General features: G+C 46.5%; 3 protein-coding genes and 2 pseudogenes across 4 annotated transcripts; 1 reads left to right on the top strand and 4 right to left on the bottom strand.

Moving 5' to 3' along the window:
• Window positions 1-1,375: 1,375 nt before the first annotated feature.
• On the top strand, window positions 1,376-20,462 carry TUBB (tubulin beta class I). The gene is made up of 4 exons (XM_066613856.1): window positions 1,376-1,607; window positions 15,074-15,182; window positions 15,946-16,056; window positions 17,303-20,462. The coding sequence occupies exons 1-4, from the start codon at window positions 1,551-1,553 to the stop codon at window positions 18,358-18,360; spliced, it is 1,335 nt and encodes a 444-aa protein (XP_066469953.1). The 5' UTR covers window positions 1,376-1,550; the 3' UTR covers window positions 18,361-20,462.
• Window positions 20,463-21,874: 1,412 nt separating this feature from the next.
• LOC136642890 (5S ribosomal RNA) lies at window positions 21,875-21,994 on the bottom strand (annotated as a pseudogene).
• A 13,809-nt stretch (window positions 21,995-35,803) lies between these two features.
• On the bottom strand, window positions 35,804-71,306 carry FLOT1 (flotillin 1). 2 transcript variants are annotated; one of them, XM_066615859.1, is made up of 13 exons: window positions 71,204-71,306; window positions 63,015-63,067; window positions 61,867-61,940; window positions 51,058-51,148; window positions 50,415-50,558; window positions 49,953-50,072; window positions 46,474-46,569; window positions 45,224-45,376; window positions 43,329-43,510; window positions 41,893-41,938; window positions 41,644-41,781; window positions 39,719-39,883; window positions 35,804-38,182 (listed from the first exon to the last, which is right to left on the bottom strand). In XM_066615859.1, the coding sequence occupies exons 2-13, from the start codon at window positions 63,057-63,059 to the stop codon at window positions 38,150-38,152; spliced, it is 1,287 nt and encodes a 428-aa protein (XP_066471956.1). In that variant the 5' UTR covers window positions 63,060-63,067; window positions 71,204-71,306; the 3' UTR covers window positions 35,804-38,149. The 2 variants fall into 2 exon arrangements, with proteins under 2 accessions (XP_066471956.1, XP_066471955.1); XM_066615858.1 differs by having other exon boundaries at window positions 35,804-38,185.
• A 9,415-nt stretch (window positions 71,307-80,721) lies between these two features.
• LOC136642798 (5S ribosomal RNA) lies at window positions 80,722-80,840 on the bottom strand (annotated as a pseudogene).
• Window positions 80,841-95,771: 14,931 nt separating this feature from the next.
• Window positions 95,772-98,359, bottom strand: IER3 (immediate early response 3). Its single transcript, XM_066617564.1, has 2 exons — window positions 98,132-98,359; window positions 95,772-97,027 (listed from the first exon to the last, which is right to left on the bottom strand). Exons 1-2 carry the CDS (start codon window positions 98,354-98,356, stop codon window positions 96,704-96,706), a joined length of 549 nt encoding a protein of 182 aa, XP_066473661.1. The 5' UTR covers window positions 98,357-98,359; the 3' UTR covers window positions 95,772-96,703.
• Window positions 98,360-143,605: the final 45,246 nt, after the last annotated feature.

A 143,605-nucleotide genomic window follows, 5' to 3' on the forward strand; every position in this document is an offset into this window, starting at 1 on the left:
GGAAAAGGATAACATTTAAGTTCTTTTCCAGTATGCAAGGCTAAAAAAGAGTACATGTCCTGGAAAAAGAGGATGTCTGGTCACCCTGTCTCTAGACTAGAGCAGTGGTGTCCAAACATTTTGGCAGGAGGGCCACATCATCTCTCTTATACTGTGTCGGGGCTGGGGGGGGGGGAAGAATTAATTTACAATTTAAAATTTGAATAAATTTACATAAATGAATATATCAGAGATGGAACTTACATGAATGAATGAAGGTCTTTCAGTAGCTCAGGGTCTATAAAAGGACTTGCACAAAGCAAAGCCAGCCTTTCCTTCACTGCCACTGCTGCATCACAGATGTGAAACAGCAAGTAGTGGAGGGAGCCCTTGCCCCACAGCTCAGGTGAGAAGTTGAACAGTTGTTCACTTGCTGTCAGCAGTTGCGTCGGGCCAGAGGCTAAAGGGCCTCTGGAGAGCCAGAGGCTCATTGGAGACTGGGGGCTCCCGAGGGCCTGATTGAGAGGCCCCAAGGGCCACAAGTAGCCTCCGGGCCAGGTTTGGGTACCCCTGGACTAGAGCATGTTCATTCTCTACCGCAGTGATGTCTATAACTAGAGGCCCGATCCTAATCAACTTTCCAGCCCTGTACAGCTATGCCAATGGGAAGTATGCTGCATCCTGTGGTGGGAGGCTAATTATGGAGGCCACCACAAGGTGAGGGAACATTTGTCCCCTTGCCTTGGGGCTGCATTGCAGCTGCACCAACACTGGAAAGTTGGATAGGATTGGGCCCCATGACCACTTACATTTTCCCATATATTGTAAAAGTGAATGAATGCTATTCATTCCTATGGGGAGAAAAGTAAAGAGCTGCCCTGAACACTGGGTGGCCTGGTCACTGTAGATATGCAGCCTTCCCTCCAGAGAAGCCACAATCACTGCCTGTCATAGTGATGGACACAGCCCCATCCTATGCATGTCTACTCAGAAGTAAGTCCCGTTAAAGTCAAGGGGGCTTACCCCCAAGAAAGTGTGGATAGGATTGGGCTGTCAGCTAGAAAAACACAGGATGCGCGTTGGCACTGTGGCAAGGAGTTCCCCAGGAATCTTGCAGAGGAAGTGGGGGAGATCTTTTTCATGTGGGAGTACCCGAAACCCCCCCCCACAGGGGTCTTCGCTGCTCCCCACCGCCCCCTATTTCAATACAACAAAAGGAACACTGCAACTTTCAATACCTCCTTGTTGATCAGCCACCACACCCAGCTCTGCCTTCTTCCCCCCTCCATCACGTGTCTCTTGTAGCCACTATCCAATCAGGCCGGCGCTCCTGATCCCTCCCGACCAATCAGAGCGCGGGCCGCCCGCCAGTTTATAAAAGCTTTGTCTGGCCAGCTCCGGCTCTCCTCGCCACCCATTTGGAACGTTCAGCTCTAGGCGCCACGTTGGAAGAAGAGAACTTTGAGCTCCTCAGCGTTCCATCCTTAAAGGAGCCGCGGCGCTGGTCCATCACATCCTTGCTGCTCAAAGTGCGGGGGGAGACCTGTTAAAAAACCCAAAGGCCAGGCAAAATGAGGGAAATCGTGCACATCCAAGCTGGCCAGTGTGGCAACCAGATCGGTGCTAAGGTGAGGATGGCAATTCTTCCCCCCTCCGCGTGTGAATGCAATCCTAAACTGGTGTTAGAACATGTCTGGGGGCGGGAAAGAAAAGTGCTGGGACAGATCAGCCCAAAAAATAGCCACGGTGGCAAAGCGGAAACGCTGCTGGAGATTTGCCCTCCGGGTGCGTGGATTTAATTTAAAATGAGTGTGGAAGGGTATTTTTTTTTCTTAAAGTGGATGATCTTTTCCCATGAGAAGCTTCTGAGAGCCCAATCCTAAGCCATCTCTACTCAGAAGTAAATCCCACTGTAGCCAATGGGGCTTGCTTCCAGGTAACCGGTTAGGATCGCAGCCTTGGTTTTTGGAAAGGGATAGCTTGCAGGCAAAGCTGTTGTTGGAATGGGCGAGGCGGGTGTGCATACATAGCCCATTTTTCAAAGCTAACTGCTTTGTGTTCCCTTAGACATCTGTCTGATGGGACTCAAAAACCTTTCCCTTAATAACACACGATCAAGGAATGGACATGACTATAGTCCTTCTACGCTCTTCTCTTCCCTCCCCTCCCCAAATCCTTCTATGCCGTTCCTTCCCCGCCCCAAGTCCTTCTATGTTCTTTTCTTTCCCCCCACCTCAAATCTTCCCTCCTCAATAAATGCGACTTAAAATTAATGGGATTAGACTCTCCCTACATAGTGACTCCGCCAGGAAAGCCATTTTTGTTCCCCTTTTTTTCTGATCACGGCGTGGTGGGAGGATCCACTGAGCCCGCCAGCTCCTCTGGCCTTCCTTAACGTGGCTGGGTTGGATTTAAGCGCCAAATCGGCTGCGGTGGAGTAGGTGGCATTTGAATATTTTTTTTTTTGAGAAAGGGAGGGGGTGAGAGGGAGGAAGTCGAACAAAGCAAGGCTGTTTAATGGTGCTGATCCGGGGGGGGGGGTTTCTCTCCTCCGTCCAGGACGATGGGGGGGTAGCTGGTGGAGGGGGTACCTGTTTTGCACACAGAATGGGGTAAAAATGGGAAATTTGCTTGATGGGGGCGTGGAGTAATGACTCCCATTACAGAGTTGGGAAAAGGGGGTGTAACTGTTTCAAGGGTGTGTCCCATGCTAAAGCTCTATTCCTCCCCACTCCCCGAAACCCCCCTTCTCCAAGCAGATCCGTGAGCTGTGGGACAAAATGAATGAAGTGCCCTCACACCACGTGGTGGCCAGCCTGCTCCACTGTCTCCAGCCCCACCTAGTCAGTTTCCTACTCAGTTTCAACAGTGGGAGTGAAAGGATCTTTCTTCTTAAAGCATGGCTGGGAGGCAAAAAAGCCCAGGAGCCTAAGCAACAATATAGCCTCTTGAGACTGCTACTTCAGAAATGTGGAACTGAAACTCCCTGTTAAAACAACTCGATTGCCTGGAGATCCGCTTTTTAAAAGGGGGGGGCTTTTTGTTGCTATAGCAGCAAGAAACCCCCCACCTGGAAAATATATAAAGATTTTTTTTAATTGTGTTAATTCTGGCGTGTAGATCTCGCAAGGGTTCTCCTCCTTTTGGCCATCCTTCTAACCCTGGCACCCCACCCCCCAACATAGATGTCGGCCTCCCCCTCCCCGTTCAGATCGGGGACTTGTTCCTTCTTTTATGCCTTATGGTGACGCTGATACTGGATTGATGGGCTGTTGCAATGTGGGAGCGGTGTGGCAGTGGGGGTCTTTTCTTTGCCAGGGAGAGAAATGGCCCTTAACTGTGGCAGCACAACAGGGCGATCAGATTAAGGTTTCGAGGAAAAATCTAGCTCCTTTGTCCATTTTTTTTTTTGCTGAGCATCTTCGATCTGACCTAGAATGGGAGGAATCATCTCCCCCCCTTTCTGCTAAACAGAAGCCATTTCTGGCGCCAAGTGGCCCGCCCCCCCTCCCCACTAACCCGCCCACCATTTCACCCTCCTTTGTCTGCTCCCAGGCAGCGCACATGGCTGTGGGGTGCTGGCTCCCTTCCTTCGCGGAGGATCTGCCCTGGAGCTGCTTCTTGCTGATTAACTGATTCTGCCCCCACCCCACCCAGCCTGTCCCAGGTTCTGGGTTGGTGGGACTTGCCATTTTCTTGGAATGAGAAATTGGAATTGTCCCTTCTGGCAGCCACGACACCATTACCGGGCCTTTGTGCGTGTAATGGCTGCTGGCTGGGTGGGACTCTCCAGCAAAGGGGGTGGGAGGGAGAGGGAGGGGACTGCAGTCTTCTCTAGCGATGCTAGCTGGCTTGCAGAACCCAAGATGGTGTGGGTGGCCTGAAAGCCTAGCAGCTTATGGTGTCTCCCATTTTGATCAGCGCGATCAAAATGGTCAATCTTCTGTTCAGATTTAACTTTGTGCAGTGATTCCAGGGGACACTGTATAACACAGTCTTTAAAGTAGCCCTACTGGAATGAACCAGCCTGCTCCAAAGATACATATGTATGCTAGCCAGAATTGGGAGGGGGGAGTTAAGGCGTGCCTTAACAGCAGGGCTGGAAACAATGGCTGGCGCCGTGTTGCCTGGTCTCTTCCCCCAAAGAGGAGATGGTACCTGGGGGAATTGGTGATCTCTATTTAGAGTTGGCGCATATTCTTTATCGTTAAACTGGAAGTGAATTTTCCAGTTCTGTCCCATAAGAATATCATAGGGGGAAGGCATAAAGGGGGTGCAACAAAGCTGTCGCAAAGGCACACAATTGAAACAAAGAGGATGCTTTGGTATAAGATTTTGTTTTCTTTTGCCAGTCTTTTGCCAGTTTTTAAGAACTGGGTTGGTGTCTGCAGGTAGACAAGCTTTGGGATAGCCTTTACTCAATAGGGAATTTTTATAATGTTCTCAAGTTTGCCTATATTGGCACAGTTGGAAAACAGTTTTGCCTACAGAATGCAGCTAGAGGCATTTGAGATGGGGGGGGGGTTATAAGTGTTGAAATCTAGCCTGTTGTGTCTGCATAGCCCCAGTCCTTGGTTTTGTTTCTTTCCTGTTCTCGACAGACTAGGCTGGGATGTTGGAAATGGCTCCTGTATCAAAGAGAATTATATATATATTGGCACACGTTAAGTGAAGATAAGGATGCTTAGCTTTGGTGTGCTGTTCTGTGCTGGGTTTTAATGGATGACAGACCTCAATAGTGTATCACTTGTTCACAGTAAGGAACAACCTTTTTATAGGGGAAGATTTACATTCCATTCTCTGAATATTGCACTCTTCCTTGAAGAATGTCTTAAGGATTTAAGATCTGTCTGGAGTTAGCCCCAAAATGCAGTGTCTGATAGTTCCAGCTGCCCCACCCAGCTTCACCTCTGCATGACCTACATTGCGGTACAGGCTTTCTTATGCAGGAGGGTGTGTCTGCAGCTCTCTGCTGGCACCTGATGAATAAAAGGAGGATGACAATTCTACAGCATCAGCATTGTGGGATGTTCTTCCCAAATGAGGAGCATCTTGTAGTTCCTTTAGAATTCCCCTGTTCCTTTAGAATAAATGCCTCTCACAGCTCCATGCAATTTCTCTTTGTGGAATTCTGTTAGAACTGCCAGCTCAAAGAAGTCCCTTTGGTTGGTCTTTTTCCTTTTGCAGTTGAACATGCCTGATTGGGTCTGCAATGAGGGTGAGGCCAGTCTTTCTCTCCTCTTGCCCCCTCCCCCACACATTTTAATATTTATGGATCTGCAGTGCCGTGGGTGTGTTTGGTCTGCAAATAGCAGACCCAGCCAGTTCCAATTAGATTTTCTTGGCATAGCCTTCAAGGCCCCCAATATAAGCCAGGACCTAGAACATAATAGAAATTTGCAGTGCATCTGGGACAGTCAAATCTTATGTACTTGGTCCATGCTTTGCAATCCAAGGATTGTTCTTTTGTGAGCCATTTTTGCTTTCAGCAGATTTAGTGCATCACAATTAGACCATAATTGCTTGATATGAAATTGTTTGCATTCAAGAACGGCTTAGTGACCAGGTCTTCTTCCAAAAATGGTAGTGTTGGTACAGTATACTGTTCTTTTCATGCATCCATTGATGTGACTTGGCCTAATTTCTGTAGGAAATTAGCAGAGGATGATGGAGCTGCTGAGTTTCTTTATCAACCAATGTGGGCCACTCGGAGGTAGCAGAGTTTAAAAGGGGTTTGCCTGCATTGCATTGCAACCATTCAGAAAATAAGTATCACACTTTTAAATTTTAAAGAACCTCCCTTTTATTATGTTGGTTTGGCAGCCAATACCCCCATCCCACAGCCTAGACCATGACAAGACTGTATTATGCTGAGAGCTCTGCAACTACAACTGGTCTATTGATCTGAAGGACAACAAGGGAACCATTTAAATCAAAGGTCATCTATAACTCTCTGCTACTCTTTTTTCCAGCTTTATCAAATGTTCCTATCTCTCCTGCTTGATACATTGGCCTGGATGGAACTGATGTCATAAGAATGGACATGGAGTTGGTGGACATAGAGTTCTGTAGCCCTTCTACATGGCAGATGTAATTATTTGTGCCACACTGCATTTATTTGGCTCTACAACTGAGCGTACTTCCCATTTTGGATTTTCCATACCTCAGTTTTAAAACTGCACCTTCTGCTTCAGGTCTGGCACCACTCCAGATTTAGTGGTAGAATCAAAAGATCTGTGACCAGGCAAAACATTTTAAACTCTTGTATGTCATTTTTTTCTACTGGAATTGCCAGTGGTATCCTGTCACTTGAGTGTGGCAGTTCCAGAGAGGCACCCAGAAAGGATATGGGATGGTATCATAGTGCACTCCCTCCAAAGGAATCTTGATTTTGTTTGCTTCTCCCAAACCTATAGCACAGGGGTGTCCAAACCTTTTGGCAGGAGGGCCACATCATCTCTCTGATACTGTGTCAGGGGCCAGGGGAAATTTGCATTTCAAATTTGAATAAATTTACATAAATGAATATATTAGAGATGGCACTTATATGAATGAATGAATTTTACTGAGCTTTTTTGTAATACACATGAGATCCAGAAAAGGGGTGTTGTTAAAATAGTTCCTGACACACATAACACACCTCTTCCCTGGGAAAAGTACAGAACAAACTTAAGAGGAGTCAGAGTGGGCTTCTCCCCCCCCCCCATGCAGGAGCATGTTTTTACTCTCACTCTCTCCCCCCCCCCAATCCTGGCAACAAGCAGCAGCAAAGGAACACCATCAGTCAGGGAGCTGGTGGGCACCTACCCCCTCAGGGCAGGAGTTTGTTTCTCCTCATTCACACAGAGAAGGGAGCAGCCTGTCTCTCTCTCCCAGTCCCTCCCCCAGCCTGCACCCAGCACCAAACAAACTTAGAAGCAGGCAGAGAGCTGTGTGCATTTCCCCATTCACAAATGGACCTCTACCTTCCTCCCTCTCTGCCAGCAACCCCAACAAGCAAAAGCAGTAGGTTTCCTCCCCATTCAAACATCCCATGAGTTCTTCCCTGCAGCCCCCCCCCCCCGCCTCCAACACCAAGCACACACTTTCCTGGGAGTAAGCCCCACTGACTCTATGGGACTTACTGCTGAGTAGACGTGCTCTCTAGCTGCATTCAAGCATCCCCACAATTTCTTCCCTGCAGGGTCCATCTCCAACACCAAGCACACACAGCTCATTTGGATCCACACTTTCTTGGGAGTAAGCCCCACTGACTCTATGGGACTTACTGCTGAGTAGACGTGCTCTCTAGCTGCATTCAAGCATCCCCACAATTTCTTCCTTGCAGGGTCCATCTCCAACACCAAGCACACACAGCTCATTTGGATCCACACTTTCTTGGGAGTAAGCCCCACTGACTCTATGGGACTTACTGCTGAGTAGACATGCTCTCTAGTTGCATTCAAACATCCCTGGGACTTCTCACAAGTCCCCAAGCACACTCACAATCCAATCGGATTCACACTTTCCTGGAAGTGAACCCCACGGAGTCTGATGGGATTTACTGCTGAGTAGACATGCTCTCCAGCAGCATTCAAACATCCCACGATTTCTCCCTTGCAGCACCCAGCACATGCAAGCAGCACAAATAGACTCAAGTTTCCTCTCCCTCCTCAGTGCCTGCCCCTCCAAGCCGAACTCAAGCAGCACAAACAGACCCAAGACTTCTCACCCCCCATCCGAAGCCTGCACTCAGCTGCAGCCTTCCCAACCTAATGGGAGGGTTGTGGATGGGTGGGGTTCCTGCTCTTAGCCTTTTCCTTGCTGTCAGTTGCAAGGAACTGCAAGGGTTTCCAGCGGGCCCATTGGAGATGGGGGCTCCCTGGGGGGCCGGATTGGGGCCCTCTTCGGGCCGCAAGTGGCCCGGGGGCCGGGGTTTGGGCAGCCCTGCTATAGCACATGTATACCTTTTTATAAAGTTGGATTCTGATTTGGGATTGGTTTGCTTTCAGGCTGTAGTGGGTAAGCTGGGAGGTTCATTAGATGAGCAAATATAGTATTGTGTGATAAAAACATTTAACACATGAACCTGCAGTAATACAGAATGTATTGTTCCCCCATGGCAGATTGGAACTGGTTTAAGCTCAAGAGCTAGCAGTTTGCCTAAGGTCACACAACCAGACTCTTGACTGAGGAGATGTGCATGGTAACTTCTGATGCATTGCCCATGAGCTTAACAGCTCCATTATCTTACCACTCTGAATCTAAAGGGGCATTCACAAGATCATTAACACAGTCTGTGTGCTTGGGAATGCTTGCTTTGCTGCAAAGGCACATCTATGCTCCAGACTCCCAGGATTCTTTGGGAAGGCTATGACAAGTGGCATGATGATAAACCCATCAAATGGATCTTCCAGAATAAACCCTAAATCTGCTTTACCTCATTCATTCTTCAGTCATGAAAGCGCAGGGTGGTAGGGGAGAGCATGCACCTTAGAAATCACCCTGGAAACTTAATTCAAGGGCAGTATGAAAATAGTTCAAATCTTGCTTGTGAAGCATATTGGAGCGAGGCCTGAATAGTTTTTTTTATTGTACAACTGAGGCCTCTTTAGAAGGAACAGAACTTTGGGATCAATTCCAGCAGTATCTCATCTCTGTTCATATGGTAGAAGGTGAGAAATGTTTGCTCTATTCTGCTTCAGGAATACAACCCATCTTCCTGAATTAACCCCTACAGAATTTTGGTCTGGTTCATGAGACTGTGACTAAATAAACATGCCTTTTTTTAAAAGTGGATTTAAATGCTCCTCAGTTGGGGAAATGACAATATCACATGAAAGCCAGCTTAATTTTATATGCAAAAATCCATATGCCCTGATTGCCTTTCTAGAACAAAATAGTAATGGTGTTCAGTATTACTCCACACAAAAAGACACTGCATGTGGGTGTAGCTGTGCTAATCTCTTGTGTCCAGCATCAGTTGTATACACAAGATAATAGTTCCCTATTTATCATTGTAAAACAATTTCATGTTGTGTTAGTAGTTCTTATAGTGATCTGTATGGTAGACTGTATTCAGCCTGCTGGCCTTATGTTTGACAGCTCCAATCTAGAATATGCATGCATGTATTGGGGACGTACATGTGTCCAAATGGTCTGCAAGATGTCTACGTGCCATTCCAGTGATTCCCAAACTGAGCTGTGGCTTCCTGGGGAGCTACAGAATCCTCATGAAAACCCACAGCCCTAGACAATGTATAAGATTGTAGCCCTTGTGGGGAGCCATGACCAGTGGCCCAGTAGGTCAAGGTAGCTGCCAGTTGAAAAAGTTTGGTGACCACTGCATTACAGTTATTATATGTAAAGGTGACCCGCATATCTGCAGATTGGGTCTGGACCCCCAGTGAACACACCCCCACATGCACCCCACTGGAGAGCTTCCCTGGGCCTTCAAATGCCTTATAAGGCATTAAAAACAGCACTTCTGGTTTCTCCATAAAACAGGAAGTCACATGTTTTCAGCTTCTGAGCTCAGTTTGAGCATGACAGAGGCTGGGGACGGATGTGCCCTCAGTTCAGACTCCCCCCTAGGTCAGAGCTCGCCTTGCCTCTGGGAGGGGTAGTCCCATGGGACTGTGGGGATGGGAGTTTGCCTGTGTCAGCAGTTTCAGCTATCTGCTGGGGGTTCCAGAACGACACCCCCATGGATAAGGGGGGCATGCCTGTATAACTGTTAGTTTCTTCTGCTTCTCCAGTGTTGCTGACTATATGCAAAGAGTTGTATACAGTTCTATGTGCTTAAGATGCTGTGCAGGCTGAATGTCTGCATGTTGGGGGAGTGGCTGCTGCTGTGATCCGGCTGTCAACCATACACATGTGTGTTGGCATCCTTCAGTCTCAGAAGACTATGGTGTCATGCTCTGAATGGTGGTTCTGGAACAGAGTGTCCTCTCCAGTGCGCAAAGCCTGGGTAAAGTAGGTATGGAAGATAGGCTGTTTCCCATGCAGCCAATCCCCCTTCTCCACGTTGCTGAAATTGTCCAATGGAAAGGCAGAGGCCAATACGGTTGGTTCCAGCGGCAGCGGCATCGCAGGAATTGCCAGAACATGACTGTGTTCAGCCATGAATTGCCTCAGGGACTCCGGCTCCGGATTTTGCCTCGAGGTTGATTCCTGAAGCCTTTTCCATAACTGGATGTAGCCACAAGGCAGTGGAGGTTTGGGATCAGAGTTTTCCTTCTCTCAGATGAGCTGCCTTCCCAGGCTGACGAGTCCCATCTACCCGGTGGCTGTTTAGTTGCCTCTTATGACAAGTACAGCCAAACTGAGGGCCTTTTCTTATCCCCAGCCCCCAGGGGAGATGAGCACATTCTAACTGTTGGAAGAAAGACTGCCATTGGGGAATAGCTATTGGGCTGCTGTTGGGGAAATGGGGTTGTGAATTCCCCTCTTTCGAGCTCTGGCTTGTACCTACGCCTTTAAGTCATGACATGCTTACTGATATTGGCTATGTCTGCTGGTTTACTCCAGTGCAAATAAGACCCACACACAAAGCTCTTTAACTTTTTTTTTAGGCACAGCTAAAACAATGTAGGACTGAGATACCCAAGAAGAGAACTGATGCAAACTCTTAGCTTCTCTTGCTTCATAAGAGAAAGCTGAGCTGTATAATTGAGTGGGGTTGATTGGAAAGTATGTGCAGGGTTTGGGTTTAGTCCCTGGGCCATTGTTCTGCGTAGGCTAGTTTTGCAGACCTACAAAGTAGGGAACTGCCCTTGGAGAGAAAGTAGCAGAGGCTCAATTTGCCCTCATCTTTCTGTTAACATTGATCAATTTCTTTACAGCAGTTTTAAGGTCTGATCCAGCTGCCTTCTGGTTGTTCTTCCCTGTGGAACAGCTGTCTTTATAGAGGTTCCCTTTGAGGGCACAAGAGACCAGGGCGGGTAGAAGCTGGGTCAGGATGTCCTTCTGGTCAACAATTACCTAGGCATAGAAGAATGCTTGGAATGTCTTGTCTGACACTGGGGAGAGGGTGGAGGCAGCTCCTTGTCTGCTTAAGGAGCCTCTCTTCCTCCATCCATTCATTACAGAGTATGGACAGATGGTCTATGTAGGAAATGGTTCCCTTCTGGATTAGTTTTCTAATAATCTATAGAACTGAACTGCAAAACAGAGAGGCTGGACACAGGTATGAGTGCAAGACAGCTTTGTAGCTTCCATTGACTTTAAAGCCAGCATGTCATCCCACAGTTGGAGATTATTTTCTTCTCAGGGGAAGGGGTGTCTTATCTTCTTAAGATATGGGGAGGGTCCCTCTTCATCCTGTGATTGTGACATACAAGCATATGGCATGATCTGTGGGGGGATTCTTCCTGGGTTGCATCTGCCCCCTAATTTTATTCTCCAGCTCCAGCCCTAGAAGAGAGAAATGTCAGTGCTCAGTAGTTCAAGCAGCTAAGAATTATGGGCATGTTTCTGCCTTTGCTCCCAAATAGATGTTGGGACTTTGAGTGTTTGACTTAAAGCATCTAAATATTTTCTTTTCACCACTCCCAGCAAATCCTAAGGATTCTGGCTCCTCTTATCACCTTGCACTGCTTGGTCTGGGCTAGAGATAAACTGCAGCCAGGATTTAACCCCCAGGTGTTCAATTTCAGATTTTTGACCCCCCCCCCCATTTATCCCTCTTTTCTTATGAGTTGAGCTGCCTGTTTGCTGCCTCTTCTCCAGAGTGAAGGGGGTAAGGGGTGGTGCATGACTGTTCAATCTCTCCTGTCTTTCAATTGCATAATTTATTATGTATCAAACCCTTTTTCACAAGTTTGTACTGCAAAGGGTCCTTTTGCCTGCCTTGTGGTATAGGAAGTGAGTTTTCAGGGTGTCAGTGTTACTGGCCTTTCATACTTTGCTCAAGTTGGTGTGATGCCCTTTTCAGAAAACAGTTGCTGAACAGGATTTGAGATCCTTTCCCCCCCCCCAAGAGCTCTTAACCACAAACCTCTTCCTGTCTCTCAAGTTCCATGATATATGCAGTCCTCTCTCATTGCAGAATATCTTCCTAGGAGAAACCAACTGGTGTTTCTCTAGCTACACCTTTGAACGTTTACATGAGGAAACCTTTGTAGGTTTTTCCATGACTTGCTCTATTCATGAAATAGGTAGCAAAAACAGTTTTTCAAACACAAGCACTGCGGAGTAGATGGTGGGGGTAAATTTTAATACAATCCTTCTAAAAACTTCTGCTATTCCAGGAAAGGTGGTGGTGGGGAGGCATATAGAACTCATGGCTTGCCTTGTTTTAATTGAAACTGCCGTAATTCTTCTACCCTGTTTGGAGGATCTGGAGAGTCCTGGGTCTCAGAAGGAGCTGTAATTCCCTCTGGGGAATTGATTCATGGAGGCCGGATGCAAGCAGCTTAACCTCAGTCCTTTGCCATCTGTCCACTCTGTGAAGCTGAAAGCTTGTTGATGGGCGCGTGTGTGATCTTGCTTATGTTCCAAGCAGCTGACCCAAGGATGCGGGTGGGGGGCAGGAGGCATGCTCCCGATCTTTAAGGGAAGAGCACTTCCAGATAGGTTAATGGGACTGTGTGAGCAGTTGAGATCACAGTAGCAGGTGCAATGGTGTTCACGATGAATAAGTCCTAAACTTATAGACCTTGTTAGAATTCCACTGCAGCAAAAAAAAACACACACACAAAAAACGAATTCCACTGCAGCAGCTGTCCTGGACTCTGGATAGATTATATTTAATGTCTGAGCATGTCAGGAATCCAGAATCCAATCGGTAGTGAGGTTTGTGGCTTAGTTGACCCATGAAGTATTTCTTTGCTGCCAGTTTGCGCATAGTGGGGAGGGGACGTGAGTTGGGGTTCATAGCTGTAACACTGGGGCGTCAAATTGTCTAGCAGAACTGCCTCACTATCTCTCAGTCATTGCTTTTGGACAATATGTTTAAAGCTCACTGAGGCCTAGAAGCATGCTGTGACTCTTACCCAGAACTGATCCAGTAAAGGAAACATTTGGCATGTGGATTGGGCCTTGAAAACTTAGAGCTGTTCTTTTGCCTTTGCTACTTTGGGAACTCCTTCAGTCAGTTTCCTCTCTTGATATAATATGAATATAATTTTTCTGCTCAGGGCATTTTTCTCTCTGTCTGTTTAGGTCTCCTCTAATAAAGGACCTCTAATAAAGGTCTCCTCTAATAAAGGAGTTTTTGTAATGATATTCTAAATTAGGCAATTAGAGTCTTTGATCTGTTGTAACTTCAATGCAGATTAGAAGGTGTGTATGGAAGTCATTCCAATGTATGGCCCATAGGGTGCTGTAGGTAATAGACTCCACCCACCCCTGGTCACCATCTTGCATCTAGCTCTACATTGAAGTCACTATGTCCTGGGTCCAGTTGGTGCACTTCAGGGTGGGTGGGGGTGCATGTAAGATCCCACACACCCTTGTGTGTGTGTTCTTTCAACTGCATGGAGAAACAGTGAGGTTCTGTAGCCTGAACTCTGAATAGACACTGCCTTAAAATAATGCCTGCCATAGTCCTCTGCAACATTGGGGTTCTGTGGCAGACAAAAATTGGTGTAGAAATTTTTCTTCTGTGTAGAAGTGAGGCTCCCTGTTCCTTTAGGTTCCTGGTCCTTTAGGTTCCCTTCCAGGGAACCTTTAGTTCCCTGGAAGAGAATCATGGTGGCTTAGAGCAGGGGTCTCTAAACTTTTTGGCCGAAGGGCCATATCAAATACCTTGCATGGTGTCGAGGGCTGGGAAAAAAAGTTAAATATAAAATTTAAATAAATACGTTAGAGCTGGAACTTAGATGAATGACTGAAATGAATGAATGGACTCAAATGTCCAGGATTTCTCCAGGCACCAACACAGCCCAAGAAATAAAGTGCGCTCACACTTAAATGGACCCCCATTTCCCCACCCCACAAGCACAACTCTGGTTGTGTTTGGTCAACTGGGCCAGAGGCTCTCAGGGGATCAGAGGCTGGCTGCGGGCTGGACAGAAGCTCTCCGTGGGTCGCATCTGGCCCCCGGGCCTGAGTTTGGAGACCCCTGGCTTAGAGGGTGGCCTGGAAGGTAGAATTTTGGTGGCTTTTCTGAATGGTGACTGGCCTGTGGGGGCTTAGTGGGGGCACATGGTGACAAAATGAAGTTTGGATGAAGTACGTGTGGCCGCTTGCTGTTACTTTATGTGGGAGAGAAGCTTTATGTGATTAGAGGGAGGTGCTGGTTGTGGAGACTGGTACCCCACAGGTTGTTTGGGAAGGTGGTTGGGTTTACTTGGTCCCAGAGCAGGGAAAAGCCATCATGCTGTCCAGTCATGGCTAATGGCCATTTTCCCATGGCTGGCCTTCAGGGGGAACAAGGCTGTCCTTGTGCCACTCCAGCTGCTGGGTCAGCCCATCTGCCCTTTCAAAGGGAAACAGTAGCAGTCTCTCTTATGAAAAGGGGTGCATGACTGTTGTAGAGCGGGGAGAATCGAGGTAAGCAGTGATGCTATTTCTGAAGGGGATGGTAAAATATTCTAGCCCTGGGGTCTCTCACTCCGAGTCCTGCCTTTCCCACCTAAATTCTCTTAAGTTCTGAAACTTGGTTACATGAAATATTTGAATATGCAGGTCTTAATTTGAGTTGGACCTGGAAAGCACTTTTCAAACTGTGTTGAGTACCTTGGAGCTTGTGCAGAGACTATCACTGCTGAATCACCACTGCCCTGCCCACAGGGCTCCTAAGGCCAAGACTGTGGTCTCTGGAAGTGAACTTCAAGGTATACATTATACCAAAAACCCCTGTAGGGTGTGTGCTATTGGAATAAGCTAGTGGATCACATCTTGAGTTGATAAATTGTTCTCAAAATGCGCTCTACCCATTCTATAAACTTCCCTGGAAATGGGGCTGCAGCTGTACATAACTATGATGGAGCTGCTTTTCCAGGAACAGAAATGCAGGTTAATGTTGATGCAGCTGTTTTTCCTCTTTGGTCTTCTCTCCTGTCTGCATGTCTGAGAATAAGTGTGTAGGCTGTTGAGTGGGCAGTATCTCCATTGTTGCTAATGGGTGTGCCAACACAGTAATTTCACTCTTGTTTGTTCCCTGCAGTTCTGGGAGGTCATCAGTGATGAACATGGAATTGACCCCACTGGAACCTACCATGGTGACAGTGACCTCCAGCTTGATCGCATCTCTGTTTACTACAATGAAGCCACTGGTAAGCACTCCCCTTCTGTCCCCTTCCCCATGTTGGGGGGTGGGGGTGGCTTGATCCAAAGTTTGCTTTTTTTCTGAACCATTGACTTTCTTCTCTCTAGGACCTCTTCTGTCTTGGGTGCTCATGAGTTACTTTTTCTTTCTAAGTAAGAAAAGGAAAGTGGTTCAGGGTGGGTGTATTCTGAACCTTCATTATTGCACCACCCAAGCACAGTGCCTAGTTCAGCCTCTTTAGAACGTTGTTCATGTTTTACTGTCTTTCCAAAAAAGGCTCTTTTAATCCTTCAATACGAAAAGGCTGATAATGTCTAGACCATACCAAAGGGAACACCATGAGCCAGAGAAGAGTTGAGCAAGGCTAGGTTTATATTTGACTCTGCTTCCCTTGAAGCTCCTTTTGTATCTAGAATATTTTGCTTCACAAATTTCAGTGACAGACTCAACAATGAAAATATCCGTACATACATGGTCTTGTGTGCCAAGTTCTCTCCTGCTAAAAGGAGAGGACTCTATAAATTCCTCCCAGTGCTTCAGGACTTGGGAAAAGCAACTTAGAGAGGGTTAGAAACTTGTATAATTGTGAAACAAACCAGCTGCATAAATTAACCAATTTTTGCCTGGCCCACAGGTGTGCACATTTGGCCCCTGTTGTGTATATGCAATGTTGGGCAGAAATGGCTTAAATTCTTGTAAGAAGGAAGAATGAGATCCTTGTTGCATCAGTACACTGGATTAGATGTATACCTGTCACTACTTTTTTCCAGGTGGCAAGTATGTCCCTCGTGCCATCTTGGTTGATCTGGAGCCAGGGACTATGGACTCTGTGAGGTCTGGACCTTTTGGTCAGATCTTCCGACCAGACAACTTTGTATTTGGTAAGATGATTCTGCCTTTTGCTTATAGTTGCAGTGGGTGGGAAGGTTTTGGGTCTGGAGCAGTCTGATTATATTAATCATGTCTTTTATAAAGTGTCAAGGCATGGGGGGGGAAGTCTGTTTGGCTGTGAAGTTACAAGGAGACAATAAGGTGGCCATTTCTGCTTTGGTATTTTGGCCTAGCTACTGCCTAAACAGCCCTCTATGTTCTTGGGACTCGGGGACAGTGTGGAGAGAAGATGGTGGTGGGTGGGTAAAGTGACACTAAATCCTAGATGCATCTGGAGTACTCACTGGTGGGTTTTTTTATAGAGCTCTGAATGTCTTTAAAAACAATGTAGGAAGGCACAGACATGATGGTGAGTCATGGTCAAAGAAATCTTCCCTGGGCATTCTGGGATAATGTGGAAGATTCCCCACAACTCCTATTCATTGTGGCAATTGTCATGCTGACTCATGCAAACCAGGGAGGGTAGAGGATTGCATTGCACCCACATAAGAAATAGGGGGCATCAAATCCCATTTAAATGGCTCCCATAAGTTCCCTTCAGTATCGGCCCCCACATGTTTGGGGCAAGGAGGGACACACACAGCCTTTTGAGTTGTACAACTGCTATAACACATTTGCCCATGATAGGCAATGGCACCGCAGTGATGGCTTTTTGCTTTCTAAAGAGGCCCAATTCCTGCTTTTGAGCACCATGACAGCCTCATCTCCCCCCACAAAAGCCCAAGGGAAGTGACAGGCCCACAGTGTGATCTTGTCTGGCTGCCTCAACATGTTAGCTTGAAGTCCAGAGAGCTATGTGCGTAGGACTGCCTTGGCTGCCTGTTCAGGCTAGCTTCAGTGACAGTAGGAATGTATCACTTGCTCTTTTGTCTCTGCCTTATTCGCTGTTCTAATTCTGCATAAAGCTGCCAGGCTTCAGAGCACAGGAAAAAAATTGCAAGAAAATACTTTGGCACCATGGTTGCCATCCCTGTAATTATCTGCCTCTTTCCCGTTGGGTCATATTTTGTGTACCAGCTTGCATTTATCTAAACTGGGTGTGCAGGTGGTCCCTGGTAACATGGCAGTACCAAAGATGCCATGAAAGATGTTCTCTACACTACCAAGGAACTCACTGTATTAAGTTTAGAGTGACATGCTAAATAATCAGGATGATGGGTACAGACTAGGGAGCTACTGGAATAGCCACAAGTTGAGACAGCCAAAGCTTTATGGTTTTTCTCCTGCCTCATACAGGCCAGAGTGGAGCTGGTAACAACTGGGCCAAAGGTCATTATACAGAAGGAGCTGAGCTGGTGGATTCAGTCCTGGATGTAGTGAGGAAGGAGGCAGAGAGCTGTGACTGTCTGCAGGGTTTCCAGCTGACCCACTCTCTGGGTGGTGGGACCGGCTCTGGGATGGGCACCTTGCTGATCAGCAAAATCCGTGAGGAGTATCCTGACCGAATCATGAACACCTTCAGCGTGGTGCCATCCCCTAAGGTCTCTGACACAGTGGTGGAGCCCTACAATGCCACTCTCTCAGTGCACCAGCTGGTGGAGAACACGGACGAGACCTACTGCATTGACAACGAGGCTCTCTACGACATCTGCTTCCGTACCCTCAAGCTGACCACTCCTACCTATGGCGACCTTAACCACCTGGTCTCTGCCACCATGAGCGGTGTAACCACCTGCCTGCGTTTTCCCGGACAACTGAATGCTGACCTCCGCAAGCTGGCAGTCAACATGGTTCCCTTCCCCCGGCTCCACTTCTTCATGCCCGGCTTTGCCCCCTTGACCAGCCGTGGCAGCCAACAGTACCGGGCCCTGACAGTGCCAGAGCTGACACAGCAAGTTTTTGATGCCAAGAACATGATGGCAGCCTGCGACCCCCGTCATGGACGCTACCTGACCGTAGCCGCCGTCTTCCGCGGCCGCATGTCCATGAAAGAGGTGGATGAGCAGATGTTGAATGTACAGAACAAGAACAGCAGCTACTTCGTGGAATGGATCCCCAACAATGTCAAAACCGCCGTATGTGACATCCCTCCCCGTGGCCTGAAAATGGCAGTCACCTTCATTGGCAACAGCACAGCTATCCAAGAGCTCTTCAAGCGCATCTCTGAGCAGTTCACTGCCATGTTCCGCCGCAAGGCCTTCCTCCACTGGTATACTGGGGAGGGCATGGACGAGATGGAGTTCACAGAAGCAGAGAGCAACATGAATGACCTGGTCTCCGAATACCAACAGTACCAGGATGCCACAGCTGAGGAAGAGGAGGATTTTGGTGAAGAGGCAGAAGAAGAAGCTTAAGGGTTGTCTTGTACCATTTAAAAAAAATAAAATAAATCCGCACAAAATAAAAATTAAAAAAATTAAATCTCTTCTATTTCTTTTTCCTTCTCAAGCCTAGTCTGTCAATCCTTTCTTCAGGCTTCTGCTATGGTACAGTTTCTACTTTTAACACTGGCTTAAGGGTATCTTTAAGCATTTCTTCCTGTGGTAGAAATAGATAGTGACTAAAAATTTCTTGTGAACAGCCCCTATTTTAACCAGTAGGTTATCACTTATCAGAATCAAGAACAGGGAAAAAAAAACTCCCAACTTGCTCATCCTACTCTTCACTTCCACTCTTCACCTATGATAGCCATGGGAATTTTAAGTTTAAAGAAAATCAAAGTGGGTCTTTAATTGTGAGAAGAGTCTTAAAGATGGTGGTAAGATAGGCCCATCCCACAGATAAACAGAAAGGCAGTCACCCTAAAATAGCAACATGTTCCTAAAATTTACAGTTCTGGCAAGCACAATTATAGTTTTTAAAATTTTTAATGTATAGGTTTAAAAAGTGCGGTATTCAGCATTTTTTGTGTAAGCTACTAATCCAGGGGGTTGGTTTCACTTTGTCGTGAAAATGACATCCCTAGTGGAATATTAGGTCTTGCTAGTAGGAAGGAATGTAGTTTAATCTGTAGAATGGGTGCTAAAAAAATCTGATGGCAGAGTTTGAAATGTATAGGTTTGTATCACAGGTGCTTGCAGATTCTGTGGGGTCCTACTCCCCAGTGCTAGTTTCAGAAGAAGCTGCCATTGGAGAAAGACTAAGCCAAATGTAGAAGAAAAAAATGCATAATGTATTCCCTTTTTCACTGCTCAGATGTTTTTGGTCTCATGATGCAACATAAAAGTAACACTGGGCACGTGTGATTGTCTTTTGTCTCATTGTCCACTCTGCTGGAGATCTGTGCTTAACAATATCTGCTCCAGTCTTTTTGTTTTGGAGTCCTCCCAAAGGCTGCAGCAACAAAGGCCAAGAGTAACTTTTAGTGCTTTGAATTCTGCCAAACGTGCAAGATGGTATGAAAGCCTGATTGCACCTATTTTTAATTTGGAGCATGAGTTCAGAGTGGCTTCACAAGAGCTTAGATGCCACTTTGTCTCAAAACACTCTCCAATCAGTGTTCAAGGGTGACAGCTAGCTCCTTTTGGTTCTAAACTGTTTCACAAAATGATTCCAAGGGTGCAGAAGAATCATGCACCCACTTGACCTCAAATAACATTTTGATAAGGTTCAAGCCTTAAGGGTACAGGTGGGATTGTCTGGGGAAGGATGTTGAGTTGAGGCTGCGATGGGTGTCAGTGTATGCCAGTGTCTGATCTCTTCAGTTAAAATCTATCCTAGCAGGAGTGGAAAGGAAAGAAGCACCATTCCACTTAGCTGTTGACTGCAAAGAGGTAAACTTAATCTGCTGGTAGATCTTGAGGATAACCGAAAACTTCTAGGTGCCAAAGACTAACTCAAATTGTAGGGATGGAAACAGAAGCACCTGATCTCTTGGAGCAAGTCCACCACAGATTGAAGTTACTTGAGTTGCCTTTTCACATGTCATCAAAAGCTTGGCAGAAGGGAGTTGGTAGACTTGGAAGGGCATTCAAACATAGTACGCACCCCCTGGTGACGGGAGTCTCCATATGAAACTAGAGTATTTGTTGGAAACATTTGAACCCAGACTTCCTGCCTTGGTACTGGTTTTCCTACTCAGTGTTCTTAAACACTGAGCACAAAAAAATTTGCCCCATGTACCACTTGAAGTCATACAGCACATGCTATCATGTCATTTTGCCATATGATAGATCAGGCTTCAGTTGTACTGCTATTCAGCACTTAGGGGAATCCAGTGCTGGATGTACTGAATAAAGGGTCGACGGCTGTAGTTCTTATATTTTTCTGAAGAAACAGCTGAAAGGCTTTTTCCATCCCTATCACTGCTCTTGTCTTGGCCTTTCCAGTCTCCTGCTTTATGCCTTGGCTTTTTTTTGCTCACTTTTTCTTCATCTTTTTATAAAAAAAAAAATCCCTGCTTTTTCATATTGAAAAGATGTCGTGTGAACAAATAAAATGTGTTTTTTTATGTTTTCTTTTGGTGTTTGAGTGTCATCACTGGGCCACCAGCCCCAATGAAGTCTCCATCTGTGCCTACCAACCAGCCGTTAAAAATGAGTCTCTTCCCCTACTGCTTAGGGACCCCTTAGTGGCTGGCCCCAAGAAGGCACAGCACATAGGAACCAGTATGGTGTAGTAGCACTTGGGTCTAGAGAGACTGGTAAGAGTTGGATTTGAAGTCCAGATCAACCACACAGCCTGTTAGCTGACAATAGACTAGACCAGGGGTCTCAAAACTTTTTGGCTAGAGGGCCGCATCAAATATCTGGCATGGTGTGGAGGGCCAGAAAAAAAATGTAAATATAAAATTTAAATAAATTAGAGATGGAACTTAGATGAGTGAGTGAATGAATGAGCTCATTCATTCAACCTCTCTGGCCCTCAGACCACTCTCCAGGCACAATCAGCACAGTTCTGGTCATGTTTAGTTGAGTGGGCCAGAGGCTTTCAGGGGACAAGAGGTTTGCCATGGGCCGGAAAGTGGCTGGCTGTGGGCCGCATCTGGCCCCCAGGCCGGGGTTTGGAGACCCCTGAACTAGACAGTGGGCTAGCTCAAGCAATACCTACCTAACCAGCCCCCTTATTGTGAAAGGCGTGTGTTCATGAAGTATGCACATGCTGACCCCTCCCTTTTTGTGGTGGATACCCACATTAATGCAAAACGCCCTGAATTTCCCTGGCAAGGACCTAGCCAGTTCATGCATCTTTACCATATCAGGATGCTTGGATGGGTATTATTTGAACCAACTCCTAATGATTCCCATTGAGCTTTCTGGCTGCAATTTAGACACCAATTCTTCTTAGTCTGCCTTAACCACTACTACCCTATCCTATGAGCTATGCTCCATCAGAAGAAGCAGCATGGCAGAGTTTCTGAGGAGCAGTTGGTAACTATCTTGATTTCTTTGAGCTGCAATCCCTAAGTAGCCCGAATGTGTGGGTTTGAGCTATAAATGTAGATAAAATAACTGGAATGTTAATAGCAGCTGGCATCTACTTCACTTCTTCACTGGAATGTTGTGGTCTACCAATGGAAGCCAGGTGCAAAACTGGGGTGGGGTGGGGGAGTTAGAGCCAATTATCTGAAAAGGTTAAGGAAGTCACTACAGATCAAGAATTCTAAGAGAAAACACTAAAATCATGAACACTTGGTTAAAAGCAATCAAATGCTTTTGTTTCACAGCCAAGAAGTCCTGAGGCTGAGCAATTAGCAGAAAGGCAGCCATGGCAGGAGTGTTAGTCTTAACAATTAAAGTCAGAAGCAGTTCCTGATCTGCACATCACCTGGAGATCTCTATCCACATCCTGCCTACCCTGCTTCAGAGTATTTAATAGGAATGGTGGTTGGTTGGTTGGCAACCTTCAGTCTCGAAAGACTATGGTATAAGCCTACAGCACCCGGTATTCCCAAGCAGTCTCCCATCCAAGTACTAACCAGGCCTGACCCTGCTTAGCTTCCAAGATCAGACAAGATTGGGCATGTGCAGGGTAACAGTTGCTGCTGTTACATAGGAATGGTGGGGCATTAAACAAAAATGCAATGCAAACTTTTAAATGAACTGAAGGTTTGGCGAAGCATTTGGCCTGACTGTCCAAGACTTAAACCTGGCCCATTTTCAGTGTCCTAGTATAATTTTGCTTCCTTAATAAGTAAAAAAGCAGCCAAGATGGGAAGCCTGCTATTGTGCTGGAAGCAATTTTTTTAAAGTTGCACAGAGGAATTCTTCAAGCATAGCTGCCCAGAGCAAACAAAGGGAATGAGTGATGTCACATTGGCCCAGTTTGAATGTCACATATATTAAAGGGCCTCATTCTTAAGCACTCAAGTTTGAAAACAGTTCCTGTGGCAATGCCAGCTCATCCAAGGGGCCCATGGAGGCGGTTGCCTTAGGCAGGTGATTGAGGGCACTGCTTCAACCTCCTCACTTGCCTCCACTCCCCTTGACTGGAAGAGGAAGAGGGAGATGGGGCAGATGGAGCGTGGTGGGCTACACAAGAGCATCTCACCCACCACCCTCCACACTTCCACTTCATTTTCCTCTTTTCCAATCCAGGAAGTGGGAGGGGCAAAGACTGGCACATCACCAGGCAAAGGGGGGCAGCATTTCTGCACACTGCCTCAGGTATCAGGAAGTCTTGGGCTGGCTTTGCCTCTCTGATGGCAAAGCAAGGGAATAAAAAAAACTGTACAGAAAAAAACATGTAAATATGTGTTTACACCTGTGTAAAAACACATCACAAAAAAACACGTGTCACATGTAAATATTCTTTGACTTTCACAAAAGGCATTAGAGTCACTGATCATCACTTGCCAACACAATAATATAAAAATAGTTGCAACAGAGGACCACACTAAATGCTAACACATGAAGAGCATCGTTGGAACAGCTCAAAAGCCCACTGAGGCCAAGATCCTGTTTTTCACAGTGGCCAACCAGATACTCTGAGACAGGGGCAGGTAGCAATACTTTGGTCCTAAAAGTAAACAGAAGTGCCACAGCATATGTGCTGCTGGCCCGTTCATATACTCAAGAAACAGCTTGTTGCCACCACCCTGCCAGAAGAAAAGGTAGAGTTCTTTGCTTATCGCCACCTACCTTCATTCCTAATTTTACATGGCTGTCATTTTGGTGTCTTCCCAGTTGCTCCCCTGCAAGTTGGATAATATTTTACAGGGATCACGGTGGAAAGGAAGAGGGTTAAAAGCCCTTTGAACAGCATGCTGCTAAACTAGTGCATGTCTGGAAATGTTTCCCTCTAAGAATCCCTTTCCCCAAACCCAGAGTGAAGCATGGCTAGCCCTAGAGCAGTGTTTCTCTGTATCACATCACAAGTCCACCTGTCTGAAGTTCCATCGGAAGTAACTGGTGATGGCAACATCACCAGTTACTTCTGGGATGGGAGGTCAGATGTGACACAACAAACACCATTAAGAGGCTCAGGGTGGACAGGACGGCTTTTTCATGCTTTGGAGCTCGGCCTGCTGAGCTGAGTCTCTGACCACAGCAGTGGTTTCACTGCTGTGCGGCAGGTATCCAGGGTTCCAGGAGTACCACCTCAAGTATCACTGGTGGCACCTGTACCACTGGTTGAGAAACACTATCCTAGACTGAAGTGACACTCCAAAAAGCTTTCTGTACAAGTTCAGAGGCACTCTTTTTAAAATCACCTATTTCAAGCATAGACATTCAAAATACATTAAGGTTCGGTCCCAGCTTGCTTGGGCAGCTAAGTGAGGAGCCCAGCGCTCCTCAGTCTCGCCCCAGCTTTGCCTCCAGATGCCAGGAGCTGCAAGAGGAAGCGGAGGTGGCTAGAGAGGAGAACAAGGGGTGGGCAGACAGGCAGCCATTGGCCTGAGGGGGTTGGGGAAAGAGGCCACTTTCTAAGGGGAGGGTGCAACTTGATGTGGCAGGCTGGGAAGTGCCTGGAGGAGCAGGTCGTGGCTCGCCCCGCTGCATCTGTGCCTTAAGAGCCAGACTTAGCTAGATGGGACTACATAGAAAAAGACCACTCTGGACTGTACCACTGTAGGCAGGGAGCTCATAATTATGAATGCGCCCCCCACATAAGCCCCCCCCCACAGAATAAACAATCCTACTGGGGAGGTCGAGCATGGCCTCTCCCTGATGTGCAAGGATTAGGACAAACCAGGTGCTTTTGACTTCTGGGGGGGTGTTTCAAAATATAAGCCCCCCCCCCAAGTCTGAAGTGGTGCAGTCCACAGGATTCTGCAATGTATGACTTTTGGGTCTTGAGTCCACACCATTCACTACACCCCTCTCAGGAGTCCTGATTTCCTGTGTTGTCTGCATGCACACAGTCCAGCCACTGCCTCTGCAGCTACTGAACCAAGGAGACCTGGTGGCCACCTGCACTTGTTTGTACATGTGCATGAGGATGTGTGCTTGGGCTGTGACAATCTGGTGGTTAGAGTTTTGCCCTCTGTGTGAGACCTCTGTGTCTGACACAGGTCAACCAGGGTGACATGGGCTGCAATCCTATGCACACTTTCCTGAGAGTAAGCCCCATTGTAAGAGAAGTAAGTGGGACTTACTTCTGTGTAGACAAGCATAGGCTTGGGCTGTTAGTCATAACCATAAAAGAGGACAAGGAACCCCAAAATGTAGGACATCCAAGAACAAAGTAGGATATTACAAAATACAAGCTAAAAACACTTGTATATTGATTTCATATAGTTAAACACTATTATTAAGTATTATTAAATTTAAAACATAAATTTACATATAATTTATTAATTACAAGAAGGTTCTGTGCTGCCTGCAGGGGTCTGCTCACTGGGAAAAGGAGGACATTTAAGTTATTTTCCAGGACATGAGGCTAAAAAAAGAGGACATGTTCTGGAAAAAGAGGGCATCTGGTCACCCGGAACAGGACTGCATCCAAGAGGCAAGCAGTGGACACTGAATTTACCATTCTGCGAATGATTAATTTACATAGTGTCAACAATGCCCATAGACCTTTGGAAAGTAAAAACTTAGGTCCCTATCCTGAGGGGCTTACAATCTGGATATTGAAGGAAGGGAGACAGCAGAGGGAGGGAATGGGAGACAGCATAAACAGAAGAAGTGTATATAATTGGTACAGTGATTCTCGGCATCACCTGGCAGGACAAAGTTCCTAACAACACAGTCCTGGAACGAGCTGGAATCCCTAGCATGCATGCACTGCTGAAACAGAGATGCCTGCATTGGCTCGGTCATGTTGTGAGAATGGATGATGGCCGGATCCCAAAGGATCTCCTCTATGGAGAACTCGTGCAAGGAAAGCGCCCTACAGGTAGACCACAGCTGCGATACAAGGACATCTGCAAGAGGGATCTGAAGGCCTTAGGAGTGGACCTCAACAAGTGGGAAACCCTGGCCTCTGAGCGGTCCGCTTGGAGGCAGGCTGTGCAGCATGGCCTTTCCCAGTTTGAAGAGACACTTGGCCAGCAGTCTGAGGCAAAGAGGCAAAGAAGGAAGGCCCATAGCCAGGGAGACAGACCAGGGACAGACTGCACTTGCTCCCGGTGTGGAAGGGATTGTCACTCCCGCATTGGCCTTTTCAGCCACACTAGACGCTGTGCCAGAACCACCTTTCAGAGCGCGATACCATAGTCTTTCGAGACTGAAGGTTGCCAATACAATGATGCATGTACGCCTCGAGTTACAGTGAGGGAGAGCACCAAGGCATGGTGTCACAGGCCTTGCGGAAGGAAACCCACCCAGAGGTGGGTTTTAAGAAGGAATTTTAAAGAAGTAAGAGGGACAGCGGTGTCTGCAGACATTCAAGAGGCCCTTCCAAGTTGAAGGGGCTGCAATGGAGGAAGGACAGAGGCATTGGAGGAAGGGAGCAGGAGACCTTTGGACGGTTGAGGATGGTGAAGCTGGAAGACCAAGAGAACACAGGCAGGAGCATAGCAGGACATGAGGACCCAGTGGGATGGAGGGGCAAGGCCCTGGGGGCAGGTACAGGTAAAGACAGGGAGGGTGGGCTGAATTTGGGAGTGAGAGGATTTAAGGAAGGATGAATGCCCATTAGAAAGGGAGTGTTGGGGGGGGGGGATTAAGATAAGCCAACTGAAGACCAGCAAGGAGGAGAATGTTTTTTTTTATTTTGTTGGTTTTCATCTTTACAGTATGTTTCTAGTCCTTAAGACTGAAGTGACAACCAGCATGGGGGAAACAGGCATACTGTCCTAAACTCCTTAAGGGCAAGTTAGAAGCGTAAATCACAATCCCCACCACTGTGATACATTTTATAAAAGCTAGAAACTGCCCTTGCTCCATACAGTAGTAGGTGTAGGGCTTTCAATTGACAACATGCAACACAAAGCAGTAAAATTGCTCAGAGGCTGCACAGCAGGGCTAGGCAACCTATGGCCTGCAGGCCAAGTCTGGCCCTACACATAAAATCATCCAGCCCTGGGATAGACAATGTGCCATTTCCCACAAGCCACTCCAAAAACATGCCCTAGTGATCAAAACTCCATTACTGAATCCCCCCAGTGTGCAGGGACAGGCTTCAATTATTCCAAAATTTTAAAAACCAGGATTCCCCGGCTTGTTCTGTCTCAGGTCCACTGAACAGGCAGCTGAATGCAAACCCTTTAAGAACTATGTAAACAAGGGGAAAATGTGACTCTGCACACATGGAATTGCTGGGTGGGGAGGGGGAAGTAAAACTGCAGCCTTTGCAGCTTCTTCTTTCAGAGAATTATTGTTACAACAGCTGGTTCTTGTCTTTGTTAGGCAGATTGCTGGCTAACAGCTCAGGATATAGGAGATCAATGTTTCCATGGTTGATGAGATGGCTGGGAATCTGTGTGGAGACAGCCATCATCAGACTTTGGGACTGGGACTTCGCAGTACAGGGCTTCTCTCTGAGGATCTGATTGGGGGTGGTGGTGACAGCTCACCTCCTTATAGGACTAGCTAGTTCTGCCCCCCCTTACATTCTACAGGGTGACCCAAAAAGAACCCATAAAATTTTTATTAAATCCTACAAAGGTCCAGTAAATTTCAAGAAACTTACTGGACTCAAACTTCAATCTGTGTACGATTATTCCCTGTTAACAGTTTTATTAACAGTTATAAAACAGTTTTTGTTTATAAACAAAAATTAACAGTTTTATTCAAAGATTTGTGGGTTCTGTTTTTTTTTTTTTTTTTTTTTTGGGTCACCCTGTACTTATAGGTTTGGAAATAAAAGCAACTGTTACAAAAACAGCACAAGTCTCCAGTGTGCTCTCTCTCTCATCCAAAGGAACCCCCTGAGACTTTTCAGTGCCTGGGGAAATGGGGGTAGGGGGGAGGACACACCATCAGCCTGGTCCCATCTGCTAGAGGAGCAGCTGCAGGGACCTCACTTCCCTTCTCCCTGTCACAAAGAACTCTGCGGTATACCAGGCTGCCAGTTGCTCGAAGTCTGCAGGGGTAAGGCACAAAGCTGTCAGTTGTACTGCATTGCTGTAATCTGTTTTAGGTCACCTTTATGGTTCTTTGGACAAAAAGGCAGACTGCAAAGAGGGCTTGCGTAGTGTAGTGGTTAGAGAGCAGGGAGACGGACAGGACAGACCATCCCATTCATCCATGAAACTGAATTTTATTTTTCACATTTTTATGCTGCCTCCTTCCAGTGAGCAAAGGGTGGTGTCCATGGTTCCTTCCCTCCTTTTGTCCTCACAACAACCCTTTGAGGTAGATGAGGCTGAGAAAGTGTGAGTGGCCCAAGGTCACCCAGGAAGCTTCCTGGCGGAGCAGGGATTTGAACCTGGATTTTCCAGGTCTAAGACCAACTCCTGTACCATCCTGGCTCTTCATCCTGCTATCTTTCAGGTTAATCTAGCTCACATTGATGGGGGCAAGAGGGAGCTACATGCCATCCTGGGTTCCTTGGATGAAAGATGGAACTCTGATCATGCTACCCCAGAAAAATCAGTCACACATTGTGCTACTTCGGGCAGATAGCACAGTGCTGTGCCATCCACAAAGATATGCCCTGTGCTATTCTTTAGCCATTATGTGCATCACTCATGGGGGCTGGGAGGAAGCAGAGCTGTGACTCATCCACCGGAAGCCTCATAAAAAGTCCCTTTGTTCGGTGCTGTTCTCATTTTATGCCACATCTGTCACGTTCCACTCATCCGGCTGTAGTAGGATCAGCAGCCAGCCTGTGTCACTGAACTGTACCACATATACGCATGCACACACACACACACACAAGAGCTTTGGCTCAATTAACATGTCACTCCATAATGCAGAACACAGTCCCAGTCAGTCATCAAAGTTCATTATGAGGCCAGATGCGACATTTGCAGCTGCTGGGTCCAGGAAGACAACTGGCACAGTCAGAGTTAGCAGCAGAAGGAAAAAACCAGGTTTTTACAGGCTGTTGAATAAATCAGGATGTGGGAGCTGCCTGGAATTCCCTCTCCTAATCAGTAGGGGGCACTGTGCTGTACAGGAGGGAGAAAGGGCCTGGGGTGAAGAGAAATCAAATTTCCCCTTCTCCCCACCCATATTGCAGTGTTCTTGCTGTCTGATTTCACAGTGCATTTTTGCTTCATAGAAAATTACCGAGCATGGATGATTTGCACACATGATTTGCACACATTTTTGGGTGCGTGTGTTCGGTGTGAACCTGGAAATTCCTTCTCTATATAAGTTACTCCAGTACTGTCCTATCTATGTAATTCAGTGGTTCTCACACTTTTAGCACTGGGAGCCACTTTTTAGAATGAGAATCTGTCAGGACCCACCAGAAGTGATGTCATGACCGGAAGTGACATCATCAAGTAGGAAAAATTTTAACAATAAGAACATAAGAACATAAGAACAGCCCCACTGGATCAGGCCATAGGCCCATCTAGTCCAGCTTCCTGTATCTCACAGCGGCCCACCAAATGCCCCAGGGAGCACACCAGATAACAAGAGACCTCGTCCTGGTGCTCTCCCCTACATCTGGCATTCTGACTTAACCCATTCCTAAAATCAGGAGGTTGCGCATACACATCATGGCTTGTACCCCATAATGGATTTTTCCTCCAGAAACTCATCCAATCCCCTTTTAAAGGCGTCTAGGCTAGACGCCAGCACCACATCCTGTGGCAAGGAGTTCCACAGACTGACCACGCGCTGAGTAAAGAAATATTTTCTTTTGTCTGTCCTAACCCGCCCAACACTCAATTTTAGTGGATGTCCCCTGGTTCTGGTATTATGTGAGAGTGTAAAGAGCATCTCCCTATCCACTCTGTCCATCCCCTGCATAATTTTGTATGTCTCAATCATGTCCCCCCTCAAGCATCTCTTTTCTAGGCTGAAGAGGCCCAAACGCCGTAGCCTTTCCTCATAAGGAAGGTGCCCCAGCCCCGTAATCAGCTTAGTCGCTCTCTTTTGCACCTTTTCCATTTCCACTATGTCTTTTTTGAGATGCGGCGACCAGAACTGGACACAATACTCCAGGTGTGGCCTTACCATCGATTTGTACAACGGCATTATAATATTAGCCGTTTTGTTCTCAATACCCTTCCTAATGATCCCAAGCATAGAATTGGCCTTCTTCACTGCCGCCGCACATTGGGTCGACACTTTCATCGACCTGTCCACCAGCACCCCAAGATCTCTCTCCTGATCTGTCACAGACAGCTCAGAACCCATCAGCCTATATCTAAAGTTTTGATTTTTTGCCCCAATGTGCATGACTTTACACTTACTGACATTGAAGCGCATCTGCCATTTTGCTGCCCATTCTGCCAGTCTGGAGAGATCCTTCTGGAGCTCCTCACAATCACTTCTGGTCTTTACCACTCGGAAAAGTTTGGTGTCGTCTGCAAACTTAGCCACTTCACTGCTCAACCCTGTCTCCAGGTCATTTATGAAGAGGTTGAAAAGCACCGGTCCCAGGACAGATCCTTGGGGCACACCGCTTTTCACCTCTCTCCATTGTGAAAATTGCCCATTGACACCCACTCTCTGCTTCCTGGCCTCCAACCAGTTCTCAATCCACGAGAGGACCTGTCCTCTAATTCCCTGACTGTGGAGTTTTTTCAGTAGCCTTTGGTGAGGGACCGTGTCAAATGCCTTCTGAAAGTCCAGATATATAATGTCCACGGGTTCTCCCGCATCCACATGCCTGTTGACCTTTTCAAAGAATTCTATAAGGTTGGTGAGGCAAGACTTACCCTTACAGAAGCCATGCTGACTCTCCCTCAGCAAGGCCTGTTCGTCTATGTGTTTTGAGATCCTATCTTTGATGAGGCATTCCACCATCTTACCCGGTATGGATGTTAGGCTGACCGGCCTATAGTTTCCCGGGTCCCCCCTCTTTCCCTTTTGAAAAATAGGCGTGACATTTGCTATCCTCCAATCTTCTGGTACTGTGGCCGTTTTGAGGGACAAGTTGCATACCTTAGTCAAGAGATCTGCAACTTCATTCTTCAATTCCTTAATAACCCTTGGGTGTATGCCATCAGGGCCCGGTGACTTATTGATCTTTAATTTATCAATGAGGTCTGAAACATCTTCTCTTTTAACCTCTATCTGACTTAACTCCTCGGTTAGGAGGGGCCGTTCGGGCAGCGGTATCTGCCCGAGGTCTTCTGCCGTGAAGACAGATGCAAAGAACTCATTTAATTTCTCTGCCATCTCTAAGTCTCCTTTTATCTCCCCTTTCCCTCCCTCACCATGCAGAGGGCCAACCGCTTCTCTGGCGGGTTTCCTGCTTCTAACATATTTGAAGAAGCTTTTATTATTCCCCTTAATGTTGCTGGCCATGCGTTCCTCATAGTCTCGCTTGGCCTCCCCTATCACCTTCTTACATTTCTTTTGCCACAGTTTATGTTCCTTTTTATTCTCTTCATTAGGGCAAGACTTCCATTTACGGAAGGAAGCTTCCTTGCCCTTCACAGCCTCTCTAACTTGGCTGGTTAGCCATGCGGGCACTCTCCTGGATTTAGTGGAACCCTTCTTTCTTTGCGGTATACACCTCTGCTGGGCCTCTATTACTGTTGTTTTAAGCAGCCTCCATGCACTCTGGAGAGATTGGACTCTTTTTACCCTCCCTTTCAACCTCCTTCTAACCAGCCTCCTCATTTGAGGGAAGTCCGCCCGTCGGAAGTCAAGGGTTTTTGTTAGAGATTTGCCTGGTATTCTTCCCCCAACGTGCACGTCAAAACGGATCGCAGCATGATCACTGTTCCCCAATGGCTCAGTAACGTTTACATCTCTAACCAGGTCCTGCGTACCGCACAAAATTAAATCCAGAGTCACCTGTCCTCTGGTGGGCTCCTTGACTAGCTGATCTAAGCCACAGTCATTTAGCACGTCAAGAAATCCGGTTTCCTTATCGTGACCAGAACACAAATTGACCCAGTCAATATGAGGATAATTGAAGTCCCCCATGATTACAACCCTGTCCTTCCTTGTCACCTCCCTGATCTGTTTCCTCATTTCAAGGTCCCCATCAGATTTCTGGTCTGGAGGACGATAGCACACCCCCAGTATTACATCGCTGCACAAGCCTGGTAATTTAACCCACAGAGATTCTACGGTGGAGTCGGACCCACCTTCAATCTCTACTTTGCTGGATTCTATCCCTTCCTTAACATAAAGGGCCACCCCACCTCCAACACGCCCCTGCCTGTCCCTCCTGTAGAGTTTATAGCCCGGGATTGCGGTATCCCACTGATTCTCCGCATTCCACCAGGTTTCCGTTATGCCCACTATGTCAATATTTTCCCTTGTCACCAGACATTCCAGTTCTCCCACCTTTGCTCGTAGACTTCGGGCATTCGCATAAAAGCATTTATACACGGAATGCCCCAGGATGGGCTGCTTATTCGCTCCTTTGTCCCCGCATCCTCTCATTGTGCCAAACCGTCTATCACATCCCATCTCCCTACCTTTCCCAATTTCTTCTCCTACCCTGCCTTTGTCTTGTTGTTCTCTAACCTCCCCATCCTCATCCCATAGGGATGAGGAGTCCCGAACCGGATGCCCCTCGGCTCCTGTCGGCCTTCCCCCAGGGATCAGTTTAAAAGCTGCTCTGCCACCTTTTTAATGTTATGCGCCAGCAGTCTGGTTCCATTCTGGTTCAAATGGAGCCCGTCCCTCTTGTACAGGCCCCGCTTGTCCCAAAACGTTCCCCAGTGCCTAACGAATTTAAACCCCTCCTCCCTACACCACCGTCTCATCCACGCATTGAGACCCCTGATCTCCGCCTGCCTAGCTGGCCCTGCGCGTGGAACAGGTAGCACTTCAGAGAACGCTACCTTTGAGGTCCTGGCTTTCAGCTTCCTGCCTAAAAGCCTAAATTTGGCCTCCAGGACCTCCCAGCTACACTTGCCCACGTCGTTGGTGCCGACATGCACCACAGCCGCTACCTCTCCCCCAGCACTGTCTACTAGCCTGTCTAGACGAGAAGTGATGTCCGCAACCTTCGCACCAGGCAGGCAAGTCACCATGCGGTCCTCACATCCGTCGCAAACCCCCCTCTCTATGTTTCTAATAATCGAATCCCCCACTACAAGAAGCCCCCGACCCCCCTCCCACCGAGGAGTATCCCGAGTGCGCTCGGATACGGACCCATCCCCTGGAGAAGGGATCCCCCCTAGGGGATTGTTTCCCTCCTCTCCAGGATGACGTCCTCCAGTCCCGAGACTTCCCACCCGGGCAGCCGAGGAGCTGCACGCCTGAGGTTGGGACGAAGCCTGATCGTCCCCGGAAGTCTCCCCACGGTCCTCCTCTGGCTGCCTGCGCTTCTCCAGGTCGGCCACCAAGGCTTCAAGGGAGCGGACGCGTTCCCTGAGAGCCTGGAGCTCCTTGCACCGAGGACACGCCCATGACTTATGCCCAAGAGGCATATAATCATACATGTGGCACTCGATGCAGAACACTGGATAGCCCCCACCCTGCTGCTGGCTGTCTGACTGCATAGCTTTTTTGTTGTTGTTGTTGTTGTTTTATTTAGGGGTCCTTTTAAAAACCGTACACTGGATAGCAGCCCTCTTCTCAAGGGAAGAGGAAGGGCAGTGTATGGGGCCCTGGCCTCCCCGCCCTGCTGCTGAACTCGCCCAGATGCTAAACTCTTGTGCCTTACCTGGCACTTAGTTCCCGAGGCACTGGGTTCCCAGAGGCCACACGCGTCTGCAGAGAGCCTCACGCGATGGCCGGCCTAGCTTTATACTCCTGGCTGGCTCCTCCCCCCTCCTTCCTTCCTGATTGAAAGGGGGCTGGCCTTCCCAGGTGAGTTTACAAAAGCTCAGGAAGGCAAATGGCTGCTGATGGGCGTGACCTACTCTGCAGGCTCCTGAATGGACTGCTTGGATTAGCCTAATGGGGCTCTTAATGGGTTGGGAATTGGCCCTTCCTAGGTCCTTTCCCTCCTAGTTCTGTTCTCTTAGGCTGGACTGTTTTTGTAACCTCAAACTAGTTTTTATTTGGGTTTGTTTAATTATTTATTGCTCTCTAGATCCTGTGTCCCAATTTACTGACCTGTTTAGGTTATGTTCTAACTTAGATTAGGTTTAACCTGGGTTAAGTATAGGTTTAATTTAAACAAGTAGAAAAACCTGCTTTCCACTTTATCCTCCTCCCTTCCTTCGATTAAGTGCTACCTTAGGTGCAGCTAACTTTCAACTTTGATTTAAATGCCTGACCCTTGGGCTCTTACTCACGAGTAGGACTCTGCTCCTACTCACGAGTAGGACTCTGCTCCTGCTCACGAGTAGCCCTATGTACCTCCCTTAGGTGCTAACTTTCAATTTTGATTTAAGGTTGCTTTAAAGGTAAGATTAAGGTTAGAAGACAGGGAGTTAGAAAGACAAAGCGTTAGAATGAGTACACTTACCTCCTCCTCCTGCTCCTCCTCCTCTCCTTCTCCAAAACTCAGAGGTCTCCTTGCCTTCTCCTCGCCCAGATGCTAAACTCTTGTGCCTTACCTGGCACTTAGTTCCCAGAGGCACTTGGTTCCCAGAGGCCACACGCGTCTGCAACAATCCTAGGCTGCAATCCTATCCAAATTTACCTAGGAGTAAGTCCCACTGACTATCATTGTTAAAAGCATATACATAGTAGCCTGTTCAAAGTACAGATCTGTAACACTTCCCCAAATGCAGTCACATACCATGGCAGCATCAAGTCTAATATATTAAAAATAAAGTACTGAAACGAATGGGGACCCAACTGAAATTGGCTCGCGACCCACCTCGTGGGTCCCGACCCACAGTTTGAGAAACACAGATATAATCTAATGTCCTGCAAGCTGACAGGACTTTTCAGTTTTGTTTTTAAAAATTTTTTGGAAAAATCTGTTTCTTTAGATTTACAAACACACATATTCCTGCACACCTAGGAAGTCTCCCCCTGCTCCAAATACTGCATACAGAAACCACTACTTCATTTTTTTTATACAGTCCCTCCATTCTGCTTCCAAATGCTTCTACGCATTCAACTGCCTGAGTTCATCATTAGTATATAGAAGTGGGGCCCTTCTAACAAAATGTTGCAGAGCACCTCCAGCCCCTAAGAGGCATTGTGGCACCACTTCAGGGTTCTAAGCCAACCTGCAATGGGGGTCTTGTAGTCCTGTTCAGGCCTGGTCATGGGAGGGGCATTTCAGGAAGGAGAAAAACAAAGGACAACTTTGTTCTTTCTCCACTCCCTTAATGACTTCCCCTGCTGTACTATATATTGTTTGGAATTCTGAAATTGAATCCAGAACCTGAGTTTTTTATGACTATACAGCAGCAATGTGGGGAGTGGTTCTAGAAAGTGGGAGAGGAAAAGATGTTTCCATTCCTTCTTCTGGCAATATCCCTGGATGGTGTAAGAGGAGTGTTTTTAACCTCATACTCATAGCACACATATTCCCCCATCCCAATTTATATTTTCTATAAACAGTTAGGTGCTTGAGCAGGGCAAATCCCCCTCCATCCTCTTCTCAATACTGTCCTCCCCATGTATAGAAAAAAACCCTAGGTGATTTTTGTCCTGTTTAGCCTCCAGACTACTAGGCACTCAACCACTCTTGTTCACTATTGCAAGGCAATGATAGAACCAATTTACAATTCTACTAGATCGGACTGGTCTATTTTCCAATCTGATTTTTATTCCCAACAGCAGCTTGGCCCTCAGAGATCTCTTGTCCATTCAGTTATCATGGCTAATACAGGTACAAGTATTGCTCAGGACAGCCTTGCCCTTGTCATGTTTATACTGTGTGTGTCTCCTCCTTTCCCCTGACTACAATGAATGTACATCATGTTTTGCTTATGTCCAGCATGGACTCCTCCATGTTGTTCCCAGAGAACTGCATCCAGTATCTCAAAGATGCTGGAGATTCCATTAGTTAAGGCTCTTTACTGTGATTAGGGAATATTAGGTAGGGGTGGATTAGGGGAGTGCAAAAAACTGCCTTGCTGCCAGCATTATGGCAAGAGGACATATCCCTCCACTTCAGCAAACAACATTACTGGCTTGCTGGGAACATAGTTTTAAGATCTTTATGAAAAGGCATGCAGCCCAATCCTATACATGTTTACTCAGGACTCAGTTCCACTAAATGCAATGAAAGTTACTCCCAGGTGAGTGTGCAATCACTACGGCCTTAGAAATTATTCTCCCCTAGTAAGCCTCTCCTTAGCTATTGGCTCCTTTAACTGGTGTGATGTCACAGAATGGTCTAACTTCAGAGGTGGGAGAGAAGGTATCGCACTCACTCTAGCCACTGAAAGCAAAGTAGAAAAAGCTGGAATGGGTACAGCCTCAGGTAGTATAGCATGCTATTCGTAGAAAAACAAAAGACAGAAAGATGGTCTATGTTTCATATACTTTAATTAACCATTAGGCTATTTTATTTTCCCTAGTAGGCAATAAAAAAGCCTAGACTGGCAGCAAAATTCAAATCCTCCTTAATGCCACAAAATGTTTGACAATATATAATGGTTGCAACAGATGCATTTATAAGGGTTGGGGGCAACCCTTTCTTTTGCAGTAATTGCCAAAATATCCTGAGTTCCACCAATGGCAGTCAGATACGAAGACTAAATAAAGGAATTCAAAAGTATAACCTTTGCACAAGTATTTTCTGCACACATGAGTTTTCTTTGGTTTAGAATTTAGATTCCAAAGTTGGGGCATAGGGAACAACCAGCCTTACACACATTAACATTTATCACTGCTGTTTTTAAACACACAAGAAGGACAGACGCAGGCAGTAATCTTGGGTTTTATTAGAAGCTGAGGGTCTCAGTAGCAGAGTGTCTGAATAAGAGTTAGGCAAGGCACCAAACTGAGCCCTCATGATACAGCGAGCAAGGTAAGAGCTGGGGAAAACACACGTGATTCCACAGTTACACGGTACTGAAACCTAGGTTCCCATAGAGTGATTGCAGCCATATTAAGTTTGCCCCATTTAGCGATGTGAGCAGCAGGTTTCACTCATGGTTTGGGGCAGAGACAAAAGCAACACAGTGGAGCTGGGCTGCCTGCAGCTCAGATAGGGAAGCTCAGGCATGGCTCATAACAGCCTGAAACATAGAGGAAGATGAGCAGGCAGCAGAGACAAGGAATGTGATGTTTTTTCTTCTAGGGTGCATCCAATCCAAATGGGGGCAAGGGGGTGTGTGGAGAGGATACCCACAGCCAATTGTCATTGCTTGGACATCCACTCTGCAAAGATTTCAAGGACTGAGTTACACATGCAGATGACCCCTGAGGTGCACAGTTTCTGTTCCAAACTGCTGCTTGGAGGTCAACTTATTCACATGCTCTCCCATATGAAAATTCCTTGCATGCATACGGGAGAAAGCTAGGCCAAACCTAGCTAAGGTCAGTTTTCCCCCAGAAGTTATCTACAAACCTTCATTCAAGACCTCCTCCCTTGACCCACTTAAGACTTTAATAGTACAAGTCACTGTAACCTTTCTGATTTTATTTTCCAGCTCTCAGAAGCCTATGATTGTGCCCCCGCTTTCCTTCACCTAGCTATGGGGTGAGTGATATGATTGTTAAAAAAGACATAAGGCACATCCAGATGTTGACTTTAAGAGGGAGGGATAAATCTGTGACCAGTATACATCAGCTTCTGCACTGCACACCTACTGGAACGTCCATCTCACAATGGTAACCCACTTGTCCACAATGCAACAAACCCAGGCAGTGGGGCTTATGCAGGAGACTGTGTGACTGGCTTCCTATATTTCTAGTTTGGTGCTGTAAACACATACACTCCTTAAAAAGTGAGAGCGAGATCTTGTTGGAAAAGGCAGGGCCTTGGAACAACGGAAGAGGAAAGCATTTGTTTTTTGCCAAACAAATCTTACTTGGGTACAACAACCAGGATGTATGGCACAAAAAGAGAAAGATACAAATTGGCATGGAAACATGAACATTAACACACACACACACACACACACGCACGCACGCACGGGACTTGGTGTGGCTCCACTTATATGGAATCAAGCAAGGGCTGAGTTCATGCCAGTCACTAATTTTTGTTATAAAAATCAATCAGTGCTGCAAAACTGCCTCCCTCCCATGAAAGTAATTTTACACAGTGGTAGTAGAATCTTGGGAGGAGCCAACAGAAATCCATCACCCTACATAGGCTCTAAATCTCAACTGTTCCAAGTCTTTCTGGCAAAGAACCTGGTATACCCAACCTAGAAAGAACAGGCCTCAAATGCCACCTTCATCCAAGCTACATACTTGTTGCATCTCTACTGACTCCAGAAGCAGATATTTTCTCGAATCCTCAGAGAGAGCACACTTTTAGGAGGTATGAAGTAGCTGGGAGGGTCCAGGCAACGAAACAAGAACGGAAATCAACGGCAGGAAAGGTAGTTATGGAATCATACTGGATGTAACAGGGATGGGTGAAACAGGACCATGCCTTACAGGTGATGGGGAGAGCCAGGATACTCTTAAGATACACACTGGGGTGTCACTGGGACATGAGAGCACAACAGGGTGATAAAATGCAGCGCTTTTGAGGATTCTTAGCCAACATGCATCAGTTCAGTCCACAAAAGGTCTGGCAATTCTGGAAAGGCTCTGGATGGGGAAGGTCTCTATATACCCATATAACATACAAACAAGGATCATGGGTGTTCATGCTCAGGAAAGACTCCCCACCCCCACCCATCTCCCAAATCTTCAGCACTTAGTTCATTCGTCTTGGCTTCTTCTGGTTTATCTGCTGGCAAAACAAAAGCAAAAAAAGAGATCAAGGTCATCAACCCTGAGAATATAGATGAAAACAGTCACACTTTCCCCCCACAGTATAGAAACAGAGAGGAGGAAGAGGGAGGACAGAAAAAAAAAATCTGCAGTTCCAAGAACCCCATCTTTGATTTGGATAATCAAGGAGGATGTGTTCAAAATAACCTCTGTCATGCAGATGGCCCTTCCTCCTTCAACAGTATTGGACTCCGAGTTCCCTCTGTTTCACTAGGGGGGCATTTGGTGGGCCACTGTGAGATACTGGAAGCTGGACTAGATGGGCCTATGGCCAGATAAAGTGGGGCTGTTCTTACTAGTATGTGGTTAACAAGGCCATAGCTTAGTGCAGCAGTCACCAAACTCACAACTGCTGCGCATAGGAAAAGCAGTTCCCGTTCAGACCAATTGTTATTGTTTCGGTGTGATGCTTGAAAGAAATTCATCCGACTGCAATGCAACACTCTAGCAGCTGCGTCTGTAGCCCACTGCCCCAGCAGGCTTTGTACCTGCATTTCCAGGCAGACGTGACTGCCCAGAGTGTCGCGTTGCAGAAATCAGGTGGGCTTCATGTGAGCATTGTACCGGAATGGTAAGTGCAGCTCACAGTGGGAAGGTCTTCAGTGTTGCACCAGATGTGACCTGCGGGCCACAGTTTGGAGAATGCTGGCTTAGTGGAGCAGCACAAACTTGAAATGCAGAAGGCTCCAGATTCAGTCTCTGGTATCCTCAGTTGAAAGGATCTGACAACAGGTGCTCAGAAAGACTGAGCATCCGTAAACCAGTGTACTGAAGAATTGGATCAGTGGTCTAACCAGGTAGACAGCAGCTTGATCTGTTCACAAACTGGTACACACCTGACAATGCAGGAGCAAGCTGATGGGGGAACTAGAGTGAGTGAAAGCTTTGATAAAAGGACAAGCCCTTTGCTTAAACTATTCCAGTGATCCTTGTAATATACCTGTAAGGTTGCATTATTAACCCTGTGGTATACAGTACAGGAGGCTCCTTAAAGGTTGTTTGGAAGCAGCAACTTGGGACCCTTGTCCTTTGAAATGGGGCTTTAAAGGTCTACAGTGCAATTCCCCTGTGTTCAGTGGGGCTCACCCCAGGTATGAGTGCAAAGGACTGCAGCCTTACCTAGACTATCTGCAGCTAACACGCTTTTATTGGCTGCTTTATAATCTTGCTCATCCTCGTTGGCTGAAATGGTTTGACTATTATTATTTTCCCTCTCCTTGAGAACTCCTGCACTGGAAGCAGCTTAAGAATTTGCTAATGAACGAGATGGGGAGATAGACAACCATAAGGAACAGTCACAAGAGACTCTGTGAAAAAGGTAAGACTTGCAGGCTGCTTCTGGGTGCATTGGGGCCATGTGGAGGAGAGGAGGCTTGACTTCCCATCCTGTTCTTGCAATGTTCCCCCACGACAGCTAATTGTCCACGACCAGGGAACCAGTCAAGTCTCACCCTCCCACCCTAGCCAAGAATTCAGTAACTCTGCCTAGTACCTGAGAGATGCTAACGCCAGTGAGCTTTTCAACTGTGTCAGGCAGCCTATTCATGATTTCCAGCACCTCCCCTGTTATCTTGGCAGCCCCCACGTCTCCTGCCCCACTTGATACCATGGTGATCTTCTTCGTGGAGGTCAATGGCTTGCTGATCTCTTCAGCCATCTGTGCAGGGAGGAAAAAGCAAAACACATTAACTGGGAATTTTTTATATACTCACATTTTGCAGAACATACATAAATATTGTCAAACCCTTGGTCCCTCTGAGTTTTGATTTCACTGGCTGGTAGCAGCTCCCCAGAGTTTCAAAGAGGACCTTTCCCAACCCTAGATGCCAAGGACTGAATCTGGCACCTTTGGCAGGCAAAACATGTGTTCTGCTGCTGAGTTATGGCCCATCTCCAAAGAATGTGTTACTTGGCAAGAGAATAAATCCTTCTGTGTTTCCAAGGAAAGCGAAGGCAAAAATATAAGGGATGCGGTGTTTAGTTGATTGAACGAATGCTCACTAGCTCCCTCCCTCCCTTACACACTTTTAAGACTGCAAATGGCAACAGCTTAGAAGAGACACGTCCTCCTATGTAAGAAAGCACAGGGAATGCCTCTTTTCAAATTCTGCCTGCTGCAACAGAGGCATGTATAATCTGAAAACAATACATTTTTCTTTAGAAATTTTTTCACATCCAATTTTATGCAGACTTAATAACTAATCTGTCATCAAAAACTCACACAATTTACCAACAAAGATTTCTTTAATCAGGTGACAACGCTATCATAAAAGAAAGTTGCTAGTCATGGTGGATCATGTGGATTTTAAAACACCTCCAAGCAGAATTTGAAAACCTTCCTTATTCAGCTAGGTGGGGCTTCTGTGCCTTTCCACATTGTCTAGGGTTATTTTTACCTAAGTATTGAGCTGCTTTTTCACTCTCCACTCACACCAAATGTACCCTTTGTGCCACCAGATTACCTTTTGTGTTGAAATACTGAGTTCTGAATTAAGGACACCAATCTGTATCACATTAGCAAAAATGTGCATAAGTTTAGGCAGCTTATTTTGAAAGCAGAATTCTTGTTTACATAGTGGAAAATTAGGGTGGGGGTATTTTTGGCACAGAATTTTCAGTTCAGTGCAAAAATATATTTCTTGAAGCATGAAGTCTGTCACTGATTGCAAACAGCTACAGTTCTCAGATGTGCAAGAAAGAGTGGGCAAAAGAAAACAAAGTCTGTTCTGGTCTGATGCCTGCTAGTTGCTGCTGCCACCAAAACCTTGGGCTGATTTGGTTTATATTTTTAAAATAGGTTTGGTCCTGCATGCAGAGGGACAGCTCAGGCAAACCACCTCTCCAGGGACAAGCAAGACTGTGCATGTATCATAAACTTACGCATCCATTACTGCAGAAGGCCGGTCAGGCAATAAAACTATCATTGGGCAGCCCAAACCTGAGCTGCCCAGAGCGTGGGGCTGCCAGGGTTGCGAAACGGCTGCCTCAACATCCAACACACCCTGTGCAGCCGCCGCCACCTCCTTGGGAGAAGCGGACGTTTGTCCCCTTCCCCCAAGTAAAGGAAGTAGACCCACAATGGGGCTACTGGATTCTACGTCAGCTCTGGAGCTGCCACAAAATCAGAAAGTTCTGTGTCAGATCGTGCAGCCCAACACAGGGCCCAGGAACTGGGGGAGCTCCACTGGTCCTGTCCCCCTCCCTCCCCACCTTCCCCCTGCCTCCCCACTCCCTGGAACACTTCCTCCCCGCCTCCCCCCACACCCCAACTCACCTCATCGCCGCCTGGCGGTCTGGGCAATAGCCAAGCATGTTTGCGACAGTGCACGCTGGCAGTACACCAGTGCGCAGAGCTCAGGATTGGGCTCCAAGTTGGCCCACAGCCAGGACAAAATAGCACAGTGGGAGCCTGCTTACCTCTGGAATCTTCTCCAGAAGCATATCCACCATGGCCGCCTCTTGGTACTGCTGGAAGGCCTCTGCCTTCTTGGCCATCTGCTCAGCATCAGCCCGGGCCTTTGCCTCAATCGCATAGGCTTGAGCCTCACCCTTCATCTAAGGAGAGAAGGAAGGGGATAAAAATGGAGCCACATTTGCAGTTTGTTCCTCTGTCTCCTCCCCCCCAGCATTCTGCTCCCACATCCCAGGTACAGGGAGACCACTCACCCTGATTGACTCAGCCTCAGCCTCGGCCTGCATGATCATCTGTGACCTGTCAGAAGAGAAAAGGAGGAGGGCAATTCTACCTGTGCCCAGCAGCCAAAGATGGCTTTGAAGCTCTACTTCCCAACTTTGTGCCTCTCAAAACAGAAGGACAAACAAGAAATGAAGGGCTAAAGGAAGCTGATGCTGCTCATGGCTCATAAAACCTGGCCTGGACAGCGCTCAAATTCCAGAGAGCCCCTCCCTCTCTTGCCTTTGGTGATAGCTTTCTTAGCTGCTCTTTGAGAAGTTATGGGAGATTTGGATAATTTGGGACAAATTAGGAGCAGGAATAGAGGAATTAAGGCCCCCCCCCCACCTTTACTCTCATAATTTGAGCACCCGGCATAGAAAACAGTGTGATTATGAGAGATCACAACTAATCTGTGCAATATTCAAGGATCCAACTTGCAACACCTCTCTTGGGCCATATCTTTCTGGGATACTGTGAGCAAGTCTCTGGGAACCAGAGAGGGAAAAGGAACTAAAAGGAGTGGCGGAGAGGGGGAGCCAAGACCCGAACAGGAGGGGGTGGGGAATGCTAATCCATGGAGGCAATCCTTGACCTCGATCCCCTCATCAAGGTGCCTTAAGGGACAGGTCAGAAATGGTGAGGGAGACCTTACAGTATCAGACCAGCAAGGCTCCAAAGCTTGTACACCCGAATAGAAGGTTATGGGGTGAAAACTGTTTCTGGATTGTACTACTTTACACTGCAGGTGCATGTCTGAACACACCTTGTGTAAGACAAAACGAAAACACCATGAGCACAGAAAACCAGGTATTCGAGAGAAGAGTTCTAGCTTAACCGCTTTCCTGATATGCTTGCTCTGTGCATGGGTGGGAGTTCAAACATGCAACTTCTTTTTCTCCCTGGAATTGGAAATGGTACAGTTGGCCCAAACCAGCCCTGAGAGATGAACCAACAGAGGGGAATCCTCATCCTCCCTGCTTGCTGGGCTGTACCATCTCAAGAGTGCAGGAGGGGGACTGACTTTTTGAACATGCCCATACACAAGACACATCCTGTTGATACATTGGGAAGGCCAACCTTTCCCCTGACATGCTAATTATGTTGTGTGCGCAAGGAGTTTTAACGTAAGGGGCTGCTGAACTGTTACATCCCCCACCTTCTTAGTACAGCCAGGTAAGAGATGCAAGGGAGGGCACCAGGATGCAGGACTCTTGTTGTCTTGTGTGCTCCCTGAGGCATTTGGTGGGCCGCTGTGAGATACAGGAAGCTGGGCTAGATGGGCCTATGGCCTGATCCAGCGGGGCTGTTCTTATGTTCTTATCCCACGGGCTTCTGCTTCTCCATTTTAGCACTGACACAGTGGGACAAAACACCCACAGCCTTTACAAAGAATGGATGCAGAAAAGGTGTGGGAGCCCGCTCGTACCTTTCAGCTGCAGCCAACTTCTCCAGCCGGTAGTGCTCTGCTTCAGCAGGCTTCTTGACCTTGGCCTCCAGCTCCCGCTCTTTGCGAACGATCTCCTGTTCTTGGATCTGAATCTGCTGGGCTCGTTCCACGACCAGCACCTGCATCTTCTGCTCCTCAATCTTCTGTTTTGTCTTGGCCACCTATGGTGTGTGGAGAAGGACATGGGGAGAGGGAGGCAAGATAGTTAATTGTTCAGCTGAGTGGCGAGAACACAAGAACAGCCCTTTGGTTCAGACCAGCGGTCTCCAAACTGACGCAAACCAGAGATCATTGCATGCTAAAAATAGGCTCCCCAGCACAACCAGAGCTCCTCCAGGGAGCCTCTCATCTTTGTGCCTGATCTCCCCCAAACCTTATGCTGGTAGGCCACGTCTGCCCAGAAATCCAGGCGCAAAGCCTCCTGGGGTGACAGAAAGCAGAAACAGCTGGCTGGTGCGAGGTTTGGGGAAAATCAGGCATGAAGATGAGAGGTTCCTCAGCAGAATGGTTAGCTCCAGATCCAGCCTGTGGGCCGTAGTTTGGAGAGCCCTGGTCCAGATCAAAGATTTAGTTCAGGGGTGTCAAATAGCTTTCATGGTGCCTGCTGGGGGTCAGAAGTGATATCACTAAACAGGAAGTGATGTCATTATGCAGATGATGGTCAGAAGTAAGCATTTTGTTCTAAAACACAAACTCATCAGCTGCAAATGGCAGAAGAGAAAATGTGCAAATCTGGACATAAGTGTGCAGAAGTGGTGTATGAGCACCACTGATTACCAAAGCAAGAATTGGCACAGAAGGCAAAAGGGCATTGAGGAACTCCTGCCTGATATTGCAAAGGTTATACACAGAGCCAGACAGGTAAACACACAACACCTGCCCTTCCTTCCTCCAAAGAGCTCAAGGTTTCCCCCACTTTATCCACACAACAACCCTGTGAGGCAGGTAAGTCTGAAACATACTGACATGGTCACCCACTAATTCCAGAACCAAGTGGGGGACATGAGTCCAGTACACCAAACTGCCATCTGTATCACAGTGGCTTCCCTCTAGGACAGGGGTGTCAAACCTTTTTCATACAGAGGGCTGAACAGCATTCATGAGACCTGCTGAGGGCCAGAAGTGATGTCATTAAGCAGGTCATGACCAGAAATAAGCACTTTTTCTCACTCATTTGCTGCAAAAGATTAGAGAAAACAAGCAAATCTTGATCATATTTTCAAGATATGGAAGAGCCCAATTATCATGTGGGCTGCCCTGTTAGTAGTGACAGCTCAGCAGCTGGTGGTGGTGCATTCTCTTTGAGAACGTCAAAGAGAGAGCTTCCGAGGGCCACATCTGGCCCCTGGGCCTTATGACATGACAAACATGACACCACTGCTCTAGGAAAAAGCGCACAACCAACATAGGGGGCAATCCTAACCAATAGCTGTGCCAGTGGGGCATGTGCTGCATCCTGCAGTTGGGGGGCAGTCATGGAGGCCTCCTCAAGGTAGGGCAATGTTTGTTCCATTTCTCGGAGTTGCATTGCCCTTATGTCAGTGCTGGAAAATTGGTTAGGATTACAGCCACAGACCTCCACAGGTGGAATCTGTCAGTGCAAATCTTTCATTGTGACAATTTATGGGCAAGCTGCCTATTATTCCCTATGCTGAATTGCCTCCTACGGAAGCATTTTGTGACATGTGATGCTGCCCTTAAAGCCAAACCAATTTTTTTTTAATCCACTTATAGTTGTTTAGGTTTTTCTGGACTTCCAGGTTCTAAATTGTGAAATGCAGCCACCAGGAGCACTTTTTTTTATATATGCTTGAGTTGACAAATATATATCTCCCCCTGCTTGCCCAACAGCATCCAGGTTAAAAGTGCCTCACCTGAAGCTGATAAGCCAGGTCGGACTCTGCCTTCCTCGTGTTCACCTCAATGTCATAGGTAGCCTTCTTCAGCTCATAGTCCCGCTGGGCCTTGGCCATTTCAATTTCGTTCAAATACTGTGCAGACAACTTCTCTTGCTTGGCCTTTGCTTCCTGCGGATGAGATGAGAGCTCAGCACAGAGTGCAAGCTTTGCATATTAAAATGTCAATCAGGTTCAACAACTGATTAAAAAAGGGGCATCTCAGCTGGCAGAGCTGAAAAAGCCTTCAGTCAAGCCTCTTGGAAGGCCACCGTTAATTCAAGAAGACAAGACTGGACTAGGTGACCCCAGTGGTCAGACACAGAAGAGATGGTCCTAAGCAGTCCAGGACCAGATTGTCAAGCCTGCAGTCATATGAGACTACCTAAGCCCTCAAAGACCCTGCTTTGTCCATTCCTATAACAAGGAAGCAACAGTACAATCCTATGCATGTCTATGCAGTAGAAAGGACCCACTGAATTCAATGGTATTTATTCTGGAGTAAGGGTCTATCTATAGCAGGGGCATCCAAACTTTTTGGCAGAAGGGCCACATCAACTCTCTGACACTGTGTCGGAGGCCGGGGAAAAAAATAATTAATTTTTCTATTAATTTTATTTATTAATTTTAATAAATAGGCCATTTAGTTATTTGATTTTTCTCTGTAAACCGCTTTGTGAACTTTTAGTTGAAAAGAGGTATATAAATACTGTTATTAATATTATTATTATTTACATTTCAAATTTGAATACATTTACATAAATGAATATATTAGAGATGGAACTTATATGAATGAATGAAGGTCTTGCAATAGCTCAAGGCTTATAAAAGGCCTTGCACAAAGCAAGGCCAGCCTTTCTTTTGCTGCCACTGCTGCATCGCAGATGTGAAACAGCAAGCAGTGGAGGAAGCCCTCATCCCACAGCTCACGTGAGAGGTTGAACAGTTGGTCATCACGCTGAGAGCAGTTGCATCAGGCCAGCACGGGCTCCAGCAAGCGGAGGGCCAGAGGAGGGCCAGAGGCTCATTGGAGACTGGGGACTCCCTGAGGGCCAGAATGGGAGTCCTTGAGGGCCGCAAGTGGCCCCAGGGCTGGGGTTTGGGCACCCCTGATCTATAGTATTGGAGTTTAAGACCCTGAATAAGCAGACCCTGAATAAGCAGACCCTGAATAAGCAGAGGGGCTTCACTTAGCCTTAGGCTCTGGTCTCTAACATTCCAAAGCTCACCTTGATGCCAGCATCTCTCTTGGCTTCTGCTTCTCCAATCCTGGCATCTTTCTGCACCTGAGCAGTTCGGGCTTTCCCCAGAGAATGAAGATAATCCTGCAGTGGTCAAGAGAGGGAAGATGTGGTAAGAGGTACACGTTCACAAAAGCAAAAAACAACCCAAAATTGGACACCAGGAAGAGCCAAATTCTGCTGGTTCTGGTAGGCCATCTGCAGTTTTTTCTCCCAGATTCTAATGCCACTGGGATTACTGTAATGTGCTCTATATGGGGGAACCCTTGAAGATGCTCCAGAAGCTGCAGCCACCATGCAAATTGTGTGGCTCATCACCTTCTGACACCCAGTTGGATGTCTGCGCTGTCTTTGGAACATGGATTCAGATTCCACAAAAGCACAGGTAACTTCACATGTTTCAATAATACCGAAGTTGTAGGTAGCGGTGCCGGGTCCATCCCCCCCTGCAACCCCTCAATTCCCAAAGCCACAGTTTGGCCAATACCATCTTAGCATCAAAATGACCCAAAGTCTTGACCAGGAAACCTTCACGTTCTCCAGGGCATTCCATCAAGCTGGGCAAAGGGTGGGGAGCTGAGTATGGTGAGACAGCTCCTGGAGCTTGCAGTTTATAACAGTTCCAGACAGAGTCCTGGAGATGTTACGTAGATACAATCTGATAAGTCTCACTAGGAGCCAGCAGATGATCTCCAGAAGCATCCAAAGATACTGGAATAAAGATACGTTATTGGCCATTCACAGTAGCATAGCTACAAGGGGCAGTGGCGCATCAAGTATTGTGGGCACCACAATGCTTTATGTAAGCAGCCCCTCCCACATTGCCATCACTGCCCAAAATGGCTCCAACAGCAAGTGGGAGGGGCGGTTACACAGCGCATTGCTGTGCCTGCAATACTTGCTGGGCCCCGAATAGCTACGCTACTGGCTGTCCACATTTAGGAAATGTAAAACTAATTTTACTGTTACTCAATTCTGTCTGCAGCACTAAGCGAAACACACAGGCCCCTTGTAAGGCAGAGAAAAGAAACCAGGTGTATGGCAGTTCCAGTGGTCTTGCAGGCAGCGTCTGGCACCTATTGGGTGCCAGACCTCATCCCTGCATATCCCACCCCCTCCCTGTGCGGCACTCTTATTTTCCAATAGAGGAAAAACATGAAACCACGAAAATTATACTGTTTGTTTAGTGTGATTTAGCCCAGCTCAGCATTTGGAATTTCTAGGGCAAAATTTAAACTCCTTGGCTCCAGCCTTCCGACATGGAACGCTGCACAGAATGCTGAATAAAGGGACACTAACCTTGAGGCAAGATCAGGACAAGTTGGTTGAACACTGGGGATCCAAAACAGGCCTAGGTCCCAAAAAGGAGATCTTTGTGGAGGGTCTAAGCTGCTTCGAGGCAGGGAATTAAGTCTTGAAAGCTCTGAATCAATTAACGAGGGCAATCAAACTAATCACAGTTTAAAACTTGAGCTCCGATTAAGCGTCAACAAACCAAGACTCTCCGAAGGACAGTGATCTGCAGGCACCACAGGAAAGCAGGATTCTTGACCATCCTTCATATTTGATCATAAAATCAATATAAAGGCAGACTTTCCTTCTAGCTCCTACTCAAGGTTACAGAATATTTTGCATTTCAATGTACAACCCTGATGGTTTTCCACCCAGTGATAAAAATTACGGACAACTGAAGTTGATGAGTGAAATAAATAGCAACGCGTATAAATACTGATGAGCTTGAACTGGTTTATATTTCAAAGGCATCTTGACCATGGCATGTTACATCAATTAAAAACATTGCACATTGGTTTTTATTGATTTATAAATAAACATAAGGGGAAAAAAAGAATGTTCCACATTCCCAAACTGCTTGAAAAGGAAAACATCAAAAACAGTGGTTCCTCCGAACCATGAGCAGCAGCTCCTGTTTATTGGAAGTTGTTACTTTAAGTGCCCACTACCATCAAGACTGTCAAAATGGCATTGTCACTGACAGTGGCAATCACTCACTGCCTTAGAACATTTATTTAGGGCACAATTCTAATCTCTTATGTCAGTGCTTTCCAGCACTGGCATAGCGGTGCTAATGGGACGTGTGCTGCATCCTGCAGTTGGGTGTCACTCAAGAAGGCCTCCTCAAAGTAAGGGAATGTTTGTTCCCTTACCTCGGAGCTGCACTGCCCTTATGTCAGTGCTGGAGAGCACTGACATGAGGGGTTAGGATTGAGCCCTTAATTAATTCATTAACTAAAATAAATTGACTGTAAACAGGGATGACAACCAATTAAACGAACCTTAATAGCTAGATTTTAAATCAATTAACCATGAAAACAAGAATCCTGAGGTCACAGTTGGCTCATCCATGAGGCTGACTGAGATGGTTGCCTCAGGCAGCAGATGGGAGATAAGCGCCCACCTCCCATTTATTCACTCCTCTTCCTCTTCTCACTTTCTGATTCAGAAATGAAAAAGGGGCTGAGGTGTGGAGGAGAGGAATGTGGTGGGCTACAATGATGTAGATGCTCCAGTCCATGACCCACTTCTTCTCCACATGTCCTGTTTCACTCCACCCCCTCTTCCTTTTCCAGTTCAGAGTCAGAGGAGCAGAGGCTGGCCCATCTCCAAGTAAGGTGGGGGCAGCATTTGGCACATTGCCTCAAGTACCAGTGTCTGGACTCTGCCCTCTCTGAAGTAAAAGTATAGATCCTTGGGTTTTAGACAATGCATGAGAGCACAACAGTGGCACTTCTTCCTCTAGGAGGGAAAGAACCATTGCCTTGTTTGAGATGGTGGTTGCGTCATTTGCACTTGTTATGATCAGTTGCATGAAGGCTTCATTTTTTAAAAATGCTGAATTTTTTTTTAGTCAGTTGTATTTTCTTAAAAATCAGTTAATCTAACCCAGGGGTGTCTAAAGTTTATGGCTGGAAGGCCACATCATCTCTCTGACACTGTGTTGGGGGCCAGGGAAAAAAAAGAATCCATTTACATTTAAAATTTGAATAAATTTGCATAAGTTTACATAAATGAATATATTAAAGATGAACTTATATGAATGAATGAATGAAGGTCTTGCAATAGCTCAAGGCCTATAAAAGGCCTTGCACAAAGCAAGGCTGGCCTTTCCTTTGCTGCCTCTGCTGCATCACAGACGTGAAACAGCAAGCAGTGGAGGGAGCCCTCATCCCACAGCTCACGCGAGAGGGCAAACAGTTGCCCTCACGCTGAGAGCAGTTGCTCGGGCCAGTGTGGGCTCCAACAAATCTCCAGAGGGCCAGAGGCTCATTGGAGACTGGGGGCTCCCTGAGGGCCGCATTGAGAAGCCTCGAGGGCTGCATGTGGCCCCAGGGCCGGGGTTTAGGCACCCCTGATCTAACCAAATGACTAAATATTGCAGCCCTAGTTTAAAAAACAAGCACACAATAGCTGTGACAGACCCGGAAGGGAATGAAATCTAGCCACCTCACCTGGTCGTCATGGATGTCTTTGAGGGTATAGCTGACCACACTGATCCCCATATTGACCAGGTCAGAAGAGGCTACTTTGAAGACTTGCTCTGAGAATTTCTGCCGATCCTTGTAGATTTCCTGTAGAGCAAAGAGAGACAACAGAGTGTTTCAGGAAGGAGAAAAAAAAATCGTTTCCATCAGATAATTATCTTAATAATCATCTGAATCCAAATTATGCTAAGAAATGGCATCTAGGATTCCTTCTCACCCTCACAAGATGTTCCCCAGAGGAGGTTGACTCCATTTTGCTCAAAAAGGTACTAAAGAAACAGTTTCCATCTCCACAGCTGCCAAAGTTGTGGAGATACACCACATATTTTCAGCAGGGGGCAGCATCATGCACAGATTTGCAATCACCAAAAATCAATTCTTTCCAGCAGGGGACTGCAAAGATACATACATAAACATAGGCAGCCTCACCTCTACAGTCATATGGGCCATGATGGCTCTCTGATGGCCCTCCAATGTCTCCAGGGCGATTTGAGCAATCTCTGGTTCTGACTTGCCCAGGAACATCTGACAAGCAGCAGCTAGCATTTCCTTGTTCTGACCCTGGATTTTCACCTATGTTGGAGAAGAAGCAAAGAAAGATGCCCTTAGTTCCCTACCAAATCATATAGTCATCTGAATTTCAGGAATGTTTCCCCATTAAGAGGGATTTTTTTTTTCTTGCTCCCTGGGCAACCAATGCAGGAGATGGTTGCCATGGCAAAGGGCACCTTAATTTTCTGGTCCTCTGGTCACAAGTTGATGCAAATAGTATTCAGCAACACTGTGGTGTGATAGGAAAGGGGAGGGAGAGGGTCAACAGAAATATTATTTTGTAACTGGAACAGGAGGAACAAGAGAACAGAGCTGGGATGGATACTATTTCTGGAAGCAAAGGGCTGGGATGACCAATCTATGGTCAGTATCACCTGGGGGAAGTGGGAAGATAAATAGGTCAGTTGCAGCTGTACCATTACAAGAACCAAAATGCATCCATCTGACTTTCTACAGACCTGCTCTCTTCCCTGGGATGTTTCCCATGACAACCTTCAGTGTACTGCTGGGAACCTGTTACCTGGGCAATGCCAGTGACTGAGATGGGGACACCATGCCGGGTATAAACCTTCTCACTCTTCACATTCAGGGTCAGAGTATTCAGTGAGATCCTGAGGAGAGTAAAAGAGGGTAATGAAGAGTTAATGAAGACCAAGACACCTTCACTCCAATGCATAAATCTCAGTTGCCCCTGATGAGCTAAACACATCACCATCTTTGTGTCCCCAACTAGCACCCACCCAAACCTTTGCAGATGTGATATTCTAAATTCTTCTGAAATGGCCTGCACTCATGTCTCACAGGTCCTACAAAGCTAGTAATGGTGTAATCCAGGGGTCCCCAAAGTTCCCTGTGCCATGACCCACTTTGTGATGCCAGGGAAACCCTGGAGGTCTCCTCTGATTTGCACCGCGCTGGTGAACCACCTTTACAGGCCTCCGCAGACCTCAGAATGCCACTACCAGTTTCTGAAACATACAGGATGCAGCTTTCCAAAAACTGCAAGTGGCTTTTGGAGGACTGCGCACGCCCTCGGAGTGGGTCACTGGCCCAGCGCAACCCGGAGGAGGCCTGTGAAGGTTCCAGGAAATCATTCTTGCTTCTGGAATGGCTCATATTTGGAGTCATTCAGAAGGGCAGGGGGGAGGGCCCAACTGGCAACCTACATGGGCTTGTGACCCACTAATGTATCACGACTCACACTTTTGGGAAGAGCTGGTGTAATCAAATAAAGAGGCCAGGCGCACGCACACACGCTCTTGACTTGTTATCGCTGTGCTCTTTTTTTTGGAAATTGTTTTATACAATTTGTTTCAAGAATGCCAAGTTTTCAAAATTATTGTGAGCTGCTTTGGAGGTTACATTACTGAGAAGTGGCAGAGAAATGCAATAAAATGAAAGTGACACTGTGGATGCATTTAGAGAACAAAGACTGACCACTTAAGGCAGTTTTACTCAGCACTTCTGCTTTTTAAACAGTTTTACTTTTTAAACATTGATCATTTAAATCAAATTTAATTCATCCATTCTCTGAACAAGAGCATGTATGAACTGGCTGCAGTGACAGCTGGAATATACTGGATTGCATACTGTCTGTTCTAAGGATGATAACCAGGCAATTACCGTATTTTTCGCTCCATAAGACGCACTTTTCCCCCCCCAAAAAAGTGGGGGGAGAAGTGTGTGCGTCTTATGGAGCGAATACTGCAAAGCTGCAGGCATTCTCAGGGCAGCAGAGCCTCCTTGGCAGGTGCTTCTGCCCCTGACCAGGGTCCTGCCTGCCTGCTCAATGGTAATGCAAATGCAATGGTAATGCAAATGCAGGCGCTCAATGGCAATGCAAATGTAATGCTTAGTGACAATGCACTTGCAGAAAAATACTACAGTACCTCATTCTACAGTGCAAGGATGATAAAGCAGAAAAGGCTAGCATATAAAATTCCTTTTAAACTAGAGGTAGTAAAATATGCTAAGGAGCATGGAAACAGAGCAGCGGAGAGACATATTTTATTACACTATTTGGTTCAGAATATTTTTTTTTCCTGTTTTCCTCCTCTAAAAACTAGGTGCGTCTTATAGAGCGAAAAATACGGTACATGATAGCAGGGGTGGGCAAACTTTCAACTTTAGGAGTCCTAGACCTTTAGCAATTGTGTAGGAGACAGCATTGCAGCAGGTTCATCTTGTGAGATCTGTGAGATCACAAGCTGCACCTGCTGAAATTCTCTCTCCTACACAATTGTTAAGGTCCAGAATCCCTAAAGTTGAAAGTTTGCCCACCCCTGCACTACAGTGCTATACAAATGTGATGTGTGGCAGTGATGAATGTGAACATGAGACTCTCACCATAATGTTGACATGCTTTGGTCATGCATCCCCTGTACTTTTTCCATAGAATTTTCTGCTGCCACAAGAGGCAGCAGCACTAGAAGAAGAGCACCAGAAACCCCCCCTCCCACATGCCTGTTAGCATGGGTACGTCACTGGTGGGGAGTAGGGCATAGGCAGCGCAGGAAGGGGGCAGAACAGGGTGGGGCTGAGTCTTGGCAGGGAGACCTCTGTGGATATCTTAACTCCTGTTTTGCCCCAACATGTCCCCTTTGCTCTACATGAACTTGCACCAGCTAAATACTGGCACAGGTTCAAATAGACCCATTGGGGACCGCGTGGCAGTGGAGGAAGGTATTATTTTATTTCCCTCTCCGCCCCGCATGGTCTCCAGCTGCCTGCAGGATGCAGTGAAGCCTGTGCCAGCAGTGCTGAGCCCTGTGGGGCCAGCATCTAGTTAGGTCTATCAGAGAGAGAGCGCAGTGGAGAGAAAAGAATAAAGCCAACGTATCTTTTGACCCTAAGTGCCTAAAACTTTTAAGAGACAAAGGATAGTTGTCAGTGAGCACAAGAGCATTTCTCTATTCAGATGGGCAGTAAATTCCCTTTTTGGGGGGAGATGGCACATTCATAATTTAAGAACTGAACACATTGCAGTGCTCAGGTAGAAGTTATTCTATTAAATTCAGGTGTTGCGTTAAACGATGCTATTTTAAAAGTGCAATGTATTATTTTCATAATCATTTATCCGCCCAGAGCAAGGATAGGCTGATTGCTTGTCTAATCACTCATATCTAATAAAAGACTAGGAAGGAAAGTAATAGAACCAGTGAATCAACAATTTTGAGCTCAGACTACATACATCTCCTCTCCTAAATATTTTGGATACATCTCCTCTTCTAAATATTGCCACTCTGCAAACACACAGCTCCAACTCTGTTCAGAAAGTATACAATCAAGGTATCATTGTTCTCCCACAGCGGTCAGCTAGATCCTTCCGGAATTTCACAAGTAGGGCAAGATGGAGAGAGCCAGCCCTCCCGCCCTCCCATCCCAGCATAATCAAAGCATTAATCCCAATCTCTAAGATAAACAAGCCTAGCCAAGCACATGCAGATGTATTTGGTTGTACTCATCCACTGTTGACCCTCCCCTTCTGCTTGTTGCTCCTTCTCTCCAATCTAATTTTAGAATGGAACCTCTTCAGGATAGAGACCCCTCTTCTGCTTATACTGCTCGACTGGTGGTGGAGGAGAGAGCCCAAAGTGATCTCAGGACAACCCACCTGCCCTGCCACTTGGCCGTGGTTGGAGCTGCTAATCTGTAAAACCTAAATTGTAAGTCACGTACATTGATGACACAAGGCACAATCCTAACCAGGTCTACTCAGAAGTAAGTTCTATTTTGTTCAATGGGGCTTACTCTCAGGAAAGTGTGGTTAGGATTGCAGCCACAGAATCATCATCAGTCCATCAACATGGCACTTCCATTCCTAGAATAGCTGAAAAGTCACTTTTGCTGAGTGTTCCTCCAATTGTAAAGTGCAGAAAACAAAGGATACCGTGAATCAAACCCAGAGATTTCCTTGACATGTTTGGGTTCTCGCCTATCATTTCCTTTGTATAAAATGCATTCTTCCCAGATACACTTGGCGCACTGCCCAAATACATTCTTGGTGCTTCCGGATTTTACAGAGCAACAACAAACTCCCTTTACAGGACTGACTGTAGCGAATACACAAGCAGGGCGGTCTACTTTTTCCAACACTCCCAACAATTCCATTCAGAATCTGGTAGGTGGAGTAAAATGGGGATTTCTAAGAGGTTGTTGCAACTGTCACTTTCTTGGGGGGGGGGGACATGTTACTAGTCCTCATGGTTAAGTATGAAGATACAGTCTATGTATGTTTTTCCAGAGTAAGAGACTACTACAGCAATTTTTCTATTAAATTCAGGTGTTGTGTTAAACCAGTGATTTTCAAAGTGGGTGCTAGCGCCCCCCAGGGGGCGTTGGAAAGATCCAAGGGGGCGTTGAAAGTAAAATGGGCGTTAGGGGGGCGATGGGGACAAAGTGGGTGATAGGGGGGCAGTGACAGGTCAGGCCAGGTGAAAAATGCTGGCCACCACCAAAAAAAAGGGGTTCCAGGCGGCCAGCGTTTGAATTTGGCGCGCTTTGTCCTTGCGCGCCTCTGATTTGTTTTTCTCTGCCTGGAGTCAATGAGCGGGAGAAGGAGGCTCCTCCCCCCCTCACCGCTCAGAGCGCTCCAGACTTCTGAGGCAACAGCCTCCTGAGTGCCGCCTGCCTCCCTGCTTGTGTGGCCACAGCCTCAACGCTGGTCGTGGTGCCTGCCTGCTGCCTGTGTGGCCACAGCTGCTTGCTTGTGCCGTCTGCCTGCCATCGCCACCACAGCCTCTGCAGCGGCGTTGTGCTGCCTGCCTGCCTGCCTGGGAACAACACAGCTCAGCAGCAGCCTTCTCCATTGATATCCAGGTAAAAGAGGAGAAGGAAGTATAAGTGTGCAATCCTGAGGCTGTCTACTCAGAAGTAAGTTCCATTATATTCAATGGGACTTACTCCCAAGAAAGTGTCTTAAGGATTGCAGCCTCAATACATTACGTCAAAAACATTACTCATCCTACTTGTGTCTAATCATAAGTAAGGTCCATTACTCAGTTGGGCTCGCCCCCAGTCCAGCAATCTCCCCCTCCCAACCCCCCCCCCCGCACCTGCAGCCTCTATCTCCCAGTCTGAGCCCCATCCCAGTTGTGTCTACTCAGAAGTAAGCCCCCTGAAATGAAGTGGCTTGGATTGCAGCCTAACTAGTCTTGCCCCCCCCCCCAAGAAAACAGACTGAAGCAAAGTCTTCAGTCAAGCAAAGAAACAGACTGAACATTATTGAACGTGGGGATCTAAGACTTTTCCTTAGTTCCTTCCAGCCAGATGTTGATAAGCTGATATCCCTACACCAAATACATCCATCCCATTAAACTTGTGAAGACAACGTAGTTGCAGAAGAGATGCAAATTTAGCTTTTTAAAAATGTTATTTATTAAAAATGTTAAATGTTATATATTTAACTTTAAATACTGTTTACTAGATTTATTTGTCAAATACATACGCTTTTTTTTATAGTGTTGTATTACTTGTTTTGAATTTGCAGTAGACTATTAAGCAAAGAGGTGGGGGGCGCTAGGAATTTTTCCTGGGCCTCAAGGGGGCGTTAGCCCAAAAAGGTTTGGGAACCACTGTGTTAAACAATGCTATTTTAAATGTGCAATTATTTTCATAATAAAGGTTTGTCCTCCGCTATACCATTTCACGCGGTTCGCCTATTTGAAGTACCACCAGAAGTAACTGGCAATGACATCATCGTCAGTTAGTTCTGGATTGAGAGGCCAAATGCAACACAACAAACACCAATAAGAAACTCAGGGTGGGCAGAAGGGCTTTTTTGAGTGCAGAAAAGCATACTTTGGAGCTCGACCTGCCGAGCCAAGCCTTCTACCACAGTTTGCTGCATCACGTTGCTGGTCTGGCTGCTGGGGGGCAGGGGGTCCTGCGAGTACCACTGGACACCACCTCAAGTACCACTGGTGGCACCTGGTTGAGAAACACTGTACTACAGGATACCAGTGTGAACAAACAAAAAGGAATACTTGGCTCCCCACATCTAGCTCAGAAAAACACTGAAACACACTGCCATGTGTAAGGCCCACCGGACTTGCAAATTCTAAGGTGAAATATCCCAGTGGTTTACACTTCTGTTCACAAGTTCCTGCAATTTCCTAATCATTACAGATGCTTTTTCCTATGTCTTTTCCAACCTACAATATCCTTTGTTAAGACAGGCTGACCAGAACAGCATGTACTGTAAAAGTGGGTGCATTTGAGACTTAGATTATGGTGTCTTAATGCTTCATGCTGTATTTTCAGTCTCTTTCCTAATACTGAATGGAGACTTTACATTACCTTAGCTCACTGTGCGGGCATCATTCAGTGAATCTTAGGGTGAATCTTAGGCAATCTTAACCCCTTATGTCAGTGCTTTCCAACGCTGGCATAGTGTTAGCCAATAGCCAATGGCCAATAGCCATAGCCAATGGGGCGTGTGCTGCATCCTGCAGTTGGGTGTCACTCACGGAGGCCTCCTCAAAGTAAGGGAATGTTTGTTCCCTTACCTCAGAGCTGCATTGCCCTTACGTCAGTGCCGGAAAGCACTGACATAAGGGCTTAGGATTGCGCCCTTAATATTTCAAGCTGCCTTATACCAAGTTGGATCTGTCCGACTTGTCCAGTGTGTGCAGTCCAGTATTGCCCATTTTGACAGGCTCCACTTGAGATCCTTTTAACTGGAGACACCAAAGGCCTTCAGCATGCACATGTACCTTACCGCTGAGTTACAGCCTTCCTTCTGTGGCCCTAGTATCCCTTTCCTGGGTATTATAGTTAATGTAGACCCTCTTGCTATAGGTATGAAATTCAGATCTGCACGTGAGAAAAAGATCCCAGTCTCAGATATGGTAAGGAAGGTTTTCACATTTCAATAGCAGTTTTCACAAATGGATCGTGAATTAGCAGACAAACACAGAGCTGCTGCTTGCAACTTCCTACCCAATTCCCTCCCTCCCTTTCTTTTCTGCTGCGGTCATCATCTCTCCCTTCCTCTGCAATCTGGCACTGTTTCCAAGGCATACATCACACACCTTCCATCTGCACAGATCCATTCAGGACAATTGTCAAGGCTGCTAACTTAATTAATTCAGTTGCAATTCTACACGTCCTTAACTGAGAGTAAACACCATTAAACTCACACGACTGCACTGTTAAGATGAATGCAATTTCATGAGGACTGTCATTCAATTAAAGACACCTTAGTCAATTAACAAAACTAGATATACAGGTGGAGCCACTTTACCTACAGAGATTCTGTTCCCAGACCCCTCCCCCCCGATACTGAAAACCACACATAACAAAATCCACAGTTTTCAGAACCCACCTTTGCTCCGAACGCAACCAGAGCATTGCTCCCGTTGTGTCTGGAGCTGATCTGAGCCTCAGAGAAGCCATGTCACATGTGCCACCTTCCGGTTTTAATGGACGTTGTGCAAAAACCGCTCTGGGTGGCTTCTGTGTGAGGTGGTGCGCAGCCTCTCCGAAGCTCAGAAAACCTCCCAGAGGTGACTGGAATAAGGTTCCGGTTGTGTCTGGGAGATCTGCTGGGGGAGCACTTCAGAGGTCTGGCATTTTCGGTGGGACAAATCCACAGATAAAGAGGACCCACTTGTACTTGAAGAAGTCTGCATAAATGTTCATAAACAATGGTTTGGGAAGAAAAAAAGCATATTTTTTGTTTTCAAACAGTGCACATATGCGCTATTACAGGTGCCATCTTGGAAGGGCCATTCACAACTGCCTTTTTTGAAGATGTCTGCCATCCATCATTTTTTTAAGTGCTCATATTTTAAAATTCAGTTTCAAACATTTGTCCCTGATTCATCGGGTGATTTTTTTTTTAATTGACTAAAACATTTATAATCAATGACATTAATTAATTGACCAAGGCTGTCACTCTAAACATATCTACTAGGGGTTGATCTCTATTAGGTAGAGTGGGACTTTATTTCTAAGTAAATCAGACCGATAGCCAGGATTCTAGAGGTGGGGGGGACAACTATTTTTTCAGGGGGGGCAATTATGTTGGGTATCTATACTGTTGTGCAAAATGAAGGGATAAGTACGGAGAAACATCAAAGACCCATAACTCCCCCAAATTTCATGAAGAGAAAATATTTGGGAGGGGGTTATTGAAACATGCATTCATTATCTGTAAAGCAATGTAACAATAATTTGCATAGAATAAATGCATCTCTGTATGCCATGTAAAATATATTTGTCTACATAGAAATAACATGCAACATATCCTTTCATTTTACACACCAGCACAATACGCAGGCTTGCATCCCTGCAAAAGTAAAACATATCACTGTGATGTAGGTAGTATTTACTTGTATTGAAAGCCTTTCATTAGCCGATGATACATTGCTGATGCATTGGTACATACTAAAATTAAATTTATTTACTTGACATAAAAGCAAGAGGAAAGATATGCAAGACAAATACAGTAATGCCATTGGAACATTAGTTTTTTTTTACAATATTCATTACTTTGAAAAAGCAAAGTACAGAAAATTTGAATTACTGAATTTACCTAGTAGAGCTGAATTCTCCTAGCTTTCTGAGAGTTGAATCTCCTTAGAATCAGGGGTGGATCCAGTGTCCATATAATGGGGAAGGGAATGAGCACTACCTTCAGAACCCAGGTCAACCAGGCAGGTAGACCTGGGCTCCTGATTGAGCTTATAGCCTCTGTGCCTATTTGCTGGGTGGGTAAACCTGGGCTCCTGCCTGGACTTCAAACCCAGGTCTACCTGCTGTGCAGACCTGGGGTCCCACTTGTGCTTATCGCTTCTGTGGACATTTGCTGGGCGGGTAGATCAGGGCTCCCACCTGGACTTGGAGCCTAGGTCTACCTGCTGGGTATACCTGGGTTCCTAACTGAGCTTATAGCCTCTGTGGCTACTTGTTGGGCAGGTAAAGCTGGGCTCCCACTTGGACTTGGAGTCCAGGTCTACCTGCTTGGGTAGACCTGGGCTCCTGATTGATCTTATAGCCTACATAACAACATACAAAGAGCCCTGCTGTATCAGTCCAAAGGCCCATCCAGTCTAGCTTCCTGTACCTCAAAGTGGTCCATCAAATGCTTCAAGGAGCACAAAAGGCAGCAAGACAAAACCTGCGTCCTGGTGCCCTCCTCTGCATCTGACATTCCAAGGTATTCTGCTTCAAAAAAGGAACTTGCACATACCTATCATGACTCGTAACCCATGATGCACTTTTCCTCCAGAAATTTGTGCCATCACCACTTCCTATGGCACGGAGTACCACAGATTAAATACACAGTGAGTAAAGAAATATTTTCTTTTATCTGTCCTAACTCTCTCAACATACACTCAATTTTAGTGTACGTCCCCTAGTTCTAGTGTTTTGTGACAGGAAAAAGAATCTCTCTCTCTATCCACTCCATCCAACCCCTGCATAATTTTGTGTGTCTCAATCATGTCCTCTCTCAGGCCTCTGTAGTTATTTGCTGGACTTGGAGTCCAGGTCTGCCTGCTTGGATAAGACCTGGGCTCCAGATTGAGCTTATAGCCTCTGTGGCTATTTGCTGGGTGGGTAGACCTGGGCTCTCGTTCCAACCAATCTCCTTGGCACCCACCTAGTGGATGTTTCCCTGACACCCGATTTTGCTCTCCATCCCGGTGGGTGCCCTTCCCTGCTGCAGGAGAGTTGGGGGGGGTATGCACCCATGGCCTCTCCGGGATCCGCCCCTGCTAAGAACCTTTTCCACACTTAAGTTCTTGGTTCTCTTTAGCTCAAATGCTTTCCATGCTTTCTCCACCAGAAAAAGGGTCTTCCCAGGCCCCAAGCAGCAGCCATTAATTTTAAAAATATATATGAAAGGTAAAAACCCCACCATGATTTCTCCAAACAGAATTGTTTCTCCCTGCCCCTCCACAGGGATACCTTATAGTAATTAGCATATTCCACAGTAGAAGAAATAGCACCCTCCCCACCCAAACCCCGCCAATACAAGTAGAAATCTCTCCCTATCTTCCTTGTAGCTTCTCTTGACCAGCCCCGCTCTCCATGTGCTCTGGATGGGGCAGGGTGACCAGAGGTCATAACTTCCAAGGAGCCCTCCAGGACCCCGTTTTACTCACTCTACACACATGCACTCTCTCTCCCTCCCATCCCTGCCAGAAGCACCAAGCCCTCTTTCCTCCTGTGCATGAAAAAAGATGCAAAAAGGGCTTCAAATCATCCCCAACTGACGCCAGACTAGAGAAAAAGAGGACAGGTTTGGAAAAAATTCTAGGGGGGGCAAACTGCTGGCTCAGGGGGAGTGAAACCCCCCCTGCCCCCCCCAGCTACAGCCCTGAAGTAAATATGCATAGGATTGCACAGTCAATGCTGCAGCCCTAATGTGAGAAAAGTCTTGGATTTGTTTTAATTTCTTGCCTATTTTTCCTTACTTTTAGACACATCTAACTCCCTCTCAGATAACCCAATCCTAGGCCATTTAGGGCTTTAATGTTTAAACATATGTTTAGAATTAGGGTGCCTTTGAGGACGTGCTCAGTTTAAGACTTTTTTTTTCCATGCCAGGACTTCGCTCACAGAGATGTCTCATACAAACCAACTCTTGGGTTTTCCTCAAACTTTCGTCATTTTAGCAGCCCAACTTAGGGGGAAAATAAATGCCTCTTTCAACTTGTTTTCACTAAACATTCGGGAGTTAGAAAACTTTGTTGATCTATTGCAAATCACTCAGATATCTGCCATCTGGACTGTAGTTTACATTCCCCCCCCCCCCCATATTCCAGCACGGACAATGGACTTTTATTTTAAATGCAACCTAAAACATTCAGTATACCCAGATATCTCTCATAAGTGACCAAGTCACACAGGACGATGCCTTATCCACAGTCAGAACCTTGAGCCACGAAGGTTAGTATTAGTCATGCCATCTGGCCATGATTCTCCATCATGTCAGACTAGAGCCTTTCCAAGTTCTACCTAGAGGGACTTTAAACTAGCACCTTCTGCTTGGGCAAAGAAGATGCTCTACAACTGAGCTGTGGCTCTATCCCTGCATATGATGATTAAGATTTTAAAAAAATACCCCATTTTTCTCCCTTTTTTGGGGGGGGGGGGAACTCAGAGATGCTCCAGCCATGACTGTGGCCCTGGAACCTGCAACTATGTTGCAGGTTAAGCCATTTCTGCCCAATGTTGCATATACACAATAGTGACCAAATGTGTACACCTGTGGGCTGGGCAGAAATGGGTTCCTGGCTACATTCACCGATGCCAATCAATTTAAACTGCGTTGCCAAAAATTCCCTGTACCTTCCAATGTTACAACCTCAAAGGAACTCACCTCTGGATCTGCTGAATACAAGGCATCACAAACACCCGTCCTCCAGCTATCATGACTGGAGGGCTACGGCAGAAACAACCTGAGGAAAGCAAGGATTTATTATACAGCATGTCCAATTTGCCCAAGTACAATGATCCTTCACAAAATATTTAGATTCAACATCTGCTTCTGGATGAGGGTGATTGATTACCCCATTAAGTGCAGACAAATGAGATTAACGGGAAACACAATATTATTTCCTGGAATCTGAATTTACATCTTAAAAGATATACAGACATGGAATAAAGGGTAGTGCTTTGGGAAGGTCATGAATAATGTCTCATTTTTGGAGATGGCACCCCCTCTACCTAAGATGTACTACTGCCATAACAAGTTTTTCTCCTCAATCGTGACTGGATGCAAAAAGGGGGCTGAGCAGGAATGCATCAGGAAATGATATTATTAAGGAGTCTCCACCCTCCAAGGAGTTCCTTCTACACTTTAAGATTATATGTTGAAAAGGGGTCAAAGAAAGAGACATTGGACACTCGCCTTTAACCTCCCCATGTAATATCTTTTGTTATTTATTGAAAATGTTTATTACTGCTTCCCACTTTTGTTTAAACAACTTCTTGGGCAGTTTACAATCAATATTTTAAATTGGAAATAAGAACAGTAGAAAAAAGTAAAATCCAATTAGAGACTTCCACAGATTGGGGACCATGGCCACAAAGGATCTCTCTCCACCCATAACTCACCCAACTTTTTGAAGGTGTGGTACCTGGAGAAAGGCACCAGAAAGTGCCCTGAGCACTTGGATTGACTTGTGGTAGCTCAGGGTTTATCTGGGAAAGTATTCTGGGAAATAACCCCATTTGCAGGGGGAGCCAATACTTGAACATTTGTAGGTCAAGATTCATTCCAAACAGGATTAGGAGCAGCTTCCAAAATCTGGAAGAGCTGGACCCAGAAACCTGTAGCGAGATGTATATTTGCTGGATGAACATTGAGGAGGATGCAAAACCTCAATTTTGGGCTTTACAAAGCATCACAGGGAAGAGGAAGACCGTGGCTTCCCTGCATCTCCACACATATGTCAGATTTGGCACTCTGGTTCAGTGAAAACTAGACGTTTGATCACACGGGGAGGAAGAGAAAATGTAACTCTTACCTGAGACAACCATGGCCTCATTTGGGCCACAGGTAAAGAACATCTTGGCACCTGGGTGGTTTGGAAAGAGTTGAGAAACAGATTTTAGAGCCTTCGCATTCAGCTTCTCCCCCCCCCCACCTTCATATTACACCACATGCTGTGCCTAGAGAAAATAATGCAGTAATAACAAGCTCACTTTGAACAGTACAAATTCTACCAAGATCTAAACCACAAAGTTTTCCCAATCACAGGACGTGAGCCCAGCATTAACTGAAAATAGGTTCTGCCTTTGTTTTCACATCATTCTAAATGTGAGCTGAACAGCACAAGCATTTCCTTCTTGGAGGGGAAGAGCATAGGAAATATCCTTATCCTGGGCCCCTAGTAGTTGGCAACCTTCAGTCTCGAAAGACTATGGTATCGCGCTCTAAAAGGTGGTTCTGGCACAGCGTCTAGTGTGGCTGAAAAGGCCGATTCGGGAGTGACAATCCCTTCCACACTGGGAACAAGTGCAGTCTGTCCCTGGTCTATCTCCCTGGCTATGGGCCTTCCTTCTTTGCCTCTTAGCCTCAGACTGTTGGCCAAGTGTCTCTTCAAACTGGGAAAGGCCATGTTGCACAGCCTGCCTCCAAGCGGGCCACTCAGAGGCCAGGGTTTCCCACTTGTTGAGGTCCACTCCTAAGGCCTTCAGATCCCTCTTGCAGATGTCCTTGTATCGCAGCTGTGGTCTACCTGTAGGGCGCTTTCCTTGCACGAGTTCTCCATAGAGGAGATGCTTTGGGATCCGGCCATCATCCATTCTCACGACATGACCAAGCCAACACAGGCGTCTCTGTTTCAGTAGTGCATACATGCTAGGGATTCCAGCACGTTCCAGGACTGTGTTGTTTGAAACTTTGTCTTGCCAGGTGATGCCGAGAATACGTCTGAGGCAGCGCATGTGGAAAGCATTCAGTTTCCTCTCCTGTTGTGAGTGAAGAGTCCATGACTCGCTGCAGTACAGAAGTGTACTCAGGACGAAAGCTCTGTAGACCTGGATCTTGGTATGTTCCATCAGCTTCTTGTTGGACCAGACTCTCTTTGTGAGTCTGGAAAACGTGGTAGCTGCTTTACCGATGCGTTTGTTTAGCTCGGTATCGAGAGAAAGAGTGTCAGAGATCGTTGAGCCAAGGTACACAAAGTCATGGACAACCTCCAGTTCATGCTCAGAGATTGTAATGCAGGGAGGTGAGTCCACATCCTGAACCATGACCTGTGTTTTCTTCAGGCTGATTGTCAGTCCAAAATCTTGGCAGGCCTTGCTAAAACGATCCATGAGCTGCTGGAAATCTTTGGCAGAGTGGGTAGTGATAGCTGCATCGTCGGCAAAGAGGAAGTCATGCAGACATTTCAGCTGGACTTTGGACTTTGCTCTCAGTCTGGAGAGGTTGAAGAGCTGGGCCCCTATAATTCTGCATTGTCTACAGAGATGGACAGTGACTCCCCAGAGTTTCAGACGAGTCTTTCCTGCCTTACCAGGAGATTCTGGAGACTGAACCTGAAATATTCTGCATAAAACTAGATGATCTATCACTGAGCTATAGCTGGTCCCCTTCGGGACTGACCACAGATCCATTTAACCCCAGTAGCTTTTTAAAAAAAACAACTCATGTTATTTATTTCTACCTACCCTTTCTACTGAAGCATTCAGGCCAGCTTTGCAACAGTGAACTGAAAAGCCACAGCAAAATACAAACGCATTATGTGAACACTAGAGCCAGGCCTACAAACCACTTCTCTTCCCTTGCCATTTGAAGTCACCAGGGAGCTTTTGGAGACATCTTACAGTTTGAAGAAGGAAATGGTGAGACCAAAGAGGCTTTCACTAAGTAGTGTCTGTGAGCTGGCTCAAAATCCTTAGTAGTATGCTGGGGTTCTAATCTATAGCAGATGCAGTAGTGTAGTTAGTGGGGTGCAAAGCACTAAATTTTGCAGGGCACCTCACCACAATATGCAAGTAGCCCCTCCACTCCACTTCAGAGTAATTCTCGGCAGTGGGAGCAAAACGGAGGTGTTTGCTAGGCTGCTTGCACACCATGGTGAGGCTCCCTGCAAAACTTAGTGCTTTGCACTTCCTCTAGCTATGCCACTGGGCAGATGTAAACCCTTAAGGTAGAATACATCAATTAAAAATGTATAGTATTAAAATTATCAGCAAAGAAGATATCACAACAAAAGAAAAAAATCAAAGAATCTAAAACAATAACCCCCAAAACTAAATGACCGACTGAGAGCAATAGCGCAACCCTAGACATGTCTACCCAGAAGTGACTTCCTTGAGCTCAATGAGACTTACTTCCAGGTAACTATGTACAGGACTGCAGCCTAAGAATGCAGGAGAAAACACATACTCATCTGGGAGTATTAATTCAAATAACAAAAGGTGTTTACTAATCAGTAATCACTAGTAATTGGTAATCATCAGTAATTGGTAACTAGTCACCAATGAAGGGCCCTAGTGGACCTCTAGGAAAGCCATTTTCAATCACTGTGCGATGGCGCACTGGGGTGCCATGGATGGTCCGCAGGTGTGCCGCAGGAATTTGGGGGAGGATCATTTGTTAGTAGGGCCTCTGGGAGATGTGAGCTCCTGCTGTCAATGCCATGTGACTTGTTAATTATCCAAAGACCGATGGTGTGCCTTGACAATTTTAGTCAGTGGCGTCGCTAGGGAGGTGCAGCGGGGGTGTGTGTGCGGGCCGCACCAGGTGAAGCGCACAGGGGGGTGACACGCTAAAATCACGGTGGTTAGGAGTAACCCCATCATGTTATATACTGTTGGATGCGGAATTCTGAACAGAATGCAATGCAAAAAACCAGAGTGAAATATCTATCAAAAGTTATGGCCACAAAACCAGAAAACAAAAAATGCATAGAGCCCTATGGAAAGTGAAACTGAGCTGTATCGTGCGTTTACTTGTGAGGAGGCAAACTTGCCTTAGTCCCTCGGAAAGGGCAGGCTGAGAGGAATCCAACGATACCAGAATGGTCCTGATCCAATGAATCAGCCCCCAAAAACACCTGAGAAGGAAGTCCCTCCCTCCAAGCAGATGAATGTACTGAACCCTATGGAAAGCGAAACTAAGCCTCATGGTCACATTTACTTGTGAGTAAGCAAACGTGACTTGGCTGGTGTGGAAGATCAGGTGAAGGAGAGTGCAAGGCTACCAGAATGGTCCTGATCCTATACACCTGCAGCTAAACAAGTGCTCCAGAAGACAGCCCACTAAACAAGTGCTCCTCCTCCCCCACTAAAAAGGATAAAAACAGAGGCTTCAGCTGAACCTTTTTGAGACTTGCAAAGCCAGGTGGATCCTGACAGTGATCTGGTTCAAACTGAAGTTCAGCAATTGAACTGGGTACTGGGTAGGGCTGAAAACCTTACTGGTTTTGGAGGGGGGGTGCAGGCTACAGAGGAAATTCACTTGGTGGAACAGGGCTGGCTTCTGCTTATTTATTTGTTTTACTTTATTTATACTTATTTATTTTAATTTGCCTGATGATGTTACTTCCATCATGACATAACTTCTGGTGGGTCTTTGGACAGCTTGTCATTCTAAAAAGTGGGTCCCAGTGCTAAAAGTTTGATAACTGCTGCAATAAGGTGTTAGTAAGTTGACACCCTTGGGGGGGGAGGTGTGTGACACCACTAGTGACCAAAATCACTAAAATCACAATTTGGAAGAATACCATCATGTTAAATATCAATCAATGCGCAATTTCACACAGAATGTGTTCTATCAAAAGGTACAGCCAAAAAAATCAGTGGGGGCGGGGCGATGGCACATCACCACGCCCACCACCTGGGGTGTTGCCCGGCCCACTGCATGGGGGGGGTGACACGTTGGCATCCCGCACTGGGTGACGCAAACGCTAGTGACGCCATGATTTTAGTGCTTTGTCAGTGTGCCGTGAGATGCAAAAGATTGAAAATCTCTGCTCTAGAAGAAGCAAATTCCAAAGCCTGGGGGCTGTGATTAAAGAGGCCCTGCTATGTCAACTCCCCTCTCACCACAAACTTCAGAGAGGGGGAACACAGAGCAGAGCCTCTCATTTGGAACAAAGTGGGAAGGCATGATGGGAAGAAATGGACTTTTAAATACCGTGGTCAGACCATGGAGGGCTTCACAGGTTATAACCAACACCTTCAACTGAGCCTGGAAACTTACAGATAACCAAATAAGATAGTATAAAATGGGAGTTACAGTATATAGTCCCAAGCATGAGCCTCAACTAGAATTTTGGCTGCTGCATTAGAACCAGTTTGAAGTTTCCAGAGGCTCTTCAAGGGCAGCCCCATGTAGAGTGCACTGCAACATCCAACTGAGCTGCAACAGAATCTAACATTAATATCAGAAGAGCCCTAATGCTGGGGGTGTCGTGTAGGAGCTTCTGGTTATCTTATTTGGCGGAAGTAGCCTAAGACACCCTAAGGAGTTTTTGGAACAACAGTATGTATTGATTCATTGAAGGAACATGTTGGGTTATTCTATACCTTTAGACCCCTTCTAGTCCTTTTAGGCTGTGTAAGGAAAGAACATAAGCTGTTGTTTGAAACGTATTAACCTTTGGAAGAATTCTAATAGCTAATTTGCGGAAACAACTGTGTGTACATTCTGGGCTTCATGGCCACAACATGCCTGGAATACAATGTTTTTCTGCCAAACTGCAGCATTTATGCAACTTTTGGAATGAAGAAGGCAATCGTTGGGCCTTTTTCTCCCAAACTGGGCCCCTTTCTTACAACACTGGAATCTTAGCTTTGATATCAGTCAGGACTTATTGTCTCTCCTTCAATTTTACTAGATAGTTAAAACTTTATTACGGTCAAAGATTTTACCAGCTTGTGTGTTAGTTTTTAGAAAGTGGATTTAATGGGTATGATTATGATATAAACCTGTTTGGTTTGATTTCACTTTTCTAATTTGATTTTGAGGAGGACACAATTGGTAAATTTAAAAAGCCAAAAAAAAAAAATTTTAAAAATGAAAATAAATGTAAAAAAAACAAAACTAGAGCACTGCTGGATCAGACCCAAAGGTCCATCTAGTTCAGGGGTGTCCAACTCATTTCACCCAGTAGACTGAACAGCAATCATGGTGCCTGTTTAGGGGTGGAAATGATGTCATTAAGCAGGAACCGACATCATCAAAGCAGATTATGGCACATTTTTCTCTATCTCTTTTCTCATCTGTTCCCATATAGGCAGTGGGCCTGTGAAAAGGCAATACCCAAATGACCACATGAATTAAAAAATATTCTGCTTCCAGCCATGGGCAAAATGTGATGGGAAACAGTTAGTGGTCTGAAGGCCTCCTGCTTCTTCAGACTTTTCAATCTTTCCTCTGTTGCTCCCCTTAAGCCAACAGTTCCAAAACCGTGCACTGTGATGTCCTGGGCCATCATGAAGCACTTTCTGGGGCACTGCAGGCCACCCACTACTCCAGGAGAGAGACCATGACACTCCAAACAGCAGATGGAGGCTCGGCGCGGCCGGAAGAGCTGCTAAGAACATAATAACATAAGAATAGCCCCACTTGATCAGGCCATAGGCCCATCTAGTCCAGCTTCCTGTATCTCACAGCGGCCCACCAAATGCCCCAGGGAGCACACCTGATAACAAGAGACCTGCATCCTGGTGCCCTCCCTTGCATCTGACATAGCCCATTTCTAAAATCAGGAGGTTGCACATACACATCATGGCTTGTAACCCATAATGGATTTTTTCCTCCAGAAATTTGTCCAATCCCCTTTTAAAGGCATCCAGGCCAGATGTCATCGCCACATCATGTGGCAAGGAGTTCCACAGACCAACCACACGCTGAGTAAAGAAATATTTTCTTTTGTCTGTTCTAACTCTCCCAACACGCACGCAAAAATGGCATGTTGGGGAAAGCCCTTCCACCTGCCCTGGCCTCCTTACCGCTGTTTGGAGTGCTGTGCAATGGCTCTAAACCCGAAAGTGACTGGCAATGACATCATTGCCAGTCACTTCCAGGAGCCATGCAGGTCCCACACTTTGGGAATCACTGCTTTAAGCCCAAAACTGCCTCCCAGTATCTGGGATACTGTCTTGTTTCAAATCACTCCTCATAACACAAGTTTTCCATGTAGTCTTTGGCCTATGCCTTATAAAAACATAAGAAGAGCCCCAAAGGATCAGTTCAAAGGCCCATCTAGTCCAGCTTCCTGTATCTCACAGTGGCCTCACCAGATGCCTCAGGAAGCACACAAGACAACAAGATACATGCATCCTGTTGCAACTCCCTTTCATCTGGCATTCAGAGATAGCTACTTCTAAAACCCAGAAGTTGCATATACCCATATAGCTTGTAACCTGTGATGGACGCTTCTTCCATAAATCTGTCCAATACCCTTTTAAAGGTATCTAGGTCAGACGCCATCACCACATCCTGTTGCAAAGTGTTCCACAGATACAGTTCCTTGCTGCAGCCCTAGGCACACTTTCTTGGGAGCAATCTCCATCAAACTCAATGGGACTTACTTCTGAGTAACAGGCATAGGATTGTGCTGTGAGACTTGCGTGTACCTGAACTAAATGCACATCCTTCCCCTGTTGTCCTCCTGCCTCCATTTACCTCCCCACTCTTTGTTTATATTTACAATGGTTCTATCCCGCCTTTCCCCCCACTGACGTAGGCACCCAAGGAGGCGAACATAAAATATACATAAGACAATAAAATAGAACAGTAAAACGATGCATAAAATTGCTAAGCTGAAGCAGCAGACAATATTAAAACTTTAACATCATTTATCTGTTTTTGATATTGTAAGCTCTTTGGGGCAGAGGTGTCTGCTCTGTAAAGCACTCTATACACGGTTCGTGCTACGTGCACAATAAGTGAACGTTTATTTTGAAAAACAACATGCTGTTATTCCCATTTGGCCATTCCCAATACATCTGTTTTGAGTTACATGCGTCCCCCTTTGTCCAATAGTACAACACGTTTGAGGAAATGCTCTCACAAGCAGGGTGACCGGGCGCCCTCTTTTTCCAGGAAATGTCCTCGAAAGGAACCTAAATGTCCTCCTTTTCCCTGTGAGTGGGCCACTGCATGCAGCACATAGCTACCTTGTAATTAATAAATTATATGTAATTAATTAAATTACATATAAATTAAATTTATTTAAATTATTAAATTTAAAACTCTATTACATATAAGTAATACAGTGTTTAAATCAACCACATGAAATCAATCAATTTTATTTTGTTATGTCCTACATTTTTTTTGGGTGACCAACATCAGTGTTTCTCAACCAGTGGTACTTGAGGTGATGTCTGGCGGTACTCATGGGATCCCTGGACCCCTGCCACTTGGAAGTGAGACCAGGAACGTAACACAACAAGCTGCAGTAAGAGGCTCCAAAGCATGCTCTTCCATGCTTGAAAAAGCCCTCCTGTCCACACCGAGCCTCTTACCGGTGTTTGTTGCGTCACATTTGGCCTCCCAACCCAGAAGTAACTGGCAATGATGTCATCACCTGGTGATACTTTGAATAGGTGGACTGCATGAAGTGGTATGGCGGAGGACAAACCTTGAGAAGCACTGACCTACATTTTGGGGGGGACTTGTCCTCTTTTGCGGTTATGACATCCGGTCACCCTGCTCACGGGCTGCTTATTCCTCAGGGGGTGAGGAAGTCACCCAGTGAGGTTATTTCTTTCCCTTTGCAAAGATATGTGGCCATGCCCTTGCAAGGCTATAATTAGACAACCCGTTACAAACTCTAATAGCGGATACAGGAGTGGGGTGTTTACTAGGAGCCAACCTCACCGGGTGGGGGGGGGAGATGTTTTCTAGCATAATGAGGACTAGTGGATTAATGGATTTGCACAAGGCATGTGAGAGAAGGGAAGGAAGCCTAGGACCCCGAGACCGTTAGCCTGGTTTACTTAAGGGGATTGCTGGCAGCCCAGATGTGACAGCTGGGCCATTATTTTTCTGCAGCTTTTTAAACCCTTCCATGTTGAGCTGCATCTGCCAAATTCCCCCAGCGGTTAGAGGCATAGGGGTCACCCTATGCATGCATGCATGCATTTCAAAGGGGGAGCAGAGCCCTCTTGTTTACTTCCCATAGGGCACTCCATGCCATCTTGCAGACCAGTCTACCCCCCCTTGCTTGCAGCCTCCCCTTCCTACTCACCTCTCCTGCAGCTGGTCTTTGCAAAGCACCTTGCCTGTTTTCTTCCTACTCCCAGCAGCCCCACCCTTCCTGGCTGCTCTGACACCAGCACTTTCCCATCAGGCCTCTGTATGGGGCTTTCCCTTTCCCTGTGGTTCTGAGCCTGAGCCACATGGAGGAGCTTCTCCTGCCCCCTGCTGGTGACTGGCCCACAGTGCAGCCAACACAGATCAATTCCCTGGGAAAGAAGACCCAAAAGAAAAACAAATACAGGCAAAAATAGTAAAGAAATAGAAGCTTCTGGACTGTGACTTCCTGACTGTTGCTGGGATTGATTAGGGCTTCCACTTTTTCATAGGCTCTGTGCCTTTAAGGGCTGTCGGGCAGGGAGAAACTCAGCAGGGAAAGCTTTTTTACTTGACTAGAAGCACAAGGATGAGGAAGGCTCTGCTGACCGGCTGGCCAAGCATGTGCAAAAGGTGCAGAGCCTTTGTCTTTGTGACCCATTGCTGGCAAGTGCACTTACAGAGGAAGCTCTTACGTTCCAAGAACATAAGAAGGATCAGGACATAGGCCCATCTAGTCCAGCTTCCTGTATCTCGTAGTGGCCCACCACATGCTTCAGGGAGCACACAAGACAAAAAGAGACCTGCATCCTGGTGCCATCCCTTGCATCTGGCATTCTGACATAGCCCACTTCTAAAATCAGGAGGTTGCACATACTCATCGTGGCTTGTAACCCATGATGAACTTTTCCTCCAGAAATTTGTCCAATTCCCTCTTAAAAACATACAGGTGAGATGCCATCACTACTTCCTGTAGCAAGGAGTTCCACAGACTAATTACATGCTGGGTAAAGAAAGATTTTCTTTTGTCTGTTCTAACTCTCCCAACACTCAATTTTACTGGGCATCCCTGGTTCTGATGTTGTGTGAGAGGGAAAAGAGCATCTCTCTATCCACCCTGTTCATCCCCTGCATAATTTTGTATGTCTCAATCATGTGCCTCCTCAGGCGTCTTTTTTAGACTGAGGAGTCCCAAACACTGTAGCTTTCCCTTGTAAGGGAGGTGCCCCAGCCCAGTTATCATTTTGGTCACTCTCTTCTGCACCTTTTCCATTTCCAATATATCCTTTTTGGAATGTGGCGACCAGAACTGGACACAATACTCCAGGTGCATTCTGAATCAGTAGCAGGCAAGTAGGAAGCAGATCACTGCCATCACACCAGGTGGACTCATGGATGAGCCGTTTCCAGCATTTCCAGCATTTCAAATGGGCATTTTCCTCCTCCTAGCTCAACCTGGAGATACCAGGGATCAAACTCAGGACTTCCTCTGTGTAAAGCAAGTGTTCCGTCACAAAGCCCCTCTCCATTCTGCTCTGTTTCGCCAATCAGTGGGTATCTTGGTAAATTCTGGAGTGCAGAAGTTTGTCATGACACCTCCATAGCCACACCACGTAAAGACTACACAACAACAACACCAAAAATACACTTTGAAATGTTTTTGTTGGAATGTTTGCTCCTCCTGCCACTTGCGCTTGCTTTGAAACTTATTATCCTTATTAAGTTTAAGGGTAATTACCCTTAAATTACCCTTAAACTTATTACCCTTTAAAGATTTAGCTCATTTCCATCTCAAACATTTGGAGTGGGTTGCAATAGTTTAAAACAAATGCATACAGATTGAAAAATGGAATTAAAAAAATATATCAGATACATAGAAAAACTGTATTGGAGTGCTAGTCTAAGCATGTGAAACTGGAAGTGGGTTTTTTTTAACCCTCTGAGGCCTTTGAAAAGGAGGCAGGGGGTGGCAGCCCACTGGTGCAGGGAGGGGGCAGCAACCTGCAGTCTTGGCCCTGGACACTACCTGATGATATGCCAGCCTCTGTTCCTCCCACTTTCCAATGTCGTAGCTCTGCACTCTTCCTTCTCTCCATTTCCTCTTCCTCTCTGCTCCCTTTTCCCATCCAGGGAGTGGAAGAAGGAGCAGCAGTGGAGGCAAGTAGCAGAGATAGCCCCCCCCCCCCCCCCCCGTTGACTGAGGTGACCAGATCAGTTGGCTTCAGGGATGTGCTCTGGTGACCCCAACATAGCCAACACCATCGGTAAAACAGAATTAATACCCACAGGTTTTATAATGTGGAATCAATCGCACCTCCCTCTGTGAATTGGCCAGATTCAATGTTGAAAACCTCTGATGCTTCTTGGGGGCAACTTTCCCACCTTGGGCTCACCTGCTCATCATGCGGCACGTGTGAGTATTAGAACCTGGATCCAGAAACAGTGTAATTAGGGTAGGGAAAGTACCCAGTTATTTGCATAAATGCTTGTGTTGTGTTTAGCCTCCTTGACAACCTTTACACATCAGTTCTCTTTCCCACTTGCTAGTTGCTGCATGCCTTGCTTTTATCCAGGGCCTCGGAGAGGAATTTTATCAGGGAGTACGAAGTTTCTTTTGGGCTTCTTCCCAAAGAGGGAAGGGGTAAAACAGGGTAAGGAGAAGGTAAGAACAGCCAGAATAGTCTTTGGAGTCCAGGTCTACCAAGCTACCTGATGCAGAACCCAGGTCTACCTGCATTTGCGGTGCTGATGGCTAGATACAGTAATACAGAAAAACCAAATACCACTCCTAAAACTCTCTAAAATATTTTTAAACAAAAAAAATCACTGCAAAAAATTAGCATCATTGTATTTAAGCTCACACTAGAATGGAAAGAATAGAATTGGCTCAGTCATGTCGTGAGAATGGATGATGGCCGGATCCCAAAGGATCTCTTCTATGGAGAACTCATGCAAGGAAAGCGCCCTACAGGTAGACCACAGCTGCGATACAAGGACATCTGCAAGAGGGATCTGAAGGCCTTAGGAGTGGACCTCAACAGGTGGGAAACCCTGGCCTCTGAGCGGCCTGCTTGGAGGCAGGCTATGCAGCATGGCCTTTCCCAGTTTGAAGAGACACTTGGCCAACAGACTGAGGCAAAGAGGCAAAGAAGGAAGGCCCATAGCCAGGGAGACAGACCAGGGACAGACTGCACTTGCTCCCAGTGTGGAAGGGATTGTTACTCCCGAATCGGCCTTTTCAGCCACACTAGACGCCGTTCCAGAACCACCTTTCAGAGCACGATACCATAGTCTTTCGAGACTGAAGGTTGCCAACAAGAATGGAAAGTGACCTGTGTGTACCAAAACAGACTTCTGCAGCAGCTGTAGCCCTACAGCTGTGTCCCTGAGCACCCATATACTCCTTCATAGTAAGCAGATCCACAAGCCTAAGAGATACTGTAGAAGGTCAGTTTCCTCCCCGGTGTGACACCAGGAATGTATGCATTCCTGGACCCAGTGCATATTGCTTGTGGCAATAACTACCACCTCATGCCTGCGGTAGTGCCCCCAGCATCCCGTGTGGGCAGTGAGACTGGGTGAGATAGGAAAATATAAGATCCCAGGAAATTTCTGGGCCCCCTCCTTTGGCTCTTGGGCCCCCTTTTTGACCCTGGGCCCAGGTACAAATTACCCCCTGCTTTTATCCTCTGCATTTCCCTTCCATTGTTCTGACTTTTCCACATTTTGATAACCTTTTTGTATTTTTACTGTTTCACTGGTCTGGTCTCAGTTCACTTGGTAGAAAGCAGGATGCCACATCTCTTAGGCAGCAATCCAAAAGAGACTGACCTGGGAGTAATTAAATTCAACGAGGCTTACTTCAGAATAAGCATCATGGAAGCACATCCAATAGCCATGAAAGTTCACAGACAAGCAATCACAGTGTTTAACTTAAAATGATCTATATTGGCAACCTTCAGTCTCGAAAGACTATGGTATCACGCTCTGAAAGGTGGTTCTGGCACAGCGTCTAGTGTGGCTGAAAAGGCCGATTCGGGAGTGACAATCCCTTCCACACCGGGAGCAAGTGCAGTCTGTCCCTGGTCTGTCTCCCTGGCTGTGGGCCTTCCTTCTTTGCCTCTTTGCCTCAGACTGTTGGCTAAGTGTCTTTTCAAACTGGGAAAGGCCATGCTGCACAGCCTGCCTCCAAGCAGGCCGCTCAGAGGCCAGGGTTTCCCACTTGTTGAGGTCCATTCCTAAGGCCTTCAGTTCCCTCTTGCAGATGTCCTTGTATCGCAGCTGTGGTCTACCTGTAGGGCGCTTTCCTTGCACGACTTCTCCATAGAGGAGATCCTTTGGGATCCGGCCATCATCCATTCTCACAACATGACCGAGCCAACGCAGGCGTCTCTGTTTCAGCAGTGCATACATGCTAGGGATTCCAGCACGTTCCAGGTCTGTGTTGTTAGGAACTTTGTCCTGCCAGGTGATGCCGAGAATGCGCCGGAGGCAGCGCATGTGGAAAGCGTTCAGTTTCCTCTCCTGTTGTGAGCGGAGAGTCCATGACTCGCTGCAGTACAGAAGTGTACTCAGGACGCAAGCTCTGTAGACCTGGATCTTGGTATGTTCCATCAGCTTCTTGTTGGACCAGACTCTCTTTGTGAGTCTGGAAAACTTGGTAGCTGCTTTACCGACGTGTTTATTTAGCTCGGTATCGAGAGAAAGAGTGTCAGAGATCGTTGAGCCAAGGTACACAAAGTCATGGACAACCTCCAGTTCATGCGCAGAGATTGTAATGCAGGGAGGTGAGTCCACATCCTGAACTATGACTTGTGTTTTCTTCAGGCTGATCGTCAGTCCAAAATCTTGGCAGGCCTTGCTAAAACGATCCATGAGCTGCTGGAGATCTTTGGCAGAGTGGGCAGTGACAGCTGCATCGTCGGCAAAGAGGAAGTCACGCAGACATTTCAGCTGGACTTTGGACTTTGCTCTCAGTCTGGAGAGGTTGAAGAGCTTTCCATCAGATCTGGTCCGGAGATAGATGCCTTCTGTTGCAGTTCCAAAGGCCTGCTTCAGCATGACAGCGAAGAAAATCCCAAACAAGGTTGGTGCAAGAACACAGCCCTGCTTCACGCCACTTCGGATGTCAAAGGGGTCTGATGTGGAGCCATCGAAGACAACAGTGCCCTTCATGTCCTTGTGGAAGGATCTGATGATGCTGAGGAGCCTGGGTGGACATCTGATCTTGGGGAGAATCTTGAAGAGGCCGTCCCTGCTGACCAGGTCGAAAGCCTTTGTGAGATCTATGAAGGCTATGAAGAGTGGCTGTCGTTGTTCCCTGCATTTCTCCTGCGGTTGTCTAAGGGAGAATACCATATCAGTGGTGGACCTGTTGGCTCGGAATCCACACTGCGATTCTGGATAGACGCTTTCTGCAAGTACCTGGAGCCTCTTTAGTGCAACTCGGGCAAACAGCTTTCCTACAATGCTAAGGAGAGAGATGCCGCGGTAGTTGTTGCAGTCACCCCTGTCACCTTTGTTCTTGTACAGCGTGATGATGTTTGCATCCCTCATGTCTTGAGGTACTCCACCTTCTCTCCAGCAGAGACAGAGGGTTTCATGCAGCTCATGAAGAGCTATTCTTCATCCTCGGCGATTTCAATGCTAGAGTTGGTGCTGATAACAGTTCGTGGCCCACTTGCTTAGGTCAGTTCAGCACTGGGAAGATGAACGAAAATGGCCAACGCCTACTAGAGTTTTGCTGTCATCACGGTCTCTGTGTCAGCAACACATTCTTCAACACGAAGCCCCAACATAGAGTTTCTTGGAGACACCCAAGATCAAAGCACTGGCACCAGCTCGACCTGATTCTCTCCAGACGCTCCAGCCTTCCCAGCATCAAGATCACATGCAGTTATCACGGTGCTGCCTGCGACACTGACCACTCCCTGGTGTGCAGCAGAGTGAAACTGCAAGCAAAGCGACTGTATCACACGAAAAAGGAAGGAAGACCTCGCATTGATACCAGCAAGATCCGGGATCAGAGAAAAGTGGAGGAATTTGTACAAGCACTTGAGGAATCTCTTCCAGGCCCGGCCGATGCAAACGCATCCAACAGATGGGAACATTTCAAGAATACCGTTTACAACACCGCCTTGTCCATATTTGGCAAGAGGACCAACAAGACGGCAGACTGGTTTGAAGCCCACTCTGAGGAGTTGACACCAGTCATTGAGGAAAAGAGGAGAGCTCAAGCAGCATACAAGGCCTGTCCCAGTGAGCGCAACCAGCAGGTCCTCTGAGCTGCTCGCAGCAAAGTCCAGCAGGCTGCCAGGAGATGTGCTAACGACTACTGGCTCCAGCTCTGTTCTGAGATACAGATAGCAGCTGACACGGGCAACATCAAGGGGATGTATGATGGTATCAAGCAGGCCCTAGGTCCAACACAGAAGAAAATTGCCCCTCTGAAGTCTGCCGCAGGCGAGGTCATCCAGGATCGGGCGCAGCAGATGGAACGCTGGGTGCAGCACTACTCTGAGCTATATTCCAGAGAAAATGTGTCACCGAAGAAGCACTGAACAACATTGAGTGTCTGCCTGTGTTGGAGGAGCTTGACAGTGAACCAACTCTAGAAGAACTTCACGTGGCCCTGGACTCCCTTGCCTTTGGCAAGGCACCTGGAAAAGACAGCATCCCTGCTGAAGTCCCAAAGTGCTGCAAAGAGATCATCGTCAACTTAAAATGATAGTTTCTCATTATTATCCTAATAATACTTAACATGCATAGAGCACATCAGAGTGCTGAAAACGTTTTGCAAACACTGTCACAATAATCCTTCACAAACCCTCTGTGATAGGGAATTAGATGCTATACACTTTACAGCCACTAAGTGGTGTGCCTGGGTAAAGCAATTTCTTTTCAGACTTTCCTTCCCATTCTGCCTCAGGAAGGGGGATCTCACTGTGTGCATGATTCAAAATTACGCAAGCCTCCACTTCAACAGGAAGTCAGTTCAATGAAAGTGTCAGCTGTTTTTTTCCACCTTCAGTTTTTGCAAACACAGTAGCAACACTGGGGTGTATGCACACCAAATCTGGGTTTCTACCTTGGAGGACTTGATGTTGCTCAACGTCCCTGGACTCAAATGAACGACCCATAGGATCTTTTTTGTGATCTTCTTGATGTTCTATGATTTAATAGCCCATGGGATCTTTTTTATTTAGGCACAGTGTATTAAACGTGCATAACACAGCCTCTAGGTTCCCTCCTTCCTAGTGTTATGTTCACACTTTCCATTTTAGATGCATGTATAAAGCACTTTAAGTGTGCATTTGAAAATGCAATGTGTGAAACCTCCTTTATCATTGTGGTGTTGAGGAGAATGAGGTCAAGGAGGCAAGTCACCTTGTCATTTCCCTCCAGAGATTTAGTGGATTAGGAGGCACCCTCTGAAGACCTGTGTTCAGAACCCTGCCAGGGAGGTGCATGTAACCCTGTATATTAAATGTGCTGTGTTTACTAACATCTGTGCGGAATCGGAATCGGTAGTCCAGGGTCAAACAACAGCATGCTGTTGTACATTTTATTTTATATTTATCCATGGATTTATATCCAGCATTTGCCTCTGAGGCGGCCACCAAGGTGATTCACAATATATAAAATTACACAAAAACAAATGCCACTCAGCCTAATCTAAAGCCAAATAGAGACTGACAATGAAATCAGGAAAACGAGTCTACAATAATGGGGTGAAGATTAATAAAACACCCATCCAAACAGAAAGTTCTAACTAGATAGCAAAAAATCATCCACTCTCCCGCAGACCTGATGAATTAAATATAGTCTGCACAGAGGAGGGCTTAAACTTCATTGCTCCTTGAGATCCCTGACACCTGCACTCATCTGTGCCTGGCTTAGGTCTGGTAGAGATAAAACTCATTTTGTCAACTTCTTTTTTCCTGTACATCACTAGAGCAGTGTTTCTCAAACTGTGGGTCAGGACCCACTAGGTTTGCGAACCAATTTCAAGTGGGTCCTCATTTGTTTCAATACTTTATTTTTAATATATTAGACTTGATGCTATCATGGGATGTGACTGCATTTGGGGAAATGTTACAGCCCTGTACTTTTAACAAGCTACTATGTATATGCTTTTAACAATGATAGTCAATGGGATTTACTCCTGGGTAAGTGTGGTAGGATTGCAGTCTAGGATTGTTAAAAATTTTCCTGCCTGATGATGTCACTTCAGTCATGACCTCACTTCTGGTGGGTCCTGACAGATTCGCATTCTAAAAAATGGATCCTGGTGCTAAAAGTTTGAGATGCACTGCGCTAGAGGATAAATCTCCTTGGCCTCTTTGTGTTCCTCTTGCTCTGTTGCCACAATGAGAAGGGAGACTCCTCCACACTGCATTTCAGATGCACACCTAGGGCATTTGTGTGTACGGATAAAATGAAAATGGAAATGACTACAGGGTGCACATGGTGAGGACCACGTGTCCCATATGCTCATAAAAGACTGGCTCTGGCTTCCTGTTGAATATACACTCATTGCCAACCCTGGGTTTTCCCTGCGTCATTGTTCCAGGGCATGGCCTCAAGGCATAGGATGCAGCAGTTGTGATTAAGCTGAGCTGATTCAGCCAGTGCTGGATGGGGAAGTGCTGCATGGACTTCTTATACATACTTCCCCAAAGACTCTGGCTTCTGTTTTATAGCAGTTTAAAGTAGATTTTACAGCATGTGTAGAAGAGCAAACCTTGGAAGAAGAGGGCCAGTATGCCTTTGTGTCTGTATTCAAGTTGGGGGGTGGGGGGAATAAAATTCTATTGAACTGGCTATCAGTGTATCTGGGATGTGGGAGATCATCTACACCAGTGTTTCTCAAACTTTGGGTCAGGACCCACTAGGTGGGTCACGGGCCAATTTCAGGTGGGTCCCAGTCATTTTAATATTTTATTTTTAATATATTAGACTTGATGCTGCCATGGTATGTGAGTGCATTTGGAGAAATGTTATAGACCTGAACTTTGGACAAGTTACTATGTATATTCTTTTAACAATGATAGTCAATGGGACTTACTCCTGGGTAAATGTGGGTAGGATTGCAGCCTAGGATGGTGAAAATTTTTCTTGCTTGATGATGTCACTTCTGGTCATAACCTCACTTCTGGTGGGACCTGACAGATTCTCATTCTAAAAAGTGGATCCCGGTGCTAAAAGTTTGAGAACCACCAATCTACATGATCTTATATATCTTTACTCCGAAGTGAGCCCCAATAGAGCCAATGAAGCTTACTCCCATGTAACTGTCAGCCCAATCCTATTGATCCCCACCCCCCGCCAAGGCAGCTCTGCCACTGGACCACATACTTCATCCTAGGTAGGGGGGCAGTTCCAGAGGTCTCCTATGCATGTTTACTTGGAAGTACTGTCTATTGTGTTCAGTGGGGCTCAGGGCCTAGGAGAGGGGGATAAAGGGGGTAATTTGTACCCCGACCCAGGGTCTAAAGGGGGGCCCAGAAGCCAAAGGAGGGGGCCCAGAAGTTTCCTGGGATCTGATATTTTCCTATCTACTCAGACTTGTTGCCCGTATGGGCTGCTGGGGACCCTACGGATGCCACATGGGTGGATAGACCTGGGCTCCTAAGACTTTTCCAGCTGTCTCTGGTTGGTTGGCAACCTTCAGTCTTGAAAGACTATGGTATAAGCCTACAGCACCTGGTACTCCCAGGTGGTCTTCCATCCAAGTACTAACCAGGCCTAACCCTGCTTAGCTTCCAAGATCAGATGAGATCAGGCATGTGCAGGGTATTCCTCTCAGAGGCGCTGGTGGGGCTTACTCTCAGGAAAGTGTGCGTAGGATTGCAGCCTTAGTGGCCAACCAGTCCCACACAATAAAAGACATTCACCCTCATGCTGTCCCTCTGTCCCAGCCTCCCCTCTTCCTTCTGGGAGAATTTGGGGCAGGTGGGGGTGGGGGTGGGGGTTCATATTTGTTAGAAAACTTGAAAATGTTCCAAACAAAAAAGGTGCTGTTTTTGTTTTGTTTTCAAAGGAAGTTGAACTGATGATTAAGCTGGATCATAATCTAAACAAGATAAAACATGTGCTGGCATGATAAAAAGATTAACTATAAAACTGTGAGAATGGGGAGTGCGGGTAGCTCTTGGTCCCCTCCTCCACACTCTGCTATTCATGCTCAGCCTCCTCTGATCACAGGCGCGCTCTGTGGTGGGGAAGCGGATGTGGCCACTTCAGTCTCCACTTTCCTTTCGTGCCAAGGTTCCCTTTTCTTGGCTGGGCAATCATGAAGCAATTTCCACATCCAGGAAGTTGTCAGTTTGAGTAAGACCAAACTTCTTCCTTTCCCCATGTGTGTGGCAGAGGGGGGAGGGTGAGTGCGACTAATTTTTTACAGTAATGTAACCAATTTTATCTGCTTTTTAAGTGCTGCCCTTTATCTCATCTGTCATCATTGGGGCAGGCCCAGATTGCTCTACATCAGGGCAGAGATGATCAAACGGCAAGTAATGTCAGTAAAAATGCAGCTCTATCACATTTTAAATCAAGGTATCTCCACACATACGCACAGTGTTCATGAGAGGACTTTTTTTTTCCTTTTCTTTTCCAAATGCTGTGAGAAAGAAAGCACATTGATGCTAGCTGCCTCTTGGGATATAACATGACACCTTTTGTATAGGATGTCTTGCCCCTGTCTGAACTCAAGTCAATGGAATGAGTGGGTGCGGGTCGCACTGCGTGGCACATGGGGCGGGTTGACACCACTACTGGCCAAATTTGTAAAATCTTGGTATTTTTGAATAATATCATCATATTATAAAACATTCAATGTGCAATTTCATGCAGAATGTACTGAAACAAACCACGTTGAAATATCTGTATTCTATCAAACACTGTGGCCAAGTCACCAGAAAAGGAAAACACAGCTGCCTTATGTAACAAAAAGTGAATTTTCTTCACTCACAAGTGACCCATGAGACTGGTTGTTCTGAGAGCCAATGAGGTGTTATTATGTCACAGCAGAAAACCAATAAGGCAGTGGTTCTCACACATTTAGCACCAGGACCCGCTTTTTAGAATGAAAATTTGTCAGGACCCACCGGAAGTGACATCATCAAGCAGGAACATTTTTGACAATCCTAGGCTGCAATCCTACCCACACTTACCCAGGAGTAAGTACCATTTACTATCATTGTTAAAAGAATGGTTAAACATAGTGGTTGGTTAAAAATACAGGTCTGTAACATTTCCCCAAATTCCGTCACATATGGTAGCATCAAGTCTAATATTAAAAATAAAATATTGAAATGAATGGGGATCCACCTGAAATGGGCTTGTGACCCACCTAGTGGGTCATAGCCCACAGTTTGAGAAACACTGCAATAAGGTATCAGTATGAGTCAGCTCTCATTTCCATGTATCAGACCTAATAGTAGAAGTTCTATTCAGTTGTGTGAGTGCCATCAAGCTGGCCACTGGTTTTGTGTTGGTTACTGATTCGTTGGGTTACCTGTACTGTTATATATTAAAATAAATAAAGTTAATGGGGTGACACCAACCCTAGTGAGGCCACTGCATTTAGGTTGTGCTTATGAGATTGTAATTTATTCTGTATGGTCTGGTATGGAAGGAGGTTCGTCATGGGGGTGACACAATGAGCTCTCGCACCAGGTGACTCAAGGCCTAGTGACGACTCTGCCCATTATTTTTTATTCCTGAGTTGAGAAGTGCAGCAGGACACACTTCCGGCCACCCTTCTACTGTCAAGAGAACAGAGGAACCTCCGAAGATGCAGAAGTAGGGCATCCTGATTTCAGAGAAGCAGTGCAATAGTTGGCATCGGTCTGCCTTTTCCTTTGCAGAAAGCCAGGGGATGTGTCAATTCTCGAGTCATTCAATACTACCCATGACAAATGGGAATCGGACCCATGCAGGACTTGCAATCAGGGTGAGGACTTGCAATCCCAGCAGTGAAGTAAGAGTGGCAGGGTGGGGGAAGTGTCTTGCAATAAAAAGTATCTTCCCTTTTCCGACACACTTCCCCCACACTCCATTATGTGCTCTCGTGCTGAATTAGGAGAGCAGAGATCTGTTATCTGGCTGGGCCCATAGATTGGAATAGATTCCATGTAGTCTAGCTTGGGGATGGTGTAATTGCTGTGTTCTACGCACAGCACTTAGTCCAACACAGAATCAGCATTGATAACCCCACTGGGAGTTTTCTTGCACTATATCTTTAACCCAACCTTCCTACAAGGAGCTCGGGACAGCGTACATCACTCTTCCCTGCCACCTTGTATCCTCATAACAATCCTGGGAGGTAGGTTAGGCTGAGAGAATGGCTAGCCCAAGCTCACCCAGTGTGCTTCATAGCTGAATGGGGACTTGAACACGCTTCCCATTCCTCACTGAACACTCAAATCACTCACCCTGCTGGCTTTGCAAATGTCATTCCAGCCTTCTATATATTGCTCAGAGATGGGACTAGCTAGCAGATGATAACTCCATTCTGACTCCCTTTCCCCTTCCAGAGAAACCAAAGAGTTCTGCCTCTCAGCCACATACCAAACACTGTGACTGTTTTAGAGCTGGGGGCTCCCAAAGTCTGACTCCTGCCTACATCATTCAAAGATCTGAGGCTGCCCCTTCACCCTCCCACACTTCCATGTGCTATAACAAGCAGGACACAAGTACAATGACTTCGGCCCTGCAGCAGACAATGTGAGAAGGTTGGTAAAGGATGGATGGAAGTACAGGGTACAAGACGTTACAGCTTCTGCAGCTGTGGACCTTTTGAAACTCTAGACAGGCCTGTGTGGCTGAGCCTTGCCATCCTATCCAGCAGGCAAACTGCTGTCTTTCAGGCTTCTCATCTGCTGAGTGATCTGCAGTAATACTGATCTACCTCACTGGACTGGAGCACCTTCCTTATGAGGAGAGGCTACGGCGTTTGGGCCTAATTCAGCCTAGAAAAGAGACGCCTGAGGGGGGACGTGATTGAGACATACAAAATTATGCAGGGGATGGACAGAGTGGATAGGGAGATGCTCTTTACACTCTCACATAATACCAGAACCAGGGGACATCCACTAAAATTGAGTGTTGGGTGGGTTAGGACAGACAAAAGAAAATATTTCTTTACTCAGCATGTGGTTGGTCTGTGGAACTCCTTGCCACAAGATGTGGTGATGGCATCTGGCCTGGATGCCTTTAAAAGGGGATTGGACAAATTTCTGGAGGAAAAATCCATTACGGGTTACAGGCCGTGATGTGTATGTGCAACCTCCTGATTTTAAAAATGGGTTATGTCAGAATGCCAGATGCAAGGGAGGGCACCAGGATGCAGGTCTCTTGTTGTCTTGTGTGCTCCCTGAGGCATTTGGTGGGCCGCTGTGAGATACAGGAAGCTGGACTAGATGGGCCTATGGCCTGATCCAGTGGGGCTGTTCTTATGTTGCTGTAAGAATGACTGGAACAATGGACATAAATGCTGCTGGCTACTAGTATTATTATTAACAAGTTGCCTTATCCTGTGCCAGATCATGGGCTCATCAAGCCCAACATTGTTTACTCTGACTGGTCATAGTATTTCAGGCTCCTTCAAGCCTGGCTGCAGTAGAAAATCTTTTTAATTAAAAATGCTAGAGATTGGATATTCTGCAGGCATATTCGCTACCCCAAAGCCAGAGTCCCATATAAGGAAACAGTTAGCAAATCAGCCAGTTTGGGCAGGAAATCAGGCTACACTTGCAACAGAACGAGGTCTCTGTAGAATAACATTTCTTGGGCACTTTTGTGCTGTGCATTAAGAACATAAGAACATAAGAACAGCCCCACTGGATCAGGCGGCATTGGAAATGGTGGGCCCAGATTCCCAAGAAAGGTTCACATACTTCTCTTCAAATTAGTTGTGACCACACATCGGAGGTTGACTTGTGTGAAACCAACACTCCACAAGTGGCCTACCTGTCTGACCAATGTAAGGAGGGAGCAGAGAACTTGCTCGACTGTTGCCATTGCAGAATCTCAGTCAATCGAGTATCAGAGCTTTCTCTGCAGATGCTCCAGCTGCACAGCTCAGCAAATGAAAGGATGTTCTTAGAAGCCACAAGGTTTGTCCTTGCATGGCAGCCTGTGGTCATTACCCCCCTCTCAATTTGTGGCCGAGGGAGATACACAGCATCACCAGGAACATGGAGTCCTCTTGTGGTCAGGGAGAGTCAAAGAATAACTCTTTATCCATGGCTCTCTTGGCCCCTTATCTGTATCCCTGCCCCAGCCGCCACCATCAAGGGCAAGGGCACTGGATGCAACCTACAGAGGCCTGGCAGCTTGGATTCTGCAGTTGTCAGGAGAAGGAAAGGACTAGAAGAAGGGAGGGGAGACAAGGCAGAGCATGGAAAAGGTAGATTGTGAAGTAATACAAATATTTAGCATTTAAATAGCACATGTCTCGTGCTTGTTGTGTTACATTTCACTATGTAAAGGCTCAAGCCTATTTGGGCACCAGCATAATGTCAGCCATATGCTAAGCCTGTCCTGGCAATGCCACACTGATGGCATACTGACACAGGTGCAAAAAGTGCCATATGCCAAGCCTGTTCTGGCCAAGCTAGGCTGGTGCAGCCCATCCCAATAACACCCCCCAACGTCCATGGAAATCCTGACACAGCCCATTATCCGTGGAGAGGCATCCTGATGTCATCATTGGTGTGGTGTCTATGTGCCATTGCCGTGACGTCGGCTTGCTTTGGTGTGACGTCCATGTGTCATTGGAGTGATGTCCAAGGAGCCAATCACTGCATCCAACCCACCCCAATGCTAGTGAGGTCCAAGCACAGAGTTCCTGACATTGTGCCAGCTTCTGTGGCACATCTGTCCACAGGTGGACTTCTATGGTGTCAGGGCTCCTGTTGCACCAGCATACAAAGGGATACACTAGTGTACCTTGAGGATAGAATTGGGCCTTTAGGGCCCAACCTTATCCAACTTTTCAGCACTAACGCAGCTGTGTCAACTGGGTGTGCACTGCATCCTGTGGTGGAGTGGACAGTCATGGAGGTCTCCTCAAGGTAAGGGAACATCTGTTCCCTTATCTTGGGGCTGCATTGTATCTGAATCAGTGCTGGAAAGTTGGTTAGGATCAGGCCCTTAGTAAGCCTTATAACAATCCCTTAAGACACTTTGCATTTGGGGTGGTAAGGCTGAGAGAGAGAGAGAGAGAGAGAGAGAGAGAGAGAGAGAGAGAGAAGCTTTTTGGGGGCACCTAGTGAGCCCAGGGCTGAGGTGAGGTTTGCACTGAATACCTCAGAACTCACACTTTTAGCCATTTTGTTACTCCCAGCAAGTGACAACAACACTGATAGATTATTGGCTCTTTTATAATTCTTCGGTAAGACAAGGGTAAACGAAGAGCAGTGGTTAATTTCAAAAAACAGAGGCCAGGGCTAAGGCCTGCTTGGAAGCCGCAGGGGCTGAAATAGATCCCTTTTTGATTCACCCAGGGCCATGACCCAATGAACCATGACTGGGCAGGAATTTAAAGTGGGACCTGTCAAAGTCATACTCAATGATGTTTATCCGGTTCCACACTAGCCTTCTGAATAGGTAGGTCAGAGAGGATGACACACCCACAGCTTTCCTACTGTATGCTTTTCTGGTTACACAATCTCCAAAAGGAAACAGGTGCCCCGCAAAAGATGTAATGAAAAACATCCAAAACAAATGGGCATACGGAACATTTTCCACACAAGAAGTAGCAGTTTGTGTCAGTCACACGTAACACAGGGTAAACAAGGAAAAGCTCTTGACCTTTCGGTGTAATGCAGGCATCACACAAAATTAAACACATCAGCTTTAAAACAAACAGAAGCAAGGCATCTTTCCTCTTCCGCAAAGCATGTGTAAGGCATGGCAGATTTTGCTACAGGCCAATGTGATGTCCAATAATTCAAGTGCACATGTTCCTTTCTAGTATTTTCCCACTCCATCCTGCCCATATCACTCCCCATTTCATCTTCTGAACATAAGAACATAAGAACAGTCCCAGGGATCAGGCCATAGGCCCATCTAGTCCAGCTTCCTGTATCTCACAGCGGCCCACCAAATGCTCCAGGGAGCACACCAGATAACAAGAGACCTCATCCTGGTGCCCTCCCTTGCATCTGGCATTCTGACATAGCCCATTTCTAAAATCAGGAGGTTGCACATACACATCATGACTTGTAACCCGTAATGGATTTTTCCTCCAGAAACTTGTCCAATCCCCTTTTAAAGGCGTCCAGGCCAGATGCCGTCACCACATCCTGTGGCAAGGAGTTCCACAGACCAACCGCACGCTGAGTAAAGAAATATTTTCTTTTGTCTGTCCTAACCCTCCCAACACTCAATTTTACATAAGAACATAAGAACATAAGAACAGCCCTACTGGATCAGGCCACTGTATTGGCAACCTTCAGTCTCGAAAGACTATGGTATCACGCTCTGAAAGGTGGTTCTGGCACAGCGTCTAGTGTGGCTGAAAAGGCCAATCCGGGAGTGACAATCCCTTCCACACCGGGAGCAAGTGCAGTCTGTCCCTGGTCTGTCTCCCTGGCTATGGGCCTTCCTTCTTTGCCTCTTAGCCTCAGACTGTTGGCAAAGTGTCTCTTCAAACTGGGAAAGGCCATGCTGCACAGCCTGCCTCCAAGCGGGCCGCTCAGAGGCCAGGGTCTCCCACTTGTTGAGGTCCATCCCTAAGGCCTTCAGATCCCTCTTGCAGATGTCCTTGTATCGCAGCTGTGGTCTACCTGTAGGGCGCTTTCCTTGCACGAGTTCTCCATAGAGGAGATCCTTTGGGATCCGGCCATCATCCATTCTCACGACATGACCAAGCCAACGCAGGCGTCTCTGTTTCAGCAGTGAATACATGCTAGGGATTCCAGCACGTTCCAGGACTGTGTTGTTTGGAACTTTGTCCTGCCAGGTGATGCCGAGGATGCGTCGGAGGCAGCGCATGTGGAAAGCGCTCAGTTTCCTCTCCTGTTGTGAGCGAAGAGTCCATGACTCGCTGCAGTACAGAAGTGTACTCAGGACGCAAGCTCTGTAGACCTGGATCTTGGTATGTTCCGTCAGCTTCTTGTTGGACCAGACTCTCTTTGTGAGTCTGGAAAACGTGGTAGCTGCTTTACCGATACGCTTGTTTAGCTCGGTATCAAGAGAATGAGTGTCGGAGATCGTTGAGCCAAGGTACACAAAATCATGGACAACCTCCAGTTCATGCTCAGAGATTGTAATGCAGGGAGGTGAGTCCACATCCTGAACCATGATCTGTGTTTTCTTCAGGCTGATGGTCAGTCCAAAATCTTGGCAGGCCTTGCTAAAACGATCCATGAGCTGCTGGAGATCTTTGGCAGAGTGGGTAGTGACAGCTGCATCGTCGGCAAAGAGGAAGTCACGCAGACATTTCAGCTGGACTTTGGACTTTGCTCTCAGTCTGGAGAGGTTGAAGAGCTTTCCGTCTGATCTGGTCCGGAGATAGATGCCTTCTGTTGCAGTTCCAAAGGCCTGCTTCAGCAGGACAGCGAAGAAAATCCCAAACAAGGTTGGTGCAAGAACACAGCCCTGCTTCACTCCGCTTCGGATGTCAAAAGGGTCTGATGTGGAGCCATCGAAGACAACAGTGCCCTTCATGCCCTTGTGGAAAGATCTGATGATCTTTCCCGGCCTGGCCCGGCCGACGCAAACGCATCCAACAGATGGGAACATTTCAAGAATGCCGTTTACAACACCGCCTTGTCCATATTCGGCAAGAAGACCAACAAGGCGGCAGACTGGTTTGAAGCCCACTCTGAGGAGTTGACACCAGTCATTGAGGAAAAGAGGAGAGCTCAAGCAGCATACAAGGCCTGTCCCAGTGAGCGCAACCTGCAGGTCCTCCGAACTGCTCGCAGCAAAGTCCAACAGACCGCCAGGAGATGTGCTAACGACTACTGGCTCCAGCTCTGTTCCGAGATACAGATAGCAGCTGACACGGGCAACATTAAGGGGATGTATGATGGTATCAAGCAGGCCCTAGGTCCAACACAGAGGAAAATTGCCCCTCTGAAGTCTGCCACAGGCGAGGTCATCCAGGATCGGGCACAGCAGATGGAACGCTGGGTGCAGCACTACTCTGAGCTATATTCCAGAGAAAATGTAGTCACCGAAGAAGCACTGAACAACATTGAGTGCCTGCCTGTGCTGGAAGAGCTTGACAGTGAACCAACCCTAGAAGAACTTCACGTGGCCCTGGACTCCCTTGCCTTTGGCAAGGCACCTGGAAAAGACAGCATCCCTGCTGAAGTCCTAAAATGCTGCAAAGAGATCATCGTCACTGAGCTGCATGAAATCCTCTGTCTCTGCTGGAGAGAAGGTGGAGTACCTCAAGACATGAGGGATGCAAACATCATCACGCTGTACAAGAACAAAGGTGACAGGGGTGACTGCAACAACTACCGCGGCATCTCTCTCCTTAGCGTTGTAGGAAAGCTGTTTGCCCGAGTTGTACTAAAGAGGCTCCAGGTACTTGCAGAGAGCGTCTATCCAGAATCGCAGTGTGGATTCCGAGCCAACAGGTCCACCACTGATATGGTATTCTCCCTTAGACAACTGCAGGAGAAATGCAGGGAACAACGACAGCCACTCTTTATAGCCTTCATAGATCTCACAAAGGCTTTTGACCTGGTCAGCAGAGACGGCCTCTTCAAGATTCTCCCCAAGATTGGATGTCCACCCAGGCTCCTCAGCATCATCAGATCTTTCCACAAGGGCATGAAGGATCAGGCCATAGGCCCTGGATTTTAGTGGATGTCCCCTGGTTCTGGTGTTATGTGAGAGTGTAAAGAGCATCTCTCTATCCACTTTATCCTTCCCATGCATAATTTTGTATGTCTCAATCATGTCCCCCTTCAGGCGCCTCTTTTCTAGGCTGAAGAGGCCCAAACACCGTAGCCTTTCCTCATAAGGAAGGTGCCCCAGCCCCATAATCATCTTAGTCGCTCTCTTTTGCACCTTTTCCATTTCCACTATGTCTTTTTTGAGATGCGGCGACCAGAACTGGACACAATACTCCAGGTGTGGCCTTACCATAGATTTGTACAACGGCATTATAATATTAGCCGTTTTGTTCTCAATACCCTTCCTAATGATCCCAAGCATAGAATTGGCCTTCTTCACTGCCGCCGCACATTGGGTCGACACTTTCATCGACCTGTCCACCACCACCCCAAGATCTCTCTCCTGATCTGTCACAGACAGCTCAGCACCCATCAGCCTATATCTAAAGTTTTGATTTTTTGGCCCAATGTGCATGACTTTACACTTACTGACATTGAAGCGCATCTGCCATTTTGCTGCCCATTCTGCCAGTCTGGAGAGATCCTTCTGGAGCTCCTCACAATCACTTCTGGTCTTCACCACTCGGAAAAGTTTGGTGTTGTCTGCAAATTTAGCCACCTCACTGCTCAACCCTGTCTCCAGGTCATTTATGAAGAGGTTGAAAAGCACCAGTCCCAGGACAGATCCTTGGGGCACGCTTTTCACTTCTCTCCATTGTGAAAATTGTCCATTGACACCCACTCTCTGTTTCCTGGCCTTCAACCAGTACCCAACTCCTGTACTCTCCTGTACCCTCAAGATCAGTGGCAGTGGTAGCACTTAATGTACCATCGGGGGAGGGGGAGTTGTTACATCTTCTATTGCCCTGGTAAACAATTCTTCTTCTCATTCCCCTTCGAAATATCAGGTGATGTAACTGATATAACTGATGCCACAGTTATATCAGGTGATAAAAATAGGTGATATAAATATAACTGATGCCACATCCTTCCTTAATCTCTGGGCTGTCCTCTTCCTTCAATTGTTCCTCTGTCGTCAACTGGCCATTGCACATCTTTTTACCATTTCTCTGAATCTGACGAGGTCAGTGGTGATGTGGGACACCCAGTGAATGAAGCCTGGTGGCTAGAAGCCCCTCCCACCACACTGAATGAAGTCTGTGTCACCAGTCATATGCTCCATGCTTCACTCACATATCTGAAATCAGTGACTGCTGCGGAGTTTATTTCAAAGAAACAAGATTCAAGCCAAGATATTTTCATCAGAACATTTCAACCACTGGAACCAAATTCCCACTGATCACAAATGACTGTGCACTTTTTGCTTGAAGGCAGTGAGAAGTGAAGAATCCCCCCTTTCTCATATGAGGAGTTTGGCTCCCCGGCTGTTGTGTAGCTATTATTTTAGACTACAGATGTATCAATCTGGGAAATCTAGCATTCATTATCCTCTCACAAGCCTCAATAGTGTACGGACTCTCCTGTTTCTTGGCCATATGCTGATATTTCTCCTGCAGTCAAACCATCCTTCTAATTCCAGTTTTAGGACGACGTGTTGTTGTTGTTGTTCAGTGGTAAAGTAATGTCCGACTCTTTGTAACCCCATGGACCACATTACGCCAGGCCTCCCTGCCTACCACTGACTTCTGGAGTTTGTCCAAATTCATGTTCATTCCCTCCGTGACACTGTCTAACCATCTCATCCTCTGCCGTCCCCTTCTCCTTTTGCCTTAGGATGGCATAGAAAATATATTTTAAAAAATTATATTCCACTTTCAATCAAAGTGGAATTTCCAAGCAGCTTACATGTTAAAACTATAAAATGCAATGTGAAAAAGGTGGGTTGAGAGTGAGCGGCAGGAGGGGCTGGCCCACCCTTTTCTCCATTGCTGACGCCATGAGCAGTTGTGGTGGAGTTGCGGGAAGCAGCAGCAGGAAGGTTATCCTGCTTTGAGCGCTTCCTTCCATGAGTGACCAGAACAGGACCGCTCCACCTTCTTCCCCTTCTTGCCTGCCCAGCAAGAGGGCCAGGTGGACAAGAAAGAGAAGAGGACAGAGCCCCCCACTGCACTCCTCCTTCTATCTCATCTTTCAGGCCTTCTGGTTGGCAACCTTCAGTCTCAAAAGACTATGGTATAAGCCTACAGCACCCAGTATTCCCAAGCAGTCTCCCATCCAAGTACTAACCAGGCCTGACCCTGCTTAGCTTCCAAGATCAGACAAGATCAGGAATGTGCAGGGTAACAGTTGCTATCAGGCCTTCTGTCTGCCAAAGCTATCACCTCCCTCTGAAGAGCAGGCACCCTCCTTCTGCAGGGCCTGTTTGCTTGGCCAGCTGTGACTGAAAGGGAGGTGGCAACAGTGACAACTTGCTGGCTTGCTTGAAAGGTAAAGCAGAGGAGTGTGTGAGGGATGGTGGTGATGCTCTGAATCACTTTGCGAAGTTGTACTCTCCCTTTGCTCACCTACTTGGAGAGGCAGCCAGGCAGGCACAGAAGAAGAAGAGGCAGCGGTGGCAGCAGCAGTTCTGATGGGCTACATGAGTGCCAGTGTATGTGTGAATGTTTTCTAAAGGGGGAATAATGAGGGGATGCATGTGGATAAGGGTGATGGATCCGTTGCAATGCAGGGAGCAGATCCATTAGGACCTCCCTTGGGTTTGGCTGCATTTTCTGAACAAGCCCACTGTGTGTTTTTTAACCCTGAGCTACGGGATATCTCAGGTAACTGCATGCATCTTTTTTTTTTTATCACAGCATAACATGCTACAGAGATGAAGCACAGCCACAGCTCTCCACAGCATAGTTTTGCAATGAAATGCACAAAGATAGCTGTTCACGTGGGGCAGGAGGTCTGGTCTAGAGGGTAGAGCCTTCATTTGCCTGAAGATTAACATCCACAAGGTGGTCAGTTCGAGGCCACCGGCACCATGCAACCTTGAAGCAGCTGGCAAGCTGCAGCTGAGCTGTTCCATCTGCTCGGAGCGTGGGAGGATAGAGGCCAGAATGTTAAACCAGATCGGAGTGTAACACCTTGAATGTAGTGGTTCTTGAAAGAAAGAACCTTCTTTCAATTTGTAAAAATCCCTGCGTGGATTTAATAAGCCTGCCTGTGTAAACCGCCTTGAATAAAGTCTTGAATAAAGACCAAGAAAGGCGGTATATAAATACTGTATATTATTATTATTATTATTACACATGCTGATTTCACGGCAAATTTACTGCAATAGCTCGTAAGTGATGTTGTGGTTCACTGTAAATGCATGAGGTGGGCACCTGGTGGAGTCATCAGGTGAAGCAGCCCCAAATGGGAGGATTGCCAAGGGATTGTGAAACAATTCCTCATGTGTGTGAGCTGGAAACAGGCCCTTTTGAGGCATTGAGAGGTCTGGGACCTGAATGATCATTAGAGACCCACCTCATCCTCCTCTTCCCCTCTGGAGTGTATGGTTTATCAGTGCTGATGTGCAGCCCCACCAGTGTTAATTAAACAACCCCGCCCCCCGCTTGATTGACTGGTATCACAAGCTAGATTGAGATGCTGATGAATTGAGGTTATTGGCAGTTTTTGCATGTTGCCCTTTTCTACCACCTCACATAAGAAAAGCCCATCTGGATCAGGCCAAAAGCCCATCTAGTTCAACCTCCTGTATCTCACAGTGGCCCACCAAATGCCTCAGGGAGCACACAAGACAACAAGAGACCTGCATCCTGGTGCCCTCCCTTGTATCTGGCACTCTGACATAAGCCATTTCTAAAATCAGGAGGTTGCACGTGCACATCACAGCTTGTAACCCGTAATGGATTTTTCCTCCTGAAATTTGTTCAATCCCCTTTTAAAGGCATCCAGGCTAGATGCCATCACCACATCCTGTGGCAAGGAGTTCCACAGACTAATTACATGCTTGGTAAAGAAATATTTTCTTTTGTATGTCCTACAGGTTGGAAACCTTGGCCTCTGAGCGGCCCGCTTGGAGGCAGGCTGTGCAGCATGGCCTTTCCCAGTTTGAAGAGACACTTGGCCAACAGACTGAGGCAAAGAGGCAAAGAAGGAAGGCCCATAGCCAGGGAGACAGACCAGGGACAGACTGCACTTGCTCCCGGTGTGGAAGGGATTGTCACTCCCGAATCGGCCTTTTCAGCCACACTAGACGCTGTTCCAGAACCACCTTTCAGAGCGCGATACCATAGTCTTTCGAGACTGAAGGTTGCCAACACACACACAAATCTCCCAGCATTCAATTTTAGTGGATGTCCCGTTTCTGGTGTTGTGTGAGAACATCCCGCTATCCATCCATCCCCTGCATAATTTTGTACGTCTCAATCATGTCTCCCCTCCCTCAGGCGCCTTTTTGCTAGATTGAAGAGCCTCACTGCCACAGAACCTCAAGGATTTCACTGCACCTCACAGCCTCTTGAATAAAGTGCTCAAGAGAGGAACTTAATATCCTCTTTAAGCCGGGGAAGGGGGATGGGACAGGCTGAAAAATGGGGGATTCGATCCAGTCCATGCAACCTCTGGCAGATCCACCCCTTCCTCCTCAACAAGTCCGCTGGTTTCTCCCTGTAACCAACCATTACTCCCCCTCCTCCACCGCCCACCCTTGCCTCCAATGCCCCAGTAGCGTGCATGCGCAGTAACCAGCAATTCTCACTGACAGCCCCATTGCATACATCACCCCTGCTTCTGCAGCACTGATGAAGGTGGCCATCTGCTGATGACATGAGAGTTCTGTCAGTGGAAGGTGCCCATAGGATTGGGCCCTGAGAGGACTTCCTTGAGTTCAGGACCTTCCACTGCACCAACTCACACTCCCATGATGCAGCACATTTTATTTGGGGAAAACACCAAAATCCGTGAAGAAATAAAACCATTTTCTTCCACCTCTACTCATGAGTAAACTATCAGTGGAAATATGAAGCTTCTGGGATAAGGGTTTCCCCACGCACTGCTCAGCTGATAAGCAGGACGGAATGGTCCTTCCCCATTAATCAGCTTGGCTTTATGCCAGACTTCCCTGTGCACAAGGGCAATAATGCAGTCCTCTGCTCAGTGCATAGCATGCTTGGTGTACTTATCTGATGGCAGGCTTGGCTGATTAGACAACAGTTCAAGGAAATTGAATGAAAGAAAAACACTACAGTAGCATCAAGATCTGTGAAAACCCCTTTTGTTGGGCTCTCTCTGTGGTCACACTTAACCATCTGCTTCAGGAGTGTTGTGCTCTGGATAAGACCACTTCACAAATGTCATAACACTATTTGTATATAAAAATTCAAACAATTGTTTCTTGCAAGGTCAGTGCTAAACAACCTTGGACCTTCAGGCTTACCCCAAACCATGTACCAGATCTGATTTGTGCCTGTTATCTAGAGCTCTGTGTGAAGCATGCAGCTTTAGCATGACATAGTTCCTTGACACACTGTAGCATGCGATTATGGGGGGTTACTCTGTGACATTGCTTGACCATCAGGCTCCCGTTCAGCACTTTTTTCTATGTTTGGGTGGCAGCATTGGCAGAGCTTTTCTGAGCACTCTTTGGTCAACAACTTTTAGAAATTAAGGATAAAATCTAAAATTCTTTGGAATTTTTTTTAACTTCCACCAGCAATAATTCCACCAGTCACAGTGCTCACCAGTCACCCCCTTGCATTATGCACAGCTTGCCATAGCACTTCTGGGTATTGATGCTCAGGCTATCCCCCTTAAACCCCTTCTGGCGATTTTGGTGTCCCTCTGTGCAATAATTGCACCTCCACGTCATCACTCCTTTCCCCCTACATGCTATTTCAATATGTCCCAATGAAATAAAATCCTCAACATTCATGTAAAAGTGTTTTATTCATTTGTTCATAGAACATACAGAATTCATTCAGACAATTCATCCGGCACACAAAATACATCTCAAAAGAAATTTACTACAATTTCAGAAACACTACAGTGGATGTGGTTATTTCTCTTTCGAGAAAGTGTACTTACATGGTAAGCAAACACCAAGAGCAACTGACTGGCTCATTCCTAGAGTTAAATACATACATAATGAAATTCTTTGCTTTTTTAAAATTTTTAGTTCCCTCTTCGACAGAATTCTAAGATGTATATTTTCCATCAGCTTAAGAAGTGTCCTACTCACTATGTTTTGTCTGTCAGTAATTTTCTGTCATTATCTCTATCATAGAAATATTTTTTTTCCATCAAGCTAATTAGGAGCACTGTCCTTCACTGTTGGTGGTTTCTCCAACACCTTTTCACCTTCAGAAAAACATCTGGATTCTCAAATACATCCCGCTTCAGCAAACCTGCAGGATATTTTATCCAGATTAAAATTTCTAATCTATTCCTAGCAAGCCTTAATATAAACGTCCAGCTTGAGAGAGAGAGAGAACCAGAAGTTACAGGTTGTGTCTGCGTTTTTATTTCAGCCTAGCATTTAATTCATCATTTTCCTTGCAAATGCCCATTTTCAGACAGTCATAAATAACAGTCAGTTTAAATTACATATTATTATATTATTATTAATAATAAATATTAAATTAATGTCCTTTCCCTGCCTGGCTTGACAGATGCCTGGTCTGCAGCAGAAATGGGGAACTTCCCCCGCCTGGCTGCAGCTGTAGTGTGGATTCAAGTGGATTTGACATCAGCCTTGCTGGCTTCAGAGAGCTGTCTGGGTTCCAGATGTGTTAACCCATTTGTGGCTGGAGCCCTGCTTCGAAACATGCTGCTGTTTTTAAAGCCAGAGTCCTGCCTTTGACATTGGTAACTGCAAGAGTCTTGCACTCCCGCTTTAACCCCCTGTCTTCAAGGGATCTTCAGAAAGCAGCTGGGCTCTGTTCCAAAAACTGGGTGATGTCAACTGTGGAGTCAGAAACCTCCTCATCTTCCCAGTGCCACTCAGTAGCATTGGCCACTTCCATAATTTCCAAGGGAAGTGATGCATTGAGAGGCTGTTCCAGGAGGAAGAGTTCACAGTGAGATCCCCTAAACCCCTCTCCAGTGCAGCCAGGGGGATTTTCCTCTATCAGGAGGGGGAGATCCTCTTCAGCACTGTAGACTTGGACGAAGATGATTGTGAGGAGAATGAAGAGAAGGCGTTTGGCATAGCTACGCTCCTCAGCAGGGTAATAGCGTTTCACCTATAAAAACAACAGACAGTTATATAACCAAAAGGAACAGCACTGCATTTTCTGAAACTCATCAGCAGCTTAGCATATTTCCCAGAATCCCTTACAACTACCAATGTCAAGCTGTACACTAGTCTAGTAATCCAGACATGGGACAGAACATTTCCCAGAATGCATGCCGTTTCCCATTTCTATTCCTCAAACCAATAGGTTTTCCCAGATCTCCATCATATCCAGGTACAACCCATTTCTCCAATTGCACTTTACCTTCTCACCCCTTACAGTCACATTACCTAGATTTAGTATCAGGGTTACAACCAGTACAGGATTGCTTTGCACCAGTTCACAGCTCAACTCAAATATAAATTTCTCAAATAAATTCAAGGAACTCTAAATGCAGCCATTGAACCAAGGTGGTTGTTGGGCTTCACTTCCTTGTCACCCCAAAGTATGGAAGGAAAAATGTGGGTAACTTTTGTCATTACTCTTCAGAGCTGTGTGGGAAGAGAAGGAGCCAACTACACACTGAACAGGTCAAAGCAAGTGTCTAATTATGAAATCCACACCCACACCTGAGTCAGCATGATGACAGGATACAGCATCTTCTCTTTTTGGAAAGACTCTCTTGCACCTGGCAGTTACATAACCACTCAAGAGCTTTCCTCATCTTTCAAGTGTGATGGTGGGGAAAGTTCTACCTGTTGAAATTTCAGCCAGTGAGACAACTGCTTGGAGGCATAGGAGCCTTGCCAGTGAACAAGAACAATGCACTATCCTTCACAAATACCAAAAGGGAATTTAGCTTTGCCACTTCTCTTATGCACAACTACAGGGGACTGTAAGTAGCCTAAAGTCTTGCTCTTGGGCTCTAACTCATCCCCTTCCCTTTCTAAGAGAATCAGGAATCCAAACTGGAGAAGGAGACCCCCAAATAACTTGTTCCTCTCTTAAAGGCTCCCAATTCCTTTTTCCCTCCCCTCCTTCACCATCTCAGGAGAATCCCACCTCCCTGACAATGAGCCAGTGGCACCGCAGATCGCTAGAGGCTCAGGGACGAAGCCTTACACTGCCCACCCACGCCCCTTCTCTGCCTCTGCAAAAGCACCCCTAACTTACCACTGGGGGGTACAGAACTCTGCGGGATCGCTTCTTGAGCCTGCCCGTCCTGGAGAGCTTCCTGGAGCCCGAGCTCTGCTCCACCTCCGGGAGGGGATCAAAAGTGAAGTACTGGGGCCCGGTGGGCAGCCGACGGCTGCCAGGGGCCGGGGGCATGGTCAGCGCAGGCAGCCTGGGCTCACAAGCGTAGCACATGCTTGTTGGACCGTGCGAGGGAGGGTTCATGCAGCAAGCCGGCGAGCGCGCTCAGCTGTGGCAAGCCTGGCTGGAGATGGGAGAGCGCGGGCCGGGCCGGCTTTATGCAGGGCGGGCGCCGCGCCGCGCCCCGCCCCGCCGGCTCCGCATTGGCTCAGCGTTGGGTTCGCGGACAGCTCACGGGAAACTCCGACCTTTTGCGCGCCGCTGGCTGCCAGCCCGCCAAGCGGGAAGCGCACGCACGGCAGGTCTCCTGTGTGGGGAGGGGGAAGGCGCTTGTGCAACGGGCAGGATCAGGGCAGAGGAATCGAGGTAAAAGTGAACACGCGCCACCCATCACTCTCTGAAAATGGACACATCCTGGACTGCAGCCACACACACGGAACGGCCCCGGACTTTTATACATCTCTCTCTCTCTCTCTCTCTCTCTCTCTCTCTCTCACACACACACACACACACACACACAGGCATTCTCTGGTCTATACAGTATACTGTACATCCTGGACTGTAACCAAACACATAGAATGGTTATGGACTTTTATAAATATCACACACACGGGGGGGGGCATTCTTTGATCAGTACAGTACATAACATAAGAACATAAGAACAGCCCCACTGGATCAGGCCATAGGCCCATCTAGTCCAGCTTCCTGTATCTCACAGCGGCCCACCAAATGCCCCAGGGAGCACACCAGATAACAAGAGACCTCATCCTGGTGCTCTCCCCTACATCTGGCATTCTGACATTGCCCATTTTTAAAATCAGGAGGTTGCGCATACACATCATGGCTTGTACCCCATAATGGATTTTTCCTCCAGAAACTTGTCCAATTCCCTTTTAAAGGCGTCCAGGCTAGACGCCAAGCAACACATCCTGTGGCAAGGAGTTCCACAGACCGACCACACGCTGAGTAAAGAAATATTTTCTTTTGTCTGTCCTAACCCGCCCAACACTCAATTTTAGTGGATGTCCCCTGGTTCTGGTATTATGTGAGAGTGTAAAGAGCATCTCCCTATCCACTCTGTCCATCCCCTGCATAATTTTGTATGTCTCAATCATGTCCCCCCTCAAGCGTCTCTTTTCTAGGCTGAAGAGGCCCAAACGCCGTAGCCTTTCCTCATAAGGAAGGTGCCCCAGCCCCGTAATCATCTTAGTTGCTCTCTTTTGCACCTTTTCCATTTCCACTATGTCTTTTTTGAGATGCGACGACCAGAACTGGACACAATACTCCAGGTGTGGCCTTACCATAGATTTGTACAACGGCATTATAATACTAGCCATTTTGTTCTCAATACCCTTCCTAATGATCCCAAGCATAGAATTGGCCTTCTTCACTGCCGCCGCACATTGGGTCGACACTTTCATCGACCTGTCCACCACCACCCCAAGATCTCTCTCCTGATCTGTCACAGACAGCTCAGAACCCATCAGCCTATATCTAAAGTTTTGATTTTTTGCCCCAATGTGCATGACTTTACACTTACTGACATTGAAGCGCATCTGCCATTTTGCTGCCCATTCTGCCAGTCTGGAGAGATCCTTCTGGAGCTCCTCACAATCACTTCTGGTCTTTACCACTCGGAAAAGTTTGGTGTCGTCTGCAAACTTAGCCACTTCACTGCTCAACCCTGTCTCCAGGTCATTTATGAAGAGGTTGAAAAGCACTGGTCCCAGGACAGATCCTTGGGGCACACCACTTTTCACCTCTCTCCATTGTGAAAATTGCCCATTGACACCCACTCTCTGCTTCCTGTCCTCCAACCAGTTCTCAATCCATGAGAGGACCTGTCCTCTAATTCCCTGACTGTGGAGTTTTTTCAGTAGCCTTTGGTGAGGGACTGTGTCAAACGCCTTCTGAAAGTCCAGATATATAATGTCCACGGGTTCTCCTGCATCCACATGCCTGTTGACCTTTTCAAAGAATTCTATAAGGTTCGTGAGGCAAGACTTACCCTTACAGAAGCCATGCTGACTCTCCCTCAGCAAGGCCTGTTCGTCTATGTGTTTTGAGATCCTATCTTTGATGAGGCATTCCACCATCTTACCCGGTATGGATGTTAGGCTGACCGGCCTATAGTTTCCCGGGTCCCCCCTCTTTCCCTTTTTAAAAATAGGCGTGACATTTGCTATCCTCCAATCTTCTGGCACCATGGCCGTTTTGAGGGACAAGTTGCATACCTTAGTCAAGAGATCTGCAACTTCATTCTTCAATTCCTTAATAACTCTTGGGTGGATGCCATCAGGGTCCGGTGATAACTCTTGGGTGGATGCCATCAGGGCCCAGTATACATCCTGGACCATAACCAAACACACAGAATGGCCATAGACTTTTGTAAATATAACACACACATGTGGGGGGGGGGGGAGAGAGAGAGGCATTCTCTGATATATACAGTATAGTGTACATCCTGGACTATAACCAAACACATAGAATGGTTATGGACTTTTATAAATATCACACACACACACACACACACACACACACACACACGAGAGAGAGAGAGAGAGAGAGAGAGAGAGAGAGAGAGAGGCATTCTCTGATCTATACATTATAGTGTACATGCTGGACTGTAACCAAACACACAGAATAGCCATAGACTTTTGTAAATATAACACACACACACGCACGCATGCACACAGGAAGACAGAGAGAGAGGCATTCTCTGATCTATACAGTATAGTGTACATTTTGGACTGTAACCAAACACATAGAATGGTTATGGACTTTTATAAATATCACACACACACACAGGCATTCTCTGATCTGTACAGTATACGTCCTGGACTGTAACTAAACACACAGAGTAGTCACAGAATGGCCACTGACTTTCATAAATCACAGAGAGAGAGAGAGAGAGAGAGAGAGAGAGAGTAAACAGGGAGACATACTGTAGATCCTCAAACTCCACTGCTGCATCCAAAAGGTCAGATGGGTTTATTTTGACTCAAAATGTGGAATCCAGCCTTTCTCTTCTCTGCCCCTCCTCTCTTCTCTACTATAATCAATGACAAAGCATTTTCTTAAGTGGGGCTGGAGACCATGACCTCTGAAGAGGGGGCGTAATAACCATCTGTAAATATCTGAGGGGTTGTCATGTGGAGCAGATTTGTTTTTGGATAGGACCAAGACAAATGAGTTTAAATTACAGCAAGGGAGATTGCATTTAAACTTTAAGGTCAAATTCTGAGGCATCCGGTGAGCCACTGTGAAACACAGGAAGCTGGACTAGATGGGCCTTGGGTCTGATCCATTGGGGCTCTTCTTATGTTCTTGATGATACGAATGGTTTGGCAGTGGAATAGTCTGCTTTGGAAGGTGGTAGATTCTTCATTGTTGGAGTCTTTAAGCAGAAGCTGGATAGCCATCTACCATGGTAATAAGTGTGATTAGCAGGGGGTGGACTCAATCTGGAAAGTTCCTTTCAACTCTGGTCTCTGTGATCAGCTGCCCTCCCATCCAAAGGCCTTTGTTGCCTATAGCTTTTCTTGTCATTTGTTCCTGCAGGGTTTTCCTTCTTATTTCCCTTTTGCCTCTTTGGCCTTCATGGCCATCCTTCCAAAGCCATCTATTATCCTGTTTCTGCAGCTCAGATCTCTCATATCTTTTGGCCCAGTGCAAGACTAGAAGAGCTGGGGGTGCTTGGCAGGTTGGGCCTTGCGGGGCACCTTTCATTAGAAAAGGTATTGAAAACAAAACTGCTAATATTATAATGTCGTTGTACAAATGGATGGTAAGGCCACAGCTGGAGTATTGCGTCCAGTTCTGGTCACCGCATCTCAAAAAGGACATAGTGGAAATGGAAAAGGTGCAAAAGAGAGCGACAAAGATGATTACGGGGCTGGGGCACCTTCCTTATGAGGAAAGGCTACAGCATTTGGGCCTCTTCAGCCTAGAAAAGAGGCGCCTGAGGGGGAACATGATTGAGACATACAAAATTATGAAGGGGATGGACAGAGTGGATAGGGAGATGCTCTTTACACTCTCACATAATACCAGAACCAGGGGACAGCCACTAAAATTGAGTGTTGAGCGGGTTAGGAGAGACAAAAGAAAATATTTCTTTACTCAGCGTGTGGTTGGTCTGTGGAACTCCTTGCCACAGGATGTGGTGATGGCAACTGGCCTGGACGCCTTTAAAAGGGGATTGGACAAGTTTCTGGACAAAAATCCATTACGGGTTACAAGCCATGATGTGTATGCGCAACCTCCTGATTTTAAAAATGGGTTATGTCAGAATGCCAGATGCAAGGGAGGGCAGCAGAATGAGGTCTCTTGTTATCTGGTGTGCTCCCTGGGGCATTTGGTGGGCTGCTGTGCGATACAGGAAGCTGGACTAGATGGGCCTATGGCCTGATCCAGCGGGGCTCTTCTTATGTTCTTAAATTTCTGGAGGAAAAGTTCATCACGGGTTACAAGTCATGGTTGGTATGTGCAAGCTCTTGGTTTTAGAGGCAGGCTGCCTCTGATTGCCAGATGCAGGGGAGGGCACCAGGATGCAGGTTGTGCCTGTTGTCTTTTGTGCTCCCTGGGGCATTTGGTGGGCCACTGTGAGATACAGGTAGCTGGACTAGATGGGCCTTTGTCCTGATCCAGCGGGGCTCTTATGTTCTTAAGTAGATAAGTAAAAGCAAGCATTCTAGGGCCAATGATGTGACTGAAACACATCTAGTTTGCCCTAATGGGGGACAAGATGGATGTTTATAAAGCTGTAAAGTTGCTTTAGATGCCATTTGGGAAGAAGGGACAGGGTAAAAATCAATCAATCAATCAATCAATCAAGTTATGATTGGTGTTCTTGGCATCCTTCAGACTCAGAAGACGATGGCATCGCACTCTGAATGGTGGTTCTGGAACAGTGTTTAATGTGGCTGAAGAGGCCAATTTGGGAGTGACAATCCCTTTCACACTGAGAGCAAATGTATTCTGGCCCTGGTCCGTCCCCCTGGCTATGGGCCTTCCTTCTTTGCCTCTTTGCCTCAGTCTGTTGGGCGAGTGTCTCTTCAAACTGGGAGAGGCCATACTGCACAGCCTGCCTCCAAGTGGGATGCTCAGAAGCCAAAGTTTCCCATCTGTTGAGGTCTATTCCTAAGGCCTTCAGATCCCTCTTGCAGAGAACCCGTGGACATTATATATCTGGACTTTCAGAAGGCGTTTGACATGGTCCCTCACCAAAGGCTACTGAAAAAACTCCATAGTCAGGGAATTAGAGGACAGGTCCTCTCATGGATTGAGAACTGGTTGGAGGCCAGGAAGCAGAGAGTGGGTGTCAATGGGCAATTTTCACAATGGAGAGAAGTGAAAAGTGGTGTGCCCCAAGGATCTGTCCTGGGACCGGTGCTTTTCAACCTCTTCATAAATGACCTGGAGACAGGGTTGAGCAGTGAAGTGGCTAAGTTTGCAGATGACACCAAACTTTTCCGAGTGGTAAAGACCAGAAGTGATTGTGAGGAGCTCCAGAAGGATCTCTCCAGACTGGCAGAATGGGCAGCAAAATGGCAGATGCGCTTCAATGTCAGTAAGTGTAAAGTCATGCACATTGGGGCAAAAAATCAAAACTTTAGGTATAGGCTGATGGGTTCTGAGCTGTCTGTGACAGATCAGGAGAGAGATCTTGGGGTGGTGGTGGACAGGTCGGTATCGACCCAATGTGCGGCGGCAGTGAAGAAGGCCAATTCTATGCTTGGGATCATTAGGAAGGGTATTGAGTACAAAACGGCTTAGTATTATAAAGCCGTTGCACAAACCTATGGTAAGGCCACACCTGGAGTATTGTGTCCAGTTCTGGTCGCATCTCAAAAAAGACATAGTGGAAATGGAAAAGGTGCAAAAGAGAGCGACTAAGATGATTACGGGGCTGGGGCACCTTCCTTATGAGGAAAGGTTACGGCATTTGGGCCTCTTCAGCCTAGAAAAGAGACGCCTGAGGGGGGACATGATTGAGACATACAAAATTATGCAGGGGATGGACAGAGTGGATAGGGAGATGCTCTTTACACTCTCACATAATACCAGAACCAGGGGACATCCACTAAAATTGAGTGTTGGGCGGGTTAGGACAGACAAAAGAAAATATTTCTTTACTCAGCGTGTGGTCGGTCTGTGGAACTCCTTGCCACAGGATGTGGTGCTGGCCTCTAGCCTAGATGCCTTTAAAAGGGGATTGGACAAGTTTCTGGAGGCAAAATCCATTATGGGGTACAAGCCATGATGTGTATGTGCAACCTCCTGATTTTAGAAATGGGCAATGTCAGAATGCCAGATGCAAGGGAGGGCACCGGGATGCAGGTCTCTTGTTATCTGGTGTGCTCCCTGGGGCATTTGGTGGGCCGCTGTGAGATACAGGAAGCTGGACTAGATGGGCCTATGGCCTGATCCAGTGGGGCTGTTCTTATGTTCTTATCTTTGTATCACAGCTATGGTCTACCTGAAGGGTGCTTTCCCTGCACTAGTAGAGCAGCAATTTTCAATGTTTTTCTTCTCATGGCATACTGACCTCTGGGGTCTTCTCCCTCCCTCATAGTTCTAGTGCTCAGGATCACCCAGTAATATTGATTGACTGTAGAATCAAGACAGGTTAAAAAAAAAACAACTCCTTCATACAACTCAGAATTGATGTACAAAATTCAAAGCTGCCACAAAAGGTGGGAATGGCTACCCACAGTTTTGCAGCATGTAACGTCTTCCAAGTCACTAAGTGAAGGCAGCAGCACAAACGTGCCCCCCCCCAGCATCCTGTATGATAAACACACATGCACAAAAACACTGACCCACAGTTCTTCCCAACACATTTGCAGGTTATGAAATCTTACAGGAAGACAAATCTTCCACCTGTTGACCATATGTGCTTGTTTACGTTTAAATCTTGCATGTGGGGGGAGGGGGGAAAGCACCATATCAGAACAGAGCTGAAGCAGGGATCTGCTTTTTCCATAGTAAGTCTCCCTGTGAAATGGCCACCTCGTTTATGGAATCTATTTTGGTCTGTGGGTTGGAAATTAATGGTGCTGGGATGGGGAGATTTTGTGCAGACAGTTATGGGAGGGGAAAGTGTAAAAGGCTCCTCCTCACTGCTCTTCCCTGTCGAGATTGCAGCCTCCGAGACTGCTTTTCGTTAGAAAAAACAGTTATGAGGAAGAACCATGTGATTAAACATCACATGTAGCTGATGAACCAGGGTTAAGCTGGCACAGTTACAAAGGCAATAGCACCTCCATTGCAAAAGTACCACTTGCCAGATGCCCTTTTGGGCCTGAGGTTTCCTAGAGAAAAGAAGGAAGTAATGAATCCCATACCATCACCCACAATACAACAACTCAAGTCAGTGGTTCCAACTAACAGGAAGAGAATGTGTGGGGTGGCTGGAAGGGTTTTCTCTTGAATCTCCTGCTACTCATCACGTTGCTCAAAGGAAATCATTTCACAAGTGTGTTTTCTGGATGAATGCGAAGGCAGTCCAGTATATAGTATTTACACCAGTAGCTAGAGGGGTGCGGGCCACACCGGGTGACGCACATGGGGGTGTGCGCGACACCACTACTAGTCAAAATTGTTAAAATCTTGATATTTTCAAATAAAACAATCATGTTATATATCATTTGTTGTGTAATTTCATGAGGAATGCAATGAAGAAACTATGTTAAGATATCTCTTTTGTACCAAAAGTTATAGCCAAAAAAACAGCGGGGTGGGGCAATGGTGCATCACCATGCCCACTGTCCAGGGTGTGGCCCCACAGCAACTGCATGGGAGGAAGTCCGTCATGGGGGTGGCATGCTGGCCTCCTGCACTGGGAGATGCAAACCCTAGTGATGCCACAGGTTTACACCACAGCTTTTGAAATGTACTTCTGCAGTTGACATAGAACTTCTTTTCTCACTGTGAATACTGAATGCTAATATTATTATTGTTACATCTGATGGCCAAAGATTCTTTGGTAAGGGAGATTACAGGTTAGTAGCCAGGATGTTTGATGGTTGGTGTTTTCTTAATGGAATTAATGGTTGGGAGATCTCTACTTTACTATTCGCCATCATAGCTTGGAGGAGAGAGCGATTGGTCCAGTGGTGTAGCTAGAGGGGGTGCAAAGCATTAAGTTTTGCAGGGAGCCTCACCGAGGCATGCAAGTGGCTCCCCCTTTTGGAGCCATTCCCGGCGGGGGGAACAAAACGGAGACTAACATCTCCATTTTGCTTCCCCTGCCCGGAATGGCTCTGAAGGGGAGGGAGAGAGGCTGCTTGCACACCGCTTGCAACCTGTAGTGCTTTGCACTCCTTCTAGCTATGCCACTGGACTGGTGTAAGGTGTGCAGATGCATGCAAGTGTGTACATGTGTCAAGGATCAGCAGTTTGCACTTAGGAACAGATTGAATGAGACAGAGAGCGGGTGGGAACTGAGAATTGAGGACACTTCAAGGTGTATCAGATGTGGAATAATAGGTCTGTCACCTTGTCAGATTGCATGTGCTTCTGGCGTCCATCTGATCAATACTACTAAAATGTTGTAAGTCTCCAACAATATCTCCTCCAAAGGAAGCCAATTCCAGGTACAGCTGTCCCTGGATCTTCTCACTTCTCAGGGAAGTGTGAAGCAAGTCATGGTTGTATTGTTTCCATAGTGCATTCAGGGTGGCAGAGAACAGTAATAATGAAAACAAATCACATACAATATACAGTGAAATCAGGCTTGGCCTTGGAGGTCAACCAGGTTGGGCCCTGTCTGGGCAGCCCTGCTCACCAGAGGGTCCACTAGCTAGCCCTCAAGCTCTCTTTACACTTGCTCCTCAATGTGTGCTTAATGCTCAGCGAGTTGGTACTGGCTCTGAATGAAACTATAACAAAAACAATTACAACATAATAGCAGAATGAAAAGCAAAAATGCAATCCATGACTGTACCAGCCTTCATTTCAGTTCTGGTTAAACCAACGTTGACACCATCTGCTGAAAGGCAGGCAGTGATGACGATTCTCTTCGGAGGTTACTCTCTAGCCCTGGAGTGCCAAACATAAGGTCCGCTGGCTGGATGTGGCCTTCGAAAGCTCTTTATCCAGACCTTGGGCTCTCCCAATACCACCGTCAGCGGCTGAGCCGTGCTGAGGTGTCACTGCTCGAAAGGCAGCCCCCATGATAATTGAGCTGTGCCATATCTTGGACATATCAAGACGGTGTATTTTCTCTTCTGCCATTTGCAGGTACTGAGTTCCTAAGTGAGTAAAATATGCTTATTTTTGGTCATGACTAGCTGAATTAAAGCATTTCCTGCTTAATGATGTCACATCTGGCCCTCAGCAGGCGCCATTAATGTCATTTGGTCTTCTGTATGAAATGAACTTGAAACCCCTGCTCTAGACCTTGGGTACCACGACTGGAAATGATTCCTGGGTATCTCGTATCTGTTGTACCTCCAACTGTGGAGGAAGGCTTCCATTGCAGAACAGGATTCTCAAGCAGGTTCAAGCATGGGGGGGGGATTTATTTATGAAGGGCCCAATCCTATCCAACTATCCAGTGCCAATGCAACAGAGCGTGTACTGTATCCTGCGGTGGGGGGTGTGTGTGTCACGGAGGCTTCCTTAAGGTACATGAACATTTGTACCCTCCCCTTGCATTGCAGCTACATTGGCACTGGAAAGTTGGATAGGATTGGGCCCTTATTTAATCAGTTTTCCCTTGCCTTTCCTCAAACAAAGGGGTACCCCAGTTGGCTTCCAGTTACAATCCAAATATCCCAAGTTCATTTCTTGTACTGGATCGCAGTTTCTCTCTGACTACTAGACCCGCTTGCCAGCAGTTGGCTCAATACCTGCTGCAGCAGATGGGTGTACATTTTGGTGTGGCTGCAATAGGTGCAAGTGCTCCACCCTGTCATTGCCAGAAGCCAGGGCTGGTCCTACTATTAGGCAGGGTGGGGGGGGGGAGCCTAACCTACTATTAGGCAGGTTTCGGGTACAATGAAAGGGCAAGAAATGGTCAATTATTTTGCTGCCTGGTAAGAGCCAGCAGCTGAGGCAAGGGAGGGTGCTATTTGACTTTTCTGACTCAGCAGCAAAACACTTTTCACCGTCCCAGCCTAAAGCAGTTTTGGACTGTTATAAAACACTTCCCCCAACATTTGCATTACATGAAAGGATGAGCAGTTTGTTATGTATAAATTGTTGTGTATCTACATGTTTGTGGGTGTACACCTTTAAAGTAAAAGAAGGAAAGACATGCAAAACAACCTCTTTTTTTTTTTAGCAATGTCTTTGCTTCCTGGCTGGCTGGCTGGCTGTGAAATTGACCAGAATCAGCTCAGGATTCCCTCTAGTCAATTTTGCCAGAGATTACAGGTTGAGACTAAGCACTCTAGCAAATCAATTTAAAAAAAAACACAGTTTCTTTGGTGATTTAAAAACAGCCTTGCTGACCTTTGTGATGTAAGATAAGAGTCATTAAGAAGACAATCTATCAATCAGTCCTCCACTTCACTCAGTCCCTTCCTTCACCAATGCAAAGTGATCACCTTTCTTTCAAGTGCTCAGGGGAAAGGGAGGGGTCCTCTGGAGAGAAGGATTGATAGATTGTTAGCCTGCTGCCCCCCCCTCTCTCTCATTAAGGAGGCTGTTGTTAAAAGACTGTTCAGTTTTTTAAACTGATTTTAAAGGGATGCATTTTCCCCCTTCTCCAGGGATCAGCACATTCCTTCTCATTTGCAGGGGCCATTCCTGTTGAGTCAAATCCGTGTACAAAAAATCCGTGTATAAATAGGCTGGACCTGTATAACCTTCTCTTCTCTGAGAGCCAGAGTGATATACTAAAGTGTTGAGTTAAGTCCTGGGAGACCTGGATTCAGATTCCTACTTGGTCCTGAAGCTCACGCTGGTTATCCTTACAAACCAATAGCTCCAGGTTGAACCTACCTCTCAGAGTTGTTGTGAGCAATGGCGTAGCTAGAGGGAATGCCATCATGTCATGTCATCAACCTTCAGTCTCGAAAGACTATGGTATCGCGCTCTGAATGGTGGTTCTGGAACAGCGTCTAGTGTGGCTGAAAAGGCCGTTTCGGGAGTGACAATCCCTTCCACACTGGGAGCAAGTGTAGTGTGTCCCTGGTCTGTCTCCCTGGCTATGGGCCTTCCTTCTTTGCCTCTTAGCCTCAGACTGTTGGCCAAGTGTGTCTTCAAACTGGGAAAGGCCATGCTGCACAGCCTGCCTCCAAGTGGGCCGCTCAGAGGCCAGGGTTTCCCACTTGTTGAAGTCCACTCCTAAGGCCTTCAGATCCCTCTTGCAGATTTCCTTGTATCGCAGCTGTGGTCTACCTGTAGGGCGCTTTCCTTGCACGAGTTCTCCATAGAGGAGATCCTTTGGGATCCGGCCATCATCCATTCTCACAACATGACCAAGCCAACGTAGACGTCTCTGTTTCAGCAGTGCATACATGCTAGGGATTCCAGCTCGTTCCAGGACTGTGTTGTTTGGAACTTTGTCCTGCCAGGTGATGCCGAGGATGCGTCGGAGGCAGCGCATGTGGAAACCATTCAGTTTCTTCTCCTGTTGTGAGCGAAGAGTCCATGACTCACTGCAGTACAGAAGTGTACTCAAGATGCAAGCTCTATAGACCTGGATCTTGGTATGTTCTGTCAGCTTCTTGTTGGACCAGAGTCTGGAAAAACGTGGTAGCTGCTTTACTGATGCGTTTGTTTAGCTCGGTATCAAGAGAAAGACTGTTGGAGATCGTTGAGCCAAGGTACACAAAGTCATGGACAACCTCCACAAAGCACTAAGTTTTGTAGGGAGCCTCACCACAACATGGAAGTGGCCTCTCTCCTCCCTTCGAAGCCATTCCGAAATGCCTCTGTTTTGTTCCCACATTTAGATCCAAACAGCAGATCAAGTTGATCTCCATATTGTAAAAAGCTTTACAAACTGTGATTTGGCTGTTGTTAAAGGCCCAAGAGCAGAACAGACCATTTTTTTTTCCTGGTTAGGTGACAATCCTAAATTTATGAGTGGGATTTTGAGTATCAGCAGCATAGCTAGAAGGGGTGCAAAGCACTAAGTTTTGCAGGAAGCCTCCCTGTGGCGTGCAAGCGGCTAGAGGAGGGGCTACTTGCATGCCGCAGGGAGGCTCCCTGCAAAACTTAGTGCATCCCCTCTAGCTACACCACTTGCTGTGAAGGTAAAATAAGGAAGAATCCTGTATTATTATTAAGAATATTTATATACCATGTTTCAAGAAAAATATTCACTAAGTGGTTTCTACAGCTAAATCAAGGCCCTCATCTCTCCAATAGCGTGGGCACTACATTCCCTGGGAAGTAAGCGCTGCTAAGAACAGTGCTACAGGAGGCAGGACATTGGCGTTGATTGGCCCCCTGCTACCCAGAATACCCTGCTAGCTAAAATGAGTGTCAATCACAGCCAGGACAAAGCCAGGACTATGAATTAGCACTATGAATTTACAGTAACAAATTAACACTAATGCCATGGCATTAGATAGCCTAATGGATGGGCTGGTCTGAAAGGTTCCATGCCAGCTCTCTCCCGGAATCCTGATAGCGCCACCAACCTCCCTTCAGGAAATCCCATCTCAAAACTACCTTCTTCCATGGAGACTTTGGGCCCAAACCTTTCCAAATTTCCAGCACTGGTGCAACCACAATGCAGCCCCAAGATAACGGAACAAACATTCCCTTACCTTAAGGAGGCCTTGACTGCCTCCCCATCACAGGAAACAGTGCATGCCCCATTGGCATGGCTGCACTGGCACTGGAAAATTGGATAGGATTGGGCCCTTGTTGGTATCATCCTCATTGTCATTTGACTGCATGAGTGGGAAGGATTGGAATGAACAAGCACACCCCTTTTCCTTCAGGTAACCCTTCTTCCTTAATTATACCCATCTTCTATCAGCAATATAATAAGTATAAACAACCAATGCAATCATTTCTGACTCATAAAACAACCAACGCAATCATTTTTGACTCATAAAACTAAATGCATTGATTCAGCATAGCTCCTCAAAGCCTAAAGTTGGGTTTCTAATCAAGGAAAGAAATACATTTAGCTGTTAGAAAGGCTGAAACTCTGGAGTAAAGAGGGATAGTTGCTCATCCCCTACTAAATATAAGAGAAGCAGTAGCATCGCTAAGGGGCGGGGGGGGCAGGCCACAATGGGTGACATGCACAGGGGGATGACACCACTACTGGCCAAAATTTTTAAAAAGTTGGTATTTTTGAATCATACCATCATGTTATATATCATTTGATGTGTAATTTCAGGCAGAATGCAATGAAACAAACCATGTTAAAATATCATTATTCTATCAAAAGTGATAGCCAAAAAGCCAGCAGGGTTTGGTGCATGGTGGATCACCCAGGGCGTTGCCCCACCCACTGCATGGGAGGAGATCTATCATAGAGTGTGATGCTCTGCCCTCCTGCAATGGCTGATGCAAACCCTAGTGACCCCACTGAAGAGAAGCATCAGTTTAAAAAGCAGCTCTTTGCCTAGTCAGCAGGGCCAGATTTGAGATGACAGTAGTTGGCTGAACACCTGAATGTACAGCCTTATGTCTCACTGGCAAGAAGACACCCGCTATGCCTATGTAGTATGAGTGCTTTCCACCTTGTGGATATGGAGTGTGGCTTACAGAGCCAAACTGAAAACATGATCAGAATAAGAGAAGGAAGATGCAGAACAAAATCATTCAAGTGTGCCTGTTTGGTTCATTATTGGACCAAAAAGGACTGAAATTTGGGGGAACTTTTTCCCCCGCATCAGTGGGCCATGTGATTTTGTAACTCGGTTTTTGTAATTATTTTTTTTCTTGGTAATTCATGTTAGTGTGAAGATGAAGAAACTTGTTTTCTGATTGGCGGCTGTAACATATTATGTGGCTTTTTCTTTCCCGTTGTTTTTATTTTGCCCTTTTTGTCCATTATGTTGTGGGTTTATTTATGATGTTTTGTAATGTTATGTTCCTTGTGTGATACTAAAAACAAACAAAAACAATTACCCACTCAGTCAGTAAACTTCTTAGTGACCTTGAGCTGACAACTTTTACCAAGCAGTCAAAAATGATTTTCACACTTGCAGCATTTCTGTAAAAAGTAAGGTAAACTTTTTACTTTTCTGTAAAAAGTTAGCAAATTAACAAATTAACAAATTATTAACACTAATGCCACTAGGCATTAGATAGCCTAATGGATGGGCTGGTCTGAATGGTTGGGATAGCACAAGCTTTTCATAAGAGGAGCCCTGCTGGATCAGGCCAGAGGTCCATCAAATTCAATTTCCTGTATCTCACAGTGGCCCACCAGATGCTTCAGGGAACACAAAAGACAACAGGAGACCTGCATCCTGGTGCCACTTCCTTGCATCTGGCATTCAGAGACAGGCTATCTCTAAAACCAGGATATTGCATGCAGAAGACTTGCGGTACAATCCCTAGCATCTTCTGTTAAAACAGTGGTAAAGACCTCTTCCCAAGACACTGGAGAACTGCTGTCAGTCAGAATAGACCAGTGGCCTTGCTGTGACAAGGAAAAGCCCTCCCTGTTACTGTTCCACCATGATGGCACTTCATTTCCAACTTGATCACTGCACAGGGACGTTCTGGGCAGTTGTGTCTATTGCCCAGTGTCCCAGCAGGCTGTGCATGAGGACAGTGGCGTCACGAGGGTTCGTGTCACCCGGTACGGGAGTCCAGCACGTCACCCCCATGCAGTGGGTGGGGCAACACTCCAGGTGGTGGGTGTGGTAATCTACCATCACCCTGCCCCCCACTGGTTTTTTGGCTGTAACTTTTGATAGAATATAGTTATTTCAATGCAGTTTGTTTCATTGCATTCTGCATGAAATTACTCATTGATTGATATGTAACATGAATGTATTATTTTTACAAACTGTGATTTTAGTGATTTTGGTCAGTAGTGGTGTCACCTCCCCCCAGGGTGCCAACTTACTAACACTTTATTGGAGCAGTTCTCAAACTTTTAGCACTGGGACCCACTTTTTAGAATGACAATCTGTCCAGGACCCATTGTGAGCCCTTTTGGGACAGGGAGCCATTTAGTTATTTGATTTTTCTCTGTAAACCGCTTTGTGAACTTTTAGTTGAAAAGCGGTATATAAATACTGTTAATAATAATAATAATAATAATAATAATAATAATAATAATAATAATAATAATAATAATAATAAATTAAAATAAAACAAATATTTAAATAAGGGGAAACCAGCCTTGTTCTACCAAGTGAATTTTCTCTGTAGCCTGCCTGCAATAACACCCCCCCCCAAAAAAAAGAAGCAGTAAGATTTTCACCCCTACCAAGTACCCAGTTCAGCTTAAGTTCTTATATTTCAAGCATGTCACTATCAGGACCCACCTGGCTTTACAAGTCTGAGAGCCCAATCCTATGCCAATCCACTCAGAAGTAAGTCCCATTATACTCAGTGGGGCTTACTCCCAGGAAAGTGTGGAAAGGATTGCAGTCTAAAGCAGAAAAAAATTCACCTTACCCTGTCAAGCCTCTGTTTTATTCTTTTTATGGGGGGGGGGGCTGCCTTCTGAAGCATTTGTTGAGCTCCAGTTGCATCAAATCAGGACCATTCTGGTGGCCTCACATTTCCCTTTGCCTGACCTGCCCAGGAGCCAAGGCACATTTGCTTACTCACGAGTAAACGTAACCATGTGGCTTAGTTTAGCTTTCCATAGGGCTCAATACATTCGCCAGCTTGGAGGGAGGGACTTCCTTCTCGGGTGTTTATTGGTGGCTACATTTGATGGATCAGGATCATTCTGGTATTGTTGGATTCCTCTCAGCCTGTCCTTTCCAATGGACTAAGATAAGTTCACCTACTCTTGAGTAAATGCACGATACGGCTCGGTTTCACTTTCCATTGGGCTCCATGCATTTTTTGTTTTCCGGTTTTTTGCCAATAACATTTGATAGAAAGGTGATATTTCTCTCCAGTTTTTTTATTGCATTCCGCTGGAAATTCCACATCCAACGGTTTGGAATCCCATAACATGATGGGATTACTCCTAACCACCGCAATTTTAGCATGTCACCCCCCCTTGCGCGTCACCCGGTGTGACCTGCACCACCCTCACACCCCTAGCGACGCCACTCCATGAGGATGTCCGGGCAGACATGACTTCCGGAGTGTCCCTGTGCAGTGGTCAAGTTGGAAATGAAGTGGCACTATGGTGGAACGGTGCCATTCATGGGGGGGGAGGGCTTTTTCCAGACCTTGGATCTGGCCCACGGGTTGGGGTTTAGAGAGCCCTGGATAGACCAGTGTTTCTCAACCAATGGTACTTGTACCACTGGTGTTTCTTGGGATGGTGTCTGGTAATACGCAGAGGACCCCCAGAGCCCTGTTGCCTGGCAGTCAGACCAGCAACACAACACAAGAAGCAGTGGTAGGCGGCTCGGCTTGGTGAGCAGAGCTCAAATGAACACTTTTCATGTACTCAAAAAAGCCTCCTGTCCGTCATAAGTCTCTTATCAGTGTTTGTTGTGTCACATATGGCCTTCCAATCCAGAAGCAACTGGTGATGACATCATTACCAGTTACTTCCGGTGGTACTTCCAATAGGTGGACCATGTGAAGTGGTACAGCAGGGGACAAATGCTGAAAAATGCTGGACTAGACAGTTCTGGGCCAGCTGGACCAATGGTCTGACTCAGTATAAGGAAGTTTCTTATGTTTGAATCTACCATGTATAGGGTGGTATCAGAGCCTGCAAATAATCTGAGGAGAAAACTTGTTACATTTATTAAAGGTATTGATGTTGAAACAGGCAAGATTGGCCCATTCATGTTGCCTGCTAAGGCCATTGTCTCAGGCAGCAGTTTGGTGGGGAGGCATGCACCTCCACTCACCCATCAACCTCCACTGTCTTCTTTTTCCTGCCACTCCCTAGATTGGAAGAGGAAGTGTGGAGGACAGAAGAGTGGTGGGCTAGAGTGTCTTTCCAACACTCTAGTTCACCACTTTCTTTGTCTCCACACTTCCGCTCTGCCTATCTCTTCCTTTTCAAAGTCAGGGAATGGGAGAACAGAGGCCTGGCACATCACCATGTAAGGGGAGGCAGCATTTGGCATGTGGCCTCAGGTTCCAGGAGCCCTTGGGCCAGCTCTGGAAAGAGGTTAGTGCTATGGCAGCACTAAGGGGAAGTTGTCCCCTGCGCCACCCCCCCCCCACAAGCACAGATGTCAAAATGAACAGATGTCAGGTCTACCTATGTGAAAGGAGGGAAAATAAACTTCTGCATGCTAACAGTGCAAGCCTATGATGGTTTCCTCAGAAGTAAATCTCATTGAATTCAATGGGACTTACTCCCAGTGTGTAAGTGCATATAGGATTGTGGCCTTACAAGGCAACTGGACAGCAGATGTGGCTTGCTCACGAGCAAAGAAAGGCAGCCTACCCACCCAATGGACCAGGCTGCTGAATCTGTTTCTTAGTCCAGCTCCTAAAATTATTTCCTGTTTGGATTAAGTAATCCAGCAAGGGGCCGAAAAAACCTCTCAGATGTGCAAGTGATCAGGGGCTGAAGGTGCAGGCTGGCAGATCAACCACATGAAGGGCGGGGGAAGGAGGGCCCTTCGCGTGCAAAGAGTTGCTTAATACGTTGGCAGATGTTGAGCCAACCATTCACAGTACTATTTTTAGCTCTAGGCAAAACGGCAAATGGCAGGTTTGGGCAGTGAGCGGGGTTTTTCCTTTAAATATACCCAAACTTCCCTTTTACTTATGAGGAAACTTGAGACACATCCTCTTTGACTAATGACCAACAGATTCTAGCAATATGTTGTTGTTTTTTTCCTCTGTGTGCAATTAAGGGAAAGAAGATACAGTAATATAAAAATGTTAAAAGATCCCATCTGGTTCAACACTTTGTCTCCAGCAGAGGCTACCCAGATGCCCCTGGAAGTTCCTGAGTAGAAGGTGATGGAGATAACCCATGGGTATTGTCCTTAACCTCTGATCCATATATGTATTGCTGTGACTGTGCCCCTGTTAATCTGAGGGCCGGTGTGGTTTTTAAATATTTTATTTCTTTTTTATTTCTTCTTTGCGAGAGAGAGAAAAGAATACATTGAAATCAGAATCTTCATCAGGACAATGAACCCATGGGTCCATGTGCCATAGACCCTGGTGCATGGAAAGATCAACCTTTTCCCTGTGAGCTGTTTTCAGCACTGAAAATGGCTGCTTAATGTTCTCAAAGTTGGTGGTTGACACCCCCCCCAAGCCATAGTCCCAATCTGTGTCAACAGCAAATGGCTCCCTTGAGGGCACCTTTCAGCAGAAAATGGCATGTGGGAAAATAAGTGGGTTACCCTTTCACATGTACTGTGGTCCTAATTAGCATTGGGGGTTGATTCCCTCAGACCTATTCTTTTTTAAAGAAGTACGTTTGATGAGAAGCAAGCCTCTTGAGGGCCTCATGTTTGCCCTCACATCTAGTTTGACCTCCAGAGTTGTCATTTTTCAGGGTTCAATTCAAATCACTGCCTAAATGCATTTTGAATGCACATGAACATAAAAGCCTGCGCATGGGCACTAAGGCACCACATAGGGAGCAGTCTGGCATTTCTCACTCTTGGCAGCTGCCGAGGTAAATTTCAAACTTGTGATGAAGCCATTGTAGGATGATTAGTGTTTTCTACTGTACCTTTAACGAAAACCTCAAACACTGTCTTGGGTTTCCAGAGTGGGACCAGCAGAGCAGATCCAGAACAGGACATTGGGCCTCCTGGTATGACACAGGGCCATACAATTCTGTGCTGGCTAAAGAGCCGGTGCAGACTTGACTACCCCATTGCTGGGCTGGCTCCCTTACCTGGGGGAAAGAGATGAATGTCCCCTTCCTCCAAGAAGCCAGTGGTGGCTGCCTGGTGAGAACTGAATGCAGCTGCAGCCATTTTGGTGCTGCTGCTCCTCTGGGCACCGGGCAGCTCAGGATTGGGCTGTGATAGTCCACCCTTTCCCCAAGAAATTGAGGGAAGCATGCAATGATTTTCCCAGCTACCTTTTATCCTCACAACCCCCCAATGAGGTAGGTTGGACTTGGAGATACTGACCGGTTCTAGGTTATCCAGTGAGCTTCATGGCTAAGGGGGGATGTGAACCTGGGCCTTTCTAGTCCAACATACCATGCTCGTTCTTAGTAGTAGAGAGGACTTTACTAAGCTGCTTCTTCTGGTCTGATTCAGTGGTGACTGCATCTCCCAGCCCCCCTTTCATTACCCAAAGAGGGCCCCACACACTGGAGTATGTTATTCAGGGTCATTTCCACTGGAGATGGAACCATGACCTTCATGAGACACAGTCATTAATTTGAGTGTGTTTTTATTTTGACCAGGATTCAGTGGGCTTGGGGAATCCTGACACGGCCTGGAATGCATTTCAGACTTTTTCCACACAGGCTGCCTACAGCGTGGGTTTCCAAACACAACAGAGATAATCACTCCTCTTGGGTAATTTCTTGGCTGAAATGCCTCACAAGAACTGCAGGTGAACTTTGCAGGAGTTGAAAAAAACCAGCCTGCCTGGTTCTTTTCTCTGTGAAATCCGTGAACAGAGGAAAAGTCCTGCTAGCAGGACCAGCTCAAGAGCACCGAGTGCTGCTCTGCCTGTCCTGGTGAACTGCCAGCTCTGTCCCTGCTGCTCCTGGGATTGGAAGAGGAAGAGGGGGGTGGACTGGAATAAGAAGTGTGGCCGACAGGAGGAATGCTGTAGTGGCCCATCATGCTGATCTCCTTCACACTCTTCCTTTCACTCTTTTACAGTCTGGGCCATGTGGGGAGGAGGAGGAGCTGTGCAGGTCAGTGGGCAGGTTGAGGTGGACATCCTGCACCCCTCTAACCCCTGAGGCAATGGTTTCAGTCGGTCTCATGGATGGGCCGGCCCTGCCTGCTGGATTAGGACAATTGCCAGCATCTTGGGCCTATGGCCTGATCCAGTGGGGCTGTTCTTATGTTCTTATGTGACCCACTGGCTGCAACTGGGAGAGAACAAGCAGGAGAGAAGGGATCCTTCTCCCATCGTTGCTCCTCTGCAGCTGTATTCAGAAGTAGAGATGATGTGTCCCCATGCCACTAGAATCCTTCAACAAGTTGGAAGAGATTCGGAGTCCCCAATGGAGCTGATGGGTGCAGAGAGAAGGGGAGAAATGGACTGGGGGCTGCTCTGTTTGCCACTCCTCCAAGGGATGCCCGTGTGTGCAACTCCACACGTCTGTTTCAGGTCGCTTCATGGCAAGCTTAGCCCTGTTCAGGGGCATACAGGTGCTAAACCCACAGCCGGTGCATAGCCATCATGACTATAATGTACTAACCATGGATAGACCTGTCCTCCATGAATTTCTCCAATTTCCTTTTAAAGCCATGTAAACTAATGCCCATTGCCACACCTTGTGGCAATGAATTCCATAGACTAATTATGTGCTGTATCAACATGCCCCTATGACGGAAGAGTTAACATTGGGTTGACAAGGTAAAAATCAGAACAAGGAAAGTCTCTGCCTTTGGCCATGTTGCAGGGACCAGCTGCAACCAGGAGTGCTCATTAACACATACCAGATCTGAGAGAACTGTGGAGGCAGCCACTTCACAGGGCCCTCAGATTAGGTACAAGGCTGCTGAATTGGCTCCAAGGCCACTTGATTAACAACAAGGTGCAGCTGTGAACTTTTCAGGTTGGGTGGAGGGGGGGTCCACCATGAAGGAGGAGGCCTGTGGCACCTCCACACCAAGAATGTTCAGTCGAATCGAGTTCTAATTGGTGGATGGGTCACGAGACCTATAAAGGTGGAAAGAAGTAGCTTTCCTTTGTCTTAGTTCATCTCTGGCCAAGGGGGCCTGAGCTTTGACCATTCTGACAACATGGACCCACCTTGACTTCAGCAAGGCTGAGTTGGGCTGGAACTTTGAAAGTGTAAGACTTTGGTGAGTGATAGTTAGAACTAAGAGTTAGCTCTTTATTGTTTTATTATTGCTGAGTGTTGTATTGTAATGATATGCTCTGAATTCTGAAATCTATGACTGATGCAGTACCTGTCTGTATAACTATTTCTTTAACTCCCTCTTCAATCAATCCTATCTGTTACATCTGACTGGATTATTGGACTGATGGAACAAGAGGACTTGGTAGTGGGAGCTTATCCATGGTTGGTTGGTATGTGAACTGGACACCCCAGTAAAGGAGACCTGCTCCTGGGTTCAGGCCGAGTCAGGGAGGCTCAGCCTGGAGCACAGCTCCAAAAGGGGTTTGATGTATTGACCTGACTATCAGGTTTGGAAGTTCTCCTGATTGTAGAGCAATTGGCTCTGGGGGAGGTTGTGGAGCCTGTTGCAGCCCCTTCTGTCCATCCTAAATCTCTTGCCAATCAGTTTCATTGGATGACTCCTGGCTCTAGTATTGTATGGGAGAGAAAAACGCTCTCTCCACATCATGCATAATTTTATAAGTCTCAATCATGTCTCATTTCTCCCATCACCTTTTTTTTCCAAGCTAAGGAGCATAAAACATTTTTTCATTTTTATCTGAAAAATTTATACGCTCTTTGTACACCCAAAGCAGTGTGCAATATAAAAAAATCATGAAAAATAGCTAAAAACAGCATATAAAAATAACACTTTATAACGTTTTCCAGGTGCTAGGTGAAGTTCAGCCAAGATGGTAGTGGCTGCAGGTATGCAAAGGCCACCTCCTCATAAGAACATAAGAAGAACTCTGCTGGATCAGGCCAAAGGCCCATCTAGTCCACCTTCCTATATCTCGCAGTGGCCCACCAAATGCCCCAGGAGCTCACAAGACAACAATCTGTGTCCTTGTGCCCTCCTTTACATCTGGCACGCTGAAGTAGTCTTCCAAAACCAGGAGCTTGCATATACCTACTATGACTTGTAACGTGTGATGAACTTTTCCTCCAGATATTTGTCCAGTCCCCACGTAAACACATCTAGGCAAGATGTCATCACTACTTCCTGTTGCAAGGAGTTCCACAGACTAATTACATGCTGGATAAAGAAATATTTTCTTTTGTCCATTCTAATTCTCCCAACACTCAATTTTAGTGGGTGTCCCCTGGTTCTGGTGTTCAGTAAGCTCCTGCACCCCTCCAAAGCGACTCAATCTTGGCAATTGCATCGCTGCCTCCCCCCTCCCAGTCGCTTAAGGGGGCAGAGGCCAGGGCTCTCAGGCTGGGGTGTTGCGACTCCCCAGTTTGAGAGCCACTGTCATAGGTTGTTATAGGGCAATATAATATTAGCAGTCTTATTCTCAGTCCCTTTCCTAATGAAGTCAAACATGGAATTTGCTCTCTACATGACTGCTGCACACTGGGTTTCCATGAAGCAAGATCTCTTTTTGAGTTAGTCACTTTCATTTCAGAGCCCAGTGTCATCCAGGCAGCGTGTGTGATGGGATCAGGCCTGCATCCTAAACAGTATGGTTTCACTCACCACATATCAAGGCCAGTCTCAACTTTTTGCACCCGGCTCTCCATTATCGTCTTATTTGAGGCTGCAGATGCTGACTCAGACGCGTGGAATCTGAGACGCGCAACTGTATGATTTTGTATACTTCATTCATCCCCTCCCATTCCCTTTTCCTGCTCTGTTATAATCTGTGAGCTCTTATGTCACCGCTTACTGAGTCATACTACATCAACCTCAAACAGGCTGGCACAACCTTGTGTGTGTTGCAGAGAGGAGTGAGAGAGGGACTAATCCATGTGTGTCAACTGCTGGAGAAAGGCAAACCTTGAGGTCAGGGAAGAAGGGTCTTAGTGTCGCAAGAATATTCTTTGTTTATGCAAAAATGCCCATATATCCAAATATATTTTTGTATTGCCTGGAACTTGAGGATGTACAATAAGGTCCTGATGAAAGGACTCTGCCATGGGGAATCCCCCTGTAAACCAAAGTTCTTGGGAGTGCCTATTGCCCAAGGATATAGGAGCTACAAAGCAGAACAGACTTGATCATTTGCAAATGTTGTGGGTATGGTTCTCTGTGTGTGCAGTGATGTGATTCTCTCATTCCAAAACAGGGGTGGCCAACCTTTGGCACATGGGCCACTAGTGGCATATGGACACTTTCCCAATGGTACAGCTGATCTCCTGTCAGTGACCTGGGCAAGGCCTCCGCATCTGACTGTGCACACACCACACACAAGACATGCTGGAGTGCTACCTCCCTGGTCTGATGTTTGGTGCAGACAACCAGTGGTCTAGCCACAGCTTGGCAGCCTTCAGGCCAAGCCAGTCTGCATGGTCGGGCATGGGGGCTTCGCCCATGTTGCCAATAGGGCATTTGGCACACAGGGCCTGGATGAAGTGTGGTGGGTTCAGCCACCGCCAGAGGCAGGCAGTACCTGCCCCACCTCCTCTCAACAGCACGGGGCTTTGCACCCAGCAGGGATGCCACAGGAGGCAGGTAGAGTGGCACGTTCAAAGATTCTGTACATAAAAAATAGTTGCTGCGGGTTGGCCACCCCTCTCCTAGAAGATACCTCCAGTTCTGCCCTCTATTCAACACAAGCAGGAGGAGCATCCACACCTGAATACAAAAAGCAGGGGTGTTGTCGATAAGGGAGCTCCAGGATTTCTCCTACAGCAAGAGCAATAACATCATCATGAGTACTCAGATGCTGCCTTTGAAAGGACCTTAGTGGAGAAGTATCTGGCTTAGCAGGACACAAACTGAGAAAACTGCTTGGTGGACAAACTTTCAGCTTCAGGGATCCTGGACTAACAATTGTATAGAAGAGGGAGTTTCAGCAGGTGCAGCTTGTCATCTCACAGACAACCTGTACCTGCTGAAATTCTTGCTCCTACCCAATTGTTAAAGGTATAGGACCTGTAAAGTTGCAAGTTTGCCCACCCCTGGCTTAGGGGCATTGCTAAGGTCAAGGCCCTTGTCTATCCCAAGGACAACCTGAGAGACAGTATGTTGCTCATGTTATGTTTACAGCTCAATCCTATGCATGTCTACTCTACCTGGCATGTCAAGATGCACTTTGCGCACTTACTTGGCAGTAAGTTCCACTGAATTCAATGAGATTTACATCTGAGTAGTCATTCATTACTTCTGGGCATTCAGTTTTGGAAAATGGAAAAGCAGGCCAGGAACTTTAAGGTAAATAAATATTTGAAAACGTCCTTCTTGCAACACACACACACACACACCTCACCCCTCTTTGGCCTTCTCTCACCTCTAAAGGTTCTCTCAAAATTAAGGGTTAGAATCTTTGCCCTTTTGCAAAACTGGAATTCCCCATAGGTTATGAGAGTTAAAGGTTAAGCAGTTAGTCAGGGGATAATTTCAGGTTTCCTGGCTTTGTCCGGGGGAGGTCAGCTGCTTTGTTATTTGATGTGCTGGACAGAGATGGAAAGGGACTGAATTAGATGGGAGAATGGAGTCCGTTATCCTTAGCTGCTCATGATTCTCAGTCTCAATGCTCACATCCCCTCACCACCACAGATAATACATTTCTCAAAAGAGAGACACTAAAGCTCAGGCCCATAAGACTATGTTCCAACCAGATATTTTTGCCACGTTTCATTTTCTTCTGTGCCTCACATATATATGTTTAATTTTCCATTCATATGTACTTCAATTTTGTTGTACAGCTTCAAAGCTATTCTGGACAACTGTACACACCTGCAGAATAGTACAGAGGATACAAAGCACTAAGTTTTGCAGGTAGCCTTCCCGAGGCTTGCGAGTAGCTCCTGCCCTTCAGAGCCATGCTGGGTGGGGGAAAGCAAAGCAGAGGCATACACCTGCATTTTGCTTCCTCCCCCACCCAGAATAGCTGAGTGGGAGAAGCCACTTGCACACAGCAGGAAGGCTCCCTGCAAAACTTAGTGCTTTGTACCCCCTTCAGATACACTGCTGATACTCACAATCTCACTCATAAATTTAGGATTGTCACCCAAACAGAAAAAAAAAATGGCCTGGCGTGCTCTTGGGCCTTTAACATCAGCCAATCCTGCAGATATAAGCTTGTAAAGCTTTTTACAATATGGTGATAGACTTGATCAGCTGTTTGGATCTAAATGAGAGCTGTTGTTAAAGGGACAGCTACAAGTGGCAGGTTGACAAGTTGGCAACTTTATAATGGACCACAGTTTACTGTAAAGTTTGCCCCTGTCCAATGGAGCACTTTGAGATTGTCATGTGGTAGATATAAAGAACCTGCTCCAGCAGGGTGTGGGGACTAAGAGTTATGCCAAAGTCTTCATGGAGAAGATGAACATAAGAAGAGCCCCACTGGATGAGGCTAAATGCCCATCTAGATCAGCTTCCTGTATCTCACAGTGGCTCACCAGATGTCTTAGGCAGCGCACAAGACAACAAGAGACCTTCATCCTGTTGCCACTCCCTTGCATCTGGTACTCTGAGGTAGCCTCCTTCTAAAACCCAGTGGTTGTGTATGCTCCTCATGGTGTGTAACCTGTAATTGACCTTTCCTAAATAAATCTGTCTTATCCCCTTTTAAAGACATCTAGGCCAGATGCCATCACCACATCCTGTGGCAAGGAGTTCCACAGATAAACTGCACATTGGGTTAAGAAATATTTTGTCTGTTCTAACTCTTCCACCACTCAATTTTAGTGGGTGTCCCCTGGTTCTGGTATTCTGGCAGAGAGGAGCTGAGGATAGAACTGGAGAACCTGAGAGCGGGGGCTGTGGGCTAAACCTTGATGAATTGTATTGTACTGTGCCCAAAGCACACAGGTGCAAACCCACAGTTAAACATTTCTTTGTTTATTTAAGGAAGGGTGCCAAGCTAACCAACTGTACTTCTGTACTCTTGCTGCATTTCTGTGTTTGTGCTGAAGGCTGCAAATGTATTTTGTGGGTGCCAGTGGAAACCAGTGTTCCCCAGGGGAAAGCCTCTTCCTGCCACTTCCAGGAATTCATGCTTGAGCAGGCTTTGCAAAAACATTTCACGGCCCATTAGCAAAAAAACAAAAGAAAAGCCCCCTGGCATGTTTACCAAACACAGCAAGTTAAGGGCTTATATTTATTCCTTCCGAAGTCCAGGCATTCTTTAGGGTTCTGGTTTTCAGAACACTGTTGGCCATGATGGAGAGGGAGCAAGGGAGGTCAAATTAATGGCCTATGATTTGGGTAGCTGGAGGTGAAAGAAAGCAGGGAAGGCTCCCATAATCATATACATGCTATACATATAGCAATGCAGAGTCCTTAACTATTTGCTTATTTGAAGAAAAAAAAAATCTTTCCTGCCATTCCAACCCCATAGGGGTCACCAGCTTGGCTCACAGCAAATATGAAAGGTCAGACAGTATAACAATGAACATCATTAGATAAAATAACAAAACAGATTTTAAATACATTAATGTTTTTTTGTTTTTTAAAAAAACAGCCTCGTAAGCAGAGGTGTAATTGAAACAAAAAGGTTTTTTTTTTTTTACCTTCTGTTAAAAATGACCAGAGAGGGAGTCTTCTGTATTTCCTGGAGAAGAGAGTTCCACTATTTAGATGCCACCGCTGAAAAGGCCTGCCTTTCATTCCTACCAGTTGTGTTTCATTGAAAGGATAGACCTGCAGCAAAGCTTCAGGTGTAGAACAAAGTAGATGGGTAGATGTGGAAAAGGCAGTCCTTCAATTATCCTTCAGTCCTACCCAGCATCCAGTAAACCAGTATCCAGCCCTATCAAGCATCCAGTAAACCATGTAGGGCTTAGTAATTTATGAGTGTTCATGTCACTTCGCATGCATCCTATCATAATCTTGACAACAACCCAGTAAGGTAGGCTAGTCTTATTATCCTCATATTGCAAATGGGAGACCGAAGACCCAGTCCCAAGTCTCCCTAGTGCCCAGGGCTATAGCGATGCTGAAATGGCCACCTCTCTATCCCTGGACCCCTTACTTGGTGAGCCTCAAAGTTTGTGATGGGACTTACCTTGGAAACGAAGGGACAACAAATGACCACAAATGTGATTTCAGGGATGGGCAGTGGGGGACCCGCAGCAGCAGCTCAGGAGTGCTAACGCTCAATGCTCATTTTGAAGAACTTGCGTGATTGAATGTTCCTCCATGCAAAACGATTCCCTCAGCAGAAAATCTTAGATGTCAGAGAAAATAATAGAAGATCTGCTTCCAGCCTAACTAGCTATCTTCCTGCCATGCTAGTTGTCTCTGTTCTGGGAATGTGTTTTGTGTGGAGGATCATTCCATCAGGTCAACCCCATCTGAAGCCTGAAGTGGTCCAGTCCAGAAAGAGGTGTATCACTTCAGAGAGAATGAGGCTTAATAGCTGCATAGAAAGGGTCTTTGGGCAGATGTAACCTCTGGATACCATTTTTTCTGCAGGGCTGTCGCTACAGGGAGACATGTGAGCATCTGATCTCCTCATGGCTATTCTAGGCCCCCTTCCAGAAGGAATTTCATTTTTTTTTTTAAAGTCTAGTACTTAATACAAAATAATTTATAGTAGGTAAACTGCACCCAACTGCACACAAAGAAGAAACTTTAAACAGGTTAGGCCACTTGTATTTATGGTCTGAGTGTTCTGCAGTGTTTCCCGGTCTATTTGGTCTTCCTTGCCACAAACTTTTTGGCTACAGCCTTGTTCCCTGTTGATTTTCATCAACTGACTTAAAAACACAGTATAAAACTGAGACCATGTAACCAGGGAATTGCTGCATGATCTTTTAGGCCTGGAGTTCGAATTCCACCTCTGCCAGATCTGGTAGGGGGGCACTTGTGTGAAGGCTGGAGTGGGCACTCCAGTAAGAGAACAGAAAGTTGGATTGCCAGTGTTCGTTCGTTCGTTCGTTTGTTCGTTCTCTCTCTCTCTCTCTCAGCATCTCTGGATCCTGGAACTGCAAGAAAAATTCAAAAATATGTGAAGTAACAGGAAAGAAACAAACAACTAGGAAGACATGCAGGATAATGTCACAGGAGGGTTTGATTCTCCATGAAGTTCACTTTCTCCATGAGGAACGTGGTGAGAGGCCAGAGTCCTGTGTGCTTTCCCTTGCCTGTGCCAGGAAGGGGGAGTGTAATCTGGCGATGAGACAGTGGCCACTCTATCCATGAATACATACAGGGATCATCCACTCTGCAGAAGGTTAGCCTTGCTGATGTCATTGGGTCTTGCTGGCGTCTGGGCCGTGATTCCAGCGTCTGATCCTTGAGGCCTAGACACGCCAAGGGAGGGTGTGTTACACAAATCCTGAATTATAGGGCTGGTTCGAACCAGTCAGCAGTAGCCGTCTCATCCAGCCTCTCTTCTTCTCACCCTGCAAACAACAGCTCACAGGCACCCCCCTCCCAAGGTGACACAGTAATTACATTGCCAGTGATGGGAATCCTTGCGGACTCTGGAATAGTTATTTCTAGTGCAGAGTTCTCGAGTTCACAGCTGGGCGGAATCAAAGAACTTCAGACAGAGCACGTATTTGCTTCCAAAGATTTTTGGAACAGCCAAGGTTGGCATGGAGACATGTAATTGTAGACTCAGTCCAGGAAAGGAGGAAGAATTCCTGAGATGTTTCAGCTGAACTAATCACCCAAGCCATCATGGGGAGGGTGATATTTTTTTAGGGTTTCTGGCAATTCCTGTGAAATCTGGCAGGATTATCCCAAAATTCTCCTTTGCAAAGCTGAAGCTCCCAGAATGCAAAGCACAGCCAGATGCATTTCACTCCAGCATTTCAGGGGTGAGAATAGGGACACTATTTTAACACCCCTGTTTTCCTGTTAAGGTTCACTTGTCCACTCCCTTCCTCCAATGTTTCAAACTGCTGAAAGCTCCTCTCTGCTTCCTTTAGATAGGGTGGCCAATTTCTTAATCAGCCCTTGCTGTTGAGCCTTTAAATGTTAAACGTAGCTGTTAAATGCTACTAATGGAGACAGATATGAGCCAGTTAGAGGAGGTAATGTGTGGGTTATTTATTTACTTAAACGTTCATCTGTTAGCCATGGTCTTGGCTGAGGGCACATGAAACAGTTACCTTGCTTGGAGCTAAGCAGGAACAGGGCAAGATGATTACTTAGGAATCCCATATATTTCAGTGGTTTTCAAACTTTTTAGCCCAGGACACATTTTTTAGAATGACAATCTGTCCGGACCCACCATAAGTGATATCATTAATCTGGAAGTGATGTATGGCTGGAAGTGACATCATCAAGCGGGAAAATTTTTTAACAATCCTATCCACACTTACCCAGGAGTAAGCCCCATTGACTATCATTATTAAAAGTATATACATTGTTAAAAGAACAGATCTGCCCAAATGCAGTCACATACCATGTTGACATCAAGTCTAATATATTGAAATGAATGGGGACCCACCTGAAATTGGCACTCGATCCACCTAGTGGGTCCCGACCCACAGAATGAGAAACAATGCTGTATAAGCTTCATAACAGAAAGAAAGTAGGATATTTTTCGATGAAGCTTAATGTGGTTCCTGTTTTTAAAAAATGTGAAGAGAAGGGACCTCCCTTACTTTGTTCTTTGCTCTGAACCTGCAGCTCTTGTGCTTTTAAACAGTAGCTTGGCCTGCATATCTTAGAAGGTAAATATTTTTCTGCCATGGAGACAACGTGATTGGACAAGTCGGCCCTGCTCCATTCCTGTGTCAAAAGCACAGGAGCAAGAGCAAGAAAAGAGATGGTTGCGCTAGTGACAAGGCTCCTCAACGGAATGGACTCCCAAACTGGATGTACTCCAGAGAATTCCATAGGTACACATGCCTCCTTAGGTGTGCAGTCAAGACTAAAATGCAGTGAACTTGAAGAGTGTTTGTTGTGGTTGCATTTTATCCCTCTTAATGATTAAGAGAAGTATAGGTGGTCCTAAAAAAATAACCACATGTGACCCCTGCCCCCATACTTGGTGGCTCCTTAGCTGGGGTGACTGAATGTGCAGGCAGTGAAGTGTGGTGAAGACCAGGTCTGGGGAGGTAAATCCATATGAATGCATACTCACTCTCCCCTTCCCCCCTTAAGCAGTCTCTCTCTGTACCTTCCCTGAAAAAATTCTCTCTCTCTCTCCCTTCCCTCCATAAATTAAAAAAAATTCACCTCTTCTTACCCAAGAGGGTAGAGCTCAGCAACATGTCCCCTGAAGCAACTGAAAAGCTGCATTTTCAAAGAGCCTGTCATAGCACAGGCTCCCTACTTTTTCATGGCTTTTTTTTTTTTAACAGAAAGATGTCAACTCTTCCTGCTGCCTCCCCCGATCTTGCTGATGCAGGCGTCTTGCATTTTTTTTAAAATTGGAATCCGGCCATGATTACAGCCTAACCTGCTGAGGCAAATCTTCCTGCTGCCTCTCCAGAGATTGCTGACACAGGCACTCTGCCTGTTTTTCATTGGAAGCCAGCTATGAACATAAGAGCAGCCCCACTGGATCAGGCCATAGGCCCATCTAGTCCAGCTTCCTGTATCTCACAGCGGCCCACCAAATGCCCCAGGGAGCACACCAGATAACAAGAGACCTCATCCTGCTGCCCTCCCTTGCATCTGGCATTCTGACATAGCCCATTTCTAAAATCAGGAGGTTGCACATACACATCATGGCTTGTAACCGTAATGGATTTTTCCTCCAGAAACTTGTCCAATCCCCTTTTAAAGGCGTCCAGGCCAGACGCCATCACCACATCCTGTGGCAAGGAGTTCCACAGACCAACCACACGCTGAGTAAAGAAATATTTTCTTTTGTCTGTCCTAACTCTCCCAACACTCAATTTTAGTGGATGTCCCCTGGTTCTGGTGTTATGTGAGAGTGTAAAGAGCATCTCCCTATCCACTCTGTCCATCCCCTGCATAATTTTGTATGTCTCAATCATGTCCCCCCTCAGGCGTCTCTTTTCTAGGCTGAAGAGGCCCAAACGCTGTAGCCTTTCCTCATAAGGAAGGTGCCCCAGCCCCGTAATCATCTTAGTCGCTCTCTTTTGCACCTTTTCCCAATGATTGCAGGGCATGTTCAGAGGCGGTGGCAGCAGACCTTAGTGGCATTGGGCAGTGCTCCAGGTTGTGCCACTTTGATTCAAAACACATGCTTTTCCACTGAGCTTTGGCCTCTCCTCATCTTCATGCAGGGCCTGTGCCTCACTGTGGTATAGTCCTGCCCCAAACCAGGTTTGCATTGATCCTCTACCATCTACATCCCATTGCTCAAGAGGCTGGGTGAAATTCTGCACAAAAATGACCAGAAGTCATTTAGCAGTGGTGAAGGCCTGGTTCTTCAGCCTCTTTGTTGAAACTAGTTGTGGAATTCCTGTCTCAGATACAGCACCTTGAAAAAGCTCTGAAACACAGGTAGATGAATAAGCCCTGCTTTACATGCACCTTGCTATGGGGAACCTTGTCCCTTCCCCAACCCTTTCCTCACCCACTTTCTAATCTGAGTGATCACCAGCTGTATTTTTCCACCAGAGTAGTTAATCTGTTAGGAATGTAGCCGACTGTGTGCAATCTTCTATTCCTGCCCAATATTGCTCCATCAAGAGCTGGAATTTGTCACCCTACTTTGGCAGCGTCCTTTGTCCACACCTCGACGTGATTGCCTCAAGTCTCCTTGGTTTTTTATTGCCTGACAGTCATTGCTTGCCTGACTGCCCTAATTCCTCACTTGCTCTGAAAGCTAGCCAAGCTGCTTTACTTCTTAAGTAACATATTTCTAACCTGCCTTTCAATTAAAAGTCTGCAATTAAAAGACGGCTAACAAAAATAATATAAAGTCATCCAAAAAGATACCAATGCTTAAAAACACCTGATTGAACCTAATTGGTGGGGATATTAATCTAAGAAGGACAGAAATAGGGAAAAGGAGGCAATCAGGGCAACCCAAACTCTTTCCAGAAAAGGATCACCTTGGCCTTTGTATCAAAACATCAATAAGGAGCCAGGCTAGTTTCCCCAGGGAGGTAAGTAGGGAAGTAAGGATGCAGGTCTCTTGTTGTCTTGGTGACGCATCTGGTGGGCCACTGTGAGATTCAGGAACCTGGACTAGATGGACTTTTAGCCTGATCCAGAGGGGCTCTTCTTATGTTCTTCTGTTCATCATTCCACAACGTTGGTGCACAGAGAAGGCTCTGAACTGCATTGGCTTTCACTGTATTTTCAATTTTTTTGGCTTTGTAATAATAACACAGAAATAGAGTACTGACCTTGTGCCATTCACAGTTTCTGTGCATTTCATAAAGAAATGCCACTTCTGAAATGTGTGTTTGCCCATATTTCATGCGGTATGAATGTACTTTTGTACTCAGGCATCCATACCCCAGTACAAAATATCTCATGAGAAGCAGAATTTGTCTGTATCAGCAGCAAACCTCCCCAGCCCCACACCAGGGGCAATGGTCTGCAATGGTGCCCCCTGCAGGCTATTGCTACCCCCCCCCCTGCGCAAAAATCCACTCACCTGAGGCTCACAGGACCACATTGGGGAAGCCTCTCTGAGGCTCCCTGATGCTATAAACTGTGCTTCTGGAAAACCGGAAGCACAGTTTCTGCCCCGGTCGGGAGCCTCAGAGAGGCTTCTGTGGGGTCCTAGTGACTCATGCCCGTGGCTTTTGCCCCATCGGACCTAATGGTAGGTCTGCAACTATACTGTATATAAAAAACCAGTCTCAACATTTTGTCACCCTCCAGTGTGACAGAGGAAAAGAATTCACAAACGAGGCCATGCAGATGAAGAAGTCAGAGGAGCAGGCTTGGTTCTCATTGACTGGGTTACTAGGGGCAGGGAATGGGTTTACGGGTACTATGCTAAGCACAGCTCTGTACTTTGGAAAATAGGACCAACCCCTCCCCATCATATTTATAAACGGCCTTACTGATGGGCATGAGCCTAGAGAATCAGGATGGTAAGTTTAAATGGGGAGTGGGAGTTGGGAAATGGTTGGAACTCTCTAGCTCTCATCCCCTACTCTACCCATCATACCTGATGGGCCTTCAGCTTGCTGGCCGATGGAATACTTGTGAACATTCCCTGACATCACTGAATGTTTCCAGAACTAAAGAGTTTCACATTTGTATTTACATTCCTTGATTTTTCTACTGCTAACAACTAGCAGTTGAATATGAGAATCTATTCGTAATTCTGATGCCCATCTACGTAGATTTCTATAGATTCAGCAAGAGGAGTTGGAATGAAAGAGCTTCTTCTGTGCATCTATCTTCCTTACTGGGTCAGGTCTTCTCTATCTTGTGTATCTTTGTTATAGCACCAAAATGGTATTTGTTTCTTCCATGAGAGCATTGCCTTGATGACTTCAATGTCAGTTTTGCAATCTTCTATAATAGTTTTGGTCTAGATGTCTTCCATGACCCTGCTTGCTTTTAGAGCAGGCACCCCCTTCCATCTCTGTGGTGTCCATTCCTCCATGGCATGCATGAAATTCTCACCCAAGGTCTCTCTGGTCAATTGTGTCCAAATATAGCCCTGCCCTTTTCTTCTTTCTTCTAAGCTTACTAAATGGTCACCCAAACAGTGAGGCAGTGAGTCATACTGTTGAATCGAAGAGTCACCATGTAGGGAGAGAATTACAGGGGAACAGATAGCCAAGGGCGTCTGGACAGAGTCATCCACCTTCAGATCAAGGCAAGCAGGAGAGCCTTCCTCCATTCAACCACACTGGGGGAAAGGTGACTCAGGCTTCAAGGAGGAGATATGGAAGTGGTAGGGTCCCATCAGAAGTTCCAGCCTCAGGTATTTTTGCTGTGCATCAGAACTAAAGGCTCTTTTGATCTAGGGATCAGGTTTCTTTTTCCTAACAAGACCAACTTCAAAGGGGCCTGTATACCATATGCACTGGTCCCATCCCCCCCCACAAAGGTGGGTCCATGTAACCAGCCTTCCTTGCTAGATGGGTCTGTGATATTTCCTGGTAGGGCTCCAAAGACATGACTGGACGTCCAGTGATTTCTTCACAACTGCGTGAATTTTTACAACCTTGTCACCAGGCCCGTGACTTATATTTTTGTTTTATGAATCATTTGTCTCAGAAATGTATAGCTGAAATAAGAATGGTTATTTTTAGAACTGAGGGGATGGCACCATTGCTCAGAGAGTGAACACACAGAAGATCAAACCCTGGCGTCTTCAGGTAGGGTTAGGAAAGACCCCTGTCTGAAACTCTGAAGAGATATTGTTAGTCTGTGTAGACAGTATTGAACCAGAAGGATCCTGGCTCAGCAGAAGTTTAATATGTTCATAAGTTCACAACCAAAAATGTGTAGCTAGAACAGGATGGTCCAACTTTTAATACTATGGGGGCTGCAAGACCCCTGCTTCACCCCCCAACTGTGCCAACACAGGAGTAATTGGTGGTGACGTCATCAAGTTGCTGCCAATTATTTCCAGGTTCTGAGCCATTTAGCAGGCTCAGGCAGCAGGAGAAGGAGGCGGTGGGTATGGCAGGGCCTTTTGATCTCCCTGCCACACTGTTCTGGCTTTTCCTTCTCCAAAGGAGAAGCCGGAGCTGCGTGGCAGAGAGATCCAAAAGCCACTGAAGCAAGAAGAGGAGGTGGTGGGTGCAGTGGGGCTTTTTGAGGACCACCAAAACTGGCCTCAGGGCCACATGCGGCCTGCAGGCCACAGATTGGACCATCCCAAGCCGGAGTTTGCCAGGAGGGACTGAAACTGTCCCCCATCTTACAGCCTGATGTACAGAACCATGGACGGTATCACAAGATCTATGGCCCACGAAGATCTCTCTTCCCTCCATTTCTCTGGTTTCTTCCTCACCTCTTCCAACTGCCGTCCCCCCTTGTTTGAGTCATACTCCATTAATCTGCAAATGAGATTTTCAATCAAGTTACTTATTACTGGTACATAGGTTCCAATTTCCAGCTCCAGAGGTCTGAACATGAATAGTCCTGAGGCAACTGCTAACTGTGAGGCCCACCTGAACCCAGGATGAGGTAGACTGGAAGTTCATAAAACTAATATCCTCCTCAGTGACTAATTATTTTCACTGGTTGGGCCCCACAGGAGAAATGCATTACCAAAATCAGAGAAGGACTTCATGAATGGACCTTCACATTAAAATGCCAACTCTAAGTCTTTTAAGTACCAGATGCAACAAAGTCTTATTCATGAACCCTCCATGTGCCTTGAGGGGACCTTTCAGGAAGCATGATTGTTCCTCAGGACCCTCATATGTGAAGCCCTTACTGCTAAGTGATTGCAGCTATATTATAGAAAACCTTTGCAAGAAGGCCAGATTGTTCCAGTCATTTGAGAAGTGGCTGGAGAGTAGGGGCCCAATCCTATCCAATTTTCCAGTGCCAATGGGGCATGCACTGCATCTTGTGGTGCGGCAACAGTCACAGAGGCCTTCTTAAGATATGGGAACATTTGTTCCCTTTCCTTAGGGCTGCATTGAGCTGCACCGGTGCTGGAAAATTGGCTAGAATTGGGCCCTAGGATGACACCATGAGGACATAGAAATATTTGTGTCCCACCCTTCCTCCTGTAGCAAATTCAGGGCAGTATACATGGTTCCTTCCCTCAACAAACCTGTGAGATAGGCTAGACTAGTCCAAAGTCTCCCAGAGCCAGTATGGATGATACTTGGATGACCAGACCACAGGATTCAGGACAAGAATGCCTTAATGCAGTGGTTTTACTTTTAGCGATGGGACCCACTTTTTAGAATGGTAATCTGTCAGGACCCACTGGAAGTAATGTCATGACCGGAAGTGACATCATCAAGCAGGAAATTTTTTAACAATCCTAGACTACAAACCTATCCACACTTACCTAGGAGTAAGTCCCATTTACTATCATTAAAAGCATATACATAGTAGCCGGTTAAAAGTACAGAGCTGCAATGTTTCCGCAGATTCAGTCGCATACCATGGTAGCATCAAGTCTAATGAATTAAAAATAAAATATTGAAATGAACGGGGTCCCACCTGAAATTGGCTTGTGACCCACTTAGTGCGTCCCAAGCCACCAATTGAGAAATACTGCCTTAATGCATGTCCTCCTGTCCCAGTCCCTTATGCCCGAACACCAAAGCTTAATTGCTGGGTCACAAACTGCTACTATGATTGGAACTGCTTATGTGAAGGGCAGTTCAGCCAAATTGCCCCCAGGTGATTAGGCAATGGCACATGGGAGGGGACACTTACTTTCAAGTAAGTGTGCATAGAATTCCTGTCCTGGGCACTGTTCCAGTAAAAGGTGACACTCCCACTGTAATCTTTATTGCTCCTTCCATAGCTCCTTGAATTGGTTACAAATGCAAAGTAAACAGGATGTTGTTAACCACAGAGATTATGTGCTCTGATCTGTGCTTTTCTAAGAGTGAAACCATTTTGATGTCTGCCTGACATTTGGAGATGGGAGAGAGCGGAACTGCACAAAACCATTTACTGCACAGTAAATCTACATTCTACAATTTTCTTATTAGGAATAATGTTATATACAACATTTTACTGTGTTATTACTTAAATTGTGATTGTATTGGCAACCTTCAGTCTCAAAAGACTATGGTATCGCGCTCTGAAAGGTGGTTCTGGCACAGCGTCTAGTGTGGCTGAAAAGGCCAATCCGGGAGTGACAATCCCTTCCACACCGGGAGCAAGTGCAGTCTGTCCCTGGTCTGTCTCCCTGGCTATGGGCCTTCCTTCTTTGCCTCTTTGCCTCAGACTGTGGGCAAAGTGTCTCTTCAAACTGGGAAAGGCCATGTTGCACAGCCTGCCTCCAAGCGGGCCGCTCAGAGGCCAAGGTTTCCCACTTGTTGAGGTCCTCTCCTAAGGCCTTCAGATCCCTCTTGCAGATGTCCTTGTATCGCAGCTGTGGTCTACCTGTAGGGCGCTTTCCTTGCACGAGTTCTCCATAGAGGAGATCCTTTGGGATCCGGTCATCATCCATTCTCACGACATGACCGAGCCAACGCAGGCGTCTCTGTTTCAGCAGTGCATACATGCTAGGGATCCCAGCACTTTCCAGGACTGTGTTGTTAGGAACTTTGTCCTGCCAGGTGATGCCGAGAATGCGTCGGAGGCAGCGCATGTGGAAAGCGTTCAGTTTCCTCTCCTGTTGTGAGTGGAGAGTCCATGACTCGCTGCAGTACAGAAGTGTACTCAGGACGCAAGCTCTGTAGACCTGGATCTTGGTATGTTCTGTCAGCTTCTTGTTGGACCAGACTCTCTTTGTGAGTCTGGAAAACGTGGTAGCTGCTTTACCGATGCGTTTGTTTAGCTCAGTATCGAGAGAAAGAGTGTCGAAGATAGTTGAGCCAAGGTACACAAAGTCATGGACAACCTCCAGTTCAAGCACAGAGATTGTAATGCAGGGAGGTGAGTCCACATCCTGAACCATGACCTGTGTTTTCTTTAGGCTGATTGTCAGTCCAAAATCTTGGCAGGCCTTGCTAAAACGATCCATGAGCTGCTAGAGTTCTTTGGCAGAGTGGGTAGTGACAGCTGCATCATCGGCAAAGAGGAAGTCACGAAGACATTTCAGCTGGACTTTGGACTTTGCTCTCAGTCTGGAGAGGTTGAAGAGCTTTCCATCTGATCTGGTCCGGAGATAGATGCCTTCTGTTGCAGTTCCAAAGGCCTGCTTCAGTAGGACAGCGAAGAAAATCCCAAACAAGGTTGGTGCAAGAACACAGCCTTGCTTCACGCCGCTTCGGATGTCAAAGGGGTCTGATGTGGAGCCATCGAAGACAACAGTGCCCTTCATGTCCTTGTGGAAGGATCTGATGATGCTGAGGAACCTGGGTGGACATCCGATCTTGGGGAGAATCTTGAAGAGGCCGTCCCTGCTGACCAGGTCGAAAGCTTTCGTGAGATCTATGAAGGCTATAAAGAGTGGCTGTCGTTGTTCCCTGCATTTCTCCTGCAGTTGTCTAAGGGAGAATACCATATCAGTGGTGGACCTGCTGGCTCGGAATCCGCACTGTGATTCTGGATAAACGCTCTCTGCAAGTACCTGGAGCCTCTTTAGTGCAACTTGGGCAAACAACTTTCCTACAACGCTAAGGAGAGAGATGCCACAGTAGTTGTTGCAGTCACCCCTGTCACCTTTGTTCTTGTACAGCGTGATGATGTTTGCATCCCTCATGTCTTGAGGTACTTCACCTTCTCTCCAGCATTAAATTTAAATTTAAATTGTGATGTGGCTGCAGTTTTCTGTCAAGGTTCTTGTGTCATAATGGGCGCAATCCTAACCAACTTTCTAGCAGCAAGATAAAGGCAGTGGAGGTCCGAGGTAAGGGAACAAACATTCCCTTACCTCAAGGAGGCCTCCGTGAGTGCCACCCAACCGCAGGATGCAGCATATTATTATTATTATTATTAACAGTATTTTAATACCGCTTTTCAACAAAAAGTTCACAAAGTGGTTTACAGCAAAAAAATCAAATAACTCATGGCTCCCTGTCCCAAAACGGCTCACAATCTAAAAAGATGCAACACCAGCAGACATTCACTAGAAGAGACACTGCTGGGGTGAAGTGGGTCAGTTACTCTCCTCCTGCTAAATAAAAGAGGAGCACCCACTTGAAAAAGTGCCTCTTACTCAGTTAGCAGGGGTTTGGCACAGCTGTGTCAGTGCTGGAAAACTGGTTAGGATTTAGATCCAAGAGCCCAACCCTCTGCATGTCCATTTTAGTCCACATTAACATTATTATTAACAGTATTTATATACCGCTTTTCAACTAAAAGTTCACAAAGCGGTTTACAGAGAAAAATCAAATAACTAAATGGCTCCCTGTCCCAAAAGGGCTCACAATCTAAAAAGATGCAAATGAATACCAGCAGACAGCCACTAGAACAGACAGTGCTGGGGTGAGGTGGGCCAGTTACTCTCCCCCTGCTAAAAAAAGGAGCACCCACTTGAAAAAGTGCCTCTTACCCAATTAGCAGGGGTAAATAGCTTACTCCCAGGTAATTGTGAAGAAGATTGCAGCCTAAGAGACATTTAACAGGCTGAAATGTCACAGGTTAAGATTTTTCAGGAGATCGAGATGCAAAAAAGGTCACCTGCTAAGTATTTTCACATGACAGGCAACTGGTAACGTCCCAGGAGTCCTGCAGGGGAAAAAATGGCAATCCTGGCAATCCTAGTCTGTAAAAAGATAAAATAAAAGGATCTCAAGAGACTGGATGCTTTGGGGCAGGGGAGACATTCTGACCAAGTAAGCTTAGTATTTTCTCTCAAGGACATAACTTATTTTAAAGGATTAGTACCTTGGAACCATGATCCTATGTATTTTTTAAATTATTGTCTCCATTATTAGCTGCAAACCTTCCAATGTGTCACAGGTGAAAAGAGGAACACATTTGTAATTTCCCTTTACCCCTGCAAGGGTCAGTGCGCAAGGCCTGCTCTGCCACCACACACGCACATTGCTAATGGTTGTTCAAGGCATTCATTTACTCTTAAATGCTCTATTCACTGCCGCTGATTTAAAATCCAAAGGTTAAGCGCTGGGTTAAATACATACTAGAAAAGCATAATAGTCCTGATATGTTATCAGTTGTTCATAATATACGTCAGCACTAGCAGTGTGCAAAATTAAATCATCTGCACCGCAGGGCACCTTGGGGTGGTCGAAGACAGGGAGGCATTAGGCCTAGCAGCTGGCACCAGCATATGGTCCCATGTCACCGGACCTGCCTGAAGCCAGACCAGCCCAAATAGTGGGAGGCCACTTTGGGAAAGCCTCCCTCCCAGAAGGGCAGAATACCCTAAACACTGGGGACCCCATTAAAATGAGACAGTCACGGAACATGGGCAGCCTGGGAGTCTTGGCAACCTGCTCCCTTCCAAGTGAACTGAGATGATGCAGGGAAAATAATAAACTCCAAGGCATTTATTCAAAGGCTGTAAAGCAGGGGTGCTCAAACTTTCAACTTTAGGGACCCTGGACCTTTAAAATTGTGTTGGAGAGATAATTTCAGCAGGTGTAGCTTGTCATTTGTGGGATGACAAGTTGCACCTGCTGAAATTCTCTCTTCTATACACTTGTTAAAGGTCCAGCATCCCTAAAGTTGAAAGTTTGAGCACCCCTGCTGTAAAGGATAACAAAACAATGGAGGGAGAATGCAAGGACAAAAAGAAAGGCGCTGGTCATCCTAGAAAAAGACACAGATGTGGTGGCGCAGTCACAAAGACCTTCTCAAGGTAAGGGAAGGGGCTTAGTTGGATAGGATTGGGCCCTTTCTCTGTTGTTACTTCCTCACCCCCAATCCATCTGCCAAGGCAAGCCTCTCTACAAACCTTGGGGGAGACTCTAGGAAGGAGGTGGACCCATGAAGGGTGGTTTGCTGTGGATTCTCTGATTCTGGCTGTGAAAGGGCTCCGATACTTTTACCCATTATGCAGGAAAATGAATTTTGATTAGTGTCATTTCCCACATAGGGATTTTAAACACTGTTTTAAAACAACTGCAGGCATCAAAATTCCCTCTTTTGCTCACTCGGCGTCGATAACAGTACAGGAACCCTGCATCTAGTATCTAGTCACCCTGAAACTGGCCGCCTTCATAATGCCCTGGACTGCAGAAAAGGTGGGTGTCTGCCATAATTCAGAGACACTCTACTATTTTTTCCTGGCAAGGCTTCTGCACCTTTAAGAGTGGCATGACAGGCAGAAATGTGGCATGCCCAACTGTCCCCACCCTTGCATCTCTGTGTACCCAGAATGGGCAAAGCAGCTGCACTGGTTCTACACTGCAGGCAGGCTAGGCCTGGAAGCAGCACCCTATTATACTGTTGCTTGCATGTTAGATTTTCAATTTAAACTTGCATCAGGAGCAAATGCCAACAAAAAAGTAGCAAGCCTGCTTTCTACCCATCTAGTTTCAGCTGACATTCTCTCCCATTTTAAAACCTGACTGCTGCTGCTACTGCTTGCTCTGATTTTAAGTGGATTAAAATGTAATCCAATGCGAAACAAACAGAATAACTGCCAAGTCAGTGGATACTGCCACCTGGTGCCCAAATCTTGTTCCTGTAGCTGGTTACACACAGCTCTTCTTATTCCAGTGGTTCTCAAACTTTTAGCACTGGGACCCACTTCTTAGAGTGACAATCTTTCAGGACCCACCAGAAGTGATGTCATGACCACAAGTGACATCATCAAGCAGGAAAATTTTTAACAACCCTAGGCTGCAATCCTACTCACACTTACCCAGGAGTAAGTCCCATGGACTATCTTTGTTAAAAGAATATACATAGTAGCCTGTGAAAAGTTCAGATGTCTCACATTTCCCCAAATGCAGGCACAAACCAGGGTAGCATAAAATCTAATGTATTAAAAATAAAATATTGAAATGAATGGGGACCCACCTGAAATTGGCTCATGACCCACCTAGTGGGTCCTGACCCACAGTTTGAGAAACACTGCCTTATTCCCATCATATCTTTATTACGACTAAGGAAACTCTCACAAAGTAATGAAGGAGTGTTCACTTTCTCCAGAAGTTTCCCCCAGGCTGGAGATAAAGCAAAACAGGGGAGGGGAGAGACAAATTTTGGTGTGTCGGAAAAATCCCAAAGTCTGCAGTTTGTAACCAGCAGTTGATTGTTTGCTGCCTAGTTACCACAAACAGCAGGCTCAGAGGTTCTGCTATCATGCCCAACTTTGTCTCCTCCCCACCCTGGGGTAGCACGACCTGGAATGCCACCTGATGTCATTTTGGGTGTGTTTGTTTCAGAAATGAAACCAAAGCTCTTACCATGCTCCTCGCATGCTGCTGTAAAACTTGGAAGTGCAGGACTTCCAGGTTTCTCAGCAGCATGCAATGAGCAAGTTAAGCCATTTCTGCCCAACTTTGCATACACGCAACAGGGTCCACATGTGTACACCTGTGAGCTGGGCAAAAATGGGTTTAAGGAGGGGAATGATCTGCTTCTTGCTAAGGTATAGGGCAGATCACTGCAGTTTACTTTGGTGGAAGGTTGGAGTGAGGCAATGGCAGAAGGGTGAAAGCCATTGGCCACAGCACTTGATTCCTGCATGTGCAATAAATTTCCCCCGTGCACATACCACGTGTGTTCTAAAAAGTGCACCCAGTAGCACAGGGCTGAGTTGAGCCAGGTGACACACATTGCCCAGGCAAGGTCTTAGTAGTCTAAACAGAGAGCCTCCATAGGTCTTGTTTAGGGGATCCTGACAGGCAGCCTGGGTGGCAAAACCAGCCCAAAACCTGGGAAGCCTTATTGCTTACAAAGGCAGCCCAAACAGGCTCACCCCACAGGGAAGTTGTGCACCAAGTTGAGCAGGTGAAGTTTTACTTCTGAATGAAAAGTGACACCTGCTCACTTTTAAACAGCTAGAGCAAGTCCTCAATCAAAGCTTTTTTGTTCAACTTTGTTTCATTTTAAAGTTGGCCAGCAGTTCCCAATCTTCTGCTCTCTAAGTCCTGCTACTGCACATTGCAGGGCTACTGCAGTGGGAGAGGGCTACTCAGGGAGAGTTTGAGAACCTGCAGCAGCCTCCTGCAGAAGCCCAGCGCCAGCTTCAACAGGGCTCTCCACACAGCACAGACCCTCCAGAAGACGATCGTGACTGCTTCTGGTTTTGCAATTGTGAAACAGGAAGTGGTCACGATCGGCTTCTGGAGGGCTCTGCGCTGCATAGGAAGCCCTACTGAGGCTGGTGCCGGGCTCCCCTGACCCCTGGGAGGCTGCTGCGGGCAGGGGTGAGTGGCAGCCCGCCTCTGCGCCCAGATCAGAGGTGTGATGCTGAGCATCGCGTTTCTGCCTTCCCCCGCCCCTCCCCTTAAGGGAGAACTAGCCAGGGCTCTTAGGCTGGGGCGTCGCAACACCCCAGTCTGAAAACCACTGGGCTACTGGAAAGGGCTTTGGGTTACTCCCGGCCTGCAAACAACTTCTTTGGTCTTGTCGCGCTCCCAGGAGCGCAATAATGCTTTGCAACACAATAGGAAAGTGTTCAGCTAGACTGCGACTTGCGAGACTGTCATTGAGCCTGCCTACAGTAAAATGGGCTTTGTTATAAGTTGGTTCACTTAAAGTTGCAGCTTCCGAGAACCTATCAACAACTTTGAGCACTTGCTGTATTAAAAATACAGGTGTGCATCTGACCACACTGAAATCCTTTAAAGATATCCCTCTAACACTCACACAACTGCTGCAGGGTATTCTGTGCTTATTATCATTCTTCTTTTTGGTTGAGTGGACCTCTTTGCAAACAAACAGATGAAAGTGTTACAGCATGGGTTTTTTTTAGCCTGCACAACTGATACTGTCTCTATGCCTGGTATTGGGAACACCGGCCGCCAGCATGGCTCACACAGACACTGTTTCTAGGAAATGTTCCCTCTACTAGAGGTTGTGGCAAGTTTAGAACATGACAAAAACTTGTAGCACAACCCTTACTACTTCACAGTAAATCCCATTTATTTCAGTGGAACCTACACCCAGGTAAGTGGGCAGTTTTAACCTTAATCCTCTATAGCTGAGGTTCTCAAACTGGGGCAATGCAACACCCCAGCCTGAAGACCTCAGCCTCTGGCCCCTTAAGGGGTGGGGGAAGAAGGAAGGCAGTGACGTGATCCCCAGGATTGCACCGCCACCGGTGACACAGGTTGCTTTGTACAACCTTAACTATGTCTCTGCCAGCCTCCTTGGGGTGCAGGCAGCCCCCTCTGCAGGGCTCCTCATGGCTTGTGAAAAGTAAAAAAAGTGATTGTGACCCACCTCTGGTTTCATGATCACAACCTGGAAGTAGGTCACTAAAGCTTTTTTTTTTTTTTAAACTTTTTACAGGCTGTGGGAAGCCCTGCAGAGGGCTCCGCAGGGCTCCCCGCACCCCAGGGAGGCCATCAGGGACACAGGTAAGGTTGTAAAAAGCCACAGTGTCCCTGACCATTCCTCGCTCCCACAAACAGGACAATTCTTGAACTCCAGGAGAGTTTGAAAACTGCTGCTCTATGGTGCCCAGAACATCATCTGAGTTGTTGAACCAATAGGGAAGAGGGACCATAATGGTACATAGTTCAGCATATATGTAATTAGAAGGTTTCCAAGGAACTTCAACACAGACACATTTGCCTTTAAAAGAAGGGGCTTCTCAAAAATGTGTTGTAAAAAGGAAGCAGGAAGAGAAAGCCAAGAAGGTCAAATTTCTGCAGTGTGTGTGAAAGTTATTTAAAACCACCACAACAAAAGCAATTGTCACAGAGTTGAAAAGTAAGAAATACGTAGGATCCCCCAAGGATCTCTACCAGGACAAGTGTTTTTTTTAGGCATTCACAAATTATTTGGAGTTAGGGGTAACAGTGAGATGGCCAAATTTGCAGGCAATTCCAAACTTTTCAGGAGGGTAAAAATCAATGCATATTTGTGAAGTATTCTAAAAGAACCTCTTCAAACCAGGAAATGGGCAGATGCAGTTCAAAGTCAGTAAAAATAAAGGGATGTACACTGGGGCAAAAAAAACAAAACCCCAACTTCATAGATATACTTATGGGGGCAGTGCTGTCGATGTTGAAAAGATCTTAGTGTCTGGTGGACTGTCCAATTAAAACACTGACTCAGATTGCCAGTAAAGGTTTCTCTCTCTCTCTCTCTCTCTGACTCAGATTGTGACCTCGGTGAATTTCCATGTTATGGGTCATTGGGAAAGGGATTGAGAATAAGACGGCAAATGTATTATATGCAAATCTAGGCAAGCTAAAACAGACAAAAGGAAGTATTTCTTTATCCAGCAAGTAATTAATAAGTGGAAGTCCTTGCTGCAGGGGGTTATGATGACACCTGACCAGGATGCCTTGAAAAGGGGATTGGACAGATTTATGGAAGAAAGATCTACCACAGCTTGCAAGACATGATGTTTGTATGCATGGGTTTTAGAGGTAACCTATCTCTCGATGCCAGATACAAGGAAGTACAGGATACACAAGTATCTTGTTGTTTTTCATGCTCCCAGAAGCCACTGGTGGACCACTGTGAGATACAGGAAGCTGAACTAGATAGACCTTTTTGGACTGATCCAGCAGGACAAGACATGTTCTTGAGTGAAAAACCAGTCATAGATATCTCTCACTGGTTGGTTCACATAAACCTGCCTCTCCTATTACCCTCCTATAAGTCATATTGATTTCCTTCCCTACAGGGATATAAATAGCTGAGTGGCAGAGGATATTTTCCAAGCAACATTTTGTTATGGGAGTGGCAGACAGAAGCATTTTTTTTCTTCCTTGAAAGCCCCTGACTACACAAAATTAACTTAGGCTGCAATCCTATGCATACTTCCCTGGGATAAGTCCCACTGAGCACAATGGGACTTCCTTTT

Source organism: Tiliqua scincoides, chromosome 2 (genome assembly GCF_035046505.1).
Source record: "Tiliqua scincoides isolate rTilSci1 chromosome 2, rTilSci1.hap2, whole genome shotgun sequence".
Lineage (NCBI taxonomy): Eukaryota > Metazoa > Chordata > Lepidosauria > Squamata > Scincidae > Tiliqua > Tiliqua scincoides.

What these genes read in the sequence shown, in the direction of transcription:
- TUBB (XM_066613856.1), top strand. Translation starts at nt 1,551, where the DNA reads ATGAGGGAAATCGTGCACATCCAAGCTGGCCAGTGTGGCAACCAGATC. An exon ending in TTACTACAATGAAGCCACTG is followed by an intron (nt 15,183 to 15,945) that starts GTAAGCACTCCC and finishes ACTTTTTTCCAG; the next exon opens with GTGGCAAGTATGTCCCTCGT. An exon ending in ACCAGACAACTTTGTATTTG is followed by an intron (nt 16,057 to 17,302) that starts GTAAGATGATTC and finishes TGCCTCATACAG; the next exon opens with GCCAGAGTGGAGCTGGTAAC.
- FLOT1 (XM_066615858.1), bottom strand. Translation starts at nt 63,059, where the DNA reads ATGTTCTTTACCTGTGGCCCAAATGAGGCCATGGTTGTCTCAGGT. An exon ending in AGGCCATGGTTGTCTCAGGT is followed by an intron (nt 61,941 to 63,014) that starts AAGAGTTACATT and finishes TCCTCAGGTTGT; the next exon opens with TTCTGCCGTAGCCCTCCAGT. An exon ending in CAGTCACTGGCATTGCCCAG is followed by an intron (nt 50,559 to 51,057) that starts GTAACAGGTTCC and finishes TCTCCAACATAG; the next exon opens with GTGAAAATCCAGGGTCAGAA.
- IER3 (XM_066617564.1), bottom strand. Translation starts at nt 98,356, where the DNA reads ATGAACCCTCCCTCGCACGGTCCAACAAGCATGTGCTACGCTTGTGAG. An exon ending in GAGTTCTGTACCCCCCAGTG is followed by an intron (nt 97,028 to 98,131) that starts GTAAGTTAGGGG and finishes TTGTTTTTATAG; the next exon opens with GTGAAACGCTATTACCCTGC.